We start from the raw sequence: 107,680 nt of genomic DNA, 5'->3' as shown, positions 1-107,680 counted from the left end.
GGTCTTCCAGTCCAGCCCTCTGTTCAGGCAGACCATTTCAGACAAGTGGCTGTCCAGTCTCTTTTTAAAAACCTGCAGTGATGGAGCGCCCACAACTTCTGAAGGCAAGCTGTTCCACTGGTTAATTATTCTCACTTTTAGGAAGTTTCTCCTTAATTCCAGGTTGCTTCTCTCCTTGATTTGTTTCCATCCATCCAGGCCTGCTCCTTTCTGGATCTGGGAGGGGAAATACACCCAAATGCTTCTCATATAAAATCTATCTCAAGTTTCCTACTTTCTGTATGGTCTACGTCTACTCTATACTTTCAAATGGCCTGTATCACTATACCTCCTTTTTCTATTCCTAACCTCTACATTTCTCTAATCCTAATCTCCATATGTACCTAGTATTAACCCCCATTTAATCAAAAACTGTTAAGTGATCTGGCTTACCCATTGATTTTGCTTGTCAGAAGGTCATGAGCCCAGGACACTGCAACCGTCATAAATATGAGTTAATTGGCAAGCGACTGAATTTTGATTAAAGGACCACGGGGATGCTGCAACAGTCGTAAATCTGAAAACTGGTTACATAAGTCACTTTTTCCAGTGCTGTTGTAACTTCAACCAGTCCCTAAATAAACTGTTGTAAATCAAGGACTACCTGTATTCTATTAATAGGATGAAGCTGGCAATTGTATAAAGTTGCACATACAAGATCTTTATCAACTTCTATGATACAGCACCTGGCTCATCTTGTGAAGGTAAGTAGGGCCAGGCTTCACTCTTCAAGCTTTCCTCTGTCACAAAGATTGTTTTGGGGAGTTATCTTGCACCCCCAAGAGGGAGAACTGGCTGGAAGACTCTCCACTGGTCCCCAAGGGAGGTGTGCTTTCTTGTTGCCTGATGGTACATTGTGTTCCCTCCATGGATGCTTTCTCTTGGTTTAGCTCTTGGAGATGAAGCGTCTGATTCAGTTGCAGTGACGATGTGGGCGTCCCTAGGAGACCCAACAGGACAGACTAGGGCTAGATGGTGCAGGATAAAAGTGATGCATGTGGTCGCTAAGTGGGAAAACGGCTCCATTACAAAAAAAATAATCCTAGAAACAGCAGAGACAGAAGGAGCGTATTTTCAGCCTCACGTCACTAGGTGGCGCTCTAAAGACGACTCCAGTGCCTAGAAAACGGAGAGCGGCTGAGTTGAAAGGCATTGAAACCATGGAGTATTGCTAGAAAAGATGTCGAGGGGAGGAGAAGGGCAGAGGAACTTCCTCTTCCGGTTCATCCGTGGGAGGATGGAGGCCTGGAGGTTGGCGGTCCTGTTCTTCCAAGGGCCGAAGCAGCAGCTGGGAGGTGAGCGGAGGGAAGGTCGGAGGAGAAGCCGGGAGCAAGTCGGGCCTTTTCGGTTCCTCCACGGCCTGGAAGCAGCGAAGGGAGAAGGCTGAAAGTTGTCGGCTGCTGCTGCTGTATATTCTTTCTCTCCCCAAATGTTCTGACACTTATGCTGCATGGTTTTAAAATGCTGCCTGTAATTTTTTCTGGGAAATGGGAGAGACTAAAATTGAAAGGCCAGTGGTGAAATCACTACAGATTTTTACTACAGGTTCTGTGGCCGTGGCTTGGTGAGCGTGGCAGGGGAAGGATACTGCAAAATCCCCATTCCCTCCCCAGTCCTGGGGGAAGGATACTGCAAAATCACCATTCCCACCCCGCTCGAGGGGGAAGGATACTGCAAAATCCCCATTCCCTCCCCACTCTGGAGCCAGCTAGAGGTGGTATTTGCCAGTTCTCCAAACTGCTCAAAATTTCTGCTACCGGTTCTCCAGAACATGTAAGAACCCGTGCTGGCAACGAAAACGTATGAAGGATGGTTGCAGGATTTGGGCATGGCTTAGTCTAGGGGGGACCTGATAGCAGTATTTCAGTATTTGAGAGATTGCCACAAAAAGAAGGGGGGCAGTTTATTTTCAAAGCACCAGAAGGCAAGACAAGAAGCAATGGGTGGAAACCAATCAGGTTTAAAACCAACTTACAAGCAAGGAGAAATAGAGCAATTAATCAGTGGAACAGCTTTGCCTTCAGAAGTTGTGGGTGCTTCATCACAGGCCTGGGGACCAGTGGTGAAATCCAATTTTTTTTTACTACAGGTTCTGTGGGCGTGGCTTGGTGGGCGTGGCAGGGGAAGGATACTGCGAAATCCAGCTGGGTACGGAGCTCTCCTCTTTGTGCAGGCATGCGCATGCCTGGACGCAGCATGCGCATATGCAGATAATGTTCACGTGTGTGCATTGCGTGCGCAGAAGCCATAGGCATGCGCAGATGATGCAACTGCACAGGCAGCACACAGGTGGAGCCACGCGAAAGCCACACGCATGCGCAGATGGTGCAATTGCACTCAGTGCACGGGGAGCCACGCAAAAGTCATGCGCATGTGCATATGGTGTGGTTGCGCGTACAGGGCACGGGGGGAGCTGCGCGTAAGCGACGTATGTACCGGTTTGGCATTCAGTGAGTAAGAGGTTCGCCACCACTGGTATATAAGCTCTCTTGCTTGAGAAGGGGGTGGGCTAGATAACCTACAAGGAGGCTTCCAGTTCTGAATTTGAGATTTAGGAGATTTTTTTAAAAAAAAATTTTTTATATATTTCATATCCGCCCATCTCACTCACACTTCATATAACAGTTCATTCCTTGCAATTTTATTGACATGTTGCTTTCCTGGCAAGTGAACAGTGTCATGGGCAAAATTTAAATCTTGCCTAAGATTTAGGAATCATTTCATTCACTTCTGGGATATTTTGAACGCTTAAATACATATTTTCTACATGCATGTATTTCTTACATGTATTTCTGTGTGCATTTGTGTGCGTATATGTGTGATCTCTCCAACCCAAAAAAAGAATTTTACAATTGAGTTTACAATTTGAACTTGAATCTCATTAGTCTTCTATCTGCAAAGTGAATCATAATTAGAGGTTAAACTAGAATATTGATGTTTTCATGGCAATATAGGGGGTTTTCTGTTTGCTGCTTTGACATGTCCTGCAGCCATTTTTTAAACAATAGTGAAACTAACGCAGTAATTTGAATCTTACAGACAAAGAGGATGCCAAGAAGAACACTCTGGACAACAAAGAATGAGAAGCAGCATTAAAATGCAAAACAAACCCATCTATCAAAATCTTTTCCACTTCTTCATGAAAGTGTAAAAACGCTTCTCATTCCTCAGGAGATCAGAGACAAGGGAGAGAATAACAAGAACAAAGTTTTGAGCTGGACAAAATAGGGTATGTGGAACTCAAAGAAACATTACAACGTGTGGAACTGAAGGAAACAAGAACCGTGGTGGTTCAGTGGTTAGAGGGCAGTATTGCAGGCTACTTCGGCTGACTGCTGGTGGCCTGCAATTTGGCAGTTCAAATCTCACCAGGCTCGAAGTTGACTCAGCCTTTTATCCTTCCAAGATGGGAAAAATGAGGACCCAGATTGTTGGGGGCAATATGCTTACTCTGTAAACTGCTTAGAGAGGGCTGTAAAGCACTGTGAAGTGGTATATAAGTCTAAATGCTATTGCTATTGCTATTGCTATTACATGAGATGTCAAGGGGGATAATTTCCAAATCTTACAGAAAAAGTTGGAAATACCTGGAAGTCAGTGAGAATAAAAAATATTCCTTGGTAGCCAAAATTGGCAGGCATAAATTAAAGCCTTTGAGGAAGGAAAATGGCTTGAATCAAAGTACCTCCAAGTAATAGATCAGAAATATTTTTGACCTCCTTAAGAGTCCAAACATATCAGTGTTGGGAAAACTGCACAGACTGCGTATTACGAGAAAAGCACAGATTGCAGGTCACAGTTGCTTATGCACGAGATAATCCATCCTGTGAAAAGCTATAGAAATGTTTGGAGTGTGGTAATAGCTTTACTCAGAAAAGCTTCCTTGTGATTCGTGGAATAACCCATACTAGAGACAAGTTCTACTAGTGCTCCCAATGTGTCAAAAGATTTACAATGCACACCAATCTGGTGAGACAAAAGAGGACTCACAATGGAGAGAAAAACTTTGAATGTCCTGATTGTGGGAAAAGTTTCACTAGGAATTCTCACCTGGTGATACACCGGAGGACTCACACAGGAGAGAAACCTTATAACTGTTGTGATTGTGGGAAAAGTTTCTCTCGGAATTACAACCTGGTGCTACACCAGAGGACTCACACAGAAGAAAAACCATATCAGTGTCCAAATTGTGGGAAAAGGTTCAGTCAGAATTCCTACCTGGTGAAACACCAGAAGACTCACAGAGGAGAGAAACCCTTTGAATGTCCTGACTGTGGGAAAAGTTTCAGAGAGAATTCTTACCTGGTGAAACACCAGAGGACCCACACAGGAGAAAACCGATATGAGTGTCTGGTTTGTGAGAAAACTTTCAAGCAGAATTCTCACCTGGTAATACACCAGAGAACTCACATGGGAGAGAAACCATATAAGTGTCGTGATTGTGGGAAAGGTTTTTCTCGGAATTTCAACCTGGTGATACACCAGAGAACTCACACAGGAGAAAAACCATATGAGTGTTTGTTTTGTGGGAAAAGTTTTATTCGAAATTCATACCTATTGAATCACCAGAGGACTAACACAGAAGAAAACCCATATGAGTGTCTGGAATGTAGGAAAACTTTCATTCGAAAGTGTGACTTGGTGATACACCGGAAGACTCACACAGGAGCGAAATTATATGAGTGTCCAGATTGTGGGAAAAGTTTCACTCGGAATTCTAAGCTGGTGATACACCAGAGAACTCACACGGGTGAGAAACCATATGACTGTCTATATTGTGGGAAAAGTTTCAGTCAGAATTCCAACCTGATGATACACCAGAGAGCTCACACAGGAGAAAAACCATATCAGTGTTCTGATTGTGGGGAAAGTTTCAGTCAGAATTCCTATCTAGTGAAACACCAGAGGATTCACACAGGAGAAAAACCATATGAGTGTATGGAATGTGGGAAAAGTTTCATTCAAAATTTGGACTTCGTGATACACCAGAGGACTCATACAGGAGAAAAACCGTATGAGTGTCTGTTTTGTGGGAAATGTTTCATTCGGAATTCCTACCTGATGAAACATCAGAGAACTCACACAGGAGGAAAACCATATCAATGTTCGGATTGTGGGGAAAGCTTCAGTCACAATTCCTACCTGTTGAAACACCAGATAATTCACACAGGAGAAAAACCGTATGAGTGTGTTGAGTGTGGAAAAAGTTTCGTAAGGAATTCCAGTTTGGTGATACACTGGAGGACTCACACAGGAGAGAAACCGTATGAATGTCCGGATTGTGGGAAAGATTTCAGTAGTAGGTCTAGTCTTCTAAATCATGTAAGGTTACACATAGGGGAGAAACCATTCAAATGCCCAGATTGCGGAAAGTCTTTCACAGGGAATTCCTCACTTATCAAACACAAGAAATTCCACACAAGGCAAAATTTGATGTGTGTAGAGAACTCCTGAATTTTGTTTCTCGTCTCTCATTGGAAGGCCAGCTGAGATAATTATTTAACTTCTTTCCATATTCTTTTTAGTCAAACGTGTCTTAGTATTAAACATGAGTTACGAGATCTGAACTTCCTTTCTCTGTCCCAGTGCGATTGTTCCCTTTCATGGAGTAAAGGAGCTTACATCTCTATTAGGTAGCTTGTTGCCTTGAGTTATTTCTACATATAATAAAAGGGGATATAAATATGTTTTTAATGCATTTTTATTCATTAAGAAAATGTATATGGCAATCCAACTCAAGGTGAAAGACAAAAAATGTGATACGTCACAATCCAGCCTGTGACGTGATCAAGTTTGACACCCATTTTTTACAGTAATAAAACCTTAATGCAGAAACAAATAAACCCCATATATTGCAAGTAGCAAAACGGCACATTTAACACGTTCTTACGTGCAAATACAGGGCACTTCTAGCAAGGTTGATTGAATGTTGATGTTAGGGATACCCAAAAAGGTGATTCTTGCTTCTGTGCAAATTGGAAGTCAACCAGCCTCCTGGCCTTACTAATTACATTCGTGCCCGGTGCCATTCCTTCTCCAAACTGGTAGTCTTTCTCCTTGCAAGGAGAGAAGTTAACCACAGGATTAGCGGCAAATAAATTTGATATAAATATAAATATATATGTAGCCACCCATGTAATAACAAACTCTGGCCGGCTCCCAATCGATTGTTGACTCAAAAACCATATTAAAACCAAATGCATAAGAAGAAAAATCTGGTGAAAATTCAATCTTCTGATGTGTAATCCTCTCTTTTTATCCCAGGAGAAGAGCTAGAGCTTCCTTGCTTTAGAGAAGGCCAGGAGGATAAAGGCCTGCCAAACTTCAGGGGGAAGAGTATTTCATAGGGCAGGGTCTGCAATGGAAAAGGCTCACTTCCTAGCCTCTTATCACATGGCAATATTTAAGGGAAGGGTCTAGGAGCGTCCCCACCCTATGAGACCTAGTAGGACAGATGGGTGCAAAAGTAATAAAGGTGGGATAATAGTGACAGGTGCCCTGTTGGCTCAGTGCTTAAAATGCAGTATTGCTGGCTGACTCTGCCCACAGCCTGGAGTTCAATGCTGACTAGGCTCCAGGTTGACTCAGCTTTCCATCCTTCTGAGATCGGTAAAATGAGGACCCAGATTGTTGGGGACAATATGCTGACACTATAAACCGAGTGGTATAAAGCACTTTGTGGTGGTATATAATTCTAACGGCTGTTGCTATAAGAAATACTGTTCAACATGATGACCTTCAATTTCACCTGTGTAGGAACGAATTCAGTGCAGCTCACAATACAAAGATGTTAACATGGGCAACCTAGGGGCCTCCATTACTGTGTGCACTGCTGCGTTCTGCACCAGTTGAATTTTCTAGTGGTCCAGTGCAGGGATTCAATCAGGTGACCAAGTCATCAGTGACCCGTGTGCAAGGCCTCCCTGGTCCAGGAAAGGGCACAATTGGTGCAATAGATGAATCTGTAAAGCGGCTCCCCCAGCCATGATTTTCTCAAGCAAGTTGTTCCAGTGATTAATTGTTCTAATTGTCAGGAAATTTCTCCTTAGTTCTAGGTTGCTTCTCTCCTTGATTAGTTTCCATCTGTTGTTTCTTGTCCTGCCCTCAGGTGCTTTGGAGAATAGCTTGACTCCCATTTCTTTGTGGCAAATTCTGAGATATCAGAACACTGCTATCATGTCACCCCTAGTCAGGGTGAAATGCAAAATTTCTTACTACCAGTTCCGTGGGTGTGGCTTGGTGGGGGTAATGTGACTGGGTGGGCATGGCCAACTTTTTTTTTTTTAACTTTTAAAACCATTTTTTCTACTCTTCAGCCGAAGGGGTTGTAGAAAAAATGCTGTTAAAACCTTCTGAAGGGGCCAGCTGAGCCACATTATCATCAGAGGCTTTTTTTTTTACTTTTAAAAGCATTTTTTTGGCCGAAGAGGTTGCAGAAAAACATGCATTGAAAAGCCTCTGATGATCCCATTTGAGCTGTGCGATCATCAGAGGCTTTTTTTTTTAACTTTTAAAAGCATTTTTTCGTCGGAAGAGGTTGTAGAAAAAATGCTTTTAAAAGTTAAAAAAAAAAAAGCCTCTGATGATTGTGCTCAGCTGGGCATGGTGGGGGGCCCACAGGGATTTTTGCTACCGGTTCTCTGAATCACCCACCACCATCACTACCAGATCGGGCGATCCACTCCGAACCGGGAGCATTTCACCCCTGACGACAGGAATGCTGCAACAGTCGTAGGTCTGAAAACTGGTTATATAAGTCACTTTTTCCAGTGCTGTTGTAACTTCAACCAGTCCCTAAATAAACTGTTGTAAATCAAGGACTACCTGTATTCTATTAATAGGATGAAGCTGGCAATTGTATAAAGTTGCACATACAAGATCTTTATCAACTTCTATGATACAGCACCTGGCTCATCTTGTGAAGGTAAGTAGGGCCAGGCTTCACTCTTCAAGCTTTCCTCTGTCACAAAGATTGTTTTGGGGAGTTATCTTGCACCCCCAAGAGGGAGAACTGGCTGGAAGACTCTCCACTGGTCCCCAAGGGAGATGTGCTTTCTTGTTGCCTGATGGTACATTGTGTTCCCTCCATGGATGCTTTCTCTTGGTTTAGCTCTTGGAGATGAAGCGCCTGGCTCAGTTGCACTGACGATGTGGGCGTCCCTAGGAGACCCAACGGGACAGACTAGGGCTAGATGGTCCAGGATAAAAGTTATGCATGTGGTCCAGGGGTGAAATGCTCCTGGTTCAGACTGGATCTTAGCGATGGAGGCAGGTGGTTCGGAGAACCGGTAGCAAAAATCCCTGCCCCCATTGCCCAGCTGAGTCCCGCAATCCTCAGAGGCTTTTTTTTTTTATTTTTAAAAGCATTTTTTCTACAACCTCTTAGGCCGAAGAGGTTATAGAACAAATGTTTTTAAAAGGAAAAAAAAGCCTCTGCCGATCAGGCAAGTCAGCTGGAATCCAGCTGGGATTGTCAGAGGCTTTAAAAGCATTTTTTTACAACCTCTTCAGCCAAGAGGTTGTAGAAAAAATGGTTTTAAAAGTAAAAAAAAAAAGTTGGTCACGCCCACCCAGTCACATTACCCCACCACCACCAAGCCACACCCACAGAACCGGTAGTAACAAATTTTACATTTCACCACCGATGTGGTCGCTAAGAGTGGAAAAACAGCCCTTCATTACAAAAAAAATAATCCTAGAAACACCAGAGACAGAAGGAGCGTATTTTCAGCCTCACGTCACTAGGTGGCGTGCTAAAGACGACTCCAGTGCCTAGAAAACGGAGAGCGGCTGAGTTGAAAGGCATTGAAACCATCGAGTATTGCTAGAAAAGATGTCGATGGAGGAGAAGGGCAGAGGAACTTCCTCTTCCGGTTCATCCGTGGGAGGATGGAGGCCTGGAGGGTGGTAGTTCTGTTCTTCCAAGGGCCGAAGCAGCAGCTGAAATTGAAAGGCCTGGGGACCAGTGGTGAAATCCAATTTTTTTTACTACCGGCTCTGTTCGCGTGGCTTGGTGGGTGTGGCAGGGGAAGGATATTGCAAAATCCCCATTCCCTCCCCATTCCTGGGGGAAGGATATTGCAAAATCTCCATTCCCTCCCCACTCTGGAGCCAGCCAGAGGTGGTATTTGCCAGTTCTCCAAACTGCTCAAAATTTCTGCTACCGGTTCTCCAGAACATGTCAGAACCTGTTGGATTTCACCCCTCCTGGGGACGAAAACATATGAAGGAGAGTTGCAGGATTTGGGCATGGCTTAGTCTAGTGGGGACCTGATAGCAGTATTTCAGTATTTGAGAGATTGCCACAAAAAGAAGGGGGCAGTTTATTTTCAAAGCACCAGAAGGCAAGACAAGAAGCAATGGGTGGAAACCAATCACATTCAAAACCAACTTACAAGCAAGGAGAAATAGTGAGAACAATTAATCAGTGGAACAACTTTGCCTTCAGAAGTTGTGGGTGCTTTATCAAAGGAAGTTTTTAAGAAAAGACTGGACAGCCACTTGTCTGAAATGGTATAGAGCCGTGATGGCGAACCTATGGCACGCATGCCTGAGGTGGCACATAGAGCCATCTTTCCGAGCACGCGAGCTGTCGGCTAACTCACCTGCAGCTGCTGTGCATGCCCGCTCGGCCCACCTGGTGTTCGGGCCTCCGGTGCGCATGTATGCAATTCCGGAGACCCAGCTGGGTACGGAGCTCTCCTGTTTGTGCATGCACGCATGAGTACCTGCGCGCAGCATGCGCATATGCAGATGATGTTCACTTGCGTGCGCAGAAGCCATAGGCATGCGCAGATGGTGCAACTGCACAGGCAGCGCATAGGTGGAGCGTGAAAGCCACACGTATGCGCAGATGGTGCAATTGTACACACAGTGCACGGAGCCACACAAAAGCCATGCACATATGCAGATGATGTGGTTGCGCGTACAGGGCACAGGAGGAGCCGCGCATAAGCGAAGTATGTACCTGTTTGGCACTCAGTGAGTAAGAGGTTCGCCACCACTGGTATATAAGCTTTCTTGCTTGAGAAGGGGGTGGGCTAGATGACCTACAAGGAGGCTTCCAGTTCTGAATTTGAGATTTAGGAGATGTTTTTTAAAAAAATTATTTATATATTTCATATCCGCCCATCTCACTCACACTTCATATAACAGTTCATTCCTTGCAATTTTATTGACATGTTGCTTTCCTGGCAAGTGAACAGTGTCATGGTCAAAATTTAAATCCTGCCTAAGATTTAGGAATCATTTCATTCACTTCTGGGATATTTTGAACGCTTAAATACATATTTTCTACATGCATGTATTTCTTACATATATTTCTGTGTGCATTTGTGTGCATATATGTGTGATCTCTCCAACCCAAAAAAAGAATTTTACAATTGAGTTTACAATTTGAACTTGAATCTCATTAGTCTTCTATCTGCAAAGTGAATCATAATTAGAGGTTAAACTAGAATATTGATGTTTTCATGGCAATATAGGGGGTTTTCTGTTTGCTGCTATGACATGACCTGCAGCCATTTTTTAAACAATAGTGAAACTAACACATTAATTTGAATCTTACAGACAAAGAGGATGACCAAGAAGAACACTCTGGACAACAAAGAATGAGAAGCAGCATTAAAATGCAAAACAAACCCATCTATCAAAATCTTTTCCACTTCCTCATGAAAGTGTAAAAACTCTTCTCATTCCTCAGGAGATCAGAGACAAGGGAGAGAATAACAAGAACAAAGTTTTGAGCTGGACAAAATAGAGTATGTGGAAGTCAAAGAAACATTACAACGTGTGTAACTGAAGGAAACAAGAACTGTGGTGGTTCAGTGGTTAGAGGGCAGTACTGCAAGCTACTTCTACTGACTGCCGGCGGCCTGCAGTTTGGCAGTTCAAATCTCAAGGAAAGTGGCTTGAATCAAAGTACCTCCAAGTAATAGATCAGAAATATTTTTGACCTCCTTTAGAGTCCAAACATATCAGTGTTGGGAAAACTGCACAGACTGCGTATTACGAGAAAAACAGAGATTGCAGGTCACAGATGCTTATGCACGAGAGAATCTATCCTGTGAAAAGCTATAGAAATGTTTGGAGTGTGGTAACAGCTTTACTCAAAAAAGCTTCCTTGTGATTCGTGGAATGACCCATACTAGAGACAAGCTCTACTAGTGCTCCCAATGTGTCAAAAGATTTACAATGCACACCAATCTGGTGAGACAAAAGAGGACTCACAATGGAGAGAAAACCTTTGAATGTCCTGATTGTGGGAAAAGTTTCACTAGGAATTCTCACCTGGTGATACACCGGAGGACTCACACAGGAGAGAAACCTTATAACTGTTGTGATTGTGGGAAAAGTTTCTCTCGGAATTACAACCTGGTGCTGCACCAGAGGACTCACACAGAAGAAAAACCATATCAGTGTCCAAATTGTGGGAAAAGGTTCAGTCAGAATTCCTACCTGGTGAAACACCAGAAGTCTCGCACAGGAGAGAAACCCTTTGAATGTCCTGACTGTGGGAAAAGTTTCATTCGAAAGTGTGACTTGGTGATACACCAGAAGACTCACACAGGAGCGAAATTATATGAGTGTCCAGATTGTGGGAAAAGTTTCACTCGGAATTCCAAGCTGGTGATACACCAGAGAACTCACACGGGAGAGAAACCATATGACTGTCTATATTGTGGGAAAAGTTTCAGTCAGAATTCCAACCTGATGATACACCAGAGAGCTCACACAGGAGAAAAACCATATCAGTGTTCTGATTGTGGGGAAAGTTTCAGTCAGAATTCCTATCTAGTGAAACACCAGAGGATTCACACAGGAGAGAAACCATATGAGTGTATGGAATGTGGGAAAAGTTTCAGTCGGAATTCCAACCTCGTGGTGCATCAGAGGACTCATACAGGAGAAAAACCATATGAGTGTCTGTTTTGTGGGAAATGTTTCATTCGGAATTCCTACCTGATGAAACATCAGAGAACTCACACAGGAGAAAAACCATATCAATGTTCGGATTGTGGGGAAAGATTCAGTCAAAATTCCTACCTGATGAAACACCAGATAATTCACACAGGAGAAAAACCATATGAGTGTGTTGAATGTGGAAAAAGTTTCGTAAGGAATTCCAGTTTGGTGATACACTGGAGGACTCACACAGGAGAGAAACCGTATGAATGTCCGGAATGTGGGAAAGATTTCAGTAGTAGGTCTAGTCTTCTAAATCATGTAAGGTTACACACAGGGGAGAAACCATTCAAATGCCCAGATTGCGGAAAGTGTTTCACAGGGAATTCCTCACTTATCAAACACAAGAAATTCCACACAAGGCAAAATTTGATGTGTGTAGAGAACTCTTGAACTTTGTTTCTCGTCTCTCATTGGAAGGCCAGTTGAGATAATTATTTAATTTCTTTCCTTATTCTTTTTAGTCAAACGTGTCTTAGTATTAAACATGAGTTACGAGATCTGAACTTCCTTTCTCTGTCCCAGTGCGATTGTTCCCTTTCATGGAGTACAGGGGTAAAGGAGCTTACATCTCTATTAGGTAGCTTGTTGCCTTGAGTTATTTCTACATGTAATAAAAGGGGATATAAATATGTTTTTAATGCATTTTTATTCATTAAGAAAATGTATATGGCAATCCAACTCAAGGTGATTCCACATAGTTTATAGCAGGCCTGTCAAGCTGGAGGCCCATGGGCCGGATATGTCATGCACAGGCCACGCCCACAACAGCTCAACAAAGACAAAAAATGTGATACGTCACAATCCAGCCCGTGATGTGATCAAGTTTAACACCCATTTTTTACAGTAATAAAACCTTAATACAGAAACAAATAAACCCCATATATTGCAAGTAGCAAAACGGCACATTTAACACGTTCTTACGTGCAAATACAGGGCACTTCTAGCAAGGTTGATTGAATGTTGATGTTAGGGATACCCAAAAAGGTGATTCTTGTTTCTGTGCAAATTGGAAGTCAACCAGCCTCCTGGCCTTACTAATTACATTCGTGCCCGGTGCCATTCCTTCTCCAAACTGGTAGTCTTTCTCCTTGCAAGGAGAGAAGTTAACCACAGGATTAGCGGCAAATAAATTTGATAATTAAAGAAATGCATCAAACTTCAGTGCCTCAAGGATGTTGCAGATGGGCAGCCTCACTGGGGCCGTATTTTGGATTCATTTCTTTTTCCTCTTGACGTATTTAAAATATATATGTAGCCACCCATGTAATAACAAACTCTGGCCGGCTCCCAATCGATTATTGACTCAAAAACCATATTAAAACCAAATGCATAAGAAGAAAAATCTGGTGAAAATTCAATCTTCTGATGTGTAATCCTCTCTTTTTATCCCAGGGGAAGAGCTAAAGCTTCCTTGCTTTAGAGAAGACCAGGAGGATAAAGGCCTGCCAAACTTCAGGGGGAAGAGTATTTCATAGGGCAGGGTCTGCAACGGAAAAGGCTCACTTTCTAGCCTCTTTCACATGGCAATATTTAAGGGAAGCGTTTAGGAGCGTCCCCACCCTATCTGACCTAGTAGGACAGATGGGTGCAAAAGTAATAAAGGTGGGATAATAGTGACAGGTGCCCTGTTGGCTCAGTGGTTAAAATGCAGTATTGCTGGCTGACTCTGCCCACAGCCTGGAGTTCAATGCTGACTAGGCTCCAGGTTGACTCAGCTTTCCATCCTTCTGAGATCGGTAAAATGAGGACTCAGATTGTTGGGGACAATATGCTGACACTATAAACTGAGTGGTATAAAGCACTTTGTGTTGCTATATAATTCTAACGGCTGTTGCTATAATAAACAAATACTGTTCAACATGATGACCTTCAATTTCACCTGTGTAGGAACGAATTCAGTGCAGCTGACAACACAAAGATGTTAACATGGGCAACCTAGGGGCCTCCATTACTGTGTGCGCTGCTGCGTTCTGCACCAGTTGAAGTTTCTAGTGGTCCAGTGCAGGGATTCAAACAGAAGGTGATCAAGGCATCAGTGACTCGTGTGCAAGGCCTCCCTGGTCCAGGAAAGGGCACAATTGGTGCAATAGATGAATCTGCAAAGCGCCTCCCCCAGCCATGATTTTCTCAAGCAAGTTGTTCCAGTGATTAATTGTTCTAATTGTCAGGAAATTTCTCCTTAGTTCTAGGTTGCTTCTCTCCTTGATTAGTTTCCATCCGTTGTTTCTTGTCCTGCCCTCAGGTGCTTTGGAGAATAGCTTGACTCCCATTTCTTTGTGGCAAATTCTGAGATATTGGAACACTGCTATCATGTCACCCCCAGTAATTCTTTTCATTAAACTAGACATTCCCAATTCCAGCAACCGTTCTTTATATGTTTAAATGGTTGTTACATGAAATGTTATATGAAATGTCTACCTGTACATAATTGGGTGTCATAGTATGGCTGGCCTCCCTTAGTGGTTTCATGTAGATGTTAAAAAGGAACAGCAAAAGACTTGAGCCTCAGGGCACCCCAAACTGCAGGGACCAACACTTTGCCTCTCTTCTACTACTCACACTGCCTAGAACTGCCACGGAGTAGAACCACCGTAATAAAGTGCCTTCCATTTCTAGTCCCCAAAGCCAGTCCAGAAGGATATCCTGCTTGATGTATTGAAACCTGGTGAGATGCCTATGAGGGACACAATACCCCTTCTATCTCAAACCCTCCAAAAGTCCATGACAATTGTAACCAATGCTGTTTTGGCGATGTGCCCTGGCTTGAACCCACTCTGAGAAGGGCCCAGGTGTTTTTCTCCTCCTGCACAACCCTGTCTCCAGGTTGCAAAGTCAGAGTTGCAGGCAGAGGGTGAGTTATAGTTCCAGGCTGCCAACCTTTCATTGCCCTCTTCAGATGCACTTATAAAAGATCTTAATCTGCAGCAATGCCTTGAACTCCTCTGCCAGGAAAACCCCTCATGATTTTATTATGCATTACAAACTGCTGTTGGAGGTATAAAGCGAGTAAGGATTCCAACTATCCAGAAGGGGGAAATTACTCTACCAACCCTCTGTTGCACTTGTAAAAAAAAATATGGGTAGTTCTTGGGTTGTGACAGCAATTGACACCAGAATTTACACTGCTTATAATGTAAATTTATAAGGTTATAAAAAGTGACACATGACCGCATTGCTTGGTGAGGGCAATCCTGGCACTTCCAGTTGCCATTGCAATTCCAGGAACCCGTTGGTCATTAAGTGAGGACCTCATGTGATTTTGATGTGTGAAGAGGTAGGTGTCCCAGGCAAGTAGGTCAACAGGTGAGAGTTATAGGCCAACGGGTGGTTTCCTGGCCTGCTCCTTTCTGTGCCTGGGAGAGGAATTGAGACACAATGACTAAAGCCCAGGACTCTTTAGATCACCATTCAACAAACTAGCGCCCTCCAAATGGTTTTCACAAGCTGCCTAGGAAAACCACTTCATGGTTTTGTCCCATATTTCATTCTTCTATTAGTGGGATAAAGCTGCAATCATATAAAGCTTCACATACAAAAAAAAACCTTTATCAACTTTTATGATGCAGCACCTGGCTAATCTTGTGAAGGTAAGTAGGATGAAGCATCACTCTTCAAGCTTCCCTCAGTTGTAAAGGTAGTTTTGGAAAGTTACCATCAGGTAGATGGTGAGTTTAGAACAGGTCCGAGGAGAAGTCGTTAGCAAGTAGGACTATTTGGTTCACTCTATGGTGTAAAAGAGAATCAACTAGGCTGAACATTGTCGGCTGCTATGTATTCCTTCCCACCCAAGATTTTATTACACTGGTTCTGCAGTTCTTAAAACTAAAGTCCATAATGTTCTGCTGGTTGGAAGATTTTAAACATCTTGAACTTAAGAGTGATTCCTTGGGATTTTACAGACATGTTGTTTTCTTGGCAACATTATGGGACTGATCTGCCACTGCTCTCTTTCTAAACCTACAGTATGTTTAGGTAACAAGCTCCGTTTTTTCCTATTAGAGCCCTGCCGGTATATTAGCCAGGTTCATCTGGATTTAACCCACAATTTTATAAAAAATATCATTAGGGATGTTAGAAATTCTGTATTATTATATAAAAATGGTAGCAGAGGATTGTCATAAAGCCATACAGATTGATAGCAAAGGATCCTTTATGGGGTTCAGTTTTATAGGCAGCCCTCACCATTTGCTCCCTGAGCCTTCAAAATTACTATGGCAGTATGGTAAAGCCCCTCTCTCCCCCAAAGAATGAAATATTTTGGGAAATATTTAAAAAGCAGAATATTATATTTCTGCAAAGGAGAAATGGAGAAACATGCTCTTAAAGGCAGAAAGCAGACTCAATCTTTCTTAATAGCCCCCAGAAGACATTTTGTGTCCATTAAGAAAGACTGGGCCAGCCTTTTCAGAAACAAAAAACTTTCACCTCCAGCGATGAGATTAAAAATTTACATTCTCCTCCACACAAATTCTAAGAACAGGACATGACCATTTAGGACATCATAAGATTAACTTACTACCATTTAGCTCCCTACATTGCACAATTTCCTAAAGGGCATTTCAGACATTCCACGACCCCACCCCATCCCACCCCATCAGCATTTCAGGACATGTATAAAACCCTGACATTCATCTAGTTAATTGGTCAACTGAACCAGAACCACAAGCTCTGGTGGTTCTGTTCATTAATAAATGGACCTTCTTTCCAATCAGCCCCCCAGCCTCTATGTTGTTTCCAGCGTCTTTCTCCCAGCATGGAACTGAACCAGATGGATTTCCCTTCCAACAGCCCTGTAAAAGCAGGTATAACAACCGGTCCATAGATTTGTGGTCATGGTGGCACTTCATCAGTGACCACTCTTCAGCACTTCCTGTGGTTCTGAAGGTGCTGGAAAAGGAGTTCAACCAATTTGAGTGCTGCCAAGGGTGCACATTTATGGTCCCATTTCTGACCTTCCTAACTAGCTCCTGACAAGGGGATGCTGGCAAGAAGCTGCAATCAGTCACGTGGGCACGCCACTGGACTAAACCTGTGAATCTAAGTACAGTCAAACTTCACTCTTACAGTTTCAATCATTTACCGAAGCAGATGGTTTAGTTGCAGCAAGAGGGACTGTAGGAAGTTAGCATCCATCCCTTTCCTAGAAGAATGAAATATTTTAGGAAATATTAAAAAGGCAGAATATTATATTTCACTGGTTGAGAAATGGAGAAACATGTTTTAAAGACAAAGCAGCTCCCACCTTCCTGCCTCCCTCCCTTTTGTCAATGGGCCAGAGGCAGAAACCCAATCCTTTGTCAAAGAACCATCATCTGCAACACAATAGGACTCATCTAGCAACAGAAACTCCCCACATGTCACTGGGGGAAGATTACATCAGCCAGTAAGGCTAGCTAAGACACCCACCCCCTGGGAGTCTGACAACCAATCGGGATACTCTTTTGGGGGCCCAGGAAGTTCAAAGCCAGAGAGAGCATAAAACCAAGGGACTCGCAGCATCTCTGCCCTTTTCTGTTTAGGAACTCAAACCATGTGATCCTGTCCACCATTAAACCATCTTTCCAAGCAGTCTCCATGTTTCCAGTGTCTTTTCCCCCACTTGGAGCTGAACTCAGAAGGAAATTTCTTCCTACAGGACAATGAGTGCACTCTTGGGAGACCTGAAAGAAAAGGTATAGGATACATTGTCATGGACGAAAACTATTCTGTCCTCAGTCGGAGTCGAATAAGACTTGATGGCACAGAAGGAACCACGGAATCCATAAAAACCTCTTGCAAATGCTTTAGAGTAGAGATAGAAGGAGCGTGTTTTTCAGCCTTATGTCACTAGATGGCGCTCAGGAAAGAAGAAACACTCGAGACTAGAAAGCAGTGAATACAGTACAGTAGTGGCATTGCTAGTCTACGGGGGGGTGGGGCTAGAGGAGGCGATGGAACGAGTTGAAACGATAGAGGATTGGATTGCTAGAGAGGACTTTGGAGAAGGGTAGAGGAACTTCCTTTTCCGGTTGAACCACGGGAGGAGGATGGCGCCGGCGGAGCCTCTTGTGCTACTTGGAGGGTCGAAGCGGCTCCTGGGAGGTGAGTGGAGGGAAGGTCGGAGGAGAAGCCGGGAGAAAGCCGGGTTCCTCCACGGCCTGGAAGCGGAGAAAGCAACGAGGCTGAAACACGAGGGCTGCTGCTGCATATTCTTTCTCTCCCCAAATGTTGTTATCCTTTTGCTGCATGATTTAAAATTGCTGCCTGTGTTTTTACCAATGGGAGATTTGGGAGATTTAAAAAGTCTTTATTTCATATTTCTATCTCCTTCGGTCTTCGTGTAACATTTGATTCCTTGTGATGTTATTGACATGCTGCTTTCCTGGCAAGCTAGGAGTTTCATGGGCAAAACAGATGCTTTAAATCTTGCATAGGATTTGGCCACCATCTCATCTGTTGGAGTCCCCACCTTTCTTAAATTAGATCAAACAAATTGAGTGAATCCATATCTGACACATTTTGAAGAATGAAGTACACATAGTTTTTGTACATAGATAAATTTATAGGTGCGTATTTATACGTGTATCTGTAGAAACCTCAGTATTTTCAGGTATTTTTATAACACTTTGCAGTGATGATAATTTGTGATCAACCCAAGCAAACAAGAGAATTTCATGAGTGGATATTTTATCTTGGATTTTGCTAGGCACATTTCTATGTGCCTAATAAATCATAATGAATGTTAATGGTTAAACAAGCATTTTGATATTTTTGCTTTTTCATAGTAATATATGGATGGGGTTTTTTTTGCTTTTTCCCCAGATTCTGCAGCCACTTTTTAAACAATAATGAAACTAATTCATTAATATGAATCTTATAGACAAAAAGGAGGCAGTCTACAAAACAGAGAATGAGAAGAAGCATTAAAGTGCAAAACAAACCATCAGTCAAAATCTTTCCCACTTCTTCCAGAAAGTGTTAAAACTCTTCTCTTTCCTCAGTAGATGGAGGGAGACAAAGGAGAGAATAACAGGAACAGGGTTTTCAAGTAGAAGAAATAGATTTTATGGAACTGAAGAAAATATTGCATGAAAAGGTAAAAAGATATAATTACCAAATTCAGAAAAAGTGAGAAATAGAAAAGATCCCTTGGACAACCAAAGGCATTAATGGAAGCCATTGAAGAAGGAAAAAGTGTCTTGAATCAAAGCACCACCAAATAAGGGATCAGAAGTATTTTTTGCCCCCTCATGAATCCAAGAATATCAGTGTTGGAAAAATCCCACAGACTGCCTATTTTGGGGAAAAACAGATAGCAGATCACAGTTAATTTATGACAGGAGGATCCATCCTGTGAAAACCCTAACAAATGCTTAGAGATTGGTAAAAGGTTTACTCAGCATAGGACTCCCATGACTAATGGAACAGCCGATGCAGGAGGAGCTGCTCTACCAGTGTTCCCAATGTGGCAAAGGATTTAGGATGCACACCAATCTGATGACGACTCACACTGGGGAGAAAATCTTCGAATGTCCTGATTGTGTGAAAAGTTTCACTTGGAATTCTGACCTGGTTATACACCTGAGAGAGAAACCATATGAGTGTCCTGATTGTGGAAAAACGTTCACTTGGAATTCTGATGTGGTGATACACCAGAGAACGCACATGCAAGAGAAACCGTATGAGTGTCTATTTTGTGGGAAAGGTTTCAGTTGGAATTCCCACCTTGTGGAACATCAGAGGACTCACACAGGAGAGAAACCATATGAGTGTCCTGATTGTGGGAAAGATTTTTCTTGGAAATCTGACTTGGTGAAACACCAGAGGATTCACATGGGAGAGAAACCGTACGAGTGTTCAGATTGTGGAAAAGGTTTCAAGTCTAATTCTCATCTGGTGATACACCAAAGGATTCACACAGGTGAAAAACCATATGAGTGTCTGCAGTGTGGAAAAAGTTTCATTCAAAATTCCCTCCTTTTGCGCCATCAAAGAACACACACAGGAGAAAAACCATATAAGTGTCCAGATTGTGGGAAAAGTTTCAGTCAGAGTTTTGACATGGTGTTGCACCAGAGGACTCACATGCAAGAGAAACCGTATGAGTGTTCAGATTGTGGAAAAGGTTTCAAGTCTAATTCTCATCTGGTGATACACCAGAGGACTCACACAGGAGAGAAACCATATAAATGTCATTGTGGGAAAAGTTTCAGTCAGAATTCCTACCTGGTAAAACACCAGAGGACCCACATTGTGGAGAAACAATATAAATGTTCTGATTGTGGGAAAAGTTTCAGTCAGAATTCCTACCTGGTAAAACACCAGAGGACTCACACGGGAGAGAAACTCTATGTGTGTTCAGATTGTGGAAAAGGTTTCAAGTCTAATTCTGATCTGGTGATACACCAAAGGGTTCACACCGGTGAAAAACCATATAAATGTCATTGTGGGAAAGGTTTCAGTTGCAAGTCTGAGCTGGTGAGACACAAGAGGACTCACACTGGAGAGAAACCGTATGAGTGTCCAGAGTGTGGGAAAGATTTCTCTTGGAAATCTGACCTGGTGAGACACCAGAGGATTCACACGGGAGAGAAACCATATGAGTGTTCAGATTGTGGAAAAGGTTTCAAGGGGAATTCTGATCTGGTGATACACCAAAGGATTCACACAGGTGAAAAACCATATAAATGTCATTGTGGGAAAGGTTTCAGGTGCAAGTCTGACCTGGTGAAACACCAGAGGACTCACACTGGAGAGAAACCGTATGAGTGTCCAGAGTGTGGGAAAGATTTCTCTTGGAAATCTGACCTGGTGAAACACCAGAGGATTCACACGGGAGAGAAACCATATGAGTGTTCAGATTGTGGAAAATGTTTCAACTCTAATTCTCATCTGGTGATACACCAAAGGATTCACACAGGTGAAAAACTGTATGAGTGTCACCAGTGTGGGAAACGTTTCATTCAAAATGCCTTCCTTTTGCGACATTACAGGACTCACACAGGAGAGAAACCATATAAATGTCCAGATTGTGGAAAAGGTTTTAGTCAGAATTCTAACATGGTAATACACCAGAGGACTCACATGGGAGAGAAACTGTATGAATGTCTCCAGTGTGAGAAAAAATTTAGTAAAAATTCCTATCTGGTGGAACACCAGAGGACTCACACTGGAAATAAAATGTATGAGTGTCTTGAATGTGGGAAAAGTTTCACTTGGTATTCCAAGCTGTTGAGACACCAGAGAACTCACACAGGAGAGAAACCATATGAGTGTCTGTATTGTGGGAAACGTTTTAATCAGAATTCCCATCTGGTGATACACCAGAAAAGTCACACAGGAGTAAAACCATATCAGTGTGCAGATTGTGGGAAAAGGTTCAGTCAGAATTTCTATCTGGTGATACACCAGAAAACTCACACAGGAGACAAACCATATCAGTGTCCAGACTGTGGGAAAAGTTTCTGTTATAGTTCCTACTTAGTGAAACACCAGAGGACTCATACAGGAGAAAAACCATATGAGTGTCTTGAATGTGGGAAAAGTTTTACTTGGAATTCCAGTTTGGTGATACACTGCAGGACTCACACAGGAGAGAAACCGTATGAATGTCCAGATTGTGGGAAAGATTTTCGTTATAGGACTAGCCTTATAAACCATGTAAGGTTACATATAGGGGAGTAACCATTCAAATAGCTAGATTGCTACTTTGTTTCACACAAAGTTCCTCCCTTGTCACACACAAGAAATTTCACATGACGCAACATTTGATGTGTGTAGAGAGGAATCTTGATTTTCGTTTGTTGTCTCATTGGAAACCCAGCTGAACAATTAAACATTTAATTACTTGCATGATTCTCTTTAGTGAAACTTGTCTTAGTATCAAACATGAGGGATATGTGAGATGAGATGAGATGGAAGGGACTTTGTCGTCTAGTCCAGTGTTCACCAACCAGTGGTCCGCAGACCTGATGGTCCATGGCGCACCCGGGTGGAGGAGCTGCTCCGGGATGAGCAATTTCCATTCCTGTGACTAGAACTCTGGAATATGGGAGTGGCCAGGCATGGTGGGGCTGTAAATCTCCACTGTAGAGGGAGGTTCGTGCAACTTTGCAGTGCACCTCTTGCCGGCCAGAATGAGGTGCATGGGGAGGTGGCGGTGCAGGGGGGCCGAAGCAATGGGTAGCAGGAACCCCGGGCTGTTTCTTCCCCCTGCTGTAGCTTCCTGTCAGCTGAACCCACCAGTGGCTGTCCCCACCCCTTGCCCTCCCTTCCCAGTCACTCCTCGCTTGCCAAGGGAAGGGCGGGGGATGGAGATTCGCTCCATATTCCAGAGCAGGAGCAAAGCTTCGTCTCTTGCTGGATCTCACGGCCATTTCTTCCGGCCCTTGCTGCTCTGTGCACCTCAGTCTCTCGAGGAGATGCTTGACTTCCTCTCAACACCAAGACACTGGGTGGCCCATGAGATGAGAGAGAGAAAGAATTAGAGAGAGAGAATTGGAGAGAGAATGAAAGAGAAAGAAAGACAGAATGAAAGAGAAAGAGACAGAATGAAAGAGAAAGTGGGAGAGAGAAAATGGGAGAGAAATGAAGGCGAAAGGGGGAAGAGATGGGAGAGAATGAAAGAATGAGAGAATCTGAATGAGAGAGAGACAATGAAAGAAAGAATGAAAGAATGAGAGAAAGAGGGAATCAGAGAGAATGAGTGGAGAGAGAGAAAGAGGAGGGAGAGTGCCTGAAGGACCCCATCCCGTCACTGGGAGTCTGGGCACTTCAGCAAGCAGCACACTGGATTCATATTAGTGGTCCGCGGGATTTAAAATTATGAACATGGTGGTCCCTGAGGCCCAAAAGGTCGGGGACCTCTGACTTAGTCCAACCCCCTACTCAAGCAGCAGACCTTATGCCAGGTGTGTCAAACTGGATTTCTTCAAAGGCTGGATCAGCATTGTGGTTCTCTGAGGTGCGGGGAGCTGGGGGCGGGGGAGACAGGACGGACTCATCCAGCAGACCCTATACTATTTCTGACAAGTGGCAATTGAGTCTCTTCTTGAAAGCCTCCAGTGATGAAGCAGCCACAACTACTTAAGGCAAGCTGTTCCATTGGTTGATTGTTCTCACTAGAAAATTTCTCCATTTTTCTACTTTGAATCGTTCCCTGATCAGTTTCCATGCATTATTCCTTGTCTGGCCTCTGGGTAGTTTGGAAAACAGGTTGCTCCCCCCCTCTCTGTGACAGTGCCTCAAATATTGGAAGATTGCTATCATGTCACCACTAGTCCTTCTCTTCTCTAGTCTAGCCATGCCTAGTTCTTGCAACTGTTCTTCATATGTTTTAGCTTGCAGGCCTCTAATCTGATCTGAGCTTCCTTTCCCTGGCCCAGTTTGGTAGTTCACTTTTACGGAGTTGAGGGGAGCTGCTTTGCTGTGCAAGAGAAAGCTAGTGTGGATCTGTAGAAAGTATGTTTGCCATGTTGAGTTCTTTCTATATACAGTATAATAAAGGTGTCAGGTTCTGAGCCTCCAGCACCAGGAAACAGCAAGCAGCAGAGTTTGCTGTGTTAAATGTAGGCTTGGACACTCATCATAAAGTGACTGTGATCAAAGTCAGCATTAACTGCTGCTGCTTTTCCACTGCTTTAAACCCCTGTGTGCACCCGCCCTGTCCCGTGGCTTCCAGATGTGCGAAAAGCCGAGAGGTTTTGGCCGTGCCTAATCTTTCTGCTGGCCTGCCTGCTTTCAAGCCAGCTTCTCAGTAGACTGGTGCCCTGAACCTCCAGCTAACCAGCGCTCCAGCTGATCAGCACCGATTCTCCAGCTGATCGCCGGCCCAGTTCCTCCACTGCCTGCTGCCTCCTAAACCGTGTAAGTCCACATTAACCTGGTTTCCTCTTCCCCCAATTGGCAAGCACCCCCAAATGGCAACCCCGAGACGGCCCGCCGGACACTCACCATTTTAGGGTTTAACAGGTGGCTCCCCTCTACCATGCAGATGGTATCTGGAAGGTAAACAAGGACCACATTTAGCTTCACATTTATATCCCCACTGGCTTTTGAGGGTGCTCCCGGTGGAACCGTCTCACTAACCGTGCAGCCCTTACATCCTGACTCCTCACCCAGGATGCCTCCTACAGGAGATATCCCTTCCAGTGTACCAGGTATTACAGGATCCTATGTATGCGGGAATCCAGGATGTGCAAAACCTCATACTGAACCTCCCCCCCCAATGGGTTCAGTTTGGCTATGGTGGACTCTGTACATCCGAGGTCTCCACAAAACGGTGATATAAACATGTATGTATGTATGTATGTATTTTTACTTAGTAAGAAAACGTATGTGGCAGGCCAACTCATATATCTCCACAAGGTCTACAGCAATACAATATTAAACCCGGTATATAGAAAATGGCAACATTCGAAGTCTCCACATTTAAAAATGTACTTGCCCTGCAAGTAAAGGACACTTCTAGAAGGGTTAGTGGCAATTTGATGGTCTGGGAATCCCAAAAAGGTGATTCTTGTTTTTCTTCAATTTATAAGTTAACCAGGCCTCTTGGCCTTACCAATTATGTTAGTGTCTGTTGCCATTCATGCGCAAAACTGGTTATCTTTCTCCTTGGAAGGAGTTAAACTGGAGACGTTCATTGCAGAATTAGTGGCATCTAAATTTAATACATGTCATTCCATGTCAAGTGGCCCTGCTCAACCTGGCAGTTCCAGTTCCATTGCAATTCCAAGAGCCCGTGGGTCATTAATTGAGGACCTCATGTGATTTTGATGTGGGAAGAAGTAGGAGTCCCAGGCATGGTATGGGCAAGTGGGTGGTCTCCAGGCCTGCTCCTTTCTGGGCCTAGGAGAGGAATTGAGAGCCAACTGCTAAAGCTCAAGACTCCTTAGATCAGCTTTCAACAAACTAGCACCTTCCAAATGTTTTTCACAAGCTGCCTGGGAAACCACAAGACTTTTATCAGCTACTACGATGCAGCACCTGGCTAATCTTGTGAAGGTAAGTAGGGTGAAGCATCACTCTTCAAGCTTCCCTCGGTTGTAAAGGTTGTTTTGGAAAGTTACCATCAGGTGCATGGTGAATTTAAGACAGGTCCGGTGGAGAACCTGGGAGCAAGTAGGGCCGTTTTGTTCTCTCCACACTGTAAAAACTATTCCTGTGCTCTGTGGGAGTCAAATACAGTACAACTTGATGGCACAGAAGGAACCACAGAATTAATGCAAGCATTCTGCAAACGCTTTAGAGTGGAAATAGAAGGAGCGCGTTTTTCAGGCGTATGCCACTAGATGGCGCTCTACCAACCAGCGACACTCGTGCCTAGAAAGCAGTAAATACAGTACAGTAGTGGCATTGCTGCTCTACTGGGGAGCTGAACGAGTTGAAATGATAGAAAATTGTACTGCTAGAGAGGATGTAAAGAGGAGGAGAAGGACAGAAGAACTTCCTCTTCCGGTTCACTCACGGGAGGTTGATGGCGTCGGCGGAGCCTCTTGTGCTGTTTGAAAGGTGGAAGCGGCTCCTGGGAGGTGAGTGGAGGGAAGGTCGGAGGAGAAGCCGGGAGCAAGTCGGGCCCTTTGGGTTCCTTCACGGGGTATGAAGCAGAGGAAGCAACGAGTCTGAAACATGGCAGCTGCTGCTTCATATTGTTTCCCTCCCCAAATTTTATTCCTCTGGGGCTGCGGGATTTAAAACTGCTGTAACAAAACTGATAGACGTGAAGGAGGTCTGAATGCTTTGAATTCTTTTTGAGTGCACTCTGTGTGTGTTTTACTCAAGCCGAAAGGAGAATTTTGTGATTGAGTTGATATTTGGATCTGGTAGTCTTTTACATGCCAAATGAGTCATAATTAACGTTAGAGATTAAACTAGAATTTTGATGTTTGTTTTTTCATGATAACATATGGGGTATTTTTGCTGCTTTTGCATGTCCTGAAGGCATTTTTTAAACAATAATGAAGCTAACTCATTAATATGAATCTTACAGACAAAGATGATGCCAAGAAGAGCACTCTGGACAACCGACAATGATTAAAATGCATTAAATGCATTAAAATGTAAAACAAACCTGTCAGAGAAATCAATCAATATCTTCCACTTCCACTTCCACTTCCAGAAAGTGTAAAAACTTCTTCCTCAGCTGATGAGACAAAGGAGAAAATTATGAGCTGAACCATCCGGTGAAAAGCCGTACAGATGTTTGGATTGCAGCAGAAGCATTACTCAGAACAGGTCTCTCATGATTTGTGGAAGGACCCATACTGAAGAGAAACTCTACTAGTGCTCCCATTGTGACACACGTTTTAGCATGCACACCAATCTGGCGATACAAAAGAGGACTCACACAGGAGAGAAATTATATGAGTGTCCAGCTTGTGGGAAAAGTTTCAGTCAGAATTCCCACCTGGTGGAACACCAGATGACTCACACAGGAGAGAAGCCATATGAGTGCCTGCATTGTGGGAAAAGTTTTAGTCGGAATTCCTTCCTGGTGGAACACCAGAGGACTCACACAGGAGAGAAACCATATGAGTGCCCAGATTGTGAGAAAAGGTTCAGTCAGAATTCCCACCTCGTGAGACACCGAAGGACTCACACAGGAGAAAAACCATATGAGTGTCCTGAATGTGGAAAAAAGTTCAGTCGGAATTTTGGTTTTGTGATACATTGGAGGACTCACACAGGGGAGAAACCATATGAGTGTCCAGATTGTGGGAAAGATTTCAGTGTCAGATCGAACCTTATAAATCATGTAAGATTACACACAGGAGAGAAACCATTCAAATGCCCAGATTGTAGGAAGTGTTTCACACAAAATTCTTCTCTTACCGCACACAAGAAGTTCCATATGAAGCAAAATTTGATGTCTGAAGAGAAATCTTGAATTTTGTTTCGCTTCTCTCTTTGGAAGCCCAGTTGAAAAATTAACCATTTAATTTCTTGCCTTAATTGTTTTAGTCAAACATGTCTTACTATCAAACATGAGGGAGGAGAACTGAGTGTCCTTTCTCTGGTGTTGTGTGGTTGTTTCCTTTCACAGTGTCGAGAGGAATTGCATTCTGGGCCAGAGAAAAGGCGCTCAGATCTCTATATGTTTGCCACCTTGAGTTGTTTCTAAATAAAGGCAGAATATAGATATGTATGTATGTATTGTTATTTATTAAGAAATTGTGTATGGCAACCCAACCCAATGTGATTCCAGATGGCTTATTGCAATACAACCTTAATACAGAAACGAATAAACCCCATATATAGAAAATAGCAAAATTCAAAGTCTCCGTCTTTAAAATGTACTTGTCCTACAAGTACAGGACACTTCTAGAAGGGTTAGTGGCAATTTGATGGTCTGGGAATCCCAAAAAGGTGATTCTTGCTTTTGTTCAATTTATAAGTTAACCAGGCCTCTTGGCCTTACTAATTATGTTCATGCCTGTCATCATTCTTGCTCAAAACTGGTTATCTTTCTCCTTAAATTGGAGAAGTTCACCACAGGATTAGCGGCATCTAAATTTAATATATATAAACAAAACACCTGGTTCCTAATAAAGCTTCTGATGTGCAGGCATCTCGTGTTATCCAAATGCTTAGCTAGATGTTCCTTTCAGAAGACTAGGAGGATAAAGGCCTGCTAATACACAGGGAAGTGTGCTTCCTACGGAAGTTCTGCAACGAAAAAGACTGACTTCCTAGCTCCTATCCAATAGCAATTTTTAAGGGAAGGGGCTAGGAGAGTGCCCATCCTAGCTGACTTGTAGAACAGATGCATGCAAAAATAAGGAAGGTGGGACAATAATGTCAGGTACCATATTGGCTCTGGTTAGAATGCAGTATTGCCAGCTGACTCTGACCACAGGGTGGAATTCGATCATGATGGGGCTCAAATTGACTCAGCTTTTCATCTTTCTGAGATTGGTAAAACAAGGATCCAGATTACTGGGGACAATATGCTGACACCAGAAAGAGAGTAGTGAAAAACACAGTTGGTTAATATATATTTGTTAGGTGCTATTGCTGTAATGAAGAAATTGCTTTAAAGGTGATGATTTTGAATTGCACCTGTTAAGGAATAAATCCAGTGCAGCTTGCACCACAAATACCTTACATTGGCTAACTAGGGGCCTCCATTACTGTGTGTGCTGCTGCGTTCTGCACCCGTTGAAGTTTCTGGGTGGTCCAGTGCAGTGACCTAAACAAATGGTGACCAAATCATGAGTGACCCGTGTGCAAGGCCTCCCTAATCCAGGAAAGGGCACAAGTGGCGCACCAGATGAATCTCTGCAAACCCCTCCCCCAGCCATCTTCTCAAGCAGGAGCTATGAGTCCAAGAAGAGCCCCAGGTTGTGCACTAGCTCAGTTGACAAGGGATCACCTGAGTCCAGGACAAACAACACCTTTATCAGCTTTTACGATGCAGCACCTGGCTAATCTTGTGAAGGTAAGTAGGGTCAAGCTTCCCTCTTCAAGCTTCCCTTGGTTGTAAAGGTAGTTTTGGAAAGTTACCATCAGGTGGATGGTGAGTTTAAGACAGGTCTAGTGGAGAAGCTAGGAGCAAGAAGATCTGTTTGGTTTACTCGACGGTGTAAAAGAGAATCAACTAGACTAAAAGTTGTCGGCTGCTACATATTCCTTTCCACCTTCCCGTATTTTATTGCACCAGGGCTGCAGTCCTTAAAACTGATGCCCACACTTTTCCTCTGGTTGGAAGATTTAAAAAGTCCTTCAAATTAAAATTGGGCCTCATGGCTCAGCAGACTGATAGCATTGTGATTACCAGCTGTCTGCAATTACTGTAAGTTCAAATCTCACCAGGCTCAAGGTTGACTCAGCCTTCCATCCTTTCTAAGGTAGGTAAATTGAGGACCCAATTTGTGGGGGCAATAAGCTGACTTTGTATAAATATACAAAAGTATGAAGGCTATTGCTTAACGCATTGTAAGCCGCCCTGAGTCTCCGGAGAAGGGCGGCATATAAATCATTTTTTTAAAAAAAAATTGATTCCTTTGGATTTTATTGTTTTGGCAACATTTTGGGACTGATCTGCTACTGGTCTCTTTTGGGATTTTACTTCTATTTCCATGTTTAGCTAACAAACAGCTAACAATTTTTTTCTACTGGAGCCCCATCAGTCAGGTTCATCTGTGGTTAACCCACTATTTTATAAGAAATAACACTGAGGATGTTAGAAATTCTGTTTTATTATGTAGAAATGATAGCAGAGGATTGTCATATAGCCATACAGTTTGGTAGCAGAGGAACTATTGTAAGATTCAGTTGTATAGGAAGTCCTCATTATTTATTCCCTTAGCCTTCCAAGTTACTATGGCACTGTGCAGACAGACAGACACCAAAGCCCACAGATTTGTGGGCATCGTGGCACTTCTTTAGTGACTGCATTTCAGTAGTTCCTGTAGTTCTGAAGGTGCAGGAAAAGGAGTTGCACCAATTCGGGTGCTGCCAATCAGTCCACATTTATGATCCTATTTGTAATGTTCCCAGCTAACTTTTGACAAGGGGATGCCAGCAAGTCGCCAGTCACGACCACGTGAAATTGCCTTTAACAACCCACACTGATTTGTTTAAGATCTGCAGAGGAGCAGATGTAAATTGACATCCTTAATAATCCGGCTTTGTAATGACACAGATTCCCCTCCCAAATACGGTCAGTAAGTGAGGGCAATTTGAATGGGGATGTCACCAAAGGGCTTGTGGACAGTATTTTCTGTCTTTATTTGCAGCTGAGGATGTCGATGGGGAAAATTAAATTAAACCTCAAATCTTGCTGAGGTTTGAGACATCATTCCATCAGTTAAATGCCCCACGTCTCAAAAAATAATGCAGAAGGTTGGACCGTAACAATTTTGGGACATTTTTCAGGCTAAAATACAAATGGATTTTCTACATATATACATTTGTAGCAGTGTTGAAATCTTTCCCGGTTTGCTGCCCATGCATGCGCGGTGTGTTCCAAACACGCGCTTCACACAGAAAAAGGCTTGAGAAAGTAAGTAGAACAATGAGGGGGGGAACAGCTGTACCGCGTGATTTATATTCACTAGAAAGCAGGATTTCCTGCTTTCTAGCGATTTTAAATCACGCGGCATGGCTGATCATCGGAAATACCAGTTTGGAGGACCAATAGCTTTTTTTTACTATCAATTTGCTTATCTGGTAGTCTTTATCACTACTGGTTCACCCGAACCGGTGTGAACCGGTAGGATTTCACAGCTGATTTGTAGGTATGTGTGTTTGTATTTCTCTAAATGCATATATGTGCACCTGTATAATCTTATCCCCAACATTTCCAGATATACATTGGATATAGAATATCTGCTTTTCTGCCTGGAAAAGCAATTTACTATTAAATAATGGGATATAAATTTAGAAATAAAAAGTTTAGTGGAGTATCTAGAATAAGTAATAAATGTTTGCCAGTAATATCTGGTAGAAGAGATAGGAAAATGGTTATAGTAAAGAACTGTAGAAAGAAAGAAGGGAGAAAAATGCATCTTGAGCTTGTGTCAAATGCCCACCATGGCCATGCCCACTCCTGTGCACACACACACACGCAGACACCAGCCCTTTGAGGTCAAAAACAACCCTGATGAGTCCCTCAATGAAATCCAGTTTGACACCCCTGTCCTGGAAGAATGAAATATTTTGAGGAATATTAAAAGGCAGATTGTTATATATCCCCAAAGGGAGAAATGGAGAAACATCTTGATGGTTTTTTTGTGTGCCTCTAGTTGAGGCGATTGCTAGTTGAGTTCTGTCTCCCTGCCTTAATGGGTTAATCCTGTCTTGGGACCTTTTGTCTCTTCTATCCTGGGGGTTAATCCCATCAGAGGCAGGAAAAGGGGAGTTCTTGGTTTTGCCTTGGTGAGTTAATTTTTACCTTTATTCTTTTGGGGTGTACTTCCCACATTGGGAATAAATAAGGCTGAAAGGTAATAACAAGTCTGGGAATTGCAAAGGCCTCACTGAGCAATTCTGCCTTCTAGCAGGATTTAGACTCTATAATAATACAGACTGAAAGATCACATCTACCCCCTATCTAGATGGGGTTCAGAGGAAATGCCAGTGAGTGCTTCCCAATTGCTCCCCTGTTCCATTCGTCTGTTAATAGGATGTAGCTGACAACCATTTAGGACCACATAGAAAGAACTTCATGAATGTTTAGGGTGCAGCACTTGGCTAAACCTGTGAAGCTAAGTAGGATCAACCGTCACTCTTACAGTTTCAATTATTTGCAGAGGCAGATTTCGAGGACTTATCTTGCCCCCCACAAGACAAAAAACTGGCTGAAACAAAAGGGAGGTGCACTTTCTGGTTGGCTGTTTGTACCTCATTTTGCCACTAGGATAAGGTGACCAGACGTCCCGCTTTTGGTGGGACAGTCCCGCTTTTGAGCAATTTGTCCCGCGTCCCGCGGCGTTTCAAAAAAGTCCCGCTGCCTCTTGAGCCCCAGCTGATGGCTAAAAGAAAAAAAAACTGTTTAAACTCTTGCCCGGGGCTTCAAAGGGCCGCCCTACAGGCAATCAGTGTAAAGCAGTTTTTTTTTCCCCTAGCTAAGCTTCAGAAACGAAACCGGAACCAGGGTCTTTGGTGCAGCGTGACAAAATGAGGCAGAGAGAGATTTATTTTTATTTTTATTTTTCCTCCCCAAAAAAGGTAGGTGAAAAACTGCAAACAATGGGAAATTTAGGAGGAGAGTTCAAGATTTTAAAACACAAAGGAAAAAAAGCTGTATTTAACTAGGGAATTGTAATAATTGAGATACTATTAATTGTATATTGTGTTGAAAGCAGAAATGGTTAAGTTGTGGTTCGGAGGAAGATATGGGAGAAATTATTTGGTCTATTATTATTGGTAAATATAATTAATTGATTTGTAAGAAATTGGATTGCATGGAAATAATTGGAATATTCATGTTCATATTGATTAATATACAAAAAAGATAGTTTTATAACTAATTGATTTATATTAAAATGTTGAATTTGTATTAAACAACTGTATTACATAATTACATAATTAAACAATGTGAGGATGGATATAAAAATAGATGACAATGGGAAGGGGTATAATATAGAATAGAAGGGAAAAATTGAATTTGATTAAGATTAGAGATGAGGATGAAGGGTAATATTGGTTTTTTTAAAAAATAGATGAGGAATAAATATGGCAAAAAGGAAATATAGAAATTGTAAATTTAATTGAAATGACTAAACGCTGTTTAAATTTGTGAACCAGCCAAATATTCTGTTCAAAGAAAATACATTGTATGTTTGTATGTGTGTTTCTAATTATTGCTATTTATTCATATTTGTTCTCTTTTATTCTTTAAAGTTTAACAATTCATTCTTTATCTTAATATCTTTATATTTGCTTGGGGTTGGCTTTCTTCCCTTTCATCTTTTTTATTGTACAGCAATCTTTCTCCTCAAACCTACCACCTCTCTCTTTTCTTTCCTTCTTACTTTCTCTTCCCCCCACCCTCTTTTTCTCCTCCCTACTTCCTCTTTCTTTCTCCTTCTCCTCCTCTCTTCCTCCCTCTCTTACCCTCACTCCTACTCTAATTTCCATTCCTTCATCCCTCTCTATTGCTGTAATCCTTTAATGCATATGGACTACTCAGAGGGCTGAAAAAGTTATTTTTGACTGGTCCTCACACTTTTGACCAGTCCTCGAGCTTATGACTGTCCTCACATTTTACATTTTTGCCCTATCTTGTCATCATGGTGAAGAGAAGCAGTTGTGAAATGAGTGACATGGTTGTTAAGAATGGTGCACGGGCATAAATGTGAGGATGGTCATAAGTGTGAGGACCAGTCAAAAGTGCGAGGACCTGTCAGAAATGACTTTTTTCAGCCCTCTGGTTAGTCCTTTTGTGCATATGGACTACTCAGAGGGCTGAAAAAGTTATTTTTGACTGGTCCTCACACTTTTGACCAGTCCTCGAACTTACGACTGTCCTCACATTTTACATTTTTGCCCTATCTTGTCACCTTGTTGAAGAGAAGCAGTTGTGAAATGAGTGACATGGTTGTTAAGAATGCTGCACGGGCATAAATGTGAGGATGGTCATAAGTGTGAGGACCAGTCAAAAGTGTGAGGACCTGTCAGAAATGACTTTTCAGCCCTCTGAGTAGTCCCTATACACATAGCCATGGCCACCCGGTCACATGACCAGGTAGCCACGCCCACCCAGTCACATGGCCTCCAAGCCACGCCCACACAATAAGCCACGCCCACAATGGTGTCCTTCTTACCAATGTTAAAATCTGTTCACCTTACCCTATAGACATAGCCATGGCCACCCGGTCACATGACCAGCTAGCCACGCCCACCCAGTCACATGACCAGCTAGCCACGCCCACAAAATAAGCCACGCCCACAATGTCCCTCTTTACCAATGTTAAAATCTGGTCACCTTACACTAGGACTCTTTCCTTTGGTTTAGTTGCAGCAATAGAGATAGTGAGACCTGAATGTGAAAACTTTTAGGATAGATTATCATGGACAACAGCTATTTCTGTGCTCTGGGGGGGGGGTCGAATATGACTTGATGGCACAGAAGAAACCACAGAATTAATGAAAATATTTTGCAAACGCTTTAGAGTAGAAATAGAAGGAGCGTGTTTTTCAGCCTTATGTCACTAGATGGCGCGCTAGCAATGAACGACACTCGTGCCTAGAAAGCAGTGAATACAGTACAGTAGTGGCATTGCTGGTCTACTGGGGAGGTAGAGGCTGAGTTGAACGAGTTGAAACGATAGAGAATTGTATTCCTAGAGAGGATGGAACAGAGAGGAGAAGGAGGACAGAAGAACTTCCTCTTCCGGCTGACCCACGGGAGGAGGAAGATGGCGTCGGCGGAGCCTCTTGTGCTGCTTGGAGGGTGGAAGAGGCTTCTGGGAGGTGAGTGGAGGGAAGGTCGGAGGAGAAGCCGGGAGCAAGTCGGGCCCTTTGGGTTCCTCCACGGCCTGGAAGCAGCGAAGGGACAAGAATGAAACATATCGGCTCCTGTTGCATTTTCTTTCTCTCCCCAAATGTTATTATCCTTTTCCTCCGTCATTTAAAATTGCTGCCTGTGATTTTTTGCTGGGAGATTTAAAAAGTCTTTATTTCATGTTTCCGTCATCTTCGCCGTTCATCTAACACTTCATTCCCTCTGATATTATTGACGTTGCTTTCTACATCCATAAATTTATAGGTGTGTTTTTATACATGTATCTGTATAAACCTCTGTTTTCAGGTAATTTTAATAACAGTTTGCAATGATAATAATTTGTGATTTACCCAAGCCAACAACAGAATTTTATGATTTGAAATATGAGTGGAAATTTGAACTTGGATTTTGATATTCTTCTATGTGCCTAATAAATCATAATGAATATTAAAGATTAAACTACCATTTTAATATGTTTGCTTTTTCATAGTAATATATGGATGCTTTTTTTTTTGTTTTTCCCCAGGTTATGCAGCCATTTTTAAAACAATAATGAAACTAATCCATTAATATGAATCTTACAAAGAGGATGCCAAGAAGAGCATTCTGGACAACCGAGAATGAGAAGCAGCATTAAAATGCAAAACAAACCATCAATCAAAATCTTTTCCACTTCCTCCAGAAAATGTTAAAATTTGTCTTTCCTCAGCAAATGGAAGGAGACAAGGGAGAGAATAACAGAGTTTTAATTAGCAAATTCAGAAAAATTGTGAAATAATTAAACATCAGTGGTAAGGAAAAGGTCCCTTGGATAGCCAAAGGCATTAATGAAAGAGTGTTTGATTCAAAGCATCCACTACATAAGGAATCCGAAATATTTTTGTTCTCCTTGTGAGTCCAAGAATATCAGTGTTGGAAAAAGCCCACCAACTGCCTATTGTAGATAAAACACAGATTGCAGATCACAGCTGATTATACAGAAATAGATCCATCCCTCGAAAACCCATACAAATGTTTGGAGTGTGGGAAAAGCTTTACTCAGAATAGGACTCCCATAATGCAGGAGGAGCAGCTCCACCAGTGTTCCCAATGTGGCAAAATATTTAGCAGGCACACCAGTCTGGTGACACACAAGAGGACTCACACTGCACAGAAACGCTTTGAATGTCTTGATTGTCTGAAAAGCTTCACTCGGAATTCTGACCTAGTGAGGCACCAGAGAACTCACACGGGAGAGAAACCATATGTGTGTTTGTATTGCGGAAAAAGTTTCAGTCAGAATTCCAACTTGGTAGTACACCAGAGAACTCACACGGGAGAGAAACCGAATCAGTCTTCAGATTGTGGAAAGGACTTCAATTGCAATTCTGATCCGGTGATACACCAAAGGATTCACACAGGTGAAAAGACATATGAGTGTTTGCAGTGTGGGAAAAGTTTCAATCAAAATTCCAATCTTGTGCGACATCAGAGGATTCATACAGGAGAGAAACCATTTAAGTGTCAAGATTGTGGGAAAGGTTTCGGTTGGAATTCTTTTCTCATGGAACATCAGAGGACTCACACAGGAGAGAAACCATATGAGTGTCCTGATTGTGGGAAAGTTTTCTCTCGGAAATCTAGCCTGGTGAAACATCAGAAATCTCACATGGGCGAGAAACCATATGAGTGTCTGTTTTGTGGGAAAGGTTTCATTTGGAATTCTCTGCTGGTGGAACATCAGAGGACTCACACAGGAGAGAAACCATTTGAGTGTCCAGATTGTGAGAAAAGTTTCGCTCGGAAATCTGAGATGGTGACACACCAGAGGACACACACGGAAGAGAAACCGTATGAGTGTTCAGATTGTGGAAAATGTTTCAAATGTAATTCTGATCTGGTGATACACCAAAGGATTCACAGAGGTGAAAAACCGTATGAGTGTCTGCAGTGTGGGAAAAGTTTCGTTCAAAATGCCCTCCTTGTACGACATCAGAGGACTCACACAGGTGAGAAACCGTATAAGTGTTCAGACTGTGGGAAAGGTTTTAGTTGCAATTCTGACCTGGTGAAACATCAAAGGACTCACACTCAAGAGAAACCATATAAATGTCATTGTGGGAAAAGTTTCAGTCAGAATTCCAGTCTGGTGATGCATCAGAAAACTCACACAGGAGAAAAACCATATCTGTGTCCAAATTGTGGGACAAGGTTCAATCGGAACGCTGACTTGGTGAAACACTGGAGAACTCACACAGGAGAAAAAACGTATGAATGTCCAGATTGTGGGAAAGATTTCAGTACTACCTCTAGCCTTATAAATCATGTAATGTTACACATAGGGGAGTAACCATTCAAATGGCCAGGCTGCAGACATTGTTTCACACAATTCTTCTCCCTCATCATGCACAAGAAATTCCACAAGAGGCAAAATTTGATGCGTCTACAGGAATCTTTAATTTGGTTTTTTGACTTTCATTGATAACCCAGCTGAACAATTAAACATTTTTTTTTTATTTTTATTTTTTTTAATTTGATTTATATGCCGCCCTTCTCCGGAGACTCAGGGCGGCTTACAATGTGTTAAGCAATAGCCTTCATCCTTTTGTATATTTATACAAAGTCAGCTTATTGCCCCCACAAACTGGGTCCTCATTTCACCTACCTTAGAAAGGATGGAAGGCTGAGTCAACCTTGAGCCTTGGCGAGATTCGAACCCTGCAGTAATTGCAGGCAGCTGGTCTTAATAACCAGCTTAATAACGGTGCCTTAAACCCCTGTACTACCAAGGCTCTTTAATTACTTGCATGGTTCTTTTTAGTGAAACTTGTCTTAGTGTAAAACATGAGTAGAGAGTTATTGATAGAATAAAAATCATGAGAATAGAACAGAATAAGAATTATGAATAGAATAGACAGTATGTCATCTAATCCAACCCCCTACTCATGCAGTAGACCCTATACCCATGATGGTGAACAGAGGTAGCACACAGAGCCATCTCTGGGCACGCGTACCAGCCAGCTGGTCTTCGAGCGCGCTGGCAAACTGGTCTTCGGGTTTACAGTGCTCCCGCGTGTAGCAAGACCAGCTGGCCGTGCGCATCCTGGAAACCCAAAGACTAGCTGGCTGGCGTGCTCATGCACACCAGCCAGCTGGTTTTCGGATTTCCAGCGCTCCGGCGCACTCAAATGCACACATGTACACGTGTTCCAGGTTGGGCGCTCTGTGCCGGAAAGGTCGCCATCACTGCCCAATACTATTTTTGACAAGTGGGAATCGAATCTCTTCTTCAATACCTCCATGATGAAACAACCAGAACTACAGAATGCAAGTTGTTCCATTGGTTGATAGTTCTCACTGTCAGAAAATGTCTCCTTATTTCTACTTTGAATCTCTCCTTGATCACTTTCCATCCATTGTTCCTTGTCTGGCTTTTGGATCCTTTGGAAAATAGGGTGCTCCCCTCCTATCTGTGGCAGCCCCTCACATATTGGAAGACCACTAGTCATTCTCTTCACTAGACTAGCCATGCCCAGTTCCTGTAATCATTTATGTTTTAGCCTGCAGGCCTCTAATCTGATCTGAACTTCCTTTCTCTGGCCCAGTTCGGTAGTTCACTCTTACGGAGTTGAGGGGAACTGCTTTGCTTGGTGAGTGAAAGCCAGTGTGGATCTATATTAAGTATATTTGCCACCTTGAGTTATTTCTATATATAATACAGGGGGATATAAACTTATGTATATATTTTTACTTAGTAAGAAAATGTGCAGTATTTTGCTGCCCAACTCCTATGACTCCACAAGGTTTACAGCAATAAAACCTTAATACAAAAACCAATAAACCTCCACTGATTGAAAGTAGAAATAGAACCACTGTAATAAAGTGCCTCTCATTTCTAGTCCCCTGAAATGGTCTAGAAGGATATGCTGGTCAATGATATTGAAATCTGATCAGAGGTATAGGAAAGACATAATGGTTGCATCCCTTCTATCTCAAACCGTCCATGAGAATTGCAACCAAAGCTGTTTCGGTGATGTGTCCTGGCCTGAACCCAGACTGAGGAGGTCCCAGGTGTCTTTCTCTTGCACAGCCCTTTCTCCAAGTGACAAAAGTCAGAGCTGGAAGCAGAGGGTCAGTTGAAGTCCTAGGCTGCCAACCTTTCATTGCCCTCTTCAGCTGCACTTACAAAAGATGTTAATCTGCAGAAATGCTGTGAACTCCTCTGCCAGGAAAACCTCCATGATTTTATTATGCATTACAAACTGCTGTTGAAGTTATAAAGCCAGTCAGGATGCCAACTATCCAGAAGGGGGGAAATTACTTTTCCTGTACTTGGGGGGAAAAAAATGGTATTTCTCAGGTTGTGACAGCAATTGGCGCCAGAAATTCCATTGCTATGCAATGAGATTATAAAAAGTGACATCATATGATCACATTGCTTAGTGAGGGCCATGCTGGCACATCCAGTGGCCATTGCAATTCCAGGACCCCGTGGGTCATTAAGTGAGGAGCACATGTGATTTTGATGTGGGAAGAGGTAGGAGTCTCAGGCCAGCAGGTGAGAGTTACGAGCAAGTGGGTGATCTCTAGGCCTGCTCCTTTCTGGGCCTGGGAGAGGAATTGAGAGCCAACGCCTAAAGCGCAGGACTCTTTAGATCAGCTTTCTATAAACGAGCACCCTCCAAATGTTTTTTATAAGCTGCCTGGGAAACCACTTCATGGTTGTGTCCTTTTTCATTTCATTCATTTATAAATGGGATGAAGCTGGCAATTGTTTAAAGCTGCACATACAAACAAGACCTTTATCTTTTATGATGCAGCACCTGATTAATCTTGTGAAGCTAAGTATGGTGAAGCATCACTCTTCAAGCTTCCCTAAGTTGCAAAGGTAGTTTTGGGGAGTTAGCATCAGATGGATAATAAGTTTAGGGCAGATCGGAGGAGAAGCCGGGACCAAGTAGGGCTGTTTTGTTCACTCCACACTGTAAAAACTATTCCTGTGCTCTGTGGGATACGACTTGAGTTGATGGCACAGAAGAAGGCACAGAATCAATGAATTTATTTATTTAGCGTATGGTTGGTCACACACAGTATTAAAACACTTCATTTTTACAGGTTAAAAACAATTAAAACAATAAAAAAGCAGTAAAAAAACCTAAAAGGAAAACAGAAATAACAGAATCAATGAAAACATATTGCAAACGCCTTAGGGCCATGATGGCGAACCTATGGCACATGTGTACATACATATGTATGGCACATACATATCTGTGGCATTGACCTAGCTCAGCTCCCGCGCGCATGCGCAGGCCGGCCACCTGATTTTTGGGCCACCGGAAGTCGGGAAACGTGCCATTTCCGGCCTCTGGAGGACCTCCTGGGGGTGGGGAAGGCCGTTTTCACCCTCCCCAGGCTCCAAGAAAGCCTCAGGAGCCTGGGAAGAGAAAAAAACAGGCCTACTTGGCCCACCGTGCCGTTGTGTGCCAAAAGTGGGGGGAGCACGGGGGGGAACGTGCGCACATGCACGGGGGGTGGGGTCATTGAATTATGGGTGTGGGCATGCGCATGCGGGACACACACACACACACACACACACACACACACACGCTTTTGGCATGTGACAGCAAAAAGGTTAGCCATCACTGCCTTAGGGTAAAGATAGGACGAGCCTGTTTTTCAGCCTTATGTCGCTAGATGGCGGTCTACAAATGAAAGACACTCGTGCCTGGAAAGAAGTGAATACAGCAGAGTAGTGGGTGGCATTGCTAGTCTACTGGAGGGGGCTAAAGGGGGAGATGGAACAAGTTGAAACGATAGAACAGTGAATTGCTAGAGCGGATGTGGAGGAGACGAGCCGAAGGGCAGAGGAATTTCCTGTTCCGGCTGACCCACGGGAGGAGGATGAAGGTTTCAGCGGAGCCTCTTGGGCTGCTTGGAGGGTGGAAGCGGCTCCTGGGAGGTGAGTGGAGGGAAGGTTGGAGGGGAAGCCGGGAGCAAGTCGGGCCCTTTGGAAAGGCAGCGAAGTGAATGAAACATGCGGGCTTTTACTGCATATTCTTTCTCTTCCCAAATTTTATTCCTCTGGAGTTGCACTATTTAGAATTGCTGCCTGTGATTTTCTGCTGGTAAGATTTGGGATATTTAAAAAGCATTTTTTTTCATATTTTTATCAGCTTCGGTCTTCCCGTAACACTTCATTCCTTGTGATTTTATTGATATGTTGTTTTCCCGGCAAGCGAGGAGTTTCATGGGCAAAACGGATGCTTTAAAATTTGCATAGGATTTGGGCACCATCTCATCTGTTAGTGTCCCTACCTTTCTAAAATTAGATCAAACAAATTGAAGGAATCCACTTCTGAAACATTTTTAGGAGTGAAATAAAAAAAATTATATACATACATTTATAGGTTTGTATGTGTGCATACATGTGTATCTGTATAAACCTCAGTATTTTCAGGTATTTTTTAAAATTTGAAATATGAGTGGATATCTGAACTTGGATTTTTCTAGTCTATGTGCCTAATGAATCATAATGAATGTTAGAGATTAAATCAGCATTTTGATATTTTTGCTTTTTGATGGTAATATATGGAATTTTTTTTTTTTTTTTGCTGTTCTCCCAGGTTCTGCACCCATTTTATAAACAATAATGAAACTAATCCATTAATAGGAATATTACAAAGTGGATGTGAAGAAGAGCTCTGGATAACTGAGAATGAGGAGCAGCATTAAAATGCAAAACAAACCATCAATCAAAATATTTTCCTCTTCATCCAGAAAGTGTTAAAATTTGTCTTTCCTCAGCAGATGGAGACAAGCACGAGAATAACAGAAATAGAGTTTTCAGGTGGAAAAATAGATTATGTGGAACTGAAGAAACTATTGCATGAAAAAGTAAAAAGATATAATTATCAAATTCCGAAAACATGGGAAATAGCTGGACATCAGTGGAAAGGAAAAGGTCCCTTGGATAGCCAAAGGCATTAATGAAAGCTGTTGAGGAAGGAAAGAGTGTCTTGAATCAAAGCATCCACCACATCATGAATCTAAGAATATCAGTGTTTGAAAAACCTCAACAACTGCCTATTTTGGGAAAAACACAGATTGCAGATCGCAGCTGAAAAACCCATACAAATGTTTGGATTGTGGCAAAAGCTTTACTCAGAACAGGATTCCTATAATTTATGGAACAGCCAATGCAGGAGGAACAGCTCTACCAGTGCTCCCAACGTGACAAAGGTTTAGCAGGCAAACAAATTTAGTGTCACAAGGAGACTGACAGTGGAGAAAACCTCTTTGAATGTCCTGATGTGTGAAAAGATTCACTTGGAATTCTGACCTGGTTATACACCAGACAGAAACCATATAAGTGTCCGTATTGTGACAAAATGTTTAATCAGAATTCTACAGTGGGGATACACAAGAGATCTCACACAGAAGAGAAATCATATGAGTGTCTGGATTGTGGGAAAAAATTCAGTCAGAATTCAAAGCTGGTGAAACATCAGAGGACTCACACGGGAGAGAAACCATATGAATGTCTCTATTGTGGGAAAAGTTTCAGTCAGAATTGGAACCTGTTGGTACACCAGAGGATTCACACGGGAGAAAAACCATTTGAGTGTTTGGATTGTGGGAAAAGTTTCAATCACAAATCCCACCTGGTGAAACACCAGACGACACACACAGGAGAGAAATTCTTTTGTTCAGATTGTGGGAAAGGTTTTAGTTGCAATTCCGACCTGATGGTACACCAGAGAACTCACACAGGAGAAAAACCGTATGAGTGCCCGGATTGTGGGAAAAGTTTCAGTCGGAATTTCCATCTTGTGGAACACCAAAGGACTCACACAGGAGAGAAACCATATAAATGCCCAGATTGTGGGAAAAGTTTCAAGCGTAATTGCAAGCTGCTGATACACCAGAGGACTCATACCGGAGAAAAACCATTTGAGTGTCTGGATTGTGGGAAAAGTTTCAGTGAGAATTATTACCTGGTGATTCACCAACGGAATCACACGGGACAGAAACCACACAAGTGTCCAGATTGTGGGAAAAGTTTCAATTGGAATTCCGAACTTGTGGTGCACCAGAGAATTCACACAGGAGAGAAACCATATAAGTGTCCTGATTGCGGGAAAGGTTTCTATCGAAACTCTGACTTGGTGACACACGAGAGGACACATACAGGAGAAAAACCATTTGAATGTCCAGATTGCAGAAAAAGGTTCAGTCACAGTTCCAACCTGGTGATACACAAGAGGACACATACAGGAGAAAAACCGTATGAGTGTCCAGATTGTGGAAAAGATTTCAGTTGTAGGTCTAGCCTTATAAATCATGTAAGGTTACACATAGGGGAGTAACCATTCAAATGCCCAGATTGTGGACAGTGTTTCGCACAAAATTCCTCCCTTATCACAGAAGGAATTCCACATGAGGATAAATTTGATCTGTTTAGAGGAATCTTGAATTATGTTTCTTGTCTCATACCGAAAGTCCAGCTGAGAAATTGATAATTTCATTTCTTGTGTGATTCTTTTTAGTTAAGTATATCTTATTATTAAACACAAGGGAGGAGATCTGAGGTTCCTTAGTTTGGTGCAATGCGGTCCTGCAGGTTCTTTCCTGGTGTCTCAAAGCCTGGTAGGCTGGTGGCAGTTCGATATGCCTGAGGATGGAATTGTTACTGGAGAACCAGGCTTCTTTTAGTAGGCGTCCTCCTTTAGTCCTATCATGGGCAGTTAATAATAAATGTATGTATGTATTTTTACTTAGCATGTATATGGCAGCCGAACGTATGATGACTCCACATGGTTAAAAGTAATAAAACCTTAATACAAAAACTAAATCAACCCCATTTATATAGCAAATGACAAAATTGAAAGCCTCCGCATTTAATATGTTCTTGCCCTCAAAATACAGGGCACGTCTAGGAATGTTGATGACATTTGGATGGTCGAGGCATCCCAAAAAGATGATTCTTGCTTTTGTTCAATTTAGAAGTTAATGAGGCCTCCAGACATTAGTAAATATGTTCATTTCTTCTGCTATTCTTCCTCAAAATTGGTAATAATTCTCCTTGCGAGGAGTTAAATTAAATAAAAGGAATTAAATTGCAGTAGTTAACCTCCTCAGGATTAGGAAGAGCCGTGGTAGCGCAGTGATTAGAGTGCTGTACTGCAGGTTATTTCTGCTGACTATCAGCTGACTGCAATTTGGCAGTTCAAATCTCACCAGGCTCAAGGTTGACTCAGTCTTCCATCCTTCCTAGGTGGGTAAAATTAGGACCCAAATTGTTGGGGGCAAAATGATTAGAGAGGCTGAAAAGCAGTTTATAAGTCCAAGTGCTATTCCTATTAGCAGCCTATAAATTTGATAAATAAATGCATAGACCTTCATTTGCCTCAAGCAACTTGCAGATGGGTAACCTCAGCGGATTCATTTGTTCATTCATTCATTTCTTCTTCCTCTAATTTATTTAAAATATTTAACTACCCACCCATGTTATAACAATCTCAGGCTGGCTCCCAATAAATAATTAACTTTAAAACTCTATTAAAACCAAATGCATAAAAAGAAAAACCTGGTGTCAATTCACCACCTGATGTGCAGTCTGTCAGCGTCTCAGCGCTGACATAGAAAAGGGAGAATGAAGTTTGAACTTTTGCCTGCTAAATCCCTTTGAAGTTTCGATCTCCTTGGAGATGAAGAGGGGAGGGGGAACATTCCTGTGAACTGACAGGAAAAGAAATCAGGAGAATGACTTGGAAGATAGCCAATGAGAAGCAGAGAATTGGGGATCGGAAAGGGAGGGATTGGGGGGCAAAGGTCAGTACTGACCGCGCAGAGTCATGATCCGGTTGCTGTACTCGAATAAAGAGAAAATTTCCTTAAAGATTGGCAGTTTGGAAAGTCATTTATTTTGAGATAGCATCGAAGCTTGACACAGTCCTCTCTTCTCCCAGTGCTGAGGGGAAAAGCTAGTTCTTTGTTTTATGGAAGACCAGGAGGATAAAGACCTGCCCAACTTCAGGGGGAAGAGTATTTCAGAGGGAATGTTTGACAAGAGTTAAGGCTCTCTTCCTAGATGGCCCTGAGTGTGCCTGTCCTAACTGACCTGGAAGAACAGAAAGATAGCAAAAATAAATGTGGGGAAATAATGACAGGTGCCCTGTTAGCTCAGTGGTTAGAATGCGACATTGCGGGCTGACTCTGTCCAGAGCCGGGAATTCGATCCTGACGGTCCTCTAGGTTGACTCAGCATTCTGTCATTCTGAGATCTGTAAATGACCCAGATTGTTGGGGACAATATGCTGACACCAAACTGAGAGTGATACAAAACACAGTGGGGTGGTATATATGTCTGATCGCTATTGCTGTAATAAATACTGTTAAAGGTGATAACCTTGAATTGCACCTTAAACAACTGAATCCAGTGCGGTTTCCACCACAAAGATGTTACATGGGCCACCTGGGGGCTTCCATTACTGTGTGTGCTGCTACATTCTGGACCAGTTGAACTCTTCTAGTGGTCCAGTGCAGAGATTCAAACGAGGTGACCAAGGAAAGAGTGACCCCCTGTACAAGGCATCCAGGTGGAGGAAAGGGCACAATTGGCACACAAGATGAATCTGTTGAAAGCCCCTCCCACAGCCATACCCTCCCCAAGCAGGATTTGTGAGTCCAGGAGGACCTCCAATTCATGAAACTGGCAAATATAGTTTTGGGGAGTTTCTCCGCACCCCCAAGATGAAGAATGGCTGGAATAGTCTTCACTGATCCACCAGGGAGGTGCTTTTTGTCGCTGCCTGATGGCGCATTGTGTTCCCTCCACGGATGCTTTCCCTTGGTTTAGTTCCTGCAAAAGAAGCTCCTGGCTCAGTTGGAGTGAGGATGAGGGCCTCCCTACCAGACCTCAAAGGACAGACTAGGGCTAGAGGCTTCCGTTCAACAGCTGAACTATTACAGCTTCACTCATTTGCCAAGGGAGGTTTCGAGGAGTTCTCCTGCACACACACATCCCAGGCTAAAATCTGGCTGCAACAATTTTCAGCAGCCCCCAAGGGAGGTTCCCTTTCAGGCTGGCTGTTATACATCATTCCGTCCCTGCCCTTGGATGCTTTCCTTCGGTTTAGTTGGAGGAAGAGGGAAAATGAGTGAACTCTTGGGAGAAAAGGTTTAGCATAGATTGTCATGGACGAAAGCTATTCCTGTGCTATGTGGAGGTTGAATACACAGAAGGAACCATGGAATCCATAAAAGCCTCTTGCAAACGTTTTAGGGTTAGAGATAGAACGAGGGTGATCTTCAATCTTATGTCGCTAGATGGCGCTGTACAAAGAAGCACCAGAGAGCAGAGAGTAAGAGTACAGCAGCGGCTTCGCTAATCTTGACATTATACCGGAGGGAGAGAAGGCGAGCTAGAACCAATTGAAACGATAGAGTATTAGATTGCTAGAGTGGACGTGGAGGAAAAGAGATCAGAGGGACTTCCTCTTCCGGCTCACCCAGTGGCGGATAATGGCGTCGGCGGAGCCTCTTGTGCCGCTTGGAGGGTGGAAGAGGCTCCTGGGAGGTGAGTGGAGGGAAGGTCGGAGGAGAAGCCGGGAGCAACTCGGGCCCTTTGGGTTCCTCCACGGCCTGGAAGCAGCGAAGGGACAAGAATGAAACATATCGGCTCCTGTTGCATTTTCTTTCTCTCCCCAAATGTTTTCATCCTTTTGCTGCATGATCTAAAGTTGCTGCTTGTGATTTTCTGCTGGGAGATTTAAATACATCTTGATATATTTTTTCGTATTTCTTAACCACCCACCTCCCTCACCTTCACCTAACACTTCATTCCTTATGATGTTATTGAGATGTTGCTTTTCTGGCAAGCCAGCAGTTTCATGGGCAAAAGAGATGCTTTCAATCTTGCACAGGATTTGGACACCATTTCATCTATTCATCTCCCCACCTTTCTAAAATCAGATCAAAAAAATTTGAGTCAATGCACTTCTGGGGCATTTTGCTGATTAAAATTCACATAACTGTTTACATAAAGAAATTCGGAGTGTATTTCTCTGTGTAAAGGAACACAGGTTCGGTGCATTCAGACAGCATTTAGACCCCTTTCACTTCTGTCAATTTTGTTAAGCTTGCAGCCTGATTTTATATTTGTTGAAATGCATTTTTTCTCATTCATCTACATCAATAATGACAAAGTGAAAACAGAACTTTAGAAATGTCTGTAAATTTATTAAAAACCAAAAACCCTCAAATACCATATTGACATTCAGACCTTTAACTCAGTACTTTGTTGAAGCACCTTTGGCAGCAATTACAGTCTCAAGTCTTTTGGGGTATGACATGAGAAGTTTTGCGCACTTGGATTGGGGAATTTTCTGCCATTCTTCCTTGCAAGTCATCTCAAGGTCAGTCAGGTTGGATGGCAACCTTATGTGGACAGCCATTTTCAGGTCCCTTCAGAGACATTCAATAATGTCCTAGTGGCGCAGCAGACTAAAGCACTGTTATTAACATCAGCTGACTGCAATTACTGCAAGTTCAAATCTCACCAGGCTCAAGGTTGACTCAGCCTTCCATCCTTTCTAAGGTAGGTAAAATGAGGACCCAGATTGTGGGGGCAATAAGCTGACTTTGTATAAAATATACAAAAGTATGAAGGCTATTGCTTAATGCATTGTAAGGCACCCTGAGTCTCCGGAGAAGGGCGGCATATAAATCAAATTTTAAAAAAAAAAAGGTTCAAATCAGGTCTCTGGCTGGGCCACTCTAGGACATTCACAGAGTTGTCCCTAAACTATTCCTGTGTTGTCTTGGCTGTGTGCTTAGGGTTGTTGTCAAGTTGGAAAGTGAATCTTCAGCCTAGTCTGAGGTCCTGAGCACTGTGGAACAGGTTTTCATTGAGGAAATCCCTGATGAATCCCTCCATTCATCTTTCCCTCAACCCTGACCAGTCTCTCCATCCCTGTTGCTGAAAACACCCCCACAGCGTGATTCTGCCACCACCGTGCTTCACTCTTCGGATGTCATTGGGCAGGTGACGAGCGGTGCCTGGTTTTCTCCAGACCATTTACCATAGAATTGAGGCCAAACAGTTCAATCTTGGTTTCATCAGACCAGAAAATCTTGTTCCTCACAGTCTGAGAATCCTTCAGGTGCTTTTTTGCAAACTCCAAGCGTGTTTTCATGTGTTTTGCATTGAGGAGAGGCTTCCGCCCAGCCACTCTGTCATAAAACCCAGATCAATGGAGGGCTGCAGTGATGATTGCCCTTCTGGAACTTTCTCCCATCTCCACACAGGATCTTTGGATCTCAGCCAGAGCCAAGACAACACAGGAGTGTCTTAGGGACAACTCTGTGAATGTCCTAGAGTGGCCTAACCCGAGCCCTGACTTGAACCCTATTGAACATTTCCAGAAGGACCTGAAAATGGCTATTCACCTAAGGTTGCCATCCAACCTGACTGAGTTTGAGAGGACTTGCAAGGAAGAATGGGAGAAAATCCCCCAATCTAGATCCGTTTATCTAGATCCGTTCCAGTTGGGCTTCAGACCTGGGTACAGCATGGAAACGGCATTGGTCGCATTGGTTGATGATCTCTGGAGGGCTCGGGACAGGGGTTGTTCCTCTGTCCTGGTCCTATTAGACCTCTCAGCGGCTTTTGATACCATCGATGATGGTATCGTGCTGCTCCGGTTGGAAGAGTTGGGGGTGGGGGGCACCGTGTTGCAGTGGTTCTCCTCCTTTCTCTCTGACCGGTCGCAGTCTGTGTTGGCAGGGAGGCAGAGGTCGACCCCGAGGCGCCTTGTGTGCAGGGTGCCACAAGGGTCGGTCATCTCGCCCCTTCTGTTCAACATTTATGTGAAGCCGCTGGGTGAGATCATCCGTGGTTTCCGGGTGAAGTACCACCAGTACGCTGATGACACTCAGCTGTACATCTCCACCCCGGGCCACCCCAATGATGCCCTTTAAGTGATGTCCCAGTGCCTGGAGGCCGTGCGGATCTGGATGGGGAGAAACAGACTCAGGCTCAGGCTCAACCCGTCCAAGACCGAGTGGCTGTGGTTTCCGGGGTCCCAATATAGCCAGTTGATGCCATCACTGACTATTGGGGGTGAATCTCTGCCCTCCACAGAGAGGGCTCCCAATCTGGGCGTCCTGCTGCATGCACGGCTGTCTTTAGAAGAGCATATGACGGCCGTGGCCGGGGGGGGCGTTTTATCAGGTTTGCCTGATCCACCAGTTGCGACCTTTTCTGGATCGGGACGCCTTGCGCACGGTCACTCATGCCCTTGTCACCTCCTGGCTGTACTACTGTAATGGTCTCTACATGTGGCTCCCCTTGAAGGGAGGCTCCAACTGGTCCAGAATGAGGCCGTGCGGGTGGTTATGGGAGCGACATGGTGCTCCCATATAATACCTCCTGCGCGAGCTGCACTGGCTCCCGGTGGTCTTCCGGGTGCGCTTCAAGGTATTGGTTACCACCTTTAGAGCGCTCCATGGCTTAGGACCTGGGTACCTACGAGACCGCCTTCTGCAACCGGTAGCCTCTCACCGACCAGTACGCTCCCACAGAGAGGGGCTCCTCCGGGTGCCGTCGGTCAAACAGTGTCAACTGGTGGCCCCCGGGGGAGAGCCTTCTCTGTGGGGGCACCTGCCCTTTGGAACAAGCTCCCCCGGAGATACAGAGGATCCCAGATTTGCGCACTTTCCGCCATGCCCTCAAGACTTTTTTATTCCAACAAGCTGGGCTGGCCTAACTCTTTTTAATTGCTTAATTTTAATTTGCTTTTTAAAAAAGGGGTGTTTTAATTAGTATGGGCCAAATTTGTTTAATATGTTTTAAATTGTTTCTTAAATTTTATATTGTTTGTGTTTTATCTTTGGCTGTTCACCGCCCTGAGTCCTTTGGGAGAAGGGGGTATATAAATCCAAATAAACCTAAAACCTAAACCTAAAACCAATCCAGGTGTGCAAAGCTTCTCATGTCATACCCAAAAAATCCTCCAGGCTGTAATAACTGCCAAAGTTGCTTCAACAAAATACTGAGTGAAGGGTCTGAATGCCAAATGATATTTCAGTTTTTTCTTTTTAATAAATTTAAATTTGTAAAATTCTGTTTTGACTTTATCATTATGAGAGTAGATTAATGACAAAAAATGAATTTTAACAACTGTAGAATCAGGCTGCAGCATTACAAAACTGATAGAAGTGAAGGGAATAGGAATACTTTCTGAGTGCACTGTATGTGTGATTTACTCAAGCCAAAAGGAGAATTTTGAGATTGTGCTGATATTTGGATCTAGCCTGCTACATGCCACATATATCATAATTAATGTTATACGTTAAACTAGCATTTTGATGTTTGTTTTTCATTGTAATATATAGAGTATTTCTGCTGCTTTCACATATCATGTAGCCATTTTTAAACAATAATGAAACTAACCCATTAATATTAATCTTACAGACAAAGAGGATGCCAAAAAGAGCACTCTGGACAACAGAGAATGAGAAACAGCATTAAAGTGTAAAAACCATTAATCCAAATCTTCCACTTCCTCCAGAAAGTATAAAAACTTTTCTCCTTCCTCAGCTAGTGGGGAGACAGTGGAGAGAATTATGAGAACAAAGCCTTCAGCTGGAAAAAAAGACTACCTGGAACTCAAGGAAACATTACATGAGAAGTCAAGGAGGATAATTTCTAAATGAAGAACACCTGGAAGTCATTGGGAAGAAAATGTTTTTGTGGCTAGCCAAAACTGGCAGGCATTAATGAAAGCCTTTGAGGAATGAAAGAGTAGGTTGAATCAAAGAACCACCAGGTAAGAAATCCGAAATAGTGCTGACCTCCTCAAGAATCTAACAATTATCAGTGTTGGAAAATCCCCACAGACTGCCTATTTTGGGAAAAACATAGATGGCAAATCACATGTGATTTTCACCCTGTGAAAAGCCAAAGCTTTACTCAGAATACGTCTCTCGTGATTCGTGGAAGGACCCATACCGAAGAGAAACTGTACCAGTGCTCCCGTTGTGAGAAAAGATTTAGCATGCAAACCAATCAGGTGATACACAAGAGAACTCATACTGGGGAGAAACCATATGAGTGTCTGGATTGTGGGAAAGGTTTCAGTCAGAATTCCGACCTGGTGACACACAAGAGGACTCACACAGCAGAGAAATCTTATGAGTGTCTGTATTGTGGGAAAAGTTTCAATCAGAATTCGAACCTGGTGATACACCAGAGGACTCACACTGGAGAAAAACCATATGAGTGCCCAGATTGTGGGAAAAGTTTCCGTCGGAATTTCGCCCTTATGGAACACCAGAGGACTCATACAGGAGAGAAACCATATGAATGCCAAGATTGTGGGAAAAGTTTCAAACGTAATTCCTCTCTGGGGAGACACAAGAGGTCTCACACGGGTGAGAAACCATATGAGTGTCTGGATTGTGGGAAAAGTTTCAAGCGTAATTCCCATCTGGAGACACACAAAAGGATTCACACTGGAGAGAAACCATATGAGTGTCCAGATTGTGGGAAAACGTTCAGTCGGACTTCCCACCTGGAGAGACACAAGAGGACTCACACAGGAGAGAAACCATATAAATGTCCTGATTGCGGGAAGGATTTCCATCAAACTTCAAACTTGGTGATACATCAGAGAACTCACACAGGAGAAAAACCATTTGAGTGTCCGGATTGTGGGAAAAGGTTCAATCAGAATTCTCATCTGATGTTACACCAGAGATCTCACACAGGAGACAAACCATTTGAGTGTCTCTATTGTGGGAAAAGGTTCAGTCAGAATTCCAACCTTGTGATGCACCAAAGGACTCACACAGGAGAAAAACCATATGAGTGCCTCTATTGCGGGAAAAGTTTTTGTCGGAATTCCCAACTTGTGGAACATCAGAGGACTCACACAGGAGAGAAACCATATGAGTGTCCTGATTGTGGGAAAAGTTTCTGTAGGAATTACCAGCTGGTGGAACACCAGATGACTCACACAGGAGAGAAACCATATAAATGTCCTGATTGCGGGAAAGATTTCCATCGAAATTCCGACTTGGTGAAACACAAGAGGACTCACACAGGAGAAAAACCGTATGAGTGTCCGGATTGTGGGAAAAGGTTCAATCAGAATTCTCATCTGATGTTACACCAGAGATCTCACACAGGAGACAAACCATTTGAGTGTCTCTATTGTGGGAAAAGGTTCAGTCAGAATTCCAACCTTGTGATGCACCAAAGGACTCACACAGGAGAAAAACCATATGAGTGCCTCTATTGCGGGAAAAGTTTTTGTCGGAATTCCCAACTTGTGGAACATCAGAGGACTCACACAGGAGAGAAACCATATGAGTGTCCTGATTGTGGGAAAAGTTTCTGTAGGAATTACCAGCTGGTGGAACACCAGATGACTCACACAGGAGAGAAACCATATAAATGTCCTGATTGCGGGAAAGATTTCCATCGAAATTCCGACTTGGTGAAACACAAGAGGACTCACACAGGAGAAAAACCGTATGAGTGTCCTGATTGCGGGAAAAGTTTCCATCGAAATTCTGACTTGGTGATACACGAGAGGACTCACACAGGAGAAAAACCGTACGAGTGTCCGGATTGGGGGAAAGATTTCAGTTGTAGGTCTAACCTTATAAATCATGTAAGGTTACATATAGGAGAGTAACCCTTCAAATGCCCAGATTGTGGACAGTGTTTTGCACAAAATTCCTCCCTTATGACAAGAAATTCTACATCAGAAAAAATTGATCTGTTTAGAGAAATTTGATTTCTTTAGAGGAATCTTGAATTTCGTTTCTTGTCTGTTACTGAAAGCCCAGCTAAGAAATTGATAACTTAATTTTTTGCAGGGATGCTTCTTAGTCAAGCATGTCTTACTAAACATGAGGGATGAGATCTGAGCTTCCTTAGTTTGGCTCAGTGCGGTCATTCCCTTTCACGGAGCCAAGGGGAACTGCCATTGCTGGGCCAGAGAAAGCGAGTTTGGATCTCTATTAAGTATGTTTCATGCCTTGAATTATTTCCACATATAATACAGGGGGATATAAACTTGTATGTATGCATTTTTACTTAGCATCTTATGCCATGTTGTGACTCCACATGGTTTACAGTAATAAAACCTTAATACAGAAACTAATGAACCCCATATATATTTCAAATGGCAAAATGCAAACGTTCCACATTTAACATGTTGCTCTGCAAATACAGAGCACGTTTAGGAAGTCTGATGGCATTCGGATGGTCTAGGAATCCCAAAAAACATGATTCTTGCTTTGTTCAATTTAGATGTTATTGAGGCCTCCAGGCCTTACTAATTATGTTCATTTCTTGTGCTATTCTTCCTCAAAACATTTCATTTCATTTCATTTTATTAAATTTGTATACCGCCCTACTCCCAAAGGACTTAGGGCGGTGAACAGCCATAAAGTAAAACATATAAATACAAAATTTAAAATAGAGATAAAACAAAACATGTAATCTTTCTCCTTGTAAGGAGTTAAATTGGGGAAGTTAACCTCCTCAGGATTAGCAGCTTATAAATTGATAAACAAATACAGTATATAGACCTTCATTTGCCTCAATTAACTTGCAGATAGGTAGCCTCAGCGGATTCATTTGTTCATTCATTCATTTCTTCCTTTGATTTATTTAAAATATTTAAGTAGCCACCCATGTTATAACAATCTCAGGCTGGCTCCAATAAATAATTAACTTTAAAACTGTATTAAAACCAAATGCAAAAAAGAAAAACTTGGTGTCAATTCAACACCTGATGTGCAGTCCTCTCTTCTCCCAGTGCTGAGGGGAAATGGTAGTTCTTCTTTGTTTTATGGAAGAACAGGACGATAAAGAGCTGCCGAACTTCAGAGGGAAGAGTATTTCAGAGGGAATGTTTGCCAAGAGTTAAGGCTCTCTTCCTAGATGGCCTTGAGTGTGCCTGTCCTAACTGACCTGGAAGAACAGATAGATGGCAAAAATAAAGGTGGGGAAATAATGACAGGTGCCCTGTTAGCTCAGTGGTTAGAATGCGACATTGCGGGCTGACTCTGTCCACAGCCGGAATTTCGATCCTGACGGTCCTCTAGGTTGACTCAGCATTCTCTCATTCTGAGATCTGTAAAATGAGGACCCAGATTGTTGGAGACAATATGCTGAGAGTGATACAAAACACAGTGGGGTGGTATATATGTCTGATCGCTATTGCTGCAATAAATACTGTTAAAGGTGATAACCTTGAATTGCACCTTAAAGAACTGAATCCAGTGCGGTTTCCACCACAAAGATGTGACATGGACCACCTGGGGGCTTCCATTACTGTGTGTGCTGCTACATTCTGGACCAGTTGAAGTGTTCTAGTGATCTAGTGCAGAGAGTCAAACGAGGTGACCAAGGGAAGAGTTGTTGAGGGTAAAGCTTGCCCTCTGCAGAGGAGTGCAACGGACCAGACAGCGTTGCTTACAAAAACACAGATACTCTCAGACTCTGAACATTGTTAGAAAAATAAATAGTCTTTACTTGTTATAAAACAAACAAACTTGGCTTCTCAAAACAAAGATAACACGTCTTCATATAATCATGGTTCAATACAAAACAAAGTTTGCTTACAATTCCAGTTCCGTAACACCGACACAGTATCTTTCAGCAGTTCAACCTTCTAATATCAGGAGTAGGAGTGAATGAACTTCCTGCCTTCTTTTATGCGTAGCACAATTAAACAATTAGTCATCTTGTAGCAGTTAAAGTTACAGAACATAGTTTTCTATATATTATCTACCCAACCGTAGGAAGTGTTCCAGTGGTCCAGTGCAGAGATTCAAACGAGGTGACCAAGGAAAGAGTGACCCCCTGTACAAGGCATCCAGGTGGAGGAAAGGGCACAATTGGCACACAAGATGAATTTGTTGAAAGCCCTTCCCCCAGCCAGTATTCAATTATCTCGGTGGGGGTTGAATACACAGAAGGAACCATGGAATCCATGAAAGCCTCTTGCAAACGTTTTAGGGTTAGAGATAGAACGAGGGTGATCTTCAACCTTATGTCGCTTGATGGCGCTGTAGAAAGAAATAACGGAGTAGAGAGTACAGCAGCGGCTTCCGGAGGGAGGGAAGCCAAGCTGGAACGAATTGAAACGATAGAGTATTAGATTGCTAGAGTGGACGTGGAGGAAAGGAGATCAGAGGGACTTCCTCTTACGGCTCATCCAGTGGCGGATAATGGCGTCGGCGGAGCCTCTTGTGCTGCTTGGAGGGTGGAAGAGGCTCCTGGGAGGTGAGTGGAGAGAAGGTCGGAGCAGAAGCCGGGAGCAAGTCGGGCCCTTTGGGTTCCTCCACGGCCTGGAAGCAGCGAAGGGACAAGAATGAAACATATCGGCTCCTGTTGCATTTTCTTTCTCTCCCCAAATGTTTTCATCCTTTTGCTGCATGATCTAAAGTTGCTGCCTGTGATTTTCTGCTGGGAGATTTAAATATATCTTGATATATTTTTTCGTATTTCTTAACCATCCACCTCCCTCACCTTCACCTAACACTTCATTCCTTGTGATGTTATTGAGATGTTGTTTTCCTGCCAACCGAGTTTCATGGGCAAAAGAAATGCTTTCAATCTTGCACAGGATTTGGACACCATTTCATCTATTCATCTCCCCACCTTTCTAAAATCAGATCAAAAAATTTGACTCAATGAACTTCTGGGGCATTTTGCTGACTGAAATACACATAATTGTTTACATAAAGAAATTCGGAGTGTATTTCTCTGTGAAAAGGAACACAGGTTCGGTGCATTCAGACAGTATTCAGACCCCTTTCACTTCTGTCAATTTTGTTAAGCTTGCAGCCTGATTTTACACTTGTTGAAATTCATTTTTTCTCATTCATCTACATCAATAATAACAAAGTGAGAACAGAACTTTAGAAATGTCTGTACATTTATTAAAAACCAAAAACCAATACCATATTGACATTCAGACCTTTAACTCAGTACTTTGTTGAAGCACCTTTGGCAGCAATTATAGTCACAAGTCTTTTGGGGTATGACATGAGAAGCTTTGCGCACTTGGATTGGGGGATTTTCTGCCATTCTTCCTTGCAAGTCTTTATCTTTATTCAAATTTCTATACCACCCTTCTCCTTTCGGACTCAGGGTGGTGAACAGCCAGAAATAAAACTTTTTATATACAAAAGTTAAAATAAATTTAAAATAATTAAATAAATTTGCCCATTAATTTAAAACATTCCAATTAAAAGCCATATCAAAATTGATAAAAACAATCATAAAATCAGGACAGCCTGGCTAACTGAAAAAAATAGGTTTTGAGGGCCCGACAAAGTCCTCTCAACGTCAGTCAGGTTGGATGGCAGACAACGGTGGGCAGCCGTTTTCAGGTCTCTCCAGAGACATTCAACAGGGTTCAAGTCAGGGCTCTGGCTGGGCCACGCTAGGACATTCACAGAGTTCTCCCTAAGCCACTCCTGTGTTGTTTTGGCTGTGTGCTTAGGATTGTTGTCAAGTTGGAGAGTGAATCTTCGGCCCAGCCTGAGGTCCTGAGCACTGTGCTCAGGTGTTCATTGAGGAAATCCCTGATGAATCCTCCATCCATCTTTCCCTCAACCCTGACCAGTCTCTCCATCCCTATTGCTGAAAAAACCCCACAGCATGATTCTGCCACCACCATGCTTCACTCTTGGGATGTCATTGGGCAGGTGATGAGCGGTACCTGGTATTCTCCAGATGTAACATTTACCATAGAATTGAGGCCAAACAGTTCAATTTGGTTTCATCAGACCAGAAAATCTTGTTCCTTACAGTCTGAGAGTCCTTCGCAAACTCCAAGCATGATTTCATGTGTTTTGCACTGAGAAGAGGCTTTCGCCGAGCCACTCTGCCATAAAGCCCAGATTGATGGCGAGCTGCAGTTATGATTGTCCTTCTGGAACTTTCTCCCATCTCCACACAGGATCTCTGGAGCCCAGCCAGACCTTAGGGACAACTCTGTGAATGTCCTAGAGTGGCCTAACCCGAGCCCTGACTTGAACCATATTGAACATTTCTGGAGAGACCTGAAAATGGCTATTCACCTAAGGTTGCCATCCAACCTGACTGAGTTTGAGAGGACTTGCAAGGAAGAATGGCAGAAAATCCCCCAATCCAGGTGTGCAAAGTTTCTCATGTCATACCCAAAAAAACCTTGAGGCTGTAATAGCTGCCAAAGGTGCTTCAACAAAGAACTGAGTGCAGGGTTTGAATGCCAAATGATATTTCAGTTTTTTCTTTTTAATAAATTTACAGACATTTCTACAATTCTGTTTTGACTTTGTCATTATGAGAGTAGATTAATGAGGAAAAAATGAATTTTAACAACTGTAGAATCAGGCTGCAGCATTACAAAACTGATAGAAGTGAAGGGAATAGGAATACTTTCGGAGTGCACTGTTTGTGTGATTTACTCAAGCCAAAAGGAGAATTTTGAGATTGAGTTAATATTTGGATCAGCTAGCCTTCTACATGCCACATGAATCATAATTAATGTTATAGGTTAAACTAGCATTTTGATGTTTGTTTTTTCATGGTAATATATGGGGTATTTCTGCTGCTTTCACATATCATGTAGCCATTTCTAAAGAATAATGAAACTAATTCATTAATATTAATTTTACAGACAAAGAGGGTGCCAAAAAGAGCACTCTGAACAACAGAGAATGAGAAACAGCATTAAAGTGTAAAACAAACAATCCAAATCTTCCACTTCCTCCAGAAAGTATAAAAACTTTTCTCCTTCCTCAGCTGGTGGGGAGACAGTGGAGAGAATTATGAGAACAAAGCCTTCAGCTGGAAAAAAAGACTACCTGGAACTCAAGGAAACATTACATGAGATGTCAAGGAGGATAATTTCTAAATGAAGAACACCTGGAAGTCATTGGGAAGAAAACTTTTCGTGGATAGCCAAAACTGGCAGGCATTAATGAAAGCCTTGAAGGAATGAAAGAGTAGGTTGAATCAAAGAACCACCAGGTAAGAGATCCAAAATAGTGCTGATCGCCTCAAGAATATAAGAATATCGGTGTTGGAAAATCCCCACAGACCTATTTTGGGAAAAACATAGATTGCAGATCACATGTGATTGATGCATCACATGTGATTTTCACCCTGTGGAAAGCCAAAGCTTTACTCAGAATAGGTCTCTCGTGATTTGTGGAAGGACCCATACCGAAGAGAAACTGTACCAGTGCTCCCATTGTGAGAAAAGATTTAGCATGCAAGCCAATCAGGTGATACACAAGAGGACTCATACTGGGGAAAAACCATATGAGTGTCTAGATTGTGGGAAAGGTTTCAGTCAGAATTCCGACCTGGTGACACACAAGAGGACTCACACAGCAGAGAAATCTTATGAGTGTCCGGATTGTGGGAAAAGGTTCAGTCAGAATTCCAGCCTTGTGATGCACCAAAGGACTCATACAGGAGAAAAACCGTATGAGTGCCCAGATTGTGGGAAAAGTTTCCGTCGGAATTTTGCCCTTCTGGAACACCAGAGGACTCATACAGGAGAGAAACCATATGAGTGCCCAGATTGTGGGAAACGTTTCAAGCGTAATTCCCATCTGGGAAGACACAAGAGGTCTCACACGGGTGAGAAATCATATGAGTGTCTGGATTGTGGGAAAAGTTTCACGCATAATTTTCTTCTGGAGAGACACAAGAAGACTCATACTGGAGAGAAACCATATGAGTGTCCAGATTGTGGGAAAACGTTCAGTCGGACTTTCCACCTGGAGAGACACAAGAGGACTCACACAGGAGAGAAACCATATGAGTGTCCAGATTGTGGGAAAATGTTCAGTCGGACTTCCCACCTGGAGATACACAAGAGGACTCACACAGGAGAGAAACCATATAAATGTCCTTATTGCGGGAAGGATTTCCATCAAACTTCGAACTTGGTGATACACAAGAGAACTCACACAGGAGAAAAACCATTTGAGTGTCCGGATTGTGGGAAAAGGTTCATTCGGAATTCTCATCTGATGCTACACCAGAGATCTCACACAGGAGAAAAACCATTTGAGTGTCTGTACTGTGGGAAAAGGTTCAGTCAGAATTCCAGCCTTGTGATGCACCAAAGGATTCACACAGGAGAAAAACCATACGAGTGCCTCTATTGCGGGAAAAGTTTTTCTCGGAATTCCCAACTTTTGGAACACCAGAGGATTCACACAGGAGAGAAACCATATGAGTGTCCTGATTGTGGGAAAAGTTTCTGTAGGAATTACCACCTGGTGGAACACAAGAGGACACATACAGGAGAAAAACCGTATGAGTGTCCGGATTGCGGAAAAGATTTCAGTTGTAGGTCTAGCCTTATAAATCATGTAAGGTTACACATAGGGGAGTAACCATTCAAATGCCCAGATTGTGGACAGTGTTTCGCACAAAATTCCTCCCTTATCACAGAAGAAATTCCACATGAGGATAAATTTGATCTGTTTAGAGGAATCTTGAATTTTGTTTCTTGTCTCATAATGAAAGTCCAGCTGAGAAATGGATAATTTCATTTCTTGTATGATTCTTTTTAGTTAAGCATGTCTTATTATTAAACACAAGGGAGGAGATCTGAGCTTCCTTAGTTTGGTGCAATGCGGTCGTTCCCTTCCATGGAGCCAAGGGGAACTGCCATTTCTGGGTCAGAGAAAGCGAGTTTTTCTCTATTAGGTATGTTTGTTGCCTTGAGTTATATCCTCATATAATACTGGGGGATATAAACATGTATGTATAGAAAGAAGTATACAGTCTGCGAACTCCGGAAGTTAAAATTTTAAAATAATTAAAAAAAATTATTCTACTAAGCTTTCGTCAGCCATCTGCTGACATCGTCAGAGTATTAAACTACCATTACAGGGATCTCTGCCTTTATATGCCATTAATCAATTTGGCCATTGCGCGTGCATAATAGGCCCTTCCAGCTGTCTCCCACTTGTAATTAGCTGTGGTGTTTTTGCTGTCGTTATGCTGGATGATGGAGGCTTAATTCCTACTGTTTCCTCCCTCCTACCCTGCTTATCAGTGGGGGATGATGTTAGCCTGTCAACCATCGCAATTTGCTGTCTTGTCCGTGACCTTGTGGTCGGCCCAGTTCGTTTCTCATTAATCCTATCTGTTACAGTTTGAGACAGCCCTGCCGGGTTGCTCTGTGTTTGGTCAGGACTGACTATGTCTTCACAGGCTGAGTCTGCATGCTCAGAGGTGTGTGTGTGTGTGTGTGTGTGTGTGTGTGTGTGTGTGTGTGTGTGCCATTGGTCTCTGCTCCCTGATGGAAAGCCGTCTCTGCTCATCCTGCAGGTTCTTTCCTGGTGTCTCAAAGCCTGGTAGGCTGGTGGCAGTTCGATATGCCTGAGGATGGAATTGTTACTGGAGAACCAAGCTTCTTTTAGTAGGCGTCCTCCTTTAGTCCTATCATGGGCAGTTAATAATAAATGTATGTATGTATTTTTACTTAGCATGTATATGGCAGCCAAACGTATGATGACTCCACATGGTTAAAAGTAATAAAAACTTAATACAAAAACTAAATCAACCCCATTTATATAGCAAATGACAAAATTGAAAGCCTCTGCATTTAATATATTCTTGCCTTCAAAATACAGGGCACGTCTAGGAATGTTGATGACATTTGGATGGTCGAGGCATCCCAAAAAGATGATTCTTGCTTTTGTTCAATTTAGAAGTTAACGAGGCCTCCAGACATTAGTAAATATGTTCATTTCTTCTGCTATTCTTCCTCAAAATTGGTAATAATTCTCCTTGCGAGGAGTTAAATTAAATAAAAGGAGTTAAATTGCAGTAGTTAACCTTCTCAGGATTAGGAAGAGCCGTGGTAGCGCAGTGATTAGAGTGCTGTACTGCAGGTTATTTCTGCTATCGGCTGCCTGCAATTTGGCAGTTCAAATCTCACCAGGCTCAAGGTTGACTCAGTCTTCCATCCTTCCTAGGTGGGTAAAATTAGGACCCAAATTGTTGGGGGCAAAATGATTAGAGAGGGCTGTAAAGCAATATATATGTCTAAGTGCTATTTCTATTAGCAGCCTATAAATTTGATAAATGCATAGACCTTCATTTGCCTCAAGCAACTTGCAGATGGGTAGCCTCAGCAGATTCATTTGTTCATTCATTCATTTCTTCTTCCTCTGATTTATTTAAAATATTTAAGTTATAACAATCTCTGGCTGGCTCCCAATAAATAATTAACTTTAAAACTGTATTAAAACCAAATGCATAAAAAGAAAAACCTGGTATCAATTCACCACCTGATGTGCAGTCCTCTCTTCTTCTCCCAGTGCTGAGGGGAAAAGCTAGTTCTTCTTTGTTTTATGGAAGACCAGGAGGATAAAGACCTGCCCAACTTCAGGGGGAAGAGTATTTCAGAGGGAATGTTTGGCAAGATTCAAGGCTGTCTTCCTAGATGGCCCTGAGTGTGCCTGTCCTAACTGACCTGGAAGAACAGATACAGGTGAAACTCGAAAAATTAGAATATCATGCAAATGTTCATTTATTTTGGTAATGCAACTTAAAAGGTGAAACTAATATATGAGATAGACTCATTACATACAAAGCGAAATAGTTCAAGCCTTGATTTGTCATAATTTTGATGATTATGGCTTACAGCTCATGAAAACCCCAAATTCACAATCTCAGAAAATTAGAATATTACATGAAATCAATAAAACAAGGATTGTACATAGAACAATATTGGACCTCTGAAAAGTATAAGCATGCATATGTACTCAGTACTTGGTTTGGGCCCCTTTTGCATCAATTACTGCCTCAATGCAGCGTGGCATGGATGCTTTCAGCCTGTGGCACTGCTGAGGTGTTATGGAAGACCAGGATGCTTCAATAGCGGCCTTCAGCTCTTCTGCATTGTTCGGTCTCATGTCTCTCATCTTTCTCTTGGCAATGCCCCATAATTTCTCTATGGGGTTCAGGTCAGGCAAGTTTGCTGGCCAATCAAGCACAGTAACCCAATGGCCATTGAAGCAGGTTTTGGTACTTTTGGCAGTGTGGGCAGAGGCCAAGTCCTGCTGGAAAATGAAGTCAGCATCCCCATAAAGCTCGTCTGCGGAAGGAAGTATAAAGTGCTCCAAAATCTCCTGGTAGATGGCTGCGTTGACCCTGGACTTAATGAATCACAGTGGACCAACACTAGCAGATGACATGGCTCCCCAAATCAACACAGACCCTGGAAACTTCACACTGGACTTCAAGAATCTTGCAGTGTGTGCCTCTCCATTCTTTCTCCAGACTCTGGGTCCTTGGTTTCTAAATGAGATGCAAAAGTTGCTCTTATCAGAAAAGAGGACTTTGAACCACTGAGCAACAGACCAGTTCTTTTTTTCTTTAGCCCAGGTAAGACGCTTCTGACGTTTTGTTGTTCAGGAGCAGCTTGACTAGAGGAATACGACATTTGAAGCCCATGTCCAGGATCTGACTATGTGGGTCTTGATGCACTGACTCCAGCCTCAGTCTACTCCTTGTGAAAGTCCCCAACACTTTTGAATGGCCTTTTCCTGACAATCCTCTCCAGGCTGCGGTCATCCCTGCTGCTTGTGCACCTTTTTCTTTCACACTTTTCCCTTCCACATAACTTTCTATTAATGTACTTTGATACAGCACTTTGGGAACATCCAACTTCTTTTGCAATTACCTTTTGAGGCTTTCCCTCCTTATGGAGGGTGTCAATGATGGTTTTCTGCACAACTCTCAGGTCAGCAGTCTTTCCCATGATTGTGAGACTGAGAGACCATTTAAAGGCTCAGGAACCCTTTGCAGGTGTTATGGCTTACTTAGCTGATTAGAGTGAGACACTTTGAGCCTAGAATATTGAACCTTTTCACAATATTCTAATTTTCTGAGATTGTGAATTTGGGGTTTTCATGAGCTATAAGCCATAATCATCAAAATTATGACAAAAAAGGATTGAACTATCTCGCTTTGCATGTAATGAGTCTATCTCATATATTAGTTTCACCTTTTAAGTTGCATTACCAAAATAAATGAACTTTTGCATGATATTATAATTTTTCGAGTTACACCTGTAGATGGCAAAAATAAAGGTGGGGAAATAATGACAGGTGCCCTGTTGGCTCAGTGGTTAGAATGCGACATTGCCGGCTGACTCTGTCCACAGCCTGGAATTTGATCCTGGCGGTCCTCTAGGTTGACTCAGCCTTCTGTCATTCTGAGATCTGTAAAATGAGGACCCAGATTGTTGAAGACAATATGCTGACACTAAACTGAGAGTGATACAAAACACAATTGGGTGGTATACTGTATATGTCTGATCACTATTGCTATAATAAATACTGTTAAAGGTGATAACCTTGAATTGCACCTTAAACAACTGAATCCAGTGCGGGTGTGAATCCAGTGGTCACTAAATGAAGTAAATCAAGGACAACTTGTACATAATTGGGTATCACAGGATGGATGGCCTCCCCTAGTAGTTCCATGTAGGTATTGAACTAGGTTGCTTACTGAGGGTAATCCTGGCAGTTCCAGCCACAAGAATGCAGAGGGAAAAATAATATCTCCTATCTAGATCGGTTTGGAAGCAACATTGATGGCCACTTCAAGGTTTCGTCCCCTATTTCATTCTTGTATTAAAGGGATATGAAGCTGGGAAATATAGTTTTGGGGAGTTACTCTGCACCCCCAAGATGAAGAACTGGCTGGAATAGTCTTCACTGATCCACAAGGGAGGTGCTTTTTGTCCCTGCCTATGGCACATTGTGTCCCCCCCCCCCCCGATCCTTTCCCTTGGTTTAGTTCCTGCAAAAGAAGCTCCTGGCTCAGTTGGAGTGAGGATGAGGGCCTCCCTACCAGACCCCAAAGGACAGACTAGTGCTAGAGGCTTCCGTTCAACAGCTGAACTATTACAGCTTCACTCATTTGCCAAGGGAGGTTTCGAGGAGTTCTCCTGCACACATACATCCCAGGCTAAAATCTGGCTGGAACAATCTTCAGCAGCCCCCAAGGGAGGTTCCCTTTCAGGTTGGCTGTTATACGTCATCCCCCTCACCCCCGGCCTTTGGACCCTTTCCTTTGGTTTAGTTGGAGCAAGCGGGAAAATGAGTGAACTCTTGGGAGAAAAGGTTTAGCATAGATTGTCATGGATGAAAGCTATTCCTGTGCTATGTGGAGGTTGAATACACAGAAGGAACCACGGAATCCATAAAAGCCTCTTGCAAACGTTTTAGGGTTAGAGATAGAACGAGGGTGATCTTCAACCTTATGTCGCTAGATGGCGCTGTAGAAAGAAGCAACAGGGAGCAGAGAGTTCGCTACTGTTGACCTTATACCGGAGGGAGAGAAGGCGAGCTAGAAGGAATTGAAACGATAGAGTATTAGAGTGCTAGAGTGGACGTGGAGGAAAGGAGATCAGAGGGACTTCCTCTTCCGGCTCACCCAGTGGCGGATAATGGCGTCGGCGGAGCCTCTTGTGCCGCTTGGAGGGTGGAAGAGGCTCCTGGGAGGTGAGTGGAGGGAAGGTCGGAGGAGAAGCCGGGAGCAAGTCGGGCCCTTTGGGTTCCTCCACGGCGTATGAAGCAGCGAAGGGACAAGAATGAAACATATCGGCTCCTGCTGCATTTTCTTTCTCTCCCCAAATGTTTTCATCCTTTTGCTGCATGATCTAAAGTTGCTGCCTGTGATTTTCTGCTGGGAGATTTAAATAAATCTTGATATATTTTTTCGTGTTTCTTAACCATTCACCTCCCTCACCTTCACCTTTCATTCCTTGTGATGTTATTGAGATGTTGTTTTCCTGCCAACCGAGGAGTTTCATGGGCAAAAGAGATGCTTTCAATCTTGCACAGGATTTGGACACCATTTCATCTATTCATCTCCCCACCTTTCTAAAATCAGATCAAAAAAATTTGACTCAATGCACTTCTGGGGCATTTTGCTGACTAAAATACACATAATTGTTTACATAAAGAAATTCGGAGTGTATTTCTCTGTGAAAAGGAACACAGGTTCAGTGCATTCAGACAGTATTCAGACCCCTTTCACTTCTGTCAATTTTGTTAAGCTTGCAGCCTGATTTTACACTTGTTGAAATTCATTTTTTCTCATTCATCTACATCAATAATGACAAAGTGAAAACAGAACTTTAGAAATGTCTGTAAATGTATTAACAACAAAAAAACCTGAAATACCATATTGACATTCAGACCTTTAACTCAGTACTTTGTTGAAGCACCTTTGGCAGCAATTACAGTCTTAAGTCTTTTCGGGTATGACATGAGAAGCTTTGCGCACTTGGATTGGGGGATTTTCTGCCATTCTTCCTTGCAAGTCCTCTCAAACTCAGGTTGAATGGCAACCTTATGTGGACAGCCATTTTCAGGTCCCTTCAGAGACATTCAATAAGGTTCAAATCAGGTCTCTGGCTGGGCCATTCTAGGACATTCACAGAGTTGTCCCTAAACCACTCCTGTGTTGTCTTGGCTGTGTGCTTAGGATTGTTGTAAAGTTGGAAAGTGGATCTTCAGCCTAGTCTGAGGTCCTGAGCACTGTGGAACAGGTTTTCATTGAGGAAATCCCTGTACTTTATTCCGTTCATCTTTCCCTCAACCCTGACCAGTCTCTCCATCCCTATTGCTGAAAAACCCCCACAGCATGATTCTGCCACCACCGTGCTTCACTCTTCGGATGTCATTGGGCAGGTGACGAGCGGTGCCTGGTTTTCTCCAGACCATTTACCATAGAATTGAGGTCAAACAGTTCAATCTTGGTTTCATCAGACCAGAAAATCTTGTTCTTCACAGTTTGAGAATCCTTCAGGTGCTTTTTTGCAAACTCCAAGCGTGTTTTCATATGTTTTGCAATGAGGAGAGGCTTCCGCCCAGCCACTCTGTCATAAAACCCAGATCAATGAAGGGCTGCAGTGATGATTGCCCTTCTGGAACTTTCTCCCATCTCCACACAGGATCTTTGGATTTCAGCCAGAACGAAGACAACACAGGAGTGTTTTAGGGACAACTCTGAATGTCCTAGAGTGGCTTAACCCGAGCCCTGACTTGAACCCTATTGAACATTTCCAGAAGAATCTGAAAATGGCTATCCATCTAAGGTTGCCATCCAACTTGACTGAGTTTGAGAGGACTTGCAAGGAAGAATGGCAGAAAATCCCCCAATCCAGGTGTGCAAAGCTTCTCATGTCATACCCAAAAAATCCTCCAGGCTGTAATAACTGCCAAAGTTGCTTCAACAAAATACTGAGTGAAGGGTCTGAATGCCAAATGATATTTCAGTTTTTTCTTTTTAATAAATTTACAGACATTTGTAAAATTCTGTTTTGACTTTATCATTATGAGAGTAGATTAATGAGAAAAAATGAATTTTAACAACTGTAGAATCAGGCTGCAGCATTACAAAACTGATAGAAGTGAAGGGAATAGGAATACTTTCTGAGTGCACTGTATGTGTGATTTACTCAAGCCAAAAGGAGAATTTTGAGATTGTGCTGATATTTGGATCTAGCCTGCTACATGCCACATGTATCATAATTAATGTTATACGTTAAACTAGCATTTTGATGTTTGTTTTTCATTGTAATATATAGAGTATTTCTGCTGCTTTCACATATCATGTAGCCATTTTTAAACAATAATGAAACTAACCCATTAATATTAATCTTACAGACAAAGAGGATGCCAAAAAGAGCACTCTGGACAACAGAGAATGAGAAACAGCATTAAAGTGTAAAAACCATTAATCCAAATTTTCCACTTCCTCCAGAAAGTTTAAAAACGTTTCTCCTTCTTAGCTGGTGGGGAGACAATGGAGAGAATTATGAGAACAAAGCTTTCAGCTGGAAAAAAAGACTATATGGAACTCAAGGAAACATTACATGAGAAGTCAAGGAGGATAATTTCTAAATAAAAAACACCTGGAAGTCTGTGGGAAGAAAAAGTTTTTGTGGATAGCCAAAACTGGCAGGTATTAATGAAAGCCTTTGAGGAATGAAAGAGTAGGTTGAATCAGAACCACCAGGTAAGAAATCCGAAATAGTGCTGACCTCCTCAAGAATCTAACAATATCAGTGTTGGAAAATCCCCACAGACTGCCTATTTTGGGAAAAACATAGATTGCAGATCACATGTGATTGATGCATCACATGTGATTTTCACCCTGTGGAAAGCCAAAGCTTTACTCAGAATACGTCTCTCGTGATTCGTGGAAGGACCCATACCGAAGAGAAACTGTACCAGTGCTCCCGTTGTGAGAAAAGATTTAGCATGCAAACCAATCAGGTGATACACAAGAGAACTCATACTGGGGAGAAACCATATGAGTGTCTGGATTGTGGGAAAGGTTTCAGTCAGAATTCGAACCTGGTGATACACCAGAGAACTCACACTGGAGAAAAACCATATGAGTGCCCAGATTGTGGGAAAAGTTTCCGTCGGAATTTCGCCCTTATGGAACACCAGAGGACTCATACAGGAGAGAAACCATATGAATGCCAAGATTGTGGGAAAAGTTTCAAATGTAATTCCTCTCTGAGGAGACACAAGAGGTCTCACACGGGTGAGAAACCATATGAGTGTCTGGATTGTGGGAAAAGTTTCAAGCGTAATTCCCATCTGGAGAGACACAAGAGGACTCAGACTGGAGAGAAACCATATGAGTGTCCAGATTGTGGGAAAACGTTCAGTCAGACTTCCCACCTGGACAGACACAAGAGGACTCACACAGGAGAGAAACCGTATAAATGTCCTGATTGCGGGAAGGATTTCCATCAAACTTCAAACTTGGTGATACACAAGAGAACTCACACAGGAGAAAAACCATTTGAGTGTCCGGATTGTGGGAAAAGGTTCAATCAGAATTCACATCTGATGTTACACCAGAGATCTCACACAGGAGACAAACCATTTGAGTGTCCCTATTGTGGGAAAAGGTTCAGTCAGAATTCCAACCTTGTGATGCACCAAAGGATTCACACAGGAGAAAAACCATATGAGTGCCTCTATTGCGGGAAAAGTTTTTGTCGGAATTCCCAATTTGTGGAACATCAGAGGACTCACACAGGAGAGAAACCATATAAATGTCCTGATTGCGGGAAAGATTTCCATCGAAATTCCGACTTGGTGAAACACAAGAGGACTCACACAGGAGAAAAACCGTATGAGTGTCCTGATTGTGGGAAAAGTTTCTGTAGGAATTACCAGCTGGTGGAACACCAGATGACTCACACAGGAGAGAAACCATATAAATGTCCTGATTGCGGGAAAGATTTCCATCGAAATTCCGACTTGGTGCAACACAAGAGGACTCACACAGGAGAAAAACCGTATGAGTGTCCTGATTGCGGGAAAAGTTTCCATCGAAATTCTAACTTGGTGATACACGAGAGGACACATACAGGAGAAAAACCATTTGAATGTCTGGATTGCAGGAAAAGGTTCAGTCACAGTTCCACATTGGTGATACACCAGAGGACTCACACAGGAGAAAAACCGTACGAGTGTCCGGATTGTGGGAAAGATTTCAGTTGTAGGTCTAAACTTATCAATCATGTAAGGTTACATATAGGAGAGTAACCCTTCAAATGCCCAGATTGTGGACAGTGTTTTGCACAAAATTCCTCCCTTATGACAAGAAATTCTGCATCAGAAAAAATTGATCTGTTTAGAGCAGTGGTTCTCAACCTTCCTAATGCCGCGACCCTTTAATACAGTTCCTCATGTTGTGGTGACCACCAACCAGGGGTGGGTTCTAAATTTTTTTACTACCAGTTCTGTGGACGTGGCTTATTTTGTGGGCATGGCTTGGAGATCATGTGACTGGGTGGGTGTGGCTAGCTGGTCATGTGACCGGGTGGCCATGGCTATGTGTATAGGGACTACTCAGAGGGCTGAAAAAAGTCATTTCTGACAGGTCCTCGCACTTTTGACCGGTCTTGCACTTATGACTGGTCATCATTTATGCCCATTGTAGCATTCTTAACAACCATGTCACTCATTTCACAACTGCTTCTCTTCACCATGGTGACAAGATAGGGCAAAAACGTAAAATGTGAGGACAGTCGTAAGTTCGAGGACTGGTCAAAAATGCGAGGACCAGTCAGAAATAACTTTTTCAGCCCTCTGAGTAGTCCATATGCATAAAAGGATACAGCAATAGAGAGGGATGAAGGAAGGGAAGGGAAATTAGAGTAGGAGTGAGGGTAAGAGAGGAGGAGAAGGAGAAAGGAAGAGGAAGTACTGAGGAGAAGAAGAAGGGGAGGAAGAGAAAGTAAGAAGGAAAGAAAAGAGAAAGGTGTTAGATTTGAGGAGAAAGATTGCTGTACAATAAAAAAGATGAAAGAGAGGAAATCCAACCCCAAACAAATATAAAGATATTAAGATAAAGAATGAATTGTTAAACTTTAAAGAATAAAAGAGAACAAATATGAATAAATAACAATAATTAGAAACACACATACAAACATACAATGTATTTTCTTTGAACAGAGTTTTTGGCCCGTTCACAAATTTAAACAGTGTTTAGTCATTTCAATTAAATTTACAATTTCTATATTTCCTTTTTGCCATATTTATTCCTCATCTATTTTTGTAAAAAACCAATATTACCCTTCATCCTCATCTCTAATCTTAATCAAATTCAATTTTTCCCTTCTATTCTATATTATACCCCTTCCCATTGTTATCTATTTTTATATCCATCCTCGCATTGGTTAATTATGTAATATTACAGTTGTTTAATATAAATTCAACATTTTAATATAAATCAATTAGTTATATAACTACCTTTTTTGTATATTAATCAATATGAACATGAATATTCCAATTATTTCCATGCAATCCAATTTCTTACAAATCAATTAATTATATTTACCAATAATAATAAATAATTTCCCCCATATATTCCTCCAAACCACAACTTAACCATTTCTGCTTTCAACACAATATACAATTAATAGTATCTCAATTATTACAATTCCCTAGTTAAATAGAGCTTTTTTTCTTTTGTGTTTTAAAATCTTGAACTCTCCTCTTTTTCCCTAAATTTCCCATTGTTTGCACCTACCTTTTTTGGTGAGGAAAAAGAAAAGAAATCTGCCTGCCTAATTTTCCAACTTTGCAGCAATAGCAAACTGCTTTGCAGCAACAGCAAACTGCTTTACTTTCAGATTCATTTTTCAGCATAGCTAGGGGGAAAAAAATCAGCACTCTTTGCAAGCAAGCACCAGAGCCCTGAGCAAAACAGCTGAGAGCAAATCAGCTGAGGGTCAGGAGCCGATCTAATCCAGGGCCAATTAGCCTATGCTGAAGCTCCGTGGGCCAATAAAATTACAAAAAAACACCAAACCATTTGTTAAATTGCTGGCTCGCCCGCCCCTCGCCCACCACTATTTATTGGCAATAAATAGTGGTGCGGAGGGGCGGGGCAAGCCAGCAATTTAAGAAACGGTTTGGCTGCACCACTGGCTATAGGGCGGCCCTTTGAAGCCCCGCGGCAAGAATTTAAACAGTTTTTTTTCCTCTAGCCATCAGCTGGGACTCCGGAGGCAGCAATAGATTGGGAGTGGGCGGGGTAAACGAACGGCCGGCGATCCAACAGAGCAGAGAATGAGGGTGAGTGAAGGCATGGGGGGGCAGAGAGGGCTTTGGCGACCCCTGTGAAATGGCCGTTCGACCCCCAAAGGGGTCGCGACCCCCAGGTTGAGAACCGCTGGTTTAGAGGAATCTTGAATTTCGTTTCTTGTCTGTTACTGAAAGCCCAGCTAAGAAATTGATTACCTAATTTCTTGCAGGGATTCTTCATAGTCAAGTATATCTTATTACTAAACAAGTGAGATGAGATCTGAGCTTCCTTAGTTTGGCCCAGTGCGGTCATTCCCTTTCACGGAGCCAAGGGGAACTGCCATTGCTGGGCCAGAGAAAGCGAGTTTGGATCTCTATTAGGTATGTTTCATGCCTTGAATTATTTCCACATATAATACAGGGGGATATAAACTTGTATGTATGCATTTTTACTTAGCATCTTATGCCATGTCGTGACTCCACATGGTTTACAGTAATAAAACAATACAGAAACTAATCAACCCCATATATATTTCAAATGGCAAAATGCAAACATTCCACATTTAACATGTTGCCCTGGAAATACAGGGCACGTCTAGGAAGGTTGATGCCATTCAGATGGTCTAGGAATCCCAAAAAACATGATTCTTGCTTTGTTCAATTTAGATGTTATTGAGGCCTCCAGGCTTTACCAATTATGCTCATTTCTTGTGCTATTCTTCCTCAAAACATTTCATTTCATTTCATTTCATTTTATTAAATTTGTATACCGCCCTACTCTCGAAGGACTCAGGGCGGTGAACAGCCATAAAATAAAACATATAAATACAAAATTTAAAATAGAGATAAAACAAAACATGTAATCTTTCTCCTTGCAAGGAGTTTAATTGGGGAAGTTAACCCCCTCAGGATTAGCAGCCTATAAATTGATAAACAAATACAGTATATAGACCTTCATTTGCCTCAATTAACTTGCAGATGGGTAGCCTCAGCGGATTCATTTGTTCATTCATTTCTTCCTCTGATTTATTTAAAATATTTAAGTAGCCACCCATGTTATAACATCTCTGGCTGGCTCCCAATCAATAATTAACATTAAGGCTGTATTAAAACTAAATGCCTAAAAACAAAAACCTGGTTTCAATTCACATTCTGATGTACAGTCCTCTCTTATTCTCCCAGTGCTGAGGGGAAAAGCTAGTTTTCTTTGCTTTATGGAAGACCAGGAGGATAAAGACCTGCCAAACTTTAGGGGGAAGAATGTCTCATGGGGCAGGAGCTGCAACAGACAAGGCTCTCTTCCTAGCTTCTATCAGATGGCAATATTTAAGGCAAGGGGCCCTGAGTGTGCCTGTCCTATCTGACCTGAAAAATGCAAAAATAAATGTGAGAAAATAATGTCAGGTGCCCCGGTGGCTCATTGGTTAGAATGCAGTATTGCCAGGTGACTCTGCCCACAGCTTGGATCCTGACAGTCCTCTAGGTTGACTTACCCTTCTATCATTCTGAGATCGTCAAAATGGGGACCCAGATTGTTGGGGACAATATGCTGAAACTGTAAACTGAGAGTGGGGTGGTATATATGTCCGATCGCTATGCTGTAATAAATACTGTTAAAGGTGATAAACCTGAATTCCACCTTAAAGAACTGAATCCAGTGCGGTTTGCACCACAAAGATGTTACATGGCGCACCTAGGGCCCACATTACTGTGTGTGCTGCTACATTCTGGACCAGTTGACATTTCTAGTGGTTGAGTGCAGGGATTCAAACAGGAGGTGACCAAGGCAAGAGTGACCCTCTATGCAAGGTATCCTGGTCTAGGCAAGTGCACAATTGGCACACAAGATGAATCTGTTGAAAGCCCCTCCCCCAACCATACCCTCCCCAAGCAGGACTTGTGAGTCCAGGAGGACTTCCAGCTCAGTCGCCTAAGGGGATCACATGATCCCAGAACACTGCAAGTGTCACAAAGACTAGTCAATTGCCCAGAGTATGTTACAATGTTACAATGCTGCAGTGGCCTTTAAGTGTGAAAACTGGACATGCCATTTTTTTCAATAACCTTGTAACTTCAAATGGTCACTAAATGAAGTAAATCAAGGACAACTTGTACATAATTGGATATCACAGGATGGATGGCCTCCCCTAACAGTTTCATGTAGGTGTTAAACCAGGTTGCTTACTGAGGGTAATCCCGGCAGTTCCAGCTGCAAGAATGCAAAGGGAGAAATAGTAACTCCTATCTAGATGGGTTTGGAAGCAATGTGGGTGGGCACTTCAAGGTTTTGTCCCCTATTTCATTCTTCTATTAAAGGGATATGAAGCTAACAATCGTTTAAAGATGAGCATACAAACAAGACCTTTATCAACTTTTATGATGCAGTATTTTATGATGCCTAATCTTGTGAAGGTAAGTAGGATCAAGCTTCACTCTTCAAGCTTTCCTCAGTTGGAAATGTAGTTTTAGGGAGTTATCCCGCACCCTCAATAGAGAGAACTGGGTCGGATTCTCTCCAGTGATCCAGAAGGGAGGTGCCCCTTGTTCCTGCCTGATGGCGCATTGTGTTCACCCCAGGGATGCTTTCCCTTGGTTTAGTTCCTGCAAAAGAAGCTGGCTCAGTTGCAGGGAGGATGAGGGCATCCCTACCAGACCCCAAAGGACAGACTAGGGCTAGAGGCTTCCATTCAACAGCTGAACTATTACAGCTTCAACCATTTGCCAAGGGAGGTTTTGAGGAATTATCCTGCAGCTCCACCACCCCAGGCTAAAAACTGGGTGGAACAATCTTCAGCAGCCCCCAAGGGAGGTTCACTTTCAGGTTGGCTGTTACACATCATTCCGCTCCCGCCCTTGGACCCTTTCCTTTGGTTTAGTTGGAGGAAAAGGGCCAGTGAGTGAACTCTTGGGAGACCTGAAAGAAAAGGTTTAGCATAGACTGTCATGGACGAAAGCTATTCCTGTGCTCGGTGGGAGTCAAATAAAACTTGAGGGCAGAGAAGGAACCAGGAATCCATGAAAACCTCTTGCAGACGTTTTAGGGTTAGAGATAGAACGAGGATGATCTTCAACCTTATGTCGCTAGATGGCGCTCTACAAAGAAGCAACATTCGCGCCTTAGAAAGAAGTGAATAGAGTACAGCAGCGGCTTCGCTACTATTGAGATTATATCGGAGGGAGAGAAGTCGAGCGTGAACGAATTGAAACGATAGAGTATTAGATTGCTAGAGTGGACGTGGAGGAAAGGAGATCAGAGGGACTTCCTCTTCCGGCTCACCCAGTGGCGGATAATGGCGTCGGCGGAGCCTCTTGTGCCGCTTGGAGGGTGGAAGAGGCTCCTGGGAGGTGAGTGGAGGGAAGGTCGGAGCAGAAGCCGGGAGCAAGTCGGGCCCTTTGGGTTCCTCCACGGCCTAGAAGCAGCGAAGGGACAAGAATGAAACATATCGGCTCCTGTTGCATTTTCTTTCTCTCCCCAAATGTTTTTATACTTTTGCTGAAGGATTTAAAACTTCTGCCTGTGATTTTATGCTGGGCGATATAGAGAAATCTTGATATATTTTTTAATATTTCTGAGCCACCCACCTCCCTCACCTTCTACGAATCACTTCATTCCTTCTGATTTTATTGACATGTTTTCCCACTATATATCCAGATCAATGGACTTCCATTGTCAAACAATACCAAGATGCCAAACTAATCATAATGTTAGAGATCAAACTAGAATTTTGATGTTTGTTTTTTTCATGATAACATATGGGGTATTTCTGCTTCGTTCACGTATCATGCAGTCATTTTTAAGCAATAATGAAACTAACTCATTAATATGAATGCTTTTTTCCCAGGTTCTGCAGCCATTTTTTAAACTACACTGCTCAAAAAAATAAAGGGAACACTTAAACAACACAATGTAACTCCAAGTCAATCACACTTCTGTGAAATCAAACTGTCCACTTAGGTAGCAACACTGATTGACAATCAATTTCATATGCTGTTGTGCAAATGGAATAGACAACAGGTGGAAAGCATAGGCAGTTAGCAAAAGATCCCCAATAAAGGAGTGGTTCTGCAGGTGGGGACCACAGACCATAGCAAAGTTCCTATGCTTTCTGGCTGATGGTTTGGTCACTTTTGAATGCTGGCGGTCCTGTCACTCTAGTGGTAGCATGAGACTGAGTCTACAACCCACACAAGTGGCTCAGGTAGTGCAGCTCATCCAGGATGGCACATCAATGCGAGCTGTGGCAAGAAGGTTTGCTGTGTCTGTCAGCGTAGTGTCCAGAGCATGGAGGCGCTACCAGGAGACAGGCCAGTACATCAGGAGACGTGGAGGAGGCCGTAGGAGGGCAACAACCCAGCATCAGGACCACTACCTCCGCCTTTGTGCAAGGAGGGACAGGAGGAGCACTGCCAGAGCCCTGCAAAATGACCTCCAGTGGGCCACAAATGTGTATGTGTCTGCTCAAACGGTCAGAAACAGACTCCGTGAGGGTGGTATGAGGGCCCGACGTCCACAGGTGGGGGTTGTGCTTCCAGCCCAACACCGTGCAGGACGTTTGGCATTTGCCAGAGAACACCAAGATTGGCAACTTCGCCACTGGCGCCATGTGCTCTTCACAGATGTAAGGAGGTTCACACTGAGTACATATGACAGATGTGACAGGATCTGGAGACGCCGTGGAGAACATTCTGCTGCCTGCAACATCCTCCAGTATGACTGGTTGGGAAGTGGGTCAGTAATGGTGTGGGGTGGCATTTCTTTTGGGGGCCGCACAGCCCTCCATGTGCTTGCCAGAGGTAGCCTGACTGCCATTAGATACCGAGATGAGATCCTCAGACCCCTTGTGAGACCATATGCTGGTGCGGTTGGTCCTGGGTTCCTCCTAATGCACGACAATGCTAGACCTCATGTGGCTGGAGTGTGTCAGCAGTTCCTGCAAGACGAAGGCATTGATGCTATGGACTGGCCCGCCCGTTCCCCAGACCTGAATCCAATTGAGCACATCTGGGACATCATGTCTCGCTCCATCCACCAACGCCACGTTGCACCACAGACTGTCCAGGAGTTGGGGGATGCTTTAGTCCAGGTGTGGGAGGAGATCCCTCAGGAGACCATCCGCCACCTCATCAGGAGCATGCCCAGGCGTTGTAGGGAGGTCATACAGGCACGTGGAGGCCACACACACTACTGAGCCTCATTTTGACTTGTTTTAAGGACATTACATCAAAGTTGGATCAGCCTGTAGTGTTTTTTTCTACTTTAATTTTGAGTGTAACTCCACATCCAGACCTCCATGGGTTGATAAATTTGATTTACATTGATAATTGTTGTGTGATTTTGTTGTCAGCACATTCAACTATGTAATGAACAAAGTACACTGCTCAAAAAAATAAAGGGAACACTTAAACAACACAATGTAACTCCAAGTCAATCACACTTCTGTGAAATCAAACTGTCCACTTAGGTAGCAACACTGATTGACAATCAATTTCACATGCTGTTGTGCAAATGGAATAGACAACAGGTGGAAAGCATAGGCAGTTAGCAAAAGATCCCCAATAAAGGAGTGGTTCTGCAGGTGGTGACCACAGACCACTTCCCAATTCCTATGCTTTCTGGCTGATGGTTTGGTCACTTTTGAATGCTGGCGGTCCTGTCACACTAGTGGTAGCATGAGACGGAGTCTACAACCCACACAAGTGGCTCAGGTAGTGCAGCTCATCCAGGATGGCACATCAATGCGAATTGTGGCAAGAAGGTTTGCTGTGTCAGCATAGTGTCCAGAGCATGGAGGCGCTACCAGGAGACAGGCCAGTACATCAGGAGACGTGGAGGAGGCCCTAGGAGGGCAACAACCCAGCATCAGGACCACTACCTCCGCCTTTGTGCAAGGAGGGACAGGAGGAGCACTGCCAGAGCCCTGCAAAATGACCTCCAGCGGGCCACAGATGTGTATGTGTCTGCTCAAACGGTCAGAAAGAGACTCCAGGAGGGTGGTATGAGGGCCCAGCGTCCACAGGTGGGGATTGTGCTTCCAGCCCAACACCGTGCAGGACGTTTGGCATTTGCCAGAGAACACCAAGATTGGCAACTTCGCCACTGGCACCCTGTGCTCTTCACAGATGAAAGCAGGTTCACACTGAGCACATGTGACAGATGTGACAGGGTCTGGAGACGCCGTGGAGAACGTTCTGCTGCCTGCAACATCCTCCAGCATGACCTGTTTGGCAGTGGGTCAGTAATGGTGTGGGGTGGCCTTTCTTTGGGGGGCCGCACAGCCCTCCATGTGCTTGCCAGAGGTAGCCTGACTGCCATTAGGTACCGAGATGAGACTCGGACCCCTTGTGAGACCATATACTGGTGTGGTTGGCGCTGGGTTCCTCCTAATGCACGACAATGCTAGACCTCATGTGGCTGGAGTGTGTCAGCAGTTCCTGCAAGACGAAGGCATTGATGCTATGGACTGGCCCGCCCGTTCCCCAGACCTGAATCCAATTGAGCACTTCTGGGACATCATGTCTCGCTCCATCCACCAACGCCACGTTGCACCACAGACTGTCCAGGAGTTGGGGGATGCTTTAGTCCAGGTGTGGGAGGAGATCCCTCAGGAGACCATCCGCCACCTCATCAGGAGCATGCCCAGGCGTTGTAGGGAGGTCATACAGGCATGTGGAGGCCACACACACTACTGAGCCTCATTTTGACTTGTTTTAAGGACATTACATCAAAGTTGGATCAACCTGTAGTGTTTTTTTCCACTTTAATTTTGAGTGTAACTCCACATCCAGACCTCCATGGATTGATAAATTTGATTTCCATTGATAATTGTTGTGTCATTTTTTTTGTCAGCACATTCAACTATGTAATGAACAAAGTACTGTATAATAAAATGAATCCATCAATCCACTAATCTTATAGACCAAGAGGATGCCAAGAAGAGCACTCTGGAACAGAGAATGAGAAACCACTTTAAAATGTAAAACAAACCCTCAATCAAAATCTTCCACTTCCTTCAGGAAGTGTAAATATACTTGTCCTTCCTCAGCTAATGAGAGACAGTGGAGAGAAATATGAGAACAAAGCTTTCAGCTGCAAAAAAATAAGAGTGTTTTTTATTATTCTTTTTATTTTTATTATTCATATTTCTATGCCGCCCACTCTCCGAGGACTCTGGGCAGCTTACACCAAAGACAGTATACTAAATAGCATATTGCCCTCAACAATCTGGGTCCTCATTTTACCCACCTCGGAAGGATGGAAGGCTGAGTCAACCTTGAGTCGGTGAGATTTGATCCGCTGATCTGCTGAACTAGCAGTCAGCTGAAGTAGCTGCAGTACTGCACCCTAACCACTGCGCCACCTCGGCTCAGTGGATTCTTCTTTGGGTTTGGAACCCAAAGAAACATTACAAGAGAAGTAAAGGAAGATAGTATCTCAGTAAAGAACACCTAGAAGTCAGTGGAAATAGAAAGGTTACATGGATAGGCAAAACTGGCAGGAATTAATGAAAGCCTTTGTAGAAGGAAAGAGTAGCTTGAATCAAAGAACCACCAACTAAGAGATCAGAAACATTGCTGGCCTCCTCAAGAATCCAAGAATATTGGTATTGGAAAATCCCCACCAATTGCCTATATTGGGAAAAAAACAGATTGCAGATCACATCGGATTGATGCATAAGCCGAACCACCCCATGAAAACCATACAAATGTTTGGAGTGTGTCAGAAGCTTTATTCAGAACAGGTCTCTCATGATTCGTAAAAGGACCCATACCAAAGAGAAACTCTAACAGTGCTCCCATTGTGACAAAATATTTAGCATGCATACCAATCTGGTAATACACACTGGGGAGAAACCATATGTGTGTCTGGATTGTGGGAAAACATTCAGTCAGAATTCCAACCTAGTGACACACCAGAGGACTCGCACAGGAGAAAAACCATATGAGTGTCCGGATTGTGGGAGAAGTTTCTGTCGGAATTCCTAGCTGGTGGAACACCAGATGACTCACACAGGAGAGAAACCATATGAGTATCAGGATTGTGGGAAGACTTTCAAAATTCCAAGTTGGTGATACACCAGAGGACTCACACCGGAGAAAAACTATATGAGTGTCTGGATTGTGGGAAAAGTTTCAGTGAGAATTATTATCTGGTGATACACCAGAGGAATCACATAGGAGAGAAACCGCATACGTGTGGAGATTGTGGGAAAAGTTTCAATTGGAATTCTGAACTTGTGTTGCACCAGACGATTCACACAGGAGAAAAACCATATAAATGTCCTGATTGCGGGAAAGGTTTTCATCGAAATTCCGACTTGGTGAAACACAGGAGGAGTCATACAGGAGAAAAATCATTTCAGTGTCTGGTTTGTGGGAAAAGGTTCAGGCACAGTTCCACCCTGGTAATACACAAGTGGCCTCACACAGGAGAAAAACCATACGAGTGTCCGGATTGTGGGAAAGATTTCAGTTGTAGGTCTAGCCTTGTAAATCATGTAAGGGTATACATAGGAGAGTAACCATTCAAATGCCCAGATTGCGAACAATGTTTTGCACAAAATTCCTCCCTTATGACAGAAGAAATTCTACATCAGGAAAAAATGGATCTCTTTAGAGAAATCTTGAATTTTGTTTCTTGTCTCTTACTGAAAGCCCAGCTAAGAAATTGATAACTTAATTTTTTATAGGGATTCTTCTTAGTCAAGCATGTCTTATTAAACATGAGGGATGAGATCTGAGCTTCCTTAATTTGGCCCAGTGCAGTCATAACCTTCCACGGAGTCAAGGGGAACTTCTGGGCCAGAGAAAGTGAGTTTTGATCTCTATTAGGTATGTTTCATGCCTCGAGTTATTTCTGCATATAATACAGGGGGATATAAACTTGCATGTATGTATTTTTACTTATCATGTATATGGCAGCTGAACGTATGATGACTCCACATGGTTTACAGCAATAAAACCTTAATACAGAAATTAATCAACCCCATATGGCAAAATGCAAATATTCCACATTTAACATGTACTTACCCTGCAAATACAGGGCACGTCTAGGCATTCCGATGGTCTAGGAATCCCAAAAATATGATTCTTTCTTTTGTTCAATTGAGAAGTTAACAAGGCCTCCAGAAATTATTATGTTCATTTCTTCTGCAATTCTTCCTCAAAACTGGTAATCTTTCTCCCTGTGAGGAGTTACATTAAATAAAAGGAGTTAAATTGGAGAAGTAAACCATTTTAGGATTAGCAGACTGTATAGATCTTCATTTACCTCAAGCAACTTGCAGAGGGGTAGCCTCAATGGATTCATTCATTCATTCATATCTTCTTCCTATGATACATTTAAAATATTTAAGCAGCCACCCATGTTATAACAATTTCTGGCTGGTTCCCAATCAATAATTAATTTTAAAAGTATATTAAAACCAAAGGGATAAAAACAAAAATTTCAACTGGTTTCAATTCACCTTCTGATTTGCAGTTCCCTCTTCTTTTCCCAGTGCTGAGGGGAAAAACTAGTTGTTCTTTGCTTTATAGAAGACCAGGAGGATAAAGACCTGCCAAACTTCAGGGGGAAGAATGTCTCATAGGGCAGGAGCTGCAACAGACAAGACACACTTCCTAGCCCCTATCATATGGCAATATTTAAGGCAAGAGGCCCTGAGTGTGCCTGTCCTATCTGACCTTGAAGAACACATAGATGCAAAGATAAAGGTGGGAAAATAATGACCGGTGCCCTGTTGGCTCAGTGGTTAGAATGCGGCATTGCCAGCTGACTCTGCCCACAGCCTAGAATCTAATCCTGACAGTCCTCTAGGTTGACTCGTCCTTCTGTCATTCTGAGATCGGTAAACTGAGGATCCAGATTGTTGGGGACAGTAAACTGATAGTGTACAAAGCATAGTGTAGTGATATATAAATAGTATATATCAGTTGTGGGTTCCAACCGGTGTTACTACCGGTTCTCTTCGTGCATGTGCCTTGCGCGTGATTGCTGCGCGCAGGCTTGCTTCGCTTGCACACGCGCCAAACTTGCACTCCATGCAAGCGCGTTAGGTTTCTGGACAGCTGAGGTGCGGCAATCCACTCTACCAGGCCTATCAGCTGGGCTAAAAACCAAGAAATAAAGGTAGGAATAAAGCGGGGGTGGGCGGGAGGGCCCAGCTCCCAGTCACAGAGAACCGGTTTGGTAACGTCACATCATCACCGCTACCAGCTCGGCGAAACCGGGAGCAACCCACCACTGGTATATATGTCTGATCACTATTGCTATAATAAATAGCTTTAAAGATGATGAGCTTGAATTCCACCTTAAAAAAAACCTGTGTAGTTCGCACCACAAAGATCTTACATAGGCAACCTAGGGGCCTCCATTACTGTGTGCGCCTGCTGCGTTCTGGACCAGTTGAAGTTTCTAGCAGGAATTCAAACAGGAGGCGACCAATAGCAAGAGTGACCACCTGTGTAAGGCATCCAAGTGCAGGAAAGGGCACAATTGGCGCATGAGATGAATCTGTTGAAAGCCCTTCCCCCAGCCATGCCCTCCCCAAGCAGGAGTCCAAGAGGAACCCCAGTTTGTGCAACCAGCTCAGTTGCCACAGGTGATCACATGACACCAGAACGCTGCAACTGTCAGAAAGATAATTGTCCAGACTCTGAATGTTTACCATGTGACAATGCTCTACTGGCCTTTAAGTGTGAAAAATGGTCATGTCACTTTTTTCAATAACCTTGTAACTTCAAATGGTGACTAAATGAAGTAAATCAAGGACAACTTGTACATTTTATTTATTTATTTATTTATTTATTTATTTATTTTCCAATTTATATACTGCCCTTCTCCCTGAGGACTCAGGGCGGTGTACAGCCGAATAAAAACATAAATTACAAACATTAAAATAGTATTAAAAGAATATATATAAATTTGGCCCCGTAATTTAAGAACAATAACAAACCCATTTAAAACATTTAAAAAATTAAGAAAAAAGTTAAGCCAGTCCGGCTTGCTGAAAAAAGAAGGTTTTACAGGCACGGCGGAAGGCACCGTACATAATTGGATATGGCTTTGTCCCCTATTTCATTCTTCTATTAAAGGGATATGAAGCTGGCAATCGTTTAAGGCTGAACATACAAACAAGACCTTTATCAACTTTTGTGATGCAGCATCTGCCTAATCTTGTGAAGATAAGTAGGGTCAAGCTTCACTCTTCAAGCTTTCCTCAGTTGCAAATATAGTTTTGGGGAGGTATCCTGCACCCTTAAGAGAAAGAACTGGCTAGGATAGTCTCCACTAATCCACAAAGGTGATGCGCTTTGTCCTTGCCTGATGGCACATTGTGTTCCCTCCACGGATGCTTTCCCTTGATTTAGTTCCTGCAGAAGAAGCTCCTGGCTCAGTTGGAGTGAGGATGAGGGCATCCCTACCAGACCCCAAAGGACAGACTAGGGCTAGAGGCTTCCATTCAACAGCTTAACTCTAACAGCTCCAACCATTTGCCAAGGCAGATTTCAAGGAGTTCTCCTGCACACACACATCCTAGGCTAAAAACTGGCTAGGATAAATTGTCATGGACAAAAGCTATTCCTGTGCTCAGTGGGAGTCGAATAGGACACAATACAATAAATAAATAAATCGAGAGAGTCCAGAGATATTTTACGAGAAGAGTCCTCCATTCCTCTAATCGCAATAAAATACCTTATGCCACCAGACTCCAAATTTTGGGCTTAGACAACTTAGAACTACGCCGACTTCAGTGTGACCTAAGCATAGTACATAAAATTAACTGCCACAATTTCTTCCTGTCAATGACTACTTCAACCACAACAATACACACAAAAATAATAGATACAAACTCAAGGTAAACCGCTCCAAACTCGATTGCAGAAAATATGACTTCAGTAACAGAGTGGTCAATGCCTGGAATGCACTACCTGACTTTGTAGTTGTAAGAGCCTTGGTGGTGCAGCGGACTAAAGTGCTGTTAAATAGCACTTAGCTGCCAGCTGCCTGCAATTACTGCGAGTTCAAATCTCACTAGGCTCAAGGTTGACTCAACCTTCCATCCTTCCAGGTAGCTAAATTGAGGACCCAGATTGTGGGGGTAATAAGCTGACTTTGTATAAAAAGAACACTGCTTAGGAGGGGTCAAAAGCCCTAATAAGCAGGTATATACAAAAAGTATGAAGGCTATTGCTATAATGCATTGTAAGTCGCTCTGAGTCTCTGGAGAAGGGCGGCATATAAATTGAACTAATAAATAAATAGTTTCTTCCCCAAACCCCCAAAACTTTAAGCTTAAACTGTCTACTGTTGACCTCACCCCATTCCTAAGAGGTCTGTAAGGGGCATGCATAAGTGCATCAGCGTGCCTACCGTCCCTGTCCTAATATTCCTTTTTACTCTTACTCTCTTTGTGTATTCAAATTGTGTTTATACTTTTACCTGTTAGGTTATATATGCTTGACAAATAAAACTTATGATTATGATGGATGGCACAGAAGGAACCACGGAATCCATGAAAGCCTCTTGCAAACGCTTCTGGGTAAAGATAGAACGAGGGTGATTTTCAACCTTATGTCGCTAGATGGCGCTCGACAAAGCAGCAACACTCGCCCCCAGTAAGCAGAGAGTAAGAGTACAGCAGCGGCATCGCTACTACTGACATTATACCGGAGGGAGAGAGGCCGAGCTTGAACGAATTGAAACGATAGAGTATTAGTTTGCTAGAGTGGACGTGGAGGAAAGGAGATCAGAGGGACTTCCTCTTCCGCCTAACCCAGCGGCGGATAATGGCGTCGGCGGAGCCTCTTGTGCCGCTTGGAGGGTGGAAGAGGCTGCTGGGAGGTGAGTGGAGGGAAGGTCGGAGGAGAAGCCGGGAGGAAGTCGGGCCCTTTGGGTTCCTCCACGGCGTATGAAGCAGCGAAGGGACAAGAATGAAACATCTGGGCTGCTGCTGCATCATATTCTATATTCTTTCTCTCCCCAAATGTTTTTATCCTTTTGCTGCAGGGTTTAAAGTTGCTGCCTGTGATTTTCTGCTGGCAGATTTAAAAAAATTCTTCATATATTTTTTCACTTCATTCCTTGTGATTTTATTGACACGTTGTTTTCCTTTGAAGCGAGGAGTCTCCTGGGCAAAAGGGATGCTTTTAAATCTTGGGTGGCGCTAACCCCCCATAAGGGTTGCTGGAGTCCGGGGGTCTCCTGGCCCTCTTCGTATGGCTAGCAGCCCTGGTCACATGATGGGATGGTGGTCATCAGTAGTGGGTTCTAAAAATTTTTTATTTGTTCAACTTATTTATTTATTTGTTCAACTTGTATGCCGCCTTTCTCCAAAGACTCAAGGCGGCTTACAATGCATTTAAAAACCATATATAAAATATTAAAAGTTAAACCATTAAAAACAATTAAAACCCATTCACACCATTCATGGTCGGATCTCTTCAGATCACAAGAGTGAGATCAATGGCCCCAGGCCTGCCAGAAGAGCCAGGTCTTCACCGCTTTTCGGAAGACCAATAGGGTGGGGATGGTCCGGACCTCAGGAGGTAACTGGTTCCAGAGAGCTGGGGCAGCCACAGAGAAGGCCCTCCCCCGCGGGCCTGCCAGCCGGCATTGTTTAGCTGATGGGACCCTGAGGAGACCAACTCTGTGGGATCTTACCGGTCACTGGGAGCTATGCAGTAGAATAGCTGGTTCTGTGGGCGTGGTTTATTTTGTGGGTGTGGTTTGATGGACATGTGACAATTCTTTAGGATTTAGCAGAGGTACTGGTCTACCAGGCTTTTAACTGCTTGCAGAGCTGTACCAGTCTACCCATTTGTTCTTGGAACGTCCTGGTCTACCCATTTATTTTTCGAGCACACTGGTCTACCACCACACTGCCTTTTAACACTGATCAGCTGTAGGGCGGCCCTTTGAAGCCCTGCTGCAAGAGTTTAAACAGTTTTTTAACCTTCTAGCCGATCAGCTGGGACTCGGGAGGCAGCAAATAGATTGGGGGCGGGGCCAAATAAAAGGTAAGAATAATGCGGGGGGGGGGGTGAGCAGTAGGGCCCAGCTCCCGAACAATGAGAACCGGTTCGATGACGTCATAGCGTCACTGCTACTGGCTCGGCCAAACCAGGAGGAACCCACCACTGGTGGTCATCCTCCTCTCAGCTAGCTAGTATCACTGGGCACCCAGTTGGCTCCCTCATTGGGGGCCCCTGTAGTTTCCCGACTGGGCTGATTTCTGTGGCTTAGTACAAGCATGCCTGTAATGCCCTGCAGCCCCACAGTTATAACAGAGCACTGGCTTTGCCAAGTTCTCAGCTGAAGTGGAAGAGCCCACTCCCCCATTGACCGGCCCAGCCCAGACCTCCATTCAAGGGCAAACCACCCGTTGCTGTCCATGAGCCCATCATTTTGCTTCAATGGGATATTTGAGCTTGCATAGCATTCAGCTGGGCATCATCACCTCCTGTTTTTCTCCACTCCTGCACCTGGGGACAATTTAGGCTGAGGCCTCTTTGGCTTCCTCCACCACTTCTGTTGCCCTAACTCCTTATGAGCTCATGATACCCCCCAGGTGTTCCCTTCCACCTGAGTCTTTATTTGATTCCATACTGGGCCAGAGAATAAAGCACCCTGCAAAAGTTGCTCCATCCTAACTCGTTCTACTTCAGCTAGATCCATCCCCTTCCTTTCCACAATCTGACATAGTAACTTGTTCAATCTTCTTATGTGCTCAGATAGCCTTTCACCTCTTTTCTGGTACATTTGCTCAAACTGAAACAGCAGGCTAGAAACTGTTTCAGTGGGTCCAAATTCTTCAGTAAACAGAGGTAATCATGCATGGTAAATTGCCTTCAGCTGAGTGTTAAGCTTCTAATGGCTTCCGCAGCTGGAGCCTTTAGGCTCTCTGTGACCCTCTGTTCTTTTGAGAAACTGATACATCCCACTCTCCAACTGCCCGTACTAACCAGGTTTTGTATTCTTCCTCCCCCTCTGGCACTGGTTTTATCCCTGAAAAGATATGTAGTTTCTTGTACCCAGCTCCCATACAGTAGTTGGCAGTCAGGGTTTGGATGGATGTCAGGCTCCCTGCTTGGGCAGATCCTGCCTTTGCTGCCCCTATGGTGATCAATAGCCACCCTGAGTCTTCGGAGAGGGGCGGCAAATTAAATTAAATTAATTAAATAAAATAATAATTAAATTAAATAATTAATTAAATTAAATTAAATTAAATTAAATTAAATTAAATTAAATTATTAAATTAAATTAAATTAAATTAAATTAAATTAAATTAAATTAAATTAAATTAAATAATTAAATTAAATTAAATTAAATTATTAAATTAAATTAAATTAAATTAAATTAAATTAAATTAAATTAAATTAAATTAAATTATTAAATTAAATTAAATTAAATTAAATTAAATTAAATTAAATTAAATTAATCAAGGTGCGTGTCTCCTCTTGGGGGCCCCATGTCTTTGCTGAAGGCATAGCCCATGCGGTCAGGTGTATCACCCTTACCCTGGTGTCCTCAATCAATTGAAGGCTCTCAACCCCAGAACACTCTGGGACCCTTCTCTTCCATTCCAATAGCGCATAAAAGTGAGAGGAGACCCAGTCCACATTTGTATCAACCACATATACCCTTTGGTCTGGGGCAAGGGTCCTCACTGGCCAAACATCCCCAGGGAAGTCAATTGCTACACTCATCTTTATCTCATTGTTCTATTCCTCACACCACTTAGTGACAGCAGTGGAGTCCATTTTGTTCACTTCTCATGCCCCTGGCTGGGACCACCATCACCCCTGTTTGTGGAGGAAGGCTAGAAGGAAATCCCAGATGAGCCCAACTTGTAGCACTAACTCCTTTAAGGGTCACTGGAGTCTGGGTTCTCCTGGCCCTCTTCGTATGGCTGCCAGTCCACACTGGCCCCTCTCTGATGCACCTCTACTTGCCAGGGTCACGTGATGAGACGGTCAGTCTCCTCTCAGCAGGCAGGTCAAGTGATGGGGTGATGGTTAGTCTTCTTCAGGTGGGTCATGTGATGGGGTGGTATTCTGGTGGCTGGTTGACTTTCCTCTTTCTCTCTCTTTTCTCTCTTGAACTGCCTGTTTAGTTTAGTTTTAGTTTGATTTGTATGCCACCCTACTCCCGAAGGACTCAGGGTGGTGAACAGCCACAGGATAAAAAACATAAATACAAAATTTAAAACTGAATAAAATCGAATTAAACAATTTAGCCGAAGACAGGTTTAAAACACCCCAATAAATTAAAAACGAATTAAAATTTACGTTTTAAAAAGGGAAAAAAGGGAAACAGTTAGGCCAGGCCAGCCTGATGGAATAAAAAGGTCTTGAGAGCGCGACAGAAGGTGCGTAGATCTGGGATCCTCCGTATCTCTGGGGGGAGCTCATTCCAGATAGTAGGTGCCCCCACAGAGAAGGCTCTCCCCCTGGGGGCCGCCAGTCGACATTGTTTGGCCGACGGCACCCGGAGGAGCCCCTCTCTATGAGAGTGTACCAGCCGGTGGGAGGCTACTGGTGGCAGCAGGCGGTCCCGTAAGTAATCAAGTCCTAAGCCATGGAGCGCTCTAAAGGTGGTAACCAAGACCTTGAAGCGCACCAGGAAGACCACCGGGAGCCAGTGCAGCTCGCGCAGGAGAGGTGTTACATGGGAACGCCATGTTGCTCCCATAACCACCCGCACGGCCGCACTCTGCGCCAGTTGGAGCCTCCGGGTGCACTTCAAGGGGAGCCCCATGTAGAAAGCATTGCAGTAGTCCAGGCGGGAAATGAGTGCATGAGTGACCATGCGTAAGGAGTCCCGATCCAGAAAGGGATGCAACTGGTGAATCAGGCGAACCTGATGAAAAATCCTCCCGGTCACGGCTGTCAAATGCTCTTCTAAAGACAGCCGTGAATCCAGGAGGATGCCCAAGTTACGAGCCCTCTCTGTGGGGGCCAGCGATTCGCCCCCAATAGTCAGTGATGGCGCCAACTGACTATATCGGGACGTCGGAAACCACAGCCACTTGGTCTTGGATGGGTTGAGCCTGAGCCTGTTTCTCCCCATCCAGATCCACACGGCCTCCAGGCACCGGGACATCACTTCAAGGGCATCGTTGGGGTGGTCCAGGGTGGAGATGTACAGCTGAGTATCATCAGCGTACTGATGGTACTTCACCCCGAAACCACGGATGATCTCGCCCAGCGGCTTTACATAAATGTTGAACAGAAGGGGCGAGAGGACCGACCCTTGTGGCACCCCACATATGAGGTGCCTCGGGGTCGACCTCTGCCCCCCCTGCCAACACAGACTGCAACCGGTTGGAGAGAAAGAAGGAGAACCACTGCAACACAGTGCCCCCCACCCCTAACTCTTCCAACCAGTGCAGCATGATACCATGGTCGATGGTATCAAAAGCTGCTGAGAGATGTAATAGGACCAGGACAGAGGAGCAACCTCTGTCCCGAGCCCTCCAGAGATCATCAACCAACGCGACCAATGCTGTTTCCGTGCTGTACCCAGGCTTGAAGCCCAACTGGAACGGATCCAGATACACCGTTTCATCCAGGTGCTGGGGGAGCTGTCGCACAACCACACTCTCAACAACCTTCGCCACAAAGCGAAGGTTGGAGACCAGACAATAATTAGACAACACTGCCGGGTCCAGGGAAGGCTTTTTGAGGAGAGGCCTCACCACCGCCTCTTTCAAGGCGGCAGGGAAGTCACCCTCACTCAATGAAGCATTTATAATCCCCTGGAGCCAGCCTCGCGTCACCTCCCGAGAAGCCAGCACTAACCAGGAGGGACATGGGTCCAACAAACATGTGGTTGCGTTCAGTCTACCCAGAATCCTGTCCACGTCGTCAGGAGTCACAGGATCAAACTCAGCCCAGATAACATTCTCAAGACCTGCCTCAGTCCTCCCCCCTGAAACTACCCAGTCGGAGTCCAGACCTTCCCGAATCTGAGTGATTTTGTCATGCAGATACTGTACAAAGTCGTCGGCTCTACCTTCCAAGGGTTCCTCCTGCACTCCCTGGTGGAGCAAGGAGCAGGTCACCCTAAACAGGGCGGCCGGGCGGTTCTCTGAAGATGCAATAAGAGCAGCAAAATAATTACACTTTGCTGCTTTTATCACCACCAAGTAATTCTTAATATGAGATCTTACCAGTGTTCAGTCGGATTCAGAAAGGCTGGCCCTCCAACTGCTCTCCAGGCGTCTTTTCTGGCGCTTCATCTCCCTCAGCTCCTCAGTAAACCAAGGGGCCAAGTGAGACCGGCGCCGGGTCAGAGGCCGCAAAGGCACGACCTGATCCAAAGCTCCAGCGGCCGCCCTGTCCTAGGCGGCCACTAGGTCTCCAGTCGGGGCGTGAGCCAGAGCCTCAGGGAATGGCCCAAGCTCCATCTGGAACCTATCAGGCTCCATCAGGCGCCTGGGGCGAAACCATCTTACCGGCTCCACCTCCCTGTGGCGAGGTGCAGCAGTTTGAAGGTCAAGGAGAAGGAGAGAGTGATCCGACCATGACAAGGGCTCAATGACTATGTCCCCTATCTCGAGATCACTCAACCACTGTCCAGAGACAAAAACCAAGTCCAGCATGTTTACTCCCATGTGGGTAGGACCATGAATTAGTTGGGTCAGGTCCATAACTGTCATGGAAGCCATGAACTCCTGAGCCACCTCAGACGTCTCACCCACGGATGGCAAGTTAAAATTCCTCATGACCATAAGCCTGGGGGTGTCAACTGCCATCACGGCTATAACGTTGAGTAGCTCAGGCAGGGCTGCTGCCACGTGGCAGGGAGCCAGGTATGTGATCAGCAAACCCATCTGTACCCCATGACCCCACTTCACAAGGAGGGACTCACAACCGACTGTCTGAGGAACAGTGGCCTCCCTTGGCCTGAGACCTTCTTTAATGACAACCGCTGCCCCCCCGCCCCTCCCTTGTGACCTCGGGTGGGTTCTCCTTCCACAGCCTCTGCTCCTTCGTTGATCCCTCTGCTTGCCTCCTTTCACTCAAAATCTTCTTTTTGTGTGAATATATATTTCTGTTTTTAAGTATACTATATTATGTGTGAACAGTGTTAGATCTGAGCATCATTCATATTGATCCAATTTACCCCAATATTAGTGTTCTTTTTCACGTTCATCGAATTTAAATAATTCTCTTTATATTATTTAAACATACATAAAAAAGCCTAACATCTTTAAGCCTTTAATCTTTCTATTATTCTTTTATTCTATAGAAAAACAAATTTCCCCATCTAATTTATTTCTTCTTCTCCAACTTACAATGAAATGGACTTTCATTTTCAAACAATACTAAGATGAAAGGATTGTTTTCAAGTTCACAATACACATTACTCCTCCTTTCTTCTCCTTTCTTCAGTTTTCCATGGCTCAAAATATTTAATGTTCTCACAGACTGTCTCTAAACATCCCACAGTTATCAGTAGCCAGCTGTAAAAACACACTTTGTAACTAATAGTTCCCAAGGGCCTCTGTATAGGGCCATAACAAAGATAGCACCACTTTCACTTCTTCCGGTCTCTTCCAGTCACTAGATGGCAACCTTCCGCTTTACTTTTTTTTAGTTGCTCTGTTAAAAGTTATTTTCATCATGCTTTCAAATCCAATAACAATCGAAAACTATTTAAAAATATATTCTAATATTCTTCAAACAATTAAGGTTCTTTGAAAACAGCTAGTCCTGGCTATCCTTTAATTTGAAATTAACTCTGTTATAATCATTTCTTCCATTCTTTTCCAGATCGACCAATGACTCTGAAACATAGTCGTAGCTATTTTCGATGCACAGTAAATCCTGCTCCTCCCTTTCCTTTTCAGTCCCACTTTTCCAAAATCATTAGCATTTAAATCGGGATAAATTCCACAGCAGAAAGTTAGAAATGTCTCACCCAGCACAGCCACACTGCTCCTTGATTTTGCCCTTCCTTTCCCTTTCCAAGCTGTCATAGCTTCAGTTCAGCCTTAATGGTCGTCTATTCTCCTGCCAGTTTCAAGGGGTTTTTCCTGGATCTAACAGGAGATTGCACTTCTCCTCATGATCTACGGGATCTTCATCAACCCCCCTGGGGTTGACTTTGGCCCTTTAAGGTCTCTAGACAGGGCGAAATCGGATGGGTATGACGAGCTCTGTTTCCCCGATCCACTCTGCTATGACGTCAGCTTCCTTCTCTGAATACGTTGAATACTTTCTGAATGCACTGTGTGTGTGATTTACTCAAGCCAAAAGGAGAATTTTGTGATTGAGTTGATATTTGGATCTGCTAGCCTTCTAGATGCCAAACTAATCATAATGTTAGAGATCAAACTAGAATTTTGAAGTTTGTTTTCTCATGATAACATATGGGGTATTTCTGCTGCTTTCACATATCACGTAGCCATTTTTAAACAATAATGAAACTAACCCATTAATATTAATCTTACAGACAAAGAGAATGCCAAGAAGAGCACTCTGGACAACAGAGAATGAGGAAGAGTTTTAAAATGTAAAACAAACCATCAATCAAAATCTTCCACTTCCTCCACAAAGTTTAAAAATGTTTCTCCTTCTTAGCTGATGGGGAGACAATGGAGAGAATTATAAGGACAAAGCTTTCAGTTGGAAAAAAAGAGTATCTGGAATTCAAGGAAACTTTACATGAGAAGTCAAAGAGAATAATTTCTAAATAAAGAACACCTGGAAGTCAGAGGAAAGAAGAAGGTTCTGTGGATAGCCAAAACTTGCAGACATTAATGAAAGTCTTTGTGGAAGGAAAGAATAGCTTGAATCAAAGAACCATCAAGTAAGAGATCAAAAATAGTGCTGACCTCCTCAAGAATCCAAGAATAGTACTGTTGGAAAATCCCCACCGACTGCCTATTGTGGGAAAACACAGATTCCCGATGACATGTGTTTGATGCATAAGTTGAACCATCCCGTAATAAGCCATATAAATGTTTGGGGTGCATCAGAAGCTTTACTCAGAACAGGTCTCTCGTGATTCGTGAAAGGAGCCATACCGAAGAGAAACTCTACCAGTGCTCCCATTGTGACAAAAGATTTAGCATGCACATCAATCTGGCACAAGATTACCAGATACATAAGAGGACTCACCCTGGGGAGAAACCATATGAGTGTCTGTATCGTGAGAAAAGTTACATTAATAAGTCTTACCTATTGAAACAGCAGAGAAGTCACACAGGAGAAAAACCATATGAGTGTTTGGATTGTGGGAGAAGTTTCTGTAGGAATTTCCAGCTGGTGGTGATGACTCACACAAGAGAGAAACCACATAAATGTCCTAATTATGGGAAAGATTTCCATCAAAATTCCGACTTCGTGAAACACCAGAGGACTCACACAGGAGAGAAACCATATGACTGTCCAGATTGTAGGAAAAGTTTCAGTCGGAATTCCGACCTAGTGACACACAAGAGGACTCACACAGGGGAGAAACCTTATGAATGTCTCTATTGTGGGAAAAGTTTCAGTCAGAATTCAAACCTGGTGATACACCAGAGGACTCATACAGGAGAGAAACCGTATAGATGTCCTGATTGCGGGAAGGATTTCCATCAAACTTCCAACTTAGTGAAACACCAGAGGACTCACACAGGAGAAAAACCATATGAGTGTCCAGATTGTGGGAAAAGGTTCAGTCAAAATTCTCATCTGATGTTACACCAGAGATCTCACACAGGAGACAAACCATTTGAGTGTACGTATTGTGGGAAAAGGTTCAGTCAGAATTCCAACCTAGTGACACACCAGAGGATTCACACAGGAGAAAAACCGTATGAGTGCATGGATTGTGGGAAAAGTTTCTGTCGGAATTCCCAGTTGGTGGAACACCAGAGGATTCACACAGGAGAGAAACCATATGAGTGTCCAGACTGTGGGAAAAGTTTCTGTCGGAATTCCCAGCTGGTGGAACACCAGATCACTCACACAGGAGAGAAACCATATAAATGTCCTGATTGCGGGAAAGATTTCCATCGAAATTCCGACTTGGTGAAACACAAGAGGACTCACACAGGAGAAAAACCTTACGAGTGTCCGGATTGTGGGAAAGATTTCAGTTGTAGGTCTAGCCTTATAAATCATGTAAGGTTACACATAGGGGAGTAACCATTCAAATGCCCTGTTTGTGGAAAATGTTTCACACAAAATTCCTTCCTTATGGCAGAAGAAATTCTACATCAGGAAAAAATTGATTTGTTTAGAGGAATCTTGAATTTCTTTTTTGTCTCTTACTGAAAGCCCAGTTTAGAAATTGATAATTTAATTTCTTGCGTGATTCTTTTTAGTTAAGCATGCCTTATTATTATATATGTGGGAGGAGATCTGAGCTTCCTTAGTTTGGCTCAGTGCGGTCATTCCCTTTCATGGAGCCAAGGGGAACTGCCATTGCTGGGCCAGAGAAAGCGAGTTTGGATCTCTATTAGGTATGTTTTATGCCTTGAGCTATTTCTACATATAATACAGGGGGATATAAACTTGTATTTATTTATTTATTTTATTTTATTTCTGTACCGCCCTTCTGCGGGACTCAGGGCGGTGTACAGCCGAGATAAAACATAGCATATAAAATTTAAAAACAGTTTAAAAAACAATTAAATAATTTCGGCCCAAAATTTAAAACAACCCAATTAAGTATGTATGTATGTATTTTTACTTAGCATCTTATGCCATGTCGTGACTCCACATGGTTTACAGTAATAAAATATTAATACAGAAACTAATCAACCCCATATATATTTCAAATGGCAAAATGCAACCGTTCCACGTTTAACATGTTGTTGCCCTGCAAATACAGGGCACATTTAGAAAGGTTGATGGCATTCGGATGGTCTAGGAATCCCAAAAACATGATTTTTGCTTTTGTTCAATTTAGATGTTAACGAGGCCTCCAGACATTATTAATTATGTTCATTTGTTGTGCTATTCTTCCTCAACACTTGTAATCTTTCTCCCTGTGAGGAGTTACATTAAATAAAAGGAGTTATATCGGCGAAGTAAACCTCCTCAGGATTAGCAGCCTATAAATTTGATAAACTCATTCATTCATTCATTCATTTCCTCTGATTTATTTAAAATATTTAAGTAGCCACCCATGTTATAACAATCTCTGGCTGGCTCCCAATCAATAATTAAGATTGTTTTAAAACCAAATGCATAAAAGCAAAAACATGGTTTCAATTCACCTGATGTGCAGTCCTCTCTTCTTCTCCCAGTGCTTAGGGCTGTGATGGCGAACCTATGGCACGCATGCCACAGATGGCACACGGAGCCATAGTGGTGGGCACACGAGCATTGCCCTAGCTCAGCTCCAGCATGCGTGCACATGTTGGCCAGCTGATTTTTTGGACCTTCTGGGCCCACTGGAATTTGGCAAATGGGCTGTTTCCAGCCTCCAGGGGTGGTGGGGAAGGCTGTTTTCACCCTCCCCAGGCTCCTAGAAAGCCTCTGGAGCCTGGGGAGGGCGAAAAATGAGCCTACCGGGCCCACCGGGCCATCACATGCCAAAAGTGGGGGGACCATGGGGGGGTCATGCACATATGCATGGGGGGGCAGGGTGCATAAGAATTATGGGTGTGGACACACACGTGCACGACCACCCTGCACTCCCCCTGCTTTTGGCACACAATGGCAAAAAGGTTAGCCATCACTGGCTTAGGGGAAATGCTAGTTCTTTGCTTTATGGAAGACCAGGATGATAAAGATCTGCCAAACATCATGGGGGAGAATGTCTCATAGGGCAGGAGCTGCAACAGAGAAGGCTCTCTTCCTAGCACCTATTAGATGGCAACATTTAAGGCAAGGGGCTAGGAACATGCCCATCCTATCTGACCTGGAAGAACAGATAGATGCAAAAATAAAGTAATGACAGGTGCCTGTTGGCTCATTGGTTAGAATGCAGTATTGCCAGGTGACTCTGTCCACAGCCTGGAATCCAATCCTGACAGGCCTTGAGCTTGACTCAGCCTTCCGTCATACTGAGATTGGTAAAATGAGGACCCAGATTGTTGGGGACAATATGCTGACACTGTAAACCGAGAGTGATACAAAACACAGTGCAGTGGTATACAGTATATGTCTGATCGCTATTGCTGTAATAAATACTGTTAAAGGTGATAACCTTGAATTGCACTTTAAACCAACTGAATCCAGTGCGGTTTGCACCACAAAGATGTTACATGGGCTACCTGGGGGCTTCCATTACTGTGTGTACTGCTACATTCTGGACCAGTTGAAGTTTTCTAGTGGTCCCGTGTAGAGATTCAAACGAGGTGACCAAGGGAAGAGTGACCCCATGTGCAAGGCATCCAGGTGCAGGAAAGGGCACAATTGGCACACAAGATGAATCTGTTGAAAGCCCCTCCCACAGCCAAGACTAGTCAATTGTCCAGAGCCTGAATTTTCATCATGTTACAGTACTGCAGTGGCCTTTAAGTGAGAAAAATGGTCATGCCACTTTTTTCAATAACCTTGTAACTTCAAATGGTCACTAAATGAAGTAAATCGATGACTACTTGTACATAATTGGATATGGCAGGACGGATGGCCTCCCCTAGCAGTTCCATGTAGGGGTTAAACCACGTTGCTTACTGAGGGTAATCCTGGCAGTAAGAATGCAGAGGGAAAAATAATATCTCCTATCTAGATGGGTTTGGAAGCAACGTTGGTGGCCACTTCAAGGTTTTGTCCTGTATTTTCTTCTTCTATTAATGGAGTATGAAGCTGGCAATTGTTTAAGGCTGCAGATACAAACAAGACCCTTATCAACCTTTATGATGCAGCACCTGGTAATCTTGTGAAGGTAAGTAGGGTTAACCATCACTCTTCAAGCTTCCCTCAGTCGCAAATATTGTTTAGAATAGAATAGAGTTTTTTTATTGGCCAAGTGTGATTGGACACACAAGGAATTTGTCTTGGTGCATACGCTCTCAGTGTACATAAAATAAAAAATACGTTCATCAAGAATCATAAGGTACAACACTTAATGATAATCATAGGGTACAAATAAGCAGTTCAAGGGGTTTGGTTTTGGGCAGTTATCCTGCATCCCCAAGAGACAACTGGCTGAAATAATCTTCACTGATCCACAAGGGAGATATGCTTTGTCCCTGCCTGATGGTGCATTGTGTCCCCCCCCCCAAACTATGCTTTCCCTTGGTTTAGTTCCTGCAAAAGAAGCTCCTGGCTCAGTTGCAGTGAGGATGAGGGCCTCCCTACCAGACCCCAAAGGACAGACTAGGGCTAGAGGCTTCCATTCAACAGCTGAACTATTACAGCTTCAACCATTTGTCAAGGCAGGTTTCGAGGAATTCTGCACACAGACATCACAGGCTAAAAACTGACTACAACAATCTTCAGCAGCCATTGGCTGTTACAGTATATGTCATCCCACCCCCCCTTGGACCCTTTCCTTTGGTTTAGTTGGAGGAAGAGGGACAGTGAGTGAACTCTTGGGAGACCTGAAAGAAAAGGTTTAGCATAGATTATGATGGACGAAAACTATTCCTGTGCTCAGTGGTAAAGTGAATAATGTGAATAATAGAATAATGGGAATAATGGGAATGGTATAAGGTCAACGATATGAACACTGGAGGACCCTCTATTCACATTATTATAAAGAAAGAAATGTGCTTGTTCAGAGACTACACTGTCAGCTAAATTCCATTCTTGGCAACATATATCTTTTAAGGGGCCTATCTGTCAAAGATGCAAGGACCATGTATAATATATATCTTCCGAGGAAGATATCTGTCAAGGATGCAGAGATATCCATCTGAAACAAAAAGTTACTTATTAATCCAAGGCCAGCCATGGATCTATGCATCAGTGATTACAGAAGAGGAGGATGTTTAGCTACAATTATCTCATGTACTATAAATTAAGGCAGGAATTTGGTAATTAAAAAGTGTCAGTTATCATGTAACGGATGTATATTAACCTTATATGGAAAACTGATGTGCCAGCAGAATCCTTTGTCTTGGATATGTATAAAAGCAGTTATATCAGGGCTCTTTCCTTGTTCAGAATTGCAGATACAAATCTGGTTCTGAAACTGCGCAATAAAACTGTCTCTGGCTGACCAAGGAATGTTGTTTGGTCCCATCATTCCACAACAGTGCAGGGTCGAATGCACAGAAGGAACCACGGAATCCATGAAAGCCTCTTGCGAATGCTTCAGGGTAAAGATAGTATCAGGGTGATTTTCAACCTTATGTCGCTAGATGGCGCTCTACAAAGAAGCAACACTCGCGCCTTAGAAAGCAGTGAACAGAGTACAGCAGCGGCATCGCTACTACTGACATTATACCAAAGGGTGAGAAGCCGAGCTAGAATGAATTGAAATGATAGAGTATTAGATTGCTAGAGTGGAGGAGAAGAGAGGCTTATCCACGTGATGGCATCGGGGGAGCCTGTTGTGCTACTTGGAGAGTGGAAGAGGTTCCTGGCAGGTGAGTGAAGGGAAGGTCGGAGGAGAAGCCGAGAGCAAGTCGGGCCCTTTGGTTCCTCCTCGGCCTGGAAGCAGCGAAGGGACAAGAATGCTACATCTGGGCTGCTGCTGCATCATATTCTATATTCTTTCTCTCCCCCAATTTTATTCCTGGGGCTGCAGGATTTAAAGTTGCTGCCTGTGATTTTACCGCTGGGAGATTTGGGACATTTAAAAGGTATTTCCTCCCCCCCATATTTCTTATCTCCCTCGGGCTTCCCATAACGCTTAATTCCTTATGATGTTATTGACCTGTTGCTTTTCTGGCAAGCAAGGAATTTCGTGGGCAAAACGGATGCTTTAAAACTTGCATAGGACTTGGGCACCATCTCATCTGTTAGTGTCCCCCACCTTTCTAAAATTAGATCAAACAAGTTGAGTAAATCCACTCCTGAAACATTTTTAAGAGTGAAATACAAAAAAAAAAGATCTAAATTCATAGATTTATAGATTTGTATGAATGCATATGCGTGTATCTGTATAAAACTCAGTATTTTCAGGTATTTTTTATAACAACAGAATTAGAATTAGAATTTTTTATTGGCCAAGTGTGATTGGATACACAAGGAATTTGTCTTGGTGCATATGCTCTCAGTGTACGTAAAAGAAAAGACACGTTCATCAAGAATCATAAGGTACAACACTTAATGATAGTCATAGGGTACAAATAAGCAATCCGGAAACAATATCAATATAAATTGTAAGGATACAAGCAACAAAATTACAGTTATACAGTCATAAGTGGAAGGAGATGGGTGGTGGGAACAATGAGAAGATTAATAGTAATGCAGACTTAGTAAATAGTTTGACAATGTTGAGGGAAGTATTTGTTTAGCAGAGTGATGGCATTTGGGGAAAAATGTTCTTGTGTCTAGTTGTTCTGGTGTGCAGTGCTCTATAGTGTTGTTTTGAGGGTTGGAGTTGAAACAGTTTATGTCCAGGATGTGAGGGATCTGTAAATATTTTCACAGCCCTCTTTTTGACTCATGCAGTATACAGGTCCTTAATGGAAGGCAGGTTGGTAGCCATTGTTTTTTCTGCAGTTCTAATTATCCTCTGAAGTCTGTGTCTGTCTTGTTGGGTTGCAGAGCAGTTATAGAGGTGCAGATGACAGACTCAATAATTCCTCTGTAGAACATTCCAGTCAGTGCAGTCAAGGCAGGCCTGTAGCTTTAACTTTGCCTTCTCCATCCAGGTCTTCACTGATTTAATTGTTGGTTTACTGGTTTTAAGTCTTTGCCTGTAAGCTGGTACAAGGTGAATCATGCAATGATCAGAGTGTCGCACAGCTGCTCATAGTAAGGACCGATAAGCATCTTTTAATGTTGTGCAGCAGTGGTCTAAAGTATTCTTGCCTCTAGTGGGACAGTTGACATGCTGAAAATATTTTGGTAGCTCTTTCCTTAAGTTTGCCTTGTTTAGATCTCCCAAAATAATGGCCAGTGAATTAGGATATTTGGCTTCAACCTCCATAATTTAGTCAGCTAGAGTTTGCAATTATAATAATCTCTGATTAACCCAAGCCAACAAGAGACTTTCATGATTTGAAATATGAGTGGATTTTTCAACTCGGATTTTTCTAGTCTTCTATGTGCCTAATAATGAAATAATGAAATTATTAATGAAAGTTATAGGTTAAACTAGCATTTTGATATCTTTCCTTTTTCATAGTAATATATGGATTTTTTTGCTGTTTCCCCAGGATCTGCAGCCATTTTTTAAACAATAATGAAACTAATCCATTAATAGGAATCTTACAGACAAAGTGGATGTCAAGAAGAGCTGTCTGGGCATATAACTACTACATAACGAATCAGAAATATTTTTGGCCCCTTCATGAATCTAAGAATATCAGTGTTGGAAAAACCTCAACCACTGCCTATTTTGGGAAAAACACAAATTGCAGATCACAGATGCACAAGAGGATCCATTCCCCAAAACCCATACAAATGTTTGGATTGTGGCAAAAGCTTTACTCAGAACAGGATTCCTAAGATTTATGGAACGGCCAATGCAGGAGGAACATCTCTACCAGTGCTCCCAATTAATAGAATTAACAGAATTAACAGAAAAGATTTAGCATATGAACGAATTTGGTGAGGCACAAGGAGACTGACAGTGGAGAAAACCTCTTTGAATGTCCGGATTGTGTGAAAAGTTTTACATGGAATTTTGACCTGGTTATACTCCAGACAAAGAAACAATATGAGATGAGATGAGATGAGATTATGAACAAAATGTTTAACAAAATGTTAAATCAGAATTCTACACTGAGTATAGCCAAGATAACTCACACAGGAGAGAAACTGTATGAGTGTCTGGATTGTGGGGAAAAATTTAGTCAGAATTCGAAGGTGGTGAAACATCAGAGGACTCACACGGGAAAGAAACCATATGAATGTCTGTATTGTGGGAAAAGTTTCAGTAAGAATTGGAACCTCTTGGTACACCAGAGGATTCACACGGGAGAAAAACCATATGAGTGTCTGGATTGTGAGAAAAGTTTCAATCACAAATCCCACCTGGTGAAACACCAGAGGATGCACACAGGAGAGAAACTCTATTGTTCAGATTGTGGGAAAGGTTTTAGTTGCAATTCTGACCTGATGGTACACCTGAGGACTCACACAGGAGAAAAACCATATGAGTGTCCAGAATGTGGGAAACGTTTCAGTCGGAATTCCAACCTTGTGGAACACCAGAGGACTCACACAGGAGAGAAACCATATCAGTGTCCAGATTGTGGGGAAAGTTTCAAGCGTAATTCCAAGCTGGTGATACACCAGAGGACACACACAGGAGAAAAACCGTATGAGTGTCCAGAATGTGGGAAAAGTTTCAGTCGGAATTCTAACCTTGTGGAACACCAGAGGACTCACACAGGAGAAAAACCATATGAGTGTCCAGATTGTGGGAAAAGTTTCAAGCGTAATTCCAAGTTGGTGATACACCAGAGGACTCACACAGGAGAGAAACCATATAAGTGTCCAGATTGTGGGGAATGTTTCAATCAAAATTCCAAGCTGGTAAAACATAAGAAGAGACACACTGGAGAAAAACCATTTGAGTGTCTAGATTGTGGGAAAAGTTTCAGTGAAAATTACTACCTGGTGATTCACCAGAGGATTCACACAGGAGAGAAACCATATCAGTGTTTTGATTGCGGGAAAGGTTTCCATCGAAATTCCGACTTGGTGATACACAAGAGGACTCACACAGGAGAAAAGCCATTTGAGTGTCCGGATTGTAAGAAAAGTTTCAGTCTGAATTCCAACCTTGTGGTGCATCAGAGGATTCACACAGGAGAGAAACCGTATAAGTGTCCTGATTGCGGGAAAGGTTTCTATCAAAATTCCGATTTGATGAAACACAAGAGGACTCACACAGGAGAAAAACCGTATGAGTGTCCAGATTGTGGGAAAGATTTCAGATATAGGTCTAGCCTTATAAATCATGTAAGGGTGCACATAGGGGAGTAACCATTCAAATGCCCTGTTTGTGGAAAATGTTTCACACAAAATTCCTCCCTTATGACAGAAGAAATTCCACATGCTGAAAAATTGATCTGTTTAGAGGAATCTTGAATATTTGTCTCTCTTCTCTTACTGAAAGCCCAGCTGAGAAATTGATAATTTAATTTCTTGTGTGATTCTTTTCAGTGAAGCATGTCTTATTATTAAACATGAGGGAGGAGATCTGAGCTTCCTTAGTTTGGCCCAGTCTCATCGTTCCCTTTCACTGAGCCAAGGGGAACTGCCATTGCTGGGCCAGAGAAAGTGAGTTTGTTTCTCCATTAGGTATATTAGTTGCCTTGAGTTCTTTCTACATATAATATAGGGGGATATAAACATGTATGTATTTTTACTTGACATCTTTCTTTTTTGTATAAGTGTTTATTTTATTTTATAGTGTATAAAAATTCCACCTTCAATTGAACAGTGTGTTGTCTGGGTACAAATCATTTTACGAAGTAATATTCAAAATGTATACAATAATATTCATCACATTTATATCAATATATATTAATACCAATAATAGTCATACTATTTGTTTAACGAATTTAACCCATTTTCCTTGTATCACTGATTGTTTCATATATTTCCCTGTTTCTAGCTTCTTCTTAGCCCATACTATCATTGTCTGTTTTACTTGTTCATCTTCCATCTTAATACTTAAAAATAGCTATATATTTTCTTTATTAATTTTTCATCTGTCCGTGTTAATATCTGATCTAATTCTGTTAATTCTCTACTTAAACCATACATTTTAACATCCTTTTCAACCTGTGGTTGGAATACAGTATTGCAGGCTGACTGCCCACAGCATGGAATCCGGTCCCGATATGCCTCTAAGTTGACTCAGCCATCCGTCATTCTGAGATCGGTAAAATGCGGACCCAGATGGTTGGGGACAATATGCTGACGCTGTAAACCGAGAGTGTACAAAGCACAGTGTAGTGGTATATAAGTGGTATATATGTCTGATTGCTATTGCTATAATAAATAGCTTCTATGAGCTTGTATTGCACCTTAAATGAATCCTGTGTAGCTCGCACCACAAAGATGCAAGACATAGGCAACCCAGGGGCCTCCATTACTGTGTGCACTGCTGCATTCAGTTGATGTCTCTAGTAGTTCAGTGCAGGGATTCAAACAAGGTGACCAAGGCAAGAGTAACCCCGTGTGCAATGCATCCCGGTTCAGGATAGGGCACAATTGGTGCCCGAAATGTATTATCTACGTCGATAGATGGCGCTGTACATAAAATCCCCTAGAAAGCAGAGAATAGAGTACAGCAGCGGAAAAAGAGACGCCGAGGTAGAACCAATTGAAACTATAGAGTATTAGATTGGTAGAGTGGATGTGGACGAAAGGAGGTTCACAAGGTTCTTCCTCTTCCGGTTGACCTAGAGGAGGATGAAGGTGTCGGCGGAGCCTCTTGTGCTGCTTGGAGGGTGGAAGCGGCTCCTGGGAGGTGAGTGGAGGGAAGGTCGGAGGAGAAGCCGGGAGAAAGTCGGGCCCTTTGCTTTCTTTCCTCCACTGTGTATGAAGCAGAGGAAGCAACGAGGCTGAAACACTTGTCTGCTGCTGCTGCTGCATGTTCTTTCTCTTCCCAAATGTTTTTATCCTTTTGCTGCATGATCTAAAGCTGCTGCCTGTGATTTTCTGCTGGGAGATTTAAAGAAATCTTGATATATTTTTTCATGTTTCTTAACCGCCCACCTCCCTCACCTTCACCTTTCATTCCTTGTGATGTTATTGAGATGTTGCTTTCCTGGCAAGCGAGGAGTTTCATGGACTAAAGGGATGCTTTCAATCTTGCACAGGATTTGGACACCATTTCATCTATTAATGTCCGCATGTCTCTAATATTAGATCAAAAAAATTTGAGTCAATGCACTTCTGGGGCATTTTGCAGACTGAAATACACATAACTGTTTACATAAATAAATTCTTAGGAGTGTATTTCTGTGTGAATAGGAACACATATTCAGAAAGCATTCAGACCCCTTTCATGTCTGTCAATTTTGTTATGTTGCAGCCTGATTTTACACTTGTTGAAATTCATTTTTTCTCATTCATCTACATCAATAAAGACAAAGTGAAAACAGAATTTTAGAAATGACTGTAAATTTATTAAAAACAAAAAAACCTGAAATTATTGACATAAATATTCAGACTCTTCACTCAGTACTTTGTTGAAGCTTCTTTGGCAGCGATTAGAGCCTCAAGTCTTTTTGGCTCTGAGATGATAAGCTTTGCGCACCTGGACTGGGGTGTTTTCTACAATTCTTGCTTGCAAGTCCTCCCAAGCTCAGTCAGGTTGGATAGCAACCATCGGTGGGCTGCCATTTTCAGATCCCTTCAGAGACGTTTAATAGGGTTCAAGTCAGGGTCTGGCTGGGCCACTCTAGGACATTCACAGAGTTGTCCCTAAGCCACTCCTGTGTTGTCTTGGCTGTGTGCTTAGGATTGTTGTCAAGGTCCTGAGCACTGTGGAACAGGGTTTCATTGAGGAAATCCCTGTACTTTATTCCGTTCATCTTTCCCTCAACCCTGACCAGTCTCTCCATCCCTGTTGCTGAAAAAAACCCCACAGCATGATTCTGCAACCACCTTGCTTCAATCTTGGGATGACATTGGGCAGGTGATGAGCGGTGCCTGGTTTTCTCCAGACCATTTACCATAGAATTGAGGCTAAACAGTTCAATCTTGGTTTCATCAGACCAGAAAATCTTGTTCCTCACAGTCTGAGAATCCTTCAGGTCTTTTTTGCAAACTCCAAGCGGGTTTTCGTGTGTTTTGCACTGAGGAGAGGCTTCCGCCCAGCCACTCTGCCATAAACCCCAGATCGGTGGAGGGCTGCAGTGATGATTCTTTTGGAATTTTCTCCCATCTCCACACAGGATCTCTGGAGCTCAGCCAGAGCCAAGACAACACAGGAGTGGCTTAGTTACAACTCTGTGAATGTCCTAGAGTGGCCTAGACCGAGCCCTCATTTGAACCCTATTGAACATTTCCGGAGAGACCTGAAAATGGCTGTCCACCTAAGGTTACCATCCAACCTGACTGAGTTTGAGAGGACTTGCAAGGAAGAATGGTAGAAAATCCCCCAATCCAGGTGTGCAAAGCTTCTTATGTCATACCAAAAATACCCTTGAGGCTTTGTAGAAGCACCTTGTTGAAAGGTGCTTCAACAAAGTAGTGAGTGAAGGATCTGAATGCCAATGTGATATTTCAGTTTTTTCTTTTTAATAAATTTACAGACATTTCTAAAATTCTGTTTTTACTTTGTCATTATGGGAATAGATTAATGAGAAAAAATGAATTTTAACAACTGTAGAATCGGGCTGCAGCATAACAAAACTGATAGAAGTGAAGGGAATCAGAATACTTTGAGTACTTTCTGAGTGCACTGTATGTGTGATTAACTCAAGCCAAAAGGAGAATTTTGAGATTGAGTTGATATTTGGATCTGCTAGCTTTCTACATGCCAAATGAATCGTAATAAATGTTATAGGTTAAACTCGCATTTTGATGTTTGTTTTTTCATGGTAATATATGGGGTATTTCTGCTGCTTTCGCATATCATGTAGCCATTTTTAAAGAATAATGAAACTAACCGATTAATATTAATCTTACAGATAAAGAGGATGCCAAAAAGAGCACTGTGGACAACAGATAATGAGAAGCAGCATTAAAATGCAAAAGAAGCCATCAGTCAAAATCTTCCACTTTCTCCAGAAAGTGTAAAAACTTCTCCTTCAGCTTATGAGAGGTGATATAGAGAATTATAAGAGCAAAGCTTTCAGCTGGGAAAAAATAAGAGTGCCCGGAGCTCAAGGAAACATTACATGAGAAATTAAGGAGGATAATTTCTAAATAAAGAAGTCAGTGGGAAGAAAAAGGTTTCGTGGATAGCCAAAACTGACAGACATTAACGAAAGCCTTTGCAGAAGGAAAGAGTAGGTTGAATCAAAGAACCACCAGGTAAGAGTACAGAAACATTATTGGCCTCCTCAAGAATCCAAGAATATTAGTGTTGGAAAATCCCCACAGACTGCCTATTGTGGGAAAAACACAGATTCCAGATCACATGTGTTTGATGCATAAGTCGAGCCACCGCGTGAAAAGCCATACAAATGTTTGTTTGGGGTGCGTCAGAAGCTTTACTCAGAAAAGGTCTCTCGTGATTCGTGGAAGGACCCATACTGAAGTGAAACTGTACCAATGCTCCCATTGTGTGTTCTGCCCCAGCTACGGACCCCAAAGAACGCAGCGCACACAAACTCTATACAAACCTTATTTTACTCAAATAACTTAGTCTTTATCAACCAAAGGCTGTTAATAGGTCTTAATAGCCTACCAGAATTCTAAGATAAGATAATCACAGTCTTACTAGAGTTGGCAGAAAGCACAGAAATAATTTTGCAGAGAATCCAGACACGAAGGAGATTGAACTAAAGTTGTTCCCTACAGTTTGCTGCAAGCGGCATTCCTCCCTAGATAGGCTTACCCAATTAGCCCCAAGCCTTACTCTTGAGGAGACCTCCTCCTAAGGAGCCACTCCTGCCTTTTGGCAGCTCTGCGCGCCTGTGCATTGAGAAGAGGCTCCTCCTCTTCATCCTCTTCACTTAAAGGAGCTTCTGGAGGTTCTGAAGGCCCTGGCTGAATCCCTGCCTCTGGCACCACATCTTCTCCAGCCTCCTCACTGTCCGACTCGAGCGCCAGCTGCGCAGGCTGCTGGCGCAGCACCACACCAGTCTCCTCGTCGGAATCAGCTACAATCTATACAGGCCGTTGACGGGCTACAACATTGTGACAAAATATTTAGCATGGAAACCAATCTGGTGATACACCAGAGGACTCACACAGGAGAAAAACCATATGAGTGTCCAGATTGTGGGAAAAGTTTCCAGCAGAATTCTAAGCTGGTGATACACCAGAGAACTCACACAGGAGAGAAACCATACGAGTGTCTGGTTTGTGGGAAAAGTTTCAAGGAGAACTCCAAGCTGGTGCTACACCAGAGGTGTCACAAAGGAGAGAAACCATATGAGTGTCCGGATTGTGGGAAAAGGTTCAGTCAGAATTCCGACCTGGTGACACACAAGAGGACTCACACAGGAGAGAAACCTTATGAGTGTCTGTATTGTGGGAAAAGTTTCAGTCAGAATTCGAACCTGGTGATACACCAGAGAACTCATACTGGAGAAAAACCATATGAGTGTCTTGATTGTGGGAAAAGTTTCAATCACAAATCCCACCTGGTGAAACACCAGACGACGCACACAGGAGAAAAACTGTATTGTTCACATTGTGGGAAAGGTTTTACTTGCAATTCTGACCTGGTGGTACACCAGAGGACTCATACAGGAGAAAAACCGTATGAGTGCCCAGATTGTGGGAAAAGTTTCTGTCGCAATTCCGCCCTTATTGAACACCAGAGGACTCACACAGGAGAAAAACCATATGAGTGCCCAGATTGTGGGAAACGTTTCAAGCGTAATTCCCATCTGGGGAGACACAAGAGGACTCACACGGGAGATAAACCATATGAGTGTCTGGATTGTAAGAAAAGTTTCAAGCGTAATTCCCATCTGGAGAGACACAAGAGGACTCACACAGGAGAGAAACCATATGAGTGTCCAGATTGTGGGAAAACATTCAATCAGAGTTCCCATCTGGTGATACACAAGAGGACTCACACAGGAGAAAAACCATATGAGTGTCCGGATTGTGGGAAAGATTTCAGTAGTAGGTCTAACCTTATAAATCATGTAAGGTTACACATAGGAGAGTAACCATTCAAAATTCCCAGTTTGTGGAAAATGTTTCGCACAAAATTCCTCCCTTATCAGAGAAGAAATTCCACATGAGGAAAAATATTATCTGTTTAGAGGAATTTGGAGTTTTGTTCCTTGTCTCTTAGTGAAAGCCCAACTGAGATATTGATAATTTAATTTGTTGCATGATTCTTTTAGTCAACCATGTCTTATTATTAAACATGACGAAGAAGTTCTGACCATCCTTTCTCCGGCTCAGTGCGGACGTTCCCTTTCACGGAGTCAAGAGAGTCTGCCGTGGTGGGCCAGAGAAAGAGAATTTGGATCTCTGTTAGGTATGTTTGTTGACTTGAGTTATTTCTATATATAATACAGGGGTATATAAACACTGTATCTATTTTAATTAGCAGAAAAATGTATGTGGCAGCCCAACTCATGGTGACTACACACCGTTTCAGCAATAAAATCTTAATTCAGAAACCAGTAAACTCCATATATATAGCAAATGACAAAATGCAAAGCCCCCACATTTAACATGCTCTTTCCCTCCGAATACAGGGCACGTCTAGCAAGGCTGATGGCATTTGGATGGTCTGGGAATCCCAAAAAACCAAACTTTTGCTTTTGTTCAATTTAGAAGTTAACCAGGCTTCCTGCCTTACTAATTATGTTGATGTGTTGTGCTATTCTTGCTGAAAACTGATAATCTTTCTCCCTGAAAAGAATTATGTTAGAGAAATTAACCTCAGGATTAGGGGAATATAAATTTGATAATTGAATAAATGCATAGACCTTCAAAGCCTCAAGCAATTTGGAGATGGGCACCTTCAGTGGGGCCATTTTTCAGATTCATTTCTTTTTCCTCTGATTTATTTAAAATAGTTATGTAGCCATCCATGTTATAACAAACTCTGGTCGACTCCCAATCAATAGTTAACTTAAAAACCATATTAAAACCAAATGCATAAAGACCAAACATTTTATTTCAATGCAAGCTTCTGATATGCAGTCCTCTCATCTTATTAACCCAGTGCTTAGTGGAAAAGCTAGATCTTTTTTGCTTTAGAGACGACCAGGAACATAAAGGCCTAACAAATTTCAGGGGAAAGAGTGTTTCACAGGACAGGGTTTACAACGGAAAAGGCTCACTTCCCAACTCCTATCATATGGCAATATTGAAGGGAAGGGGCTAGGAGCACGCCCATCCTATCTGACCTGGTAGAAAAGATGGATTCAAAACTAATAAAGGTGGGAAAACAGTGACAGGTACCCTAGTAAATCAGTGGTTAGAATATGGTATTCCACAGCCTGGAATTCGATCCTGATGGGGCTGGCGGTTGACTCAGCCTTCCGTCCTTCTGAGGTTGGTAAAATGAGCCAAATTGGGGACAATAAACCGAAAGTGCTATAAAGCACTGTGGATAGTATATCATTCTAAGCGCTATTGCTATAAGAAAGAAATAACTTTAAAGTTGATGACCAGCATCTTCAGTTGCAGTTGTAGAGAAATGAATCCAGCGGAGCTCACACAACCAAGGTGTTACATGGGAAATCCAGGGACTCCCATTACTATGTGCGCTGCTGTATTCTGGACCAGTTGAAATTTCTGGGTGCATTCCTGTGCAATGATCCAAACAGGATGAGACCAAGGCACGAGTAACCCATGTACAAGGCCTCCCAAATGCCAAGCATCTCCATTTTGAGCATATGACCATGGGTATGCTGCAGTGGTCTTTAAGGGTGAAAAATGGTCATGTCACTTTTTTCAGTGCTGTTGTAACTTCAAATGGTCACTAAGTGAAGTAAATTGAGCACTTCCTTACTTTGCATACCACAGGATGGATGGCCAGAGAGGTGAAATCTACTTACCTTTCCTACAGGTTCGGAAGCGTGTACGCATGTCACGTGTGTGCTTGGACCCTCTGCACATGCGCAAAGCCTTCTATGCATGTGCCGAGGGTCAAAAGCAGGTTGGTTCCTGGTTCAAACCAGGAAGTAATGACGTCTGGGCGGGTGGGCAGATCCTTGCGCTGCTGCCACCGGTTCCCTGAACCATGTGCCACCGCCACGACCAGTTCGGCTGAACTGGTAGCATTTCACCCCTGGATAGCCTCCCCTAGCGGTTTCATGGGGATGTTAAATCACCTTGCTTAGTGAGGGCAAACCTGGCATCAATGAAAACATCTAGCAAGCATTTTAGGGTGAAAATAGAAGGAGCGTGTTTTTCAACCTTAGGTCACTAGATGGCGCTCTAGAAATGAGCGACACTCGTGCCTAAAAAGCTGTAAACAATACAGTAGCGGCATTGCTCGTCTACTGGAGGGATGGAGGCGGAGATGAA

The 107,680-nt window shown here is 43.0% G+C and overlaps 7 protein-coding genes and 1 pseudogene across 7 annotated transcripts; all 8 read left to right on the top strand.

Moving 5' to 3' along the window:
- Window positions 1-3,455: 3,455 nt before the first annotated feature.
- LOC139312028 (zinc finger protein 850-like) lies at window positions 3,456-12,573 on the top strand. The gene is made up of 3 exons (XM_070936551.1): window positions 3,456-5,167; window positions 8,943-8,946; window positions 11,319-12,573. Exons 1-3 carry the CDS (start codon window positions 3,994-3,996, stop codon window positions 12,394-12,396), a joined length of 2,256 nt encoding a protein of 751 aa, XP_070792652.1. The 5' UTR covers window positions 3,456-3,993; the 3' UTR covers window positions 12,397-12,573.
- Window positions 12,574-18,020: 5,447 nt separating this feature from the next.
- On the top strand, window positions 18,021-21,823 carry LOC139312032 (zinc finger protein 850-like). The gene is made up of 2 exons (XM_070936553.1): window positions 18,021-18,087; window positions 18,808-21,823. The coding sequence occupies exon 2, from the start codon at window positions 19,405-19,407 to the stop codon at window positions 21,667-21,669; it is 2,265 nt and encodes a 754-aa protein (XP_070792654.1). The 5' UTR covers window positions 18,021-18,087; window positions 18,808-19,404; the 3' UTR covers window positions 21,670-21,823.
- Window positions 21,824-25,448: 3,625 nt separating this feature from the next.
- LOC139312045 (zinc finger protein 572-like) lies at window positions 25,449-27,126 on the top strand. The gene is made up of 2 exons (XM_070936571.1): window positions 25,449-25,517; window positions 25,976-27,126. Exon 2 carries the CDS (start codon window positions 26,297-26,299, stop codon window positions 26,870-26,872), a length of 576 nt encoding a protein of 191 aa, XP_070792672.1. The 5' UTR covers window positions 25,449-25,517; window positions 25,976-26,296; the 3' UTR covers window positions 26,873-27,126.
- A 6,699-nt stretch (window positions 27,127-33,825) lies between these two features.
- LOC139312041 (zinc finger protein 271-like) lies at window positions 33,826-36,428 on the top strand. The gene is made up of 2 exons (XM_070936566.1): window positions 33,826-33,903; window positions 34,461-36,428. The coding sequence occupies exon 2, from the start codon at window positions 34,992-34,994 to the stop codon at window positions 36,261-36,263; it is 1,272 nt and encodes a 423-aa protein (XP_070792667.1). The 5' UTR covers window positions 33,826-33,903; window positions 34,461-34,991; the 3' UTR covers window positions 36,264-36,428.
- A 3,300-nt stretch (window positions 36,429-39,728) lies between these two features.
- On the top strand, window positions 39,729-52,080 carry LOC139312047 (zinc finger protein 850-like; annotated as a pseudogene).
- Window positions 39,853-92,567, top strand: LOC139312044 (zinc finger protein ZFP2-like). Its single transcript, XM_070936570.1, has 2 exons — window positions 39,853-39,872; window positions 89,994-92,567. Exon 2 carries the CDS (start codon window positions 90,614-90,616, stop codon window positions 91,673-91,675), a length of 1,062 nt encoding a protein of 353 aa, XP_070792671.1. The 5' UTR covers window positions 39,853-39,872; window positions 89,994-90,613; the 3' UTR covers window positions 91,676-92,567.
- Window positions 54,174-68,023, top strand: LOC139310063 (zinc finger protein 850-like). Its single transcript, XM_070934228.1, has 4 exons — window positions 54,174-54,218; window positions 56,605-58,335; window positions 64,585-64,666; window positions 66,113-68,023. The coding sequence occupies exons 2-4, from the start codon at window positions 57,200-57,202 to the stop codon at window positions 67,547-67,549; spliced, it is 2,655 nt and encodes an 884-aa protein (XP_070790329.1). The 5' UTR covers window positions 54,174-54,218; window positions 56,605-57,199; the 3' UTR covers window positions 67,550-68,023.
- Window positions 92,568-98,258: 5,691 nt separating the features above from the next.
- Window positions 98,259-105,761, top strand: LOC139312049 (zinc finger protein 850-like). Its single transcript, XM_070936573.1, has 2 exons — window positions 98,259-99,514; window positions 104,416-105,761. Exons 1-2 carry the CDS (start codon window positions 98,282-98,284, stop codon window positions 105,355-105,357), a joined length of 2,175 nt encoding a protein of 724 aa, XP_070792674.1. The 5' UTR covers window positions 98,259-98,281; the 3' UTR covers window positions 105,358-105,761.
- Window positions 105,762-107,680: the final 1,919 nt, after the last annotated feature.

Source organism: Pituophis catenifer, unplaced genomic scaffold (assembly GCF_029215685.1).
Source record: "Pituophis catenifer annectens isolate HBS135680 unplaced genomic scaffold, rPitCat1.0.hap2 SCAF_2, whole genome shotgun sequence".
Lineage (NCBI taxonomy): Eukaryota > Metazoa > Chordata > Lepidosauria > Squamata > Colubridae > Pituophis > Pituophis catenifer.
This window is presented reverse-complemented; position numbering and strand designations above follow the sequence as displayed.

What these genes read in the sequence shown, in the direction of transcription:
- LOC139312041 (XM_070936566.1), top strand. Translation starts at nt 34,992, where the DNA reads ATGCAGGAGGAGCAGCTCCACCAGTGTTCCCAATGTGGCAAAATATTT.
- LOC139312049 (XM_070936573.1), top strand. Translation starts at nt 98,282, where the DNA reads ATGAACAAAATGTTTAACAAAATGTTAAATCAGAATTCTACACTGAGT. An exon ending in GCCTTATAAATCATGTAAGG is followed by an intron (nt 99,515 to 104,415) that starts GTGCACATAGGG and finishes GTGATACACCAG; the next exon opens with AGGACTCACACAGGAGAAAA.
- LOC139312028 (XM_070936551.1), top strand. Translation starts at nt 3,994, where the DNA reads ATGCACACCAATCTGGTGAGACAAAAGAGGACTCACAATGGAGAGAAA.
- LOC139310063 (XM_070934228.1), top strand. Translation starts at nt 57,200, where the DNA reads ATGCAAGCCAATCAGGTGATACACAAGAGGACTCATACTGGGGAAAAA. An exon ending in GTAAGGTTACACATAGGGGA is followed by an intron (nt 58,336 to 64,584) that starts GTAACCATTCAA and finishes AACCCTGACCAG; the next exon opens with TCTCTCCATCCCTATTGCTG. An exon ending in CTTCGGATGTCATTGGGCAG is followed by an intron (nt 64,667 to 66,112) that starts GTGACGAGCGGT and finishes ACATGTGATTGA; the next exon opens with TGCATCACATGTGATTTTCA.
- LOC139312032 (XM_070936553.1), top strand. Translation starts at nt 19,405, where the DNA reads ATGGAACAGCCGATGCAGGAGGAGCTGCTCTACCAGTGTTCCCAATGT.
- LOC139312044 (XM_070936570.1), top strand. Translation starts at nt 90,614, where the DNA reads ATGCACATCAATCTGGCACAAGATTACCAGATACATAAGAGGACTCAC.
- LOC139312045 (XM_070936571.1), top strand. Translation starts at nt 26,297, where the DNA reads ATGCACACCAATCTGGCGATACAAAAGAGGACTCACACAGGAGAGAAA.